Source organism: Protomyctophum parallelum, assembly GCF_964188405.1.
Source record: "Protomyctophum parallelum genome assembly, chromosome: 10".
NCBI classification, from domain to species: domain Eukaryota; kingdom Metazoa; phylum Chordata; class Actinopteri; order Myctophiformes; family Myctophidae; genus Protomyctophum; species Protomyctophum parallelum.
The window spans coordinates 34,875,483-35,019,661 of NC_139704.1; the positions used below are offsets into that span (position 1 = coordinate 34,875,483).

The 144,179-nt window shown below is 42.5% G+C and overlaps 2 protein-coding genes across 9 annotated transcripts; both read right to left on the reverse strand.

Annotated features, from left to right (window-relative positions):
* Positions 1 to 8,692: 8,692 nt before the first annotated feature.
* Positions 8,693 to 44,817, reverse strand: LOC310866063 (atlastin-2-like). Of its 3 annotated transcripts, none has more exons than XM_083775364.1 (14): positions 44,713 to 44,817; positions 31,410 to 31,594; positions 29,645 to 29,866; positions 24,416 to 24,568; positions 22,711 to 22,815; positions 22,540 to 22,590; positions 20,413 to 20,469; positions 20,164 to 20,256; positions 18,978 to 19,116; positions 16,794 to 16,921; positions 15,207 to 15,263; positions 14,484 to 14,555; positions 13,578 to 14,009; positions 8,693 to 10,682 (listed from the first exon to the last, which is right to left on the reverse strand). In XM_083775364.1, exons 1-14 carry the CDS (start codon positions 44,783 to 44,785, stop codon positions 10,563 to 10,565), a joined length of 1,887 nt encoding a protein of 628 aa, XP_083631490.1. In that variant the 5' UTR covers positions 44,786 to 44,817; the 3' UTR covers positions 8,693 to 10,562. The 3 variants fall into 3 exon arrangements, with proteins under 3 accessions (XP_083631490.1, XP_083631489.1, XP_083631488.1); XM_083775363.1 differs by lacking the exon at positions 8,693 to 10,682 and adding an exon at positions 10,700 to 11,437 and having other exon boundaries at positions 24,416 to 24,565; XM_083775362.1 differs by lacking the exon at positions 8,693 to 10,682 and adding an exon at positions 10,700 to 11,437.
* Positions 44,818 to 51,858: 7,041 nt separating this feature from the next.
* On the reverse strand, positions 51,859 to 110,828 carry LOC310866144 (equilibrative nucleoside transporter 1-like). 6 transcript variants are annotated; one of them, XR_014569886.1, is made up of 14 exons: positions 101,038 to 101,155; positions 72,447 to 72,528; positions 72,004 to 72,085; positions 70,144 to 70,331; positions 67,616 to 67,755; positions 65,020 to 65,154; positions 64,553 to 64,650; positions 63,493 to 63,574; positions 62,988 to 63,061; positions 60,280 to 60,388; positions 59,461 to 59,546; positions 55,994 to 56,193; positions 53,504 to 54,788; positions 51,859 to 53,433 (listed from the first exon to the last, which is right to left on the reverse strand). XR_014569886.1 is itself a non-coding variant. In XM_083775561.1 (13 exons), exons 2-13 carry the CDS (start codon positions 72,473 to 72,475, stop codon positions 54,677 to 54,679), a joined length of 1,335 nt encoding a protein of 444 aa, XP_083631687.1. In that variant the 5' UTR covers positions 72,476 to 72,528; positions 86,203 to 86,290; the 3' UTR covers positions 51,859 to 54,676. The 6 variants fall into 6 exon arrangements, 2 of the variants coding, with proteins under 2 accessions (XP_083631687.1, XP_083631688.1); XR_014569887.1 differs by having other exon boundaries at positions 101,042 to 101,063; XR_014569888.1 differs by lacking the exon at positions 101,038 to 101,155 and adding an exon at positions 86,203 to 86,290.
* Positions 110,829 to 144,179: the final 33,351 nt, after the last annotated feature.

Here is a 144,179-nt window from a genome sequence, read left to right on the forward strand (position 1 = left end):
ATATGTTGATCTGACCCCCCCATGCCAAAGTGCCAGCACTCGTCCAGCAGTCTGCCAGTATCCAGGCGGATTATTATTATTATTGTTTAAGCAAAACAATTGCTAGAACAATTGTGTTCTAGCAGTTGAAGGAATGCATATGAACAGGTTTGTGCATCAATTGACCCTGGTGCTTCAAGATGACTTGTTCTATGAAGAAATACACAGCTTAATGAAAATACAATCATCACATTTAATTTCTCCTAGGCTTAGCATAAATTAATCATTTAAGACAAGCATAACAATTTAGTTAGCACAAGAATGCTTTTGAAAGATAAACAGTGAAACCCTATTAACCTATTGCAAATGCCCATGAATTAAGACAACCCATATTTTGCTCCTTTAAATATATTTAAAAAACATTATCTCCACACACGAACAGCCTTAAAATAGCCTCCTCCTCTATAGCGAATGCCCCCATCTGCAATGGGACAGGATGTAGATTCCAGTTTGAAAGGGGGTTCCGGGGAGAGGGGGTAACAGAGGGTTAGGACACCTGCCTTAGAAACATATGGAACAAGCAGCTAGTGACGAGATGGGATGTGACAGTCTAGAAGATCCCTGGAGCTTCACCTGTGTTGGGGGTCAGCCAATAGCTGTGGAGACATCTGTGGACCACCAGAACCAAAGGAAGATTTCTCGGCCCCTTAACATTGGCTAATGACCTCGCCTCTCAACACACCACCAAGCCCATATGGACTTAGCAGTGTGATAATTTAACCGTTGGTATGTAAAGGGAGCAAGCAAAACGCATGACAATAATAATTGTAAGTAATCATGACAAAGCCTATTCACTACGTACTTTGAACAGTCTGTGTTCTTAAACTGTACGATCAGCAGAAAACAATCAAATGATAGCCCTAATTCATTGATTATTATTTTTATTATTATTATTATTATTATATTTTTCATGAGCATATATTATAAGGAGCAGTTTTGAGATATTGAAAACCAAAGCTTTGATATACCATATGGCTTAACTGTTAGCTAGTGTAATACAGCTTTATTGTGCTTTATTAGTGCAACAATACCTGCTTTGAATGTGCAAATCACAATACTGAGATATTTAAACTGAACATGAAAAGGGTCCACAATATGGAACCTTATATAAACTGAGTGCCTGTTCAGTTTTATGATGTTCCATTTGACTGTTTCTGAGTCAGCATCTCTAAGGATCAAGAGGGTGAAACGGAAGAAAAATGTGACCTCGATCAACTTAATTACTGTACATCAAATGATATTGATTCAAGTACATCCATTCCATACAAACACCACTGAAGTGGCTGCAGATGGTTATTTTTGTTGTTCCACATTCATCTTCTTGAAAAGCTGACTGCCCAGATGTCGAGTATTTACTTGCGCAAGCAGAGCGCGCAAGTACTAGTTTCGCCCAGGACGATATTCGTTGCGTATGCACCGTCCCAGCAAATGACGTAACGACTACTTGTGCCTGATACGGCAGTGGTGCCAGATTACATACATGTATACATAGGAGCATTACCTTTAATCCTCCCGACACTAAAACATATCGTCATTACGTCACCATCGAAAACCAATTACACTCTGGCATTGGGTCCTTTAATCCACATCTTTATTACGTCATCATTGAGAGCTAGTTATACCAGTTATACCCTGACGTCATATGCTGGGACGGTGTATACGCATCAAAAGTGTCGCAAAGTAACCACAGTATACCACTAATCAACACACAGAGGCATTTAGTATTAATATCACTATAGTCCAAGATTAAGTAAATTTAAAGCAATTGACAATTTACAATAAATAATTATACTGTATACGCGATAACATTTTATTTCAATTTATATACCTTTTTTTTCATCGGATATCGGTGATTTATTTTTCTTTGAGAAAATAAAAAGGGACCCAGAATAATTCTAAATCGATAAAACTGTATTTCTTTTATAGATAGAAACTTGTACCATACTTCATAATACTACTTTTTTACATCATCATCATCATCATCCTTCGAGTGCCCTCGAGATCTGCGACACAAGCTGCTTCCACTGGTCTCTGTTGCTCATTGCCACACCAAGTTCATTCACAGTCAGTCCTGTGTCCCTACTCAGAACATCTGGAAAAGTGAGAGGTCGTGTTCCTCTTGATGGGCAGGGTAGTCTCCACAGAAGAATATCCGAAATGACCTGGTCTTTTGCTCTGTGGCAGTGTCCAGCAAAGCAGAGTCTTCTTTCTGCCACCACAACTGAGATGGGGGGGGGGGGTGCCTCCATAAATCTGAGCTTTTGTGGGATGGTCCTTCCATGAGAGGTTCTGGACACGCATGAGGAGTCTTGTGTATGTTCCGTGTAGACGATCCCTAAACTCATGCATAAAGTAGGTAGGTAGCAAATAGCTAAACCTAATAATTCAACATTTCAAACGTTTCTTCACAGAGAAGCTGAGATTTGACAGTTTGTAGCGGTCGACAGTACTTGCGCGCTCTGCTTGCGCACTAGTAGGCCATTTATGGCCTACTAGTGTGCAACAAGCAAGTAGGCACTCGACAGAGTGCAGTTCTAGTTAGATCTGTGTTTGACATAATTTGCAATTGCATTTAACAGAGTTACAGTTTTGTGGTACAGTGCATAACTGTCCACTCTAGGCTGAGGTGCACTGCAGTGTGTGTTTCTGTTTTGGTGGTCTTACCAGTTACCAGTCACTGTGGAGAATTTTGATCAGTTCCCATTTCCACCCCCATCCCACCATGGTTTTCCGTTCAAACAGTGCAACATAATTTCTTTGTCAATAAGCTGTGTGCTGTAAGGTTATACATTAATTAATAGGATTAATAGGAGCTAATTTATGCGTATCACATTTTGTAAATTGAAACAGACATTCATCGAGCTGTTCTCTGTTTCTCTGGCATTGAGTGTGTACATTCTGCAAGAAAGATGTATTTGGCGCTGCACTGAGGCGACATGGACATAAGGGCTACGCTTATGTCTAAGACAAATGTATTCCTCGGGAGACAAATAATAAAGAACCTTGAACCTAAGGCATTTATTTAAACTCAAAGCCTTACAAAGCCTATATGGCTGTTTTGTATGGACATGGAGACTGGAGAGCTTCGACTCTGTATTGCATGCGGAGGAGTGTCTCCATGACTCCATTCTCCTCATGTTTTCATTCATAGATCATACAGTATGATCAAGGTGCAGCAGCATACATATATTCTATATATATATATATATGACACTATACTATAGTGCAGTGGTTCTTAAAGTGTGGTCCGGGGACCCCCAGGGGTACTTGAGGGAGTTAAGCTAAATGATCATTTGGATTTGTACGCTCTCAGAGTTAAATTAGCATTGATTTTACAATATAAATTGGGGGTCCTAGAGGTAGAAATGCTATTAAATGGGGGTCCATAGTCTAATGCATGTCAAACTGGGGGTCCTTGAAATTAAACGGGTTGAAAATCACTGCTAGAGCCATACAAATTTTCTCTTATGGGGGCCCCTGGCATATATTTTCAAATGGGGGCCCACGGGGCTAATTAGAATCAGTTTGGGTGGGGGTCCTTGACATGAACAAGTTTGGGAAGTAGCCTACATTGTGTGTGTGTGTGTGTGTGTGTGTGTGTGTGTGTGTGTGTGTGTGTGTGTGTGTGTGTGTGTGTGTGTGTGTGTGTGTCCTTTGTTGCAACAGTAAAATATTTAAATATTAGAATATATAAGCAGAAATCAGTTTGCCCCACAGCATTGCTGTCGTTACTGCACTTGCGATGCAATAGTGTAGAATAGATTGAGAACATTGGTGACAAAATATTAATAAACAGATTGGCCACTAGGTGGAGACGTTCGTCCAGTGAGAGACACCGGCGTCAAAAACTGAGGAAAATAAAGAAGATCTGATATTGCAGCATTAACTATAATAAACCATTAACGATAATGAATAATAAAAAGCATTATATTTGTTTTAAAGAAGAAGTTGTTCAGAACAGCCAAAATATTCTGTGAAGTTTTGATGAATTAGCCTAGGCAACATGCCATTGTAATGAACCAACAAAGCTCTGTTATTGTCTGTGTTAAATTCAAGCATATTAACATATTTTGTCGGTGACTATACGTTTAGGAAAGTGCATGTATAGCCTACCTACTTGATTTTGTATGTTCCACCAAGAGTTATCTTGTCTGGTTGGATACACAAGCTTACTCCAGGAGTAGACTAATTAACCCAGGCCCAGCTGAAAACTATTGATGGCGGAAGAGCTTAATGAGGACCCTCGTAGCGGTTAATCCATCCCTGCCCTGGCCTGAACTAGCCTCGGTCCCAGGCTTGGCCTGGGAAAAGAAAAGGGCCTGAACTAGTTTACAGCATTAAACCCAAACAGAAAACACAATCATAGTTCATCATGTATAAATATCACAATTTGACAAACTAAACATTTCTGGTTCTGTTCAAACATAATGTAAAATGTATGTTCAAGTAATATTACATTGTGTTGGTTTCAATGGGTGCTGTGACTGCTGTCAGTGTCATACACTGTGTGCAATGCCTAACTCTGACCACAAGGCAGTAGTATTGCTTAGGCCTGTCAACATAGCCATTCTTACCACTATAATAGGTTCTAAATATATTTTTTTAAATACCTCATTTGTGGGCTATGTCTTCTTTCACCTTGTCACAGACTACAAACAACTTTAATAATTAAAAGATCGATTACAAAATTGTTTTCATAATTCAAATTAAATTCTATTTTTAGGGCCTACATCTTACAGTAGCCTACACACAACAGTCTTTGGAGTTTGCTGCTGAACATTGCAGCAGCATAACAATGACAAAAATGCACTTCTCATTACAATCAGAACTGCAGCCTCAGAATCTGCAGCCAGAATCTTCCGCTGTAGTCTAAAAACCCACCTCTTCAGAATCCATCATGGCCCGTAGCACTTGCCCTAGCTACCTTACAGGTGTATGCAAAGGCTCAATTTATGTAACTTATAGCATTTTATGTAGACATAGCAAGTGCATAGTTTCATTATATCTATTCCACTGTTTCTGTACGTTCTTAGCTTACGTAGGATACTTTTTTATGTAGGTATTTGATGCATTGCCATGCTTTTTGTTCTTGCTTAATGTAAGTCGCTCTTACATCGCCAGCGGAGGCAATGGGGCTCAAGCTAAATTGTAAAAAACAAACAAACATAGGAACTCTGAACAATAAGAAAAATAGAACAGTATGTATTGCTATATAGGTAATACTGTAATGCACATTAGAGTATGACCAAGTGAAATTTGACAGCTAAACCTGCAAGTGTTCATCAAACTATCTGCTCACATACCACCTATGACCGTGCACTTAGGCATTTTTTATTATTTTGAAAAACTATAATATTAGTCATGAGGCATAAGATGCTGGGCAAAACTTGGCCCAAAGTGTCTGGCTTTTTTTCTGGCTATAAAGGATCAGTAGACACTTGAAATCATCATTTAAAGTATGTCACATATATTATAATGTTCAAACTGGAGCTGTATGGGTTTAATAAATGAAAACGTAAATTGAGTACAGACGAAAAACAGTTTAAGTCCACACTAATTATCCATAATGTATGAATGATAAGGGGTCAGGACAACGAGGCCTTTTCGTGGAGGGGTCAGAATAAAAAAATGCATCTGTAGTATTCAATTATTACACTGTGTCATCTTAGAGCTCCTATCTATATTCTGTAAACGTATTAATATATTTTCACAGCTATAGTGGGACAACTGTTGCTGGTATCTATTGCTGTTCTGTGAACGAAAGGTACATAAGAGGATGAAATGTGCATGTAATTGAACATTTTATTTGAAAATGTTGTGATTGAAATTTGTAGGCTCTATTTATGGATTGTGTGGTCACCCATTCACTATACATTTGCAGTCATTTGTTTATTCCATTTGGTTTGCATTTGGTCCTAATCATTAATTATTCTCTGTCCTGTGCTGTGTGTAGGAGAGGGCCAGCCTGCCAGGGTTTTGGTTTGTTTTTAGCAGTATAGGAGTAAATCCCTAAGACAAAAACCGACTAACTCTGGTCTCCTAGCTTCCTCTGTATGACCTTTTGAACTATGAGAAATTTGAACTGTGGCAAACGGCGTTAACTCCATCTCTTATCTATCCGATACTCCCCTCCTCTTCACCTCTCCAGTAGCACTTTTGGCATCTGCTCTCTCTCTCCTCCTGTTCTCTTCTCCTTGTATCTCTCCTGTCCTGGTCACAAAAGGGATGCAATCAGCATACTGTATGCCAAATAAATGACCAAATCTGTCATTTTCTGATGTGATGATTAGATCATAAACAAATGTTTATCCATGTTGTACGTATGTGTGTATGTGTGTGTGTGTGTGTGTGTGTGTGTGTGTGTGTGTGTGTTTGTTCGAATTGGTCTTATTTATGATGATTTACACAACTATATAATGTAAAGGAAATACTTGTGTGGTCATATGGTCATATATTGTATGTTTGCAAATTCTTTGTCCAGTTTTGAAAATTGACCATCCACCATTTCACAGCTTCTGCTTGTGTGACAATAATGAATGGTACGTTTTTGAACTGTGAGAACTCTGAACTGCAACATGTTAACTCTGTGTCTTATCCGTCTATCTGATACTCTCTTCTCCACCTCTCCAAACAGTAGCTCTTCTGGTTTCTCGTTTCTTGCACACTAAATGCATGCCAAGTACTGTAGTCTAGTGGGAACTGGGAAGTAGATCTGCTTAAATGACACAAATTGAGCAACGATATGCATGATTGATATTATGGATATAACTAGATCAAGGGCTACATAATTTTTATTCCTTTTGTTAAAGAATCATTCTGTTTTTATCTAACCACAGCACTGGAAAAGCCCTCCTCAAAATAGTTAACTTATTGAGTTATTTAGCAGACAGATGCAAACAGACACGCATTGTAGTGTTGTTAGACCCGAGTGTGGCCTTTGATGTCAATCATGATGTTGATATCAGTATCATTGTTGAACACATACACAGCACCGCAGATGACATGGAAGCACCATAGATGTCAGTATCATGTAATGTATTGTCTATTTGTCTTATTCTCTCAGGAACAGAACATATTCCGAGCTGCGAACAAACAGCAGAGGGCACAGTTTTTGAGTGGTGCAACCACTCCCTTACGGAGCTGTGTGTGGCTGCCTGAGTTTGAGCACGAAAATAGCATGGTTGCGCACCACCTGTACGCAACCTAATTACACACACACACACACACACACACACACACACACACACACACACACACACACTAATCGTATTATATCATCGTCATCGTCATCGTCATAGTCAGCACCATAGTCATTAAGTCAGCATCATAATTATTACCATATAGAGCCTGTGCAAACTTAGACCAGATTGATTGGCCGAATTGATTGCAAAGTACACTTTTCAGTTTGCAGTCTCCACACACAGGCACATACACAGATTTCCATGTGGGACACCGGCTGACAGTAAAAACGGGTGCTACGACAAGGTATATCATTAGGTTCCCAAGTTGCATCGTTCCCAAGTAGGCCGGTGGCAGACTGCGATGGGCACTTACAGGTCTAGTTATACCAAGCACCGAACCCGAGGCAATGCTGGGGATTTTTCCGTTGCTGCCCCATCTCTGTGGAATGCACTCCTACCAAAGAAGCCCCCAACCCTCCTCCAATCCATCAGAACGGCACTCAAAACCTACCCTAAAATAGGCTTATAGCTTTCCCCAACTAATGGCACACACACTTGTTACTATACCAGCATTTTACTTTGTGATTTCCTATTTATTCAAAGCATTCTTCAAATTTTCTATAACAAGTTTTTTTTTTCCTCCTATTGATTTACATAATTAGTTGACGGCTCTTCTGGTTTGAGGAATGATTTATCCTATTGACTTTCTATTTATCAGTTTGATTTGGTGTCCATTTTACTTTTTTGTTGAGGCATTTAATTTGAACCCGTTTCTCTTCCGATTGACTTCAGTAGTTTTAATTGTTGAGTTGGAGTTTTGAACCTAGAACCCTTGGTTTATAAACCAGACATGATTTATTGTGCTTAAAGTGGTCCTTTACCCTTTTAGAATTTAGTTTAGTTTAGTTCTAACATCTAACAGCAGCTTTGAACCCTAAACCTTCCGTTTACACATGGAAGACATCAATGACTAAATCTTTAAGCTCATAGGATTTAAATGGGGAATGAACATTTTCCAAGCAATGGCATCAAGAGTACAGACTAGCAAACACCAACTAGACTGACCTGAATCTCTGCCCTCCACACCCTCCTGTCTACCATCAGGGTATTGAGCTCTGTTGTGTCATTAGCTCTGCTGTCGTGCCAGTGTGTCTACAAAGAGAGACAAAGACCACAGTGATGGGTACATGGTTTATTTTTAAACATACATGATTTTTATTGAAAAATAAATTACAGTAAATTGTTTTTTTTCTTCTTGAAAAGACAAGGTATCTCCGACTCCAACCCCCTCACCACATTCAATAAAATGCTTACTCCGCACGATGGAATCCATGTGTTCAGGCCAGGTTTCTACACAAACGTCCAACATGATGAAAGGAGGGTGCTACTGAAAATTGTACAGCAACAAAACTAATATCCTCTAACATACCACTCGATTTAAATCAGAAAAAAAGCCACCGTCAATTTCACTATAAAATGTATACAAACTTTATTTAAATATTCAATGTCACATACATGCCCTGTTTGTCATACACAGAAAATGAGACTGTACAAGACTGGCGCTTGATGGAAGACAGCTGTGGATGGAATTGGTTTGATAGAGCAGCTTTGACATAACTGCCATTACCAGTAGTGCCGTGTTGGGTTTCTCAAGTTCATGGACTTCTAACAGTAATGGATAATTTCACAGACGGTTTCCTCTGACTTGGACAGAATCAGAGTCGACCTTATTGCTACAAAGGCTTTCAAGAATCCCAGTTCTAGCGAGACAATTTCTAACAATTTGGGGAAATCGGTCTGTCATTTGAGTTCATGATTAGGCTACAATCCCCCTAAAGAGGGCTGCAATAGTTGGATTAAAGAGAACTCAAGATTGCCAAACACTGGTTAATTACACATCCAAGAGACATCACATACAGATCTTCTCTATATACGTTCAGACAAACACTGTCCAATCACTATGAGCTTCCAAAAAGTAAAAACCACTTTCATTGTACAGACTAATGAATTACGATGCCTTTGCTGGTAAATATACTTCGGGGGAACCCAGGATGAGAGGCTTTTTAGCAAAGGCAAGTGGAACAGAAATATGGTATGAAATGACAATCCTCTCTGGGCTTTAAAAGGGCCTAGCTAGCTTTAATGCTGTACAGCAGCTCTCTCAACAAGCATGCAGAGGGTCCTCACTGGCCCACTACTTATAACACTAAAGGGCAGATAAAAATGTGTCAGTTCCTCTAAAACAACAAATAAAATAAAGGAAAACTTCAGCTTTTAGAGGCTTCAAGACTTCCCTGCAGAGCTCCTTGGGGGGTTACAGTCGTGACAATATAAAATCACAGTCCCAGAATTACCACAATGCCATTATGCCAAGTTCTTAATTATGCCATAGTTGGGACTCCTCTCAAACAGTGTCAGAGGACAACAAAGGGTTAAATGGAGGATTCATCCACCTTCATACAGTACCTGGTCAAATCCATAATGTTCAGAGTCAGGGGAATAATTCCCCAACTTCAACGTCCATGGCAAAGGTTGGTGTCAATTTGCTTACAGTTCAACAGATTCAGGAAATATTTCCATAAAAAGGTTTTCGACAAACTAAATTACTTCCAAGTTCCATCATTTCATTTACTTACAATTCTTGGATGAGGCCCTGTCGAATATGCTGAACAATAAGTGAATTGAGGTCAAGGGCTCTGAACTCTCTGGTGGCATTATGGTCATTTCCAGACGAGACAGGTTTCCTGTGTGACCGTTTAAAACCGCGGAGAGGAAGGCTTTCAGAATGCATTCCTTATTTTATACAGCTGCTGGGGGCTGTGACAGTTATCCCTGAAAGACTGCTGAATCCTCAACGAAGTGCAGTTAAGCTTATTGCTGAACGTCAGACACATTATGTACATGTCAGTAGTGTACAATCTTGTGTTTGTGTGTGTGTGTGTATTATATCTGTCAGCATACAGTTACATATATCACGACGTGATTTGATGGGATGTGTCGCCGCATCTAACGCAACATGGCACATTGGGAGAAGATGACACATTGTTCAGGTCCCGTTTTGCTAAACACACAACAACGCTGGACAACTTAAAAATGTCCTCTTCTCCTTGTAACATTTTGCGGTTTGTCCTCCTGGCCACCAGGGGGAGGTGGCTGTGTGTGTGTTCAGGTCCACTAACGGCAGACCGAACAGGAGGCCAAGGGGAGACAGCTGGCGGGCGTTCGAAAACAGTTCGAAACAGTTCCACAGTTAACTTGTAGGACCTCAGCACATGGAGCGAGTGGGTGGGAGGCAGGGGGAAGATGGGAGGGAGAGTGAGAAGCAGCGGGGAACAGGGAGGGTCAGTGGGACTTTAGCCTGGTGTTCTGCGACACCTGTTCTTGCAAACTGGCTCGGATGGAGTTGACCACCGTCTGCCTGACGTTATCTTCCATATATTGTTCGCTTAGCGGCTTCAACACCTGCAAGAGGATAGAGGGGTGTCGGAGGGGGGGGAGTGGGGGTAAGAAGCAGAAAAGGGGGTGGGGTGGGTGAGGGGAGACATGGAGGAGAGTCTGGTGTGAGAAACGATCAAATGGACAGATACAAACACCCAATACACGACACCAAAAAAGGAACTGAAAGAAAGGAGGAAAAAAAGGTGAAAGGGGGGTAAAAGGCGAGGAACATAACAGGATATACTCTCCAAACATGCTGGGGATGGAAACTCAATATGACCGGTCAAGACGAAAACCAAAAAACAATATTACACCGCACAAAAAAAAAAAAACCCAGACACAACCCCACCCTCTTGACTCACAGTCGCCGTGACTGGAAGAGGAGCCAGACAACGCATCCATCCATCATAAACTAGGGAATAAGACATTTAAAGGCCAGTGGGGGTAAAGCTCCATGTGTCCTTGTGTGTCCCTGAGATCCTAGCGGAGCCAGGCCTGCCTGGCGTGGGCACGTACTGAAACCTGTTGGGGGACCGTGGATGAATAAAAAGTTTGCTGAGGATTCGATGCGAGAAAAACTTAAGTTTGACGGCTAAGTCGATAAAGGGTCGGCCAACGAGCCGTTTTTAGTATTTCTTCTTCTTGAAGCCGTGGTTGAGAGGGGCCGGCCCTCCGAGGCCATGCGGCGCAGCTGCTGCTCCTGGTAGTAACGAAGGGAGGAGGAGAGAGGCCGGCCAGGGCAGGCGACTGCTGAAGGGCGCCCATAGCTTGGAAATCACCTGAGAGACAGTGGGGAAGGGGGTCAGAGGAGTTAGAACACTGGTAGCTGGACACAGAGAGGTGGCTAGATGGAATGTGTCGGGGGTGGGGGGGGGAAGGGTGCAAGAAGGGTGTAGAGATTTAAGGAGTTGGGAGACGGAGAAATAATCGTACAAAGAAAGGGAGAGAGAGAGAGAAGGACGGAAGGATACCGGCGGCGGGTTAGGAAGAAAAATGGGTTGTGGAAGAAATAAAAAGGTCAAAAAAAGGTCGAGTGGTCGGGACACAGGAAGTATTTGCAGGCAAATTTTAAAAAGTTACATCAATTAAACAGGAGCCGAAACGCCTCTCACCTTTCTGGGAGTCCTCTGTTAAGTAGGGGAGCAGGGAGGAAGGAGCAGAGCAGAGGAGGGAGTGAGAGAGGGAAGGGAGTAAAGAAGGAGCTAGGAGGATAAAGGTCTTTATACACTGGGAGAATAATAAACCATCCTATAAAAAAAACGTGTTAATATGTTTGCATCATTTATAGACTAGAGTTTATACCTTATTCATGTAAGTTGATGCTTTTGATCTCGTTTCGCTGTGTAATACTTTTGTTCTATGATTACAAACAACACTTTGAAAACGTATTTTTGGGGCGCGTTAATTGCATGAAGAAAAAATTAACTGCTTCTTAAAAAAAAATATATCCCACGATTTTTGTAACCCATTTTTCACCCCTGTGTCAATCATCTAATGTGATCCTGGGCTCTACACACCCTCCACCAACCTAGTCCCCATATATGGGGGACAAGGGGAGAGCAACGGACTTGAACTCATGCTTCCTTCATGCCTGAGTGTCCAAGTTGCTCCTTTACACCTGACAGGGGGGAGTTTCCCTGGTTGGCCGTAGCGCGTGGAAGGAACACGTTATTCCAACCAGTTCCTTTTCCCTCCAAAAAGAAAAAAATAAACTGCTTCTGGTGTGTAAAGACCTTAAGGGGGGTAGGAGAGTTCAGGTGACATTACATTTTACAACTTTTTTGTTTTGCCTTTAGTGCACAACACAAATCTAACAACAATTTATTCCAAGTCTATGTTCAGAACATGTGGACCCCCTGCTGCTTCCTAGGGTTAATACAGCAGCCTATTGGAGGAACAGGTGAGATGAAGGAAGAAAGTAGGAGCCGACTGGCTCAGAGTGAAAGGGGATCGCTGGCAGGCTGAAAAGTTGGTGATTGAAAGGAAATCAAAGAACTGATCGAGGACGGATGATTGGGTTTAAAGTCTGTTAAACAAAAAATCTGAACTAACGTAACTATACAAAAGCATAGACTATATCTATAAAGTCATAATATGTGAGGTCATTTCAGAGAATTGTCAATCATTTGCTGCAACCAGGCTGAAAAGGACACAGGAGTAAATTCAAACTGCTGTATACAAGTAGACAACCATAGTATAACATGAGGTAGACTGTACATAACTGTACTCGCACACACACACACACACACACACACAGTACCTTACCCAAGAGCACTACTATAACCATAACACTGATCGTCAACAGATCCATGTAAATTGTGTCTGACCTGTAAATGTCATTCTAACCAGCGTTTTGACCATTTTGCCAGTACAAGTTGTCTGCCACCTGGTGGAGGCAAGAGCTAACACTAGACTGCCGACCAGCAACTACTTCGTTTTAGTGTGTTGCACACTGGCTTGGGCGGCCATCTTAGATTTTAGCGAGCTAAAATGAAGCCATCCTTTTGCTCTAGAAACCACCAATGTTCCAATCGGGATCACCGGATAATCAGGGAAGACCTCCGAACATTGCACGATTTATCAAAACCATGGAGAGCTGCGTAGATTTAGAGTTATTCAAGCTTTTTAGTCCGGCTGTGGAAGTGAACGGCACTGCGGATGCGTGAAACCGGCCTAGGATCACTGGAGAAGGAAAGGCCAAAATAAATAAATAAATCAGCAATCCGGTTTGATGTCAATAATAATACTTATGTGACGTAACATTCCGCCAATAGCGGTTGGATTCCAATTGGCGGATCGTTCCGTCACGAGCAGTCAATTTGTTACAGTGCGTTTATTCCGAGTTCTTAAGCACACACACACACACACACACACACACACACACACAAACCATTAAATCTGCTGCCCATGACGACCCACCTGTTCCCAGAGCGTCTCCGCCACCAGGTCTATTATCGTGCCCAACTCGCGGAACTCTCCAGAGTACTTGACGTAGGCCCAGGCACAGAGAGACATCAGCGCCACGCCCATGACCAGGTTGGCGAGCACCGCCAGCCCGGTGAGGCCAATGAAGCCCGTCACGGCCGACACCACGTAGGTGACGAACATGACGGCAAACAGCGTGGCGGGCGTGCGCGCCGCGTAGAAGATGTTCTTGCCGTCGTTGTGCTTGGAGAAGTTGCTGTAAGCCTCGTCGAGCTCCGCTTCCAGCTGGCCCTGGTAGCGCTGGCAGAACTCCTCCCCGCCCATCTTCTTCACCGAGCGGAACTGGCGCACCGAACAGTCGCGGGCCTCGTCGTGGCAGCGCTCCAGATCGGTTGGCGCGATGTACGGCTTGTCCCCGCCGCAGATCTGGAGTTTTGGGGTGAGGATTAAATGGTATTGTATTTATGCTTCAGGAAATTGCTTTATTGCAGTTGCCAAGCAATTGGGAAATTAAAAAAGTGGAAATACAGTAACAATTTGCAATGTTGTTGAGCCGTGTGCACCGAGTGCCGCGCTACGAGCCTGTAGGTCTGCTATTTTTGAAAGATCATGGAAATGTAGTGCAAAGCTTTGAATATATATTCTTTCAGAGCGAACGTTTTTAACTCAAATCTTTGATGCTGGAGGTGGAACTACATATTTTCAGATGGGGGTCCGTGGCCAAATGCAGATATTTCTGGGAGTCCTTGACATGAAATAGTTTGAGAACGACTGAGATAGAAACATAGGGTTTTTCAGAAAACAGTCATGATTTAGAAGGCATTTGTAGAATCGGCCTTAGGTCAAAATGGGTTTTAATGTCATTCCACCACCAATACAAATAGAGTGTTAGTCCTTCACCTGCTCCATGTTCTTGCTGTACAAGTCCTTGGCTCCGGCCACAGCAGTTAGGTTATTGGCTTCTGCGGTCGCCTGGGAAGAAAGGAAAGCTCTTACGAAGCAGAATGGGAGGAAATGGAACGTGAAATCGTAGAAATGTAGCCTTGTTAAAAATACATTAGAGTATTCAACCTCTTGATAAGGGCCCCACTTGTAAAGAAGGGGAAAAAGGGTTTGTGGCTCACCCATATGACCACTTAACATGATTGATTGAATGATTGTTTATTTATTTCCGTGTCCTGCACACAATGTGCCCAACCCTCGTAGGTTTATAAGACACCATTTCACAGTTGCATTTACAGCACGTTTACATTACATAATCCACGCATTTACAGCATGTTTACATTACATAATTCATTATATTACAACTCAGATTTATAGTACTTTTTGTTTACTCTGTCTTCTTTCCCAAGCCTGACAAATAAAATCTGCTACAACAAAAGTCCCACTTAGTATACCATACCAACCGTAGTATATTTTAAGTTCTTATTTGATGGTATGGCTGTGAAAACACACCGTTTAAGGTTTTAAAGAAATAATATAAATGCCATTATAAATAAATAGTAATATGAATGTTAAATTATCATTTCAATCTGAATGTTTTGCCAATTATTTGGGGGTCCACTTGCAATACCCTCCCACAAGTTGAGAATCACTGCATTAGACACTCTCAGGGGAACAGACCTGGAGCATAGACTTCGGATGAGGCAGCTCTTCTCCTTGGTAGATCTTGATGTAGGCCTGCAGGAAGGTGGAATCATGGATATTAGAACTATTTATTTAGTTTAGGGGGGGGGGGGGCATCTTTGTGTGCCTGATTGACTACGTTTCTATCGACAGCAATGTTCTGAAATGAAAACACAGCACATTGTGTCTTTATCCAGGTCCGGTCAAAATCAGAGTAAAGCCTAATTGAATTAAGATGTCAAGTATTCCAATTGTAGTAACATTATTGCAGGACAATTTTGACATGTATACACCTTAACCAATTCTGGATGGGAATAAAGCATTAGGTCATGCTTTATCTATTGAAAAATAGTCTGCTATTTTTGAAAAGTCGTGAAAATGTGGTGCAAATCTATTATTATATTCTTTCAGAGCGCACGTTTTTAACTCAAATCTTTGCTTCTGAGGGGTTCCTGGATATAACATACTTTCAGATGGGGGTCTACGGCCAAATATATATCATTCTGGGAGTCCTTGACATGAAAAAGGTTGAGCACCACTGACATAGAAACAGGGTTTTTCAGAGAAATGTCATGATTTTTCAAATTTCGAAGTCAGGCCTAAATGGCTTAATCAAACTATGACTAAGAGAATGTTCCATGATGTCCTGTGTGTTTGGAATCCAACACAAAGCTGCACGGTCAAGGTACAAACTTGGATGTAGCGCTAGAGACGCAGTGAGTCTTCAGTCATTACGCAGACAAATGTAAGCAGGATTATGAAAAGAAAATTGCTCTATAAACGACCCAGGCAAACAGCTCAATATATTTTTATTTTTAATAATGGTTCAAGAGTTCTATTTCTTGGTGTAGAATGGTAACCATTTAAGCCAATTGACTGATTACTTCTCAAAACCCACCTTTTCTCCCTCGCCTTTAATGTTGTTTGATCTAGATTGCAACGTATTTGTTTTTTTATTCCAATTCTTCTGTTATTCTAGTACTTTCTCGATGTAATTATTTTATCATGTTCTTATACCATGTTTTTTTATACATCGTTTCTACTGTGAAGCACTTTGGTCAACTTAAAAATAGCAGATCTACAAGAACTTGTAGGTCTGCTATTTTTGAAAAATCAAATCTTTGAATATATATTCTTTCAGAGTTTCAGTTTTTAACTCAAATCTTTGCTTCTGGAGGGTCCCTGCCTGGAACAACATATTTTCAGATGGGGAAGGGGGTCGGCGGCATTTTACATATATTTTTTGGGGTTCTTGACATGAAATATTGAGCACCACTGATACAGAAACATGAGGTTTTTCAGAAAAAAATACATAAAGAAATGTATTTTTAAAATGGGTTAACCCTAAATGGGTTAACCCATTTTGGGCGGAAACCCCTTTTGGTGTTAGCATTATGTTATGCTTTAGCTATTGAAAAATAGCAGATCTACAAGCTCACAAGCTTCTAGGTCTGCTATTTTTGAAAAATCGTGAAAATATTTCAGAAAACTGGAGGATTTAGAAGATTATTTTTAAATTTCAACGTCAGGCCTAAAATGGGTTAAACCGTAAACCAGTAGAATATGACGTGAAAATGCTGGGACCTTGAAATACTCTACGAGGTCTCTGCATGTGACTTTGTTCCCTCCGATCTCCTTCTCCACCAGGCGGTCTGGTGCCAGCAACAGAGGAACCAGTTTGGCCAGCTGCCGTGTGAAGTCCCCGTCAATATCTTTGTCAAGACAAACACACAGATGCACATGGGAACAGGACGTTATATTTAAAGTAAAGGGGGTTGGATTCTTTAATCTCACTATCAAGTGACAGCAAAATAATAAAATAATATTGTAGGGTATATAAATATATATATTCATGAAAGTATCCTCTTCTATACCTCAAAGGGTGAAAATATGTTTTTGATACCGAACACAAAATATATGATTTGTTCTTTAAAATATATATATTTTTAAATATATTTAAGTGTGCACTCGCCAAGTATCCTTGCTCCTCAGCATTGATTGGAGTCACAGAGTTTATGATGGGAAACCAATTAAAGTACAACTGACGGCTTTTCCATTGCATAGAACAGGCTCAACTCGACTAGTTGTACAAATACAAATTTGACTAAGTAACTTTCACTTTAACTTTAACTTTCAGTTGAGTAAAATTTGACCATGAGTATCTATACATTGACTCAAGTACTGTACTGGAGTTGAGTACTTTGTGTACCACTGGTTGTCACTAGGGTTGCCACCTTTGAGATCTTGAAATAAGGGACACTCTTTACGCCTGCCACGGCCTTGCGGCGCAGGCGTGTGCGGCAAGGCCGGCAATAAGTTGAAGCAATAAGTTGAAGTTTCCCTTCAACTTATTGTTTATGGCATGATATCCACAACTTTTGAAGTCGAATTTTGTTTTCCAAATGAGCATAACAACATAAAGAGTTCTGATTGTGAATCCGAGTGGTTCTTTAAATGGGCACAATATTTAATTATATTGATTTATATTTATATTAGACTTTAAAAACTCAACATTATTAAACAATCAACTATAATAGTCTACTGAAATAGCAGGCTAACCTATCCCCACATCAGCAGCCAAGATGTGGGCTATTGGGCAGGTATTAGAAATACTACTTTTCATCATTACTCCACTGCAGCAGCAGCATTATCTTTGAATCCACCAGCGAGATGAACTCAACCGAACTGGAGTTGAGTGGACATGTCTTCTGCAGCCTTCACAATAAAAGCTCAGATTTATAGGCCTACTCTAGTTTGGTTCCGAAACTGTGGGTCTTGTCAGTTGTCACACAACATCCAACCCCCTGCGTAGCAGTAATGCTACATAATGGTAATATTAAAGCTAATGCTAACCCCAATACTGTCCAATGTATGAATGAAAGTAGATGAGTGAGATAAAAGTGGCATACTCTACTGTATGCGTTTCTGGTCAAATGAAGCTCTGTAGCTAACATTACTTAAGCTAACATTACCCACTTGGTTGCTTCTTGAGTTGCACAACATGCGCAGGGGGAAAACAACAAAAGTTTGACGATTCGACTAAGAGAAGTGATCTGAATAGCACAACACCAGCGCTAAGGGCCCCAGTGCCATGCATAAAATGCAGGGGATACCCTCGTGTGCGTATATGGTAAAACTACTGGTTAGGTGATGTGTACCCATTGACATAGAAAAGGTAGATGCCTCCTTGAGGCTCCTTCGGCTCTGGGGAAAACATGGAGGCAAGCTTTTGCGGAAGCATAGCAGAAGCTTCCGTGTGCGTCCAAGGAATGTAATGGTGCGTCACAGAAGGGGATGTTCGGTAGGCCAATCAGAGGCAATGTAAACATTTGTTTTCTCATGCCAATAAAGCTCCTTTGGATAGAGAGTATGCACACAGAAAGTAGCTCATAAAGTTTCTATGGTGCATTTTTATGAAACAAAAACTTTGCAGATATAAAGAGGATAATTGAAGCTTTTCGTAACGGCTGCAATGTTGGTGAGTTTAACATTGTTTAATGCAGTCAGACAGGACTTTTCTGTTTGGATGAATGAGCTCTCAATGCCAGAAAGTCGTTTTTTGACACTCAGTGGGCGTTCCCGCATAACTTCCAGGTACGATGATGTCACGCGCATACCCTCTATTGAATCGATAAGTCCCGGAAAAGATGCGCTGTGATTGACCAGTAGTCACTAGGAGTGACAGTGACACAGGGTCACTTTCGCTTCACTTACGCCTTACGCTGCAGCGGCCAATGAGGCATACATAACATCCATGCGTGTACCCACCTTTGAGTCGGCCATCAAAGTATGGGTTAGTGGCCACCTTGAGGCCGGGGTGGGGCAGCAGGAAGCAGCCGATGTTGGAGAAACAGGAGTGGATGTGTTTCCGCACGTTCTGAAGCTCCTCATGTTGGTTCTGTTTCACCTGGAGAGGACAGGTTGAAAGGACATATACTGTGTTTGCATGGAGTGTGTCAACTGGACATATACTGTGTTTGTATGGAGTGTGTCAACTGCCATCCTGTGGGCATTTGAAACTCTGAGATAATTCTGTTGAACATGATCTGTGGTTCAGAAACCTTACAGAAAATGATGTATATTTTTCCCAAAATCTAGGACTTTCTAGAATTTGAGGTGCACTTAAAATGCATATGGAAAATATATTAATCTGAATTATTAACATTTCAGCAGAAAATAAAAAAGGGCGATTTATGGCACTCTGTGAATTTGTGCCCTTTGCCCCATCTTTATGCTGAGGAAAACGCATCACACTCATGTGAAGTAAGGGGTGCTCTACATCACATTCTGTGCTCAGCCAATCAAATCATCACGCCATTCCGGACAATCACTTTTGACGTCCTCAATACGTACTTTTCTCAGCCAATCAAATCATCGCTATGGGGTGATCAGCCAATCAAATCGTGTTTGTGTTCACACAAACAGACAAAGCTGGCCATAGGAGGGGGATAGCCCACCTCGAAAAAGACATGCCCTTTGCATTTCTGTTTTTTTTTAATCACACCTGTGTGAAGTGAGGGGCACTCTTATCATCATACCTCATCTCATTCCGGCCAATCAATTGCGTCCTCACTTTTGTCTTCAATGTTGGTGTTTATGTAATGTTTGCGTTTACACAAACATTGATTCATTGTCATTATCAATGGCATTTAATGTTTGTATTAACCAATTTTGGGCGGGAACCCCTTTTGGTGTTTTAACTAAGCATTATGTTATACTTTAGCTATTGAAAAATAGCAGATCTACAAGCTCATAGCGAGCTTGTAGGTCTGCTATTTTTGAAAAATCGTAAAAATGCTGCACAAATCTTTGAATATATATTCTTTCAGAGCAAACTTTTTTTCTTTTTCGAGGTCAGGCCTAAATGGGTTAAGACAATGTTTATGTTTACACACACCCTCAAAGCTGGGCTAGCGCACCTCCAAAAAACAGTGGTGATTATAGGACTTTTTACCTGTAGCCGTTTTTCCAGGAAGGCTTTGCCTCCCTCCAGACCATAGTCATGCTCATAAGGATAGCTCCAGTCTCGAATCAGGAACATCAGGGACTGGAACACACACACCCCATAGAGTTTACAGGAGTTTACAGACTCAAGAGTAGTTTAACGCGTGATTTATTTATCTTGGGTCAATGCCGGAGCTTGTGGGTAAATATACTACACACTAGGAACACAAATCAAACGTCAGCAGAATGAGAGCAGTACCTGGAAAGGTTTCAGGTAGATCTCTTCCATAGCCAGGCGTCCATATTCTGTGAAGAGCTACAGAACAGAGACAATATCAAGAGCTGGAATGTATGACAAAGAATATGATATTGATGTAATTAAACAACATACCTCCAACATTTTTATGTGTGTCCCTTTACTTAAAGCTGCAATAAGCAATATTTTGTCAAATTTTTAATCAAAAAGAAAGTAGTCTCTGTGACACATCTGGGGGCCACAATATGCATTCAAAGATTTTCCTAGAAGCTTTGTCATTGGTTTGTTTGTCTACTTCCCGATTGGTTTTCCGTTTGTCTACTTCCTGATTGGTCATTTCTGCAGGGTTTTTCGACCAATGACAAAGCTTCTAGGAAAATCTCTGAATGCAGATTGTGGCCCCTAGATCTTTTTTGGGAGCGCTTTACTCATTGCTGGCTGTCTGAATACCAAAAATCACACCTGTGTGAAGTGAGGGGCGCTCTTATCATCTTACATCAATTACAACATAACTAGTTTAAGCAACGGGTGCTAATGTTTGTTTTAGTCCTCAAAACAAACTCTCTATTGTCTATGGCGTTTTCTTAAACAAGCATCATTGAAAGACAAACATTGAAGCTGTATATAGGAGGCTAGCGCCCCTCAAAAAATAAATACAAATAAAAAGGTCGTTAAAATGTTGACATATTATTGCTTATAGCTACACGCCAGCCAGCAAAGTGGCCAACGTGCACCACACAGGGCTGAATATGAAAATGATGCGCAATTATGGTTCCACAAGATTCTTCACTACTTTTAAATCAATTCAAATCAATTGTGGTTAGAGCGTCCGCCCTGAGACTGGGAGGTCGAGGGTTTGATCCCCGAGCCGGGGAGACTGAAACAGGACCCTACTTGGCACCCAGCATCAAGGGTTGGATTTGGGGGTAAGTCCCTGCGACATACTGGCGTCATGTCCAGGGGGTGTACTTGTGCAACAAAGTTGGCTCACGCTACAGAAACAGGAGATACTAGGCTCCTGCCTTATGGGCCGCATGGCTCAGCCGGGCCTCATGTGACCTCTCTGTGGAGCCATGTGGATGAAACTCGTCCACGAAACATGGCTCAGCTCGGTTTCAGTTTACTTTTATTTATAGTACAAAATCACCCCAAGGGGTCTCTGTGCACTGTGCAGCATTAATCCATCAATAGCAATAGCAATTGATTTACGTTGCAGCATTGATTTGAAGATTGTATCTTTCCTGCACGATTTGGTACAAGTCACAGCTGAGGAGACGCTAGCGTTCATCCAGCTGCGGACCATGACAACAAGACGCAAACTGCCAGCAGCACCTGTGGTGTTCTCTTCTCAGCCACCTCCTTACACTGCCAGTAGGGTCCCGGTGCCTACCACGTCCTTCAACCCAATGTTAATCAAATGTAAATTTATCCTCGTCTTGTGGCACCTTGAATAACGTGCTGCACCATATTGCACAGTGCACAGCGGCTGCTATGCACCATATATATTATACTGTATATATATATATTATCTTTGGTTATGTTATACTTTAGCTATTGAAAAATAGCAGATCTACAAGCTCATAGCGCTACGAGGTTGTAGCTCTGCTATTTTAGAAAATGTGTGAAAATGTGGCACAAATCTTTGAATATATATTTTTTCAGAACGAACGAACGTTTTTTTTTTTTTTTTTAAGATATCTTTTTTGCGGCTTACGCCTTTTATTGGTTTTTTTGAAGGGACAGACAGTAGGCTGACAGGAAACGGGAGAGAGATGGGGGAAGACATGCAGTAAAGGCCGTGTCGGGCTCGGGAGTCGAACCCGCGGCACACTGCGACTGGATAACCAGTCGGGTGCCCAAACGGTTACGCCACCGCCTGGGCAGAACGAACGTTTTAACTCAAATCTTTGCTTCTGGGGGGGGGGGGTCGTCCCTGGAACAACATATTTTCAGATGGGGGTCAGTGGCCAATTACATATAATCTTGGGGGTCCTTGAGGTTTTTCAGAAAACGGTCAGGATTTAGAAGACATTTTTTAAAGGTCAAAATGGGTTAATACGCGCAAACAAATGCTCGGGTGATTGACTGAATGCATTCCGTTTGAACCTTATGGCACAACATGATACTGACCTGCAGATGTTGGAGGTCGTCTTCCTGTATGTTCTGGGACAGATTGTAGACCTGAAAAACGGATAGAAAAATGTGCCGTGAGAGAGAGAGGGAGAGACTATTTTTTTTATGAAAGAACATACAAATAAAAATAACATGCATAGAAACAGAGAGGCTTTTTAAAAATCACACCTGTACAGAGCTGGTCATGGTGCTGAGGGCGAACACAGTAGCACAATCCTTGATGGTAGATTGGCTGTCAAATGCTCCCTGTGTGTCGACTAGCAGCACTGCAACCTGGGAGGGACAAAAGGGAGAGTAGTTCAACCCATTGACTACCCAAGGACATGTCCACACCCGGAGTCTTGGCGTTTCCAGTGTTTAGATGGCGCTCTTCGCCAACATAACCCTCAGTCATACAGGGAAACAGGAGATCACGAAATCTCATTCGCCGTTGACCTTCTTGTTCTTGAATGAAAAACTAAATTTCTCGCCTTGCTTCTTTTCCTCTCTATTTTGGGCCAGACATGCCATTTTCAACAGACAATAATTAGAGAACAAAGGATCAAAATGAAAAAATAATTTAATTAAATAAGAAATGCGGAAGCACACAGAAAACCTCCGCTTAATTAAAAACGAAACATCACTGACAGGGACTGCATTATTTATTAATTTACTCTGGTAGTAGTAAAATGCATTTCAGACACAATCCGTGTCAGAAAAGTACTGGTGAAAATGGAAGAAAACCTCCCTAACTAGGGGTGCACGATTATGAAATTATGACCGATATCACATTATTTGCAAAGTCATATCTGCCGATACCGATTCTGACCGATTCAGATATTATACGGATTATGCTGCCTTCAAACATTAGAAATACACAAAACAAAAGCGACAGTCATTGACGGTCACATAATTATAGCATCATCGATATCTGTGAAAATAATCTGGATTATCTTTTTAGACCGATCCGATGCAGCAATTTTATGGCCGATACGGCTGATTCGATATGCTACTGATTATATCATGCATCACTAGACACAACTCTTAGTAAATGTATCCATTAATAATAACTAAAGAGTGGGAAAACCTGCCTATAATAAATCATCACATAGACACGTGCGTGTGTGCGGGTCATGTTGTGCCCAGCTGCACCATGACGGTAAAGGTTTGGTTGTTCAGACTTCCAGCTGTCTGCATGGAGCTCAACACCCAGCTGCTTCATGAACTGACGGATTGAAAGCATGTGCAGCATTTTGTCTGTGTGCTTATGTGTCATTGCTGCTCTCCTATTCATTACATCCCTATCTTTGCGACATCATGCATTGCCTACTTAACTACTCGTTGCTGCAACAATTTCATTTCAAAAGACAAAAACAACCACACAATCTCAAGGATTAAAATCTTAATGAGAACAAGACAGACCGTCCCAAAATTGGCACTACTCTACTTAAAGGGATAGTTCACCGCCACATTTTTTTCTATCGATTTCTCACCCCATGGAGACTTGAATTCATGGAGATTTGTGTTTTAGTCGCATTCTTTAGCGATGAGCAGCAGTGGTTACTTATGGAGACACAAAGCGTCTCCTTTGTGTCTCCATAGGCAACCACCGCCTATATTTTGGGGTGAAGTATCCCTTTACCACCATTTAGGCCAGATGCCAAGTTCTTAAAAACATATGTAGTTATATACGGTAGCCAAAATCTAAATGACACAGATACTTAACCGGATTTAACGGGTTGAACACAAGGGTACCCATCTGTGGTCCTGAGCTTCCACCTGGTTGGGCCCATATAATGTGTCTCTGACAAAGTTATATTTAATTGGTTCAAATGTCAATACCAGTTCTTCCATTCTCTGAAGAACTTTGTGTCTGGCAACAGTTGGCGCCTACCTTAGTGCCGTCGGGCTTTTCGACCACGAAGACCTCACTCCACACCTGGATGCCGGTCGTCTCCCTCTCACAGCCTCCCCTCCAGGTGAATCCTGTCAGGGGCTCATCCTCCCCTCCTATCCACACATTGTTCTGCTGCTGCTGCTGTTGCTGCTGTGAAGGAGAGACAGGTGAGAAAATACATTAGAGTTAAATTAACAATAAGGATTTTACTGTGTAGAGCGGACTAGCCATATTCTCACTTTGTAGAACAAAAACGGTGGACGGTTATGGCAAGAAAATAAAGTATCTCTTGGTATGCATTGAATAGAATGGGAATTGAATGGGGCTATGGGGTGTTGTGCTAATTCGCTTATTTCCATCACTCAAAATTATAATTTCTTTGTATATATTATATCCTCTCTTCATAATGTAAATAATACCCCAAGCGGCACACTTTACTACTTTACTACTTCAATGCAATGCAATTCATTGAGGGCTTATGGTAGGGAAAATAGCCAATAAGGAGTTTTTGCACAAAAAAACACCTGGACCTCTTTGGTGGGGACGTAACAACTACAAAGAAAGGTAAGAAAGATAAGAAAGCATTCTAGCATGGAATTCTCCTTTAAGGCACGCCCAAGATAGGGCCACATGTGTCAGTACTGTATATCAGTTAAGTCCGTGGACCATCGTTTGAGAAACAGTATAAGAGTGTTACGAAAGCACTACCGTAATCTTAGCCCATATCCCATTACAACACAACAGTGGTCCCCAGGTTGATTCTTAGTCAAGGTGGTGGTCCCTGGTTCACAATCAGTTGAAAACCCCTGGTATAGAATCAAGTATTACACAACATATACATTGGGTGCCACAAGAGAAAAGCTTCCATCTGTGAACACTGCATCCACCATTGTCTGCCCCTCTACTGGGCAGATTTCTCATCACTTCAAATAAGGACGTATAATGGCAAAAGGGAAAGGCAAGCACGACCACAATGTTTACAAAGGTGACAAGGGACCAGACTGACCACACTATGAAAATGTTTAAACTGCCTTCAAAATCAAAGCACTGATTTACAATGCAAAGTATGTCTGAACAATGATTCCTGGTGACTGGCTTAGACAGGGCTATTTCTCAGTGACTGTGTGGCAAGTAGAGAAAAAAACGTTTTAATACCAGCTTGTATGACCTCTACAGTGGTTAACTTTTGTTTTGTTTTACTAAGCATAACAAAGTCCTACTTGCATAGGTAGAATAAGCAAATTGTCAACTAAAGCATAGTTTTATGAAATGCACATAGTCTTCTCAGAATTAGATGAAAGCTGCTGCTCAACTGAGCAGCTTAACATATGGCAGGTTCAGACTTTCAGTTGTGCAACACTGTGTGTGTGTGTGTGTGTGTGTGTGTGTGTGTGTGTGTGTGTGTGTGTGTGTGTGTGTGTCATGGGTCCAGCTGCTCTTATAAGGTCTGAAGGACAAGTTAATACTTCCAGTTGTCCGCCTTACACTCAACACCCATCTGCTTCATGGCTTAATGGATTGAAATTGAAAGCCATTGCAGGATGTGCTTAAGTTGTATGTCTGCAAGACATGGATGCATTATTGCTGGTCACTCCTATGAGTGGACACATTTGACATGAAGTTTTATGTTCTACATAGTCAAGAGTTATATATGAAAGTATCGACATCAAGTTTGATTATGACACCACATAAAAAATTAATATTTCCAACTGATTTTGGATGTCTACATCCATATACCGTAAGTTTGTAACAGCATTTCTTTCACATCGGGACGTTGTAATGTTTACTGGAATCAAAATCTTCTTACTCATCAGTCAAGTATTTTCAAAACGGGTTGGAATGTCCGGATGTTAAAATAGGACAAAGGAAGCTAAATGTTTATAGTTTTTGCACGATTATGCAAGCATGATCATTGCGAGCCGATGTGTGATCTAGGGCCTACAGGCTCAGTGTTTTACACAAAAGTGAATAGGATTGGCTGTGTGAACAGGAGGAAGGATTACGTGCAGGAGGTTATTTATGTCTTAAGACTTTATTTTAAAAAACGGCACACGTGCCTAATCTTGCCTAACCCCAAATATCTCAGAAGGGGGGACAATTATGTGTGGCTAATACTGCAAACTACTGAACTGATCAGTGTTTTGGAAATATTTTGGTGGGATCAGGCTGAAACCATGCCCAAATATGGACTCGCACATCATAAATAGAATAGACATCATAGACTGGACACCTGGCCTGGGGGGGAGACAGACAGTATGCACTTCAATGAGCACATGCACTCTAGTAAAACTGGCCAAATTGTAACTGGCCAAGCATTATTTCCACTAAACTGCTTGCGGCACAAAGATTTCCTTTCAAATAGGGATGCACCGATCCGGCTTTTTGGCATTCGATACCGATTTCGATACATGGGGGTCCAGTATCTGCCGATACAGAGTACCGATCCGATACCCCCCACAAAGAAACGTAATAACCTATTAAGCTGTATGCCTCACTGTGTGGAGTCTGGAATCATTATTTTGTGTAAGGCAACATCAAGGCTTGACTTAAACATTACTTTCCCAACTTTGTAAAACAAAATGTAACAAACACAGATATAAATGCACTGAATTATTTATTAAATAACTGTGCAACAATTAGACCAGGTTAATGTGTGAGCAGGCTAGCCTGGCTGCATTCCACATGTTATACTGTCAATACTACACTGCTGTGTCACAGAGGAGGTAGAGTTGTTTTCATACTGTAATTACACATAATTATCGGATCGGATAATGGATCGGCCACCGATCCGATACCCGATCTAGAATGTTAGCCTGGATCGGCGCCGATCTCCGATACGAGTATCGGATCGGTGCATCCCTACTTTCAAAGACAAAACCCACATTGATGATCTTTGGAAATGTCATTTTGACAATCAACAAGACTGTCCCAAGATTAGCACACGTCTACTGAAACCCATTTAGACCTGGAACAACTATTCATTGTCTCCGCCAGGCCAAAGGCATGGAGGTCGATTTTTGAAATCATAAATGCAGTGTCCGATTGCCGTGAAAGGCAATCAAATGGCTCCCTTTTCATATTGTCCCATTATAGCGCCACCCGGAGGCCACAATAACATACTTGACATGGCGGAGACCTGCGGAAGTTTTTCAGAAAACTTGGGACAGGATTTAGAAGGAGTTTAAAAAAAACATAATCTGCCTCAGGTTTAAATGGGTTAAAACTATCCCAGCGCTCCAAACTATTTGTGGCCATAGTAATTAGCATTGTTCCCATTTCTTGCAACTATGCTACTACCACATGATTGTTGAAGCACTTAGCGAGGTGACGAATTCACGACGACATTTTAGGTTATTACCAGACCAGTGTTACGCCATATTACCATGTATGCGTATAATAAGCGACATTGGGCTTGTTTTTCTGTTAAGTCGCTTGTAAATATTGGTAGTTGTGGCCCAGGTTGTGTTTTTTTGGGCTCGTTTCTTAAGTGTAGTCAGTTTTTTGGGCTTGCTTCCTAATGTTGTATAAACCAACGGTTTTAAAACATTTTCATGTCAACCTCTGGAATTAACTCCCCAATCATCTCAGAGTTGCCCCCTCCCTCCTCTCCTTCAAAAACTCACTCAAAACCCACCTCTTCAAGATAGCCTTCCCCAGCTGAGGTCTGGTCTGGTCTGTTTTTACATTTTACTTGCCTTTTTTTTGTTTTTGTTTCTTGAATTAAACTTGTTCCTACTGTTTTATGTAAAGCGTTTTGGGTACTTAGAAAAGCGCTATATAAATCTGAGCTATCATTATTATCAGTGCTTAAATTTCTCCGGTAGCTGTAGAGGGCCGCCACCCCAAATGCACAATATACAATACGTCTCTATTATTATTTTAGTTTCATTTTCAAGTCAACTAGGCTTCTTCCTCGTCATAGTTACTTCTATTTCCAGTACGATTCCAAAATAAAATATGTCTTGAACGATCGCATTGCAAGTACAAACAAATAAACACTCTTATTTTGAAATGTGTGCCTGTTTTGAGAGGAAATAGGTGGCTATGGAAACAAAATGGTGAGTTGAGTAACAAGTTATTGTGAACAGAACTGACTGCATTGCCAAAACTCGCAAAGACACTCGGCTTTACAACATGAATATCATAACGCTTGCTTTGATGGGCCGGGAAAGAAAAAAAAGACTAGTACAGAATTAAGTAGTAGTAGCATTATTGACTTGTCATCGTAGGAGGAGGCGGAGGAGGAACTTGGATAAGGACAACAACAACGCGCATGCAGGTATTTAGCATTGCGTACTGTTCTGATGATGGGCCACCCTAACTTGTTATACTGCATTTTATACAGTATGTAATATAACGTTGAGCCGCTGTGCCAACTGAACTGCAAAAAACTAAGCGTAGGATGCAGAAGGTGATTGCCGACCCCTCCCACCCTGCCGGCTCTCTTTTCGCACCCCTGCCCTCAGGTAAGAGACTCCGGTCTCTAAAGTGCAACACCTCCCGCTTTAAGAACAGCACTTATCCCGAGGCTGTTCTCCTCCTGAATGCTGACCCTCTTTTCACTCGCACTTTACAGCGTGAACTTCGTGAAGCTGCTTTGTAAAACGATGAACTGCAATGAATTGCTATTCATTTATTCAACATGAATTGTAACGTTTTGCATTCTTCTTATTTATTGGTCCCCCTCATATGATGTTTGTACTTTTGTATCTTGTTCTACTGTCTGATTATGTAATGTGTATGTGTGTCTGTGTATGTCTGTTTTTAGTGCACTGAAACAAATTCCAATCAACTCTGTTGACATGGCAATAAAGTCTTGAATCTTGAAATGCCTACTGTAGTTGTGTGTTGTGAGCCGGCAGGCCCCTTGTGTAAACTGCTGCTGCAAATGTTATCGATTGACTGATTGGACATTTTATTCAGTTTGTAGAACGGGTGCAGTTCAAACTAAAGTAGTCTACACAGGTCAATACAAAATCTGACTGAGTATGAAACCAGAAAAAGACTTGTTACTTCAGGGTCCTCCATTTTCAATTCATCAGAACATTTAAACAAAGATATAAATACGTCTATATGCCTACTCTATTGTGTTCCGATGGGTGGGCTGGCAAAAAAACTGAATGAAAAACAAATTTTGTACGTGCACGCACCCGAGCTCCGGCACCTAAGAATTTAGAAATTAAGCACTGATTATTATTATTATTTGGGGGGGGGGAAGCGTCTGACCTGGTTGAGCATGTAACGCAGCATGAAGTCCAGCAGGAAGGACTTGCCCTTGCGGAAGGCTCCGGCCACAGACACCACCACCACGTTGAGGTCCTTCACGTGGTCCTGGAGCAGGATCCTCTCCAGCGCCGCCGTGTCCAGCTCAAAGTTATGCTCGTCTTCGTCGGCCAGTACGATCTGGACGGGCCCGGGCTTAGCCGGCGGCGCCTCCTCCACCCTCATCTGAGGGAAACACCGTTTTGACATGACATTTTGTTTTCTTTGTACACATGCAGCATTCTAAATCATAGCCGATTTTTTGTCCTGTATATTCTGAAAAAGGCATTGAATTATTAAAATGCATTCACATTTTTTCTGTTATCATTCGAGTCCTCTTGTGGAGACATATTTAAAGCTGCTGTAGGCCCAGGCCGTAGCGTAACGGTCTGGGCACCGGACTGGTGATCCAGTCGCGGTGTGCCGCGGGTTCGACTCCCGGACCCGACACGGCCTTTACCGCATGTCATCCCCCCATCTCTCTCCCGTTTCCTGTCAGCCTACTTTCTATCCCTTAAAAAATCAATAAAGGCGTAAGCCGCAAAAAAATATCTTAAAAAAAAAAAAAAAAAAAAAAAAAAAGCTGCTGTAAGTGAATCAGGGGTAGAGGACCATTTGGTTGCTTCACGCTTGAGACGTTTGAACGCGAATATGGCATATATGCAGCATAGGCTATATTCTGCATTTCTTGCCATATATTGGCATAATAAGTCAATATATTTAAAATAAAACCATAGCACCACCATTAGACTTTATGTGGCGCACCCCCTAGAAGGCACTCACGCACCACAAGGGGTGCACGCACCACAGTTGGGAACCACTGCTTTAGAACATTCTAATGCAGGAAGGGCTGCGATTTTTCTATTACCGGTACTTTTTTAATTTCTTTCTTCTATTTGAAAAAGAAATATCCCTTTAAAAGGAAGCAATTGTTACTTTGACTTATAGGGCTACATGCTTTGTATGCTTTTGAGAGCCTTTAGCCTATATTTGTGCCTTGGCTTGAGCACAGCGTGTGCTTTGGATTGTGAGATAAAGAAACCAAAAGAGGCCAAAAGACAAAATCAAGATATTCTTTCCATTTTACATTCTCTACATTTGTGCAGTTCCTGCGAAGAGGCTTTATGTGCCAATTCTGACCACCTAGAAACAGTTTAGCTGCTCATAAAAAAAGAATGATTTGAATAAATAAAATGTTATGTTTAAATGGCGCTATATTCCGATAGCATTTACTGCGATAGTGCGTTTGTTCAGTAACAGTCTCCATGTCTCTCCAGATCTTTATTAAACATAAAATGTATTTGCAGGTTGGGGTACCAATTTTATCCAATCAGGAGAGAGAACTCACACTTGATACAGAGATTAAACAAGTGAAATTGGAAGTCATGTCAAGTCAAGGGGAACACAATCAAATTTAAATCCCGGTACCGTGTGTGTTTGGTCGTCGTTGTTGTTCATTCTGCTGAAATGAGTGCTTTGGCTTTAAAATTTTTAACTAAAATAGCTGTTGGTCCATTGTTGTCTATGGCAATGAAGCAATTTTCCCTAGAAATGCTCTGAACGGGACATTCGTTTACAAATGTTTGGTTGCTAAACACAGGATGGTATAACTGCCTCTGTGTCAGTCCATTGTCATTTGGTCCCAAGTTGGTTGGGGGAAGTCCCATACAGAGTACACACATTTAAGGGAAGGTAAGAATAGAGCAGTGTCCTTTAGTAAAAGCATCACCTCTTCCTCCTGGACCTCTTCGTCTGGCGAGGGGGTCAACCCTGCATCCGTGCCCGAATCCGAGTCCAGTGTGAGCAGTAGCCGCTTGCGGTTGCGGCCCTCATCCCCGTCCACGTCCTCAGGCCGTGCTAGCGGAGCCCTCTGCTTACGCCGGGCAACGGGGACATCCTCCACCCCGCTCACGCCTGCCAGAACAAACAACAAAGTGAGATGGATAAGACAACGATAACTTAGGGAATATACTGCGTGGCATCAAAGGGCAATTTGTCGGTCACAAAAAAAAAAGAGAGAGAACAGGAGACTCGTCTGACCCCAATAGTAAAAGTTTATCGTGTTAGAATTTTTGAAACCGTGCAGCAGTCTGGAATTAGTTGGGTCATATTGTTGGGAATGATTCCAAAACAAACAACATTCTGCACTAGGGCTACATGTTGTTATCCATCTAGGTCAGATTCTGAAATAGCACTGAATGGAAATCCAAAAAGGGGGCAGAGAAAGGGATGGGAACGGGACGTTATAAAAAGGGATAACGTTTCATATCTTCTGTAGTTTTTCCCTTTGCTTTCTGTGAAATGAAGAGTCTGAAGAACAATGCTATACATGGCCAGGTGGCAGAGGCTTTATGCCCCATTTTGGACTGGAAAGAAAAATCCTAAAAAAAGAAATCTGAAAAACCTATGTTTCTATGTCAGTGGTGCTCAACCTTTTTCATTTCAAGGACCCGCAGAATTATCTCTATTGGGCCACGGAACCCCATCTCAAAATATGTAGTTCCAGGGACCCCCCAGAAGCAAATATTTTAGTTAAAAATGTTCGCTCTGAAATATATATATTCAATCATTTCAATGATTTGTGACACATTTTAACGATGAAAAGCAAATACAAATAGCAGACCTACAAGCTTGTAGGTCTGCTATTTTTGTTGTCTGTAACAACCAGCAAATATTTATCAACATGGAAAACGTCGATATTCTATGTAGCAGCATCACAATATTAAAATGATAGTGTACTCTAATGTTGACTTCCTTTCCCAGGTAGGAGGCAATTATTCTGATGCTGACCCCAAGAATAAAGCCAGCACTCCCTAATAAAAGTGCAATATAAAAAAACAGCAAGCCTGTACATGACTAGGCTATCCACTGAACAGGTAGGACAAGTATTACACACTGCTCATTGAGCCACACGCTGGCACTCGAGCGTGTGTGGTTGTAGCAATGTGTGGGGTGGCACCACTACCAACCAACCCAAAAACTCAGCTTCTGCTAAACAAAGTATAAAAACAGCGCCCTTTACTGTGGTGTTTATATGACCAAGGCAAACATCCTTAACCCGTGTTTTAAGCATTATGTTGTAATTTAGCCATTGAAAAATAGCAGATCTACAAGCTAGGTCTGCTATTTTTTATATTTATTTTTAACTAATATATTTGCTTCTGGGGGGTCCCTGGAACTACATATTTTGAGATGGGGGTCCTTGACATGAAAAAGGTTGAGCAGCGCTGACATAGAAACATTTTTTCAGATTTATTTTAGGATTTAGAAGCCTTTTTTTTATCGACCTCAGTCCAAAATGGCTTAATACAACAGAAACCTGAGATCAATGGGCAATATACATTTTAATATTCATGGTAGGACGTCAATACGACATCATAGTACTGATGTCAGACTTGAAGTACAACAGGTAGTACAACGATTGATTGTTGCATAACCAGACGGTGCATTCATTCCACAGGCATCGTTCTCATTCCAAAGCTCATCGGCCTAGTAAGTGAAAGAGAACTTAGGGGTCAACCACACACAGACTGGTTGTGTGTCCTTAAAATCACTGATGGGCAAATGGATGGCAAAATGGCTCACGGACGGTCCGGACTCGTTTTTAGTGGTTTACAAAGTCAGTGGTTTCGTCCACAGCCTAGTCCATTCTGGAGACAAGGCTACAGTAATGTTCACGCAGAGTGAGACGCCTTCTGCTGTCGATGTTATTTTCCTCTCTGCCAGTTCTAACAGGCCTACAGGGCCAAAAGGGTGCTGTGATCCTGGACAGATATCAGGATGACACACAAACAAAAACACCACCTGTCGCAACCACAGCTCCACAGAGTGGGACTGGCTGGATTGGCGAGTGCCTGTAGACAGTATATTGACACGCCACTCTCTGTGATGTCATGCACAAGCACAACTAGGGATGCACCGATCCGGCTTTTTGGCATTCAATACCGATTTCGATACATGGGGGTCCAGTATCTGCCGATACAGAGTACCGATCCGATACCCCCCACAAAGAAACGTAATAACCTATTAAGCTGTATGCCTCACTGTGTGGAGTCTGGAATCATTATTTTGTGTAAGGCAACATCAAGGCTTGACTTAAACATTACTTTCCCAACTTTGTAAAACAAAATGTAACAAACACAGATATAAATGCACTGAATTATTTATTAAATAACTGTGCAACAATTAGACCAGGTTAATGTGTGCGCAGGCTAGCCTGGCTGCATTCCACATGTTATACTGTCAATACTACACTGCTGTGTCACAGAGGAGGTAGAGTTGTTTTCATACTGTAATTACACATAATTATCGGATCGGATAATGGATCGGCCACCGATCCGATACCCGATCTAGAATTTTAGCCTGGATCGGCGCCGATCTCCGATACGAGTATCGGATCGGTGCATCCCTAAGCACAACTGCACAAAAGTTATAGATACTCTTAAGACCTACTGATATTTAGTACAGTGCCGAGTACAGTGCATGATGGGACCCCCAGAAAGGTCAACAGATGGGTCCATTTGACTCCATTCAATCAATCTGCAAAATGCACCCTATTAGCATCACTGAAGTGTTCATATACCTCATACGGCCCGGGGGCCACATGTGACCCAACCATCACTTAATGCGGCCCGCAGGTTAATATCAGAATACCGATTATTATATATTATTGATTTCAGCTGTTACAATTCCAAATATGCAAACATAAACCGCTTTAATTACTTAACATGCAGCCCGCTAAATCAGGGGTTTTCAACAGGTGGTCCGTGGACCACTGGTGGTCCGTGGAGGTATTGCATGTGGTCCCTGACCATGCATTTAGTAATGTAGCAAAGTGAAGAGTATGTATTTTCTTCCACGGAACAGTGCACTAAACCATCTGTGCACTGTTCTGTGGAAGTGCGTCAATGTTATCAGAATTACTGGGAAGTCTGAGGTTAAGAAATTACACAGAAAAGGGAGATAGAATCTCAAGAAGGGTGACGTGCTGAAGCTTGCCTGATTGAGTCATCATTATTAGGAAATGTGCCCATATAATCATGTCATCATGTGCTATATCTTGCACGTATTTGCCATTTTTACTATCCACACACACTCACACAGACACACACACACACACACACACACACACACTAAAATGTGGCAAAAACGTTTAGGGATAAAGGTTAAGGCACGCCAAAGATAGGGCCACATGTGTCAGTACTGTATATCAGTTAAGTCCGTGGACCATGGTTTTAGAAACAGTATTCCATAAGTATTACGAAAGCACTAATCTTAGCCCATATCCCATTGCAACACAACAGTGGTGCCCAGGTTGATTCTTAGTCAAGGTGGTGGTCCCTGGTTCAAAATCAGTTGAAAACCCCTGCGTTAAATGAATCGTCTAGCCTGCAGTCATTTTGAAGATGCGCGCACATTCACTTGCATTCAATGGTCCGCGTTCAAATGCCTGTAATGTTGTTTTCTAGTGAAAACAAGGTTTTTCAACGGCCGACAGCAGGCTGTGATACCAATATTTTTTTCTGCACCGATCGAGAGAACAACCACCGGTCAAGACACCATTGATTGATTGATTGAAATATTTATTAACAGTTTGTAGAATTTACAGTACATTTTAAGCACAAACTCAATACAAAGACTGTCAACTGTGAGTGGACGACCCAATTAAGCATTACACTTGTTTACAACAGGGTCCACATTGTTCAATTCATCAAAACATTTAAAGACATACAACCATTTAGAGACATACAAATAGACATTTCTATGTAGCTAAAGAACAGAACAGGAATTCATCATATGGGAAGCAAAAAAGGGAAAATATACAAGCACTGGGAAAATATACAATATACAGTGAGGGAAATGGGGTGGGGGGGTGGGGGGGATTCAGATTTTACAGAGGCCAGTTTCGAATTGCAGCCATCCGTAGGTGCCCTTTGAGAGCGGTTTTGAAGGAGTCAAGGGATTCACATGTCTTAATGACTGTTGGTAGGGCGTTCCACATTTTGGTGGCATAGGAGCGAAAATAATTTAGTCCCTTGTTTGTGCCGAATCTGGGTTGTACATGGTTTGTTGCACTCCCTCTGGTGTTGTGGGTGTGGACTTCGTTTACATTAAGGAAGTATTTAGACAGGTACATGGGTATCTTGGTGGTGTATCGAATCTTGTGGACCAGACCCATTGCAAGATGCTGTACTCTGTCGACGACCCTAAGCCATCCCAGCCTGTCAAAGTGGGCAGGGGTGAGGTGGGTTCGGGGGGTGAGGCCAAGTAGGAGCCTGACCAGTTTGTTTTGGGAGGTCTGGAGCCTTGTTTTAAGGGCCTTTGAGGTGCTGTGGTACCAAGAGGTGGATGCATAGTCAAAGAAACCTTGTACGAGGGCTCCTGTTAAGGTCTTCAAGGTGTTTTTGCTGACCAGTGAGGAGATCCTGTAAAGGAATCTTGTTCTTTGATTGACTTTTTTGATTACGTTGGTGGCCATTTTATCACCGGAAAGATTAGCCTCCAGGATGGAACCTAGGTAGGTAATTTGATCTTTTCGTGTGATAATATTGTCACCCACTCTAACCAAGAAGCCATCTGCCTTGCTGAGTTTACTATTTGATCCGAAGAGGATGGATTCAGTTTTTCCCAGGTGTAAGGATAGTTTGTTATCAGCGAGCCAGGTGCAGAGTCTACCGAGTTCAGAGCTGAGGGTCTTTTCAACCTGCAGTTTGTTCCTGTCCGAGACCAGCAGTGCTGAGTCATCTGCGAACAGGAACAAGTTGCAGTCACAAGCTGAAGTCATGTCGTTAACATAAATTAGGAACAGTAAAGGCCCTAGTATGCTTCCTTGTGGGACACCACAGCTCACTGGGAGGGGAGGGGACAGTGTTCCGTTCACCTCCACCATCTGTTCTCTCCCCTCCAGGTAGGATTGCATCCAGCTCACTGATGTGCTATCAAAACCAATAGCTTTAAGCTTGTTAACCAGTATGGAGTGGTTCACGGTGTCAAAAGCCTTTTGGAGGTCCAGCATGACCATGCCGCAGTATTTTCCAGCATCCACCTCGTGTTTGATGTGATCGCTCAAATAGAGGAGGCATGTGTCAGTGGACCACACACAGCATTTTGTCATTGTAACATGCGGTTACGGATATTTGGCCGTTCAAAATAAGTGTTACGGGCGATAAAACCTTGGCAATGCGCGATTTAATGCTGGTGGCAAGACGGTTAAGTCTATATGTAGCTTAATGACTAGTATTAAAATGTTAGTCTTTTTTATATCCAATGTATTCAGCATTTAGTTCATAAAGTTAACTATTATAACTAAATGCATTTGAAATTAAATTAAAAAAAACTTTTCAGGATTCCAATTCAAAAATAGCAAAAACTAATTCAGGATTTCAATTAAATAGCAAAAATAGCTGATCTACAAGCTCAAAACGTGTCGCAGTGTGGAAATATAGTGGCCCTCTCCATCGTCAAAGTTTCCCACCCCTGATATACCTGAAATGTAGAAATACCATATCACAACCCTCTGGCAAACATAATTGTCATTATAAAGCAAGTCAGACATAAACAGCCCATCGGTCTGTCAACTGATAATGTCGCCCAAGGCAGGTATGCTTGTTCTACAAGCCTGCTCAGAACATAAATTAGGCTTCATGACTTCTGACTTTTGCTCTGAACATAATTAGGCTTCATGACTTCTGACTTTTAGGCATTAGTCTCATATAGAAAACGAGACATTAGAATCCGATATCCAAAGTTAAACAAGGTGTCTCTCCAAAATATGGACAATTAGGGACGCCCTGATCCCATCTGTAAGATTAATAGGGCTTAACATAATATTGCAATTTTAAGCAGTTTCTTTTGCATTGTAGCTTATTAGGCAGCATGCACCACCTTGAAAAAGTAGTAGCAATACTACTTATGATCAGTTCTAAATAGATTGTGATTTAGAAAGATAGAAATAGTGAGTATATATATATATATATATATAAAGCATTTTGACGAAGCCTACACAGCGAAACATGTCGTGCAATTATTATTTTTTAAATGAAGAAAATATAATCTTGTTCTGAGCGTCTCTGGAGTGTGTGTGTACACACACACAGACACACACACACACTAAAGTAGTCCACCATTACCTAAATTTTATTAATTTTAACAAATTGAATGTGCTGGAAAATGTGCTGGTGCTATAAAAGCACAAAGCCGGACAGGCAAAGCAATGCTGCCTGTGGTCTGTGGTCTGCACCTACAAAAACAGCATGACTATTCTGCTCAGCACACAAATTAGGCCTGGACATTTCCCTGAGTGTGAGGCAGCATGTCACAGGTTGCCGTCATGGCCAGAGCAACCCTCAGCATGATGAAGTGGCACTGTAGCCACAGGGAGGATAAACACAAAGACACCATTCTGCTGGGATTGCAAGCATTCTGTATTGCAGCAGCAGAGAGAGAGAGAGAGAGAGAGAGAGAGAGAGAGAGTGAGCGCGATACAATCCAGTTGAGTATACAAGCCAGTATGTTAGTATGTTAGCTATAAACTCCACCCCTCTAAATCATAAACGACTATTAGTTTTTCCCCCCCAATACCTACTCATTGAACTCATGTGTGATATATCGAGCGCAAGGCTGACTGTCCTATCCGTCAGCTTGCACTAATTTGGACTACAAGTTAAAATTAGATGCTTCATTTCTTATCTTGTTGAAGCATTGAACAGATGTTTTCTGGGCTGCCCTAATGGTGCGTTCACGCGAGGCATATGCAAAGATCACAGAAGACAGAATATTCGTTGCTTTCGTATATCACTGCTCACGCGGTCGTTAACGGCATCAAGCGTGCGTCCGTAGTGACGTGTGTCGGAGGCTCTGCAGCTGGCGGGGGAGTTGAGAAGGCAAAAAAACACAATCCAGCATGTAGCTTTGCATCTGGAAGTTGAACCCAGCTCAGCTTCAATTTGCATCTTTTGCAGCAGCTACAAATGTCGATTATTCACACTACACGTCGCTGGCTTCCACTTACATTGAATGCATCTGCCCGTGTGAACGCAACATAAGTTCCACACACACACACACACAATTAGGTCAAGGGAATGATATAAGGCTGTGGGACAGCCGGTGAAACTCGTCACCATCAGTGGCTTTGCTACATATTGTGGGCTTGTAGATTGGTTATTCTCGAAGAGATTTGGTGTCGAGCAAAAAACACAAAAGCAAAGCGCTGTACCATCAATAAATACAATAAAAGCCCGGTGAAGCACAATAAACAAAAATACTGAGTTACAAACATGGTTTAAAAGTGGAATAAAAATGTGTTTTTAAAAGTGGTGGAGGCCAGCCTGATGTGGGTGGGCAACTCGTTCAAAGGTTTGGGGGCTTAAATCAGAGAAGGCCTGTTCACGATAGGACTGCACTCTTTACACCAGTCTACAAATACTGAATAGTGCACCCCAAGTCATCTTAAGGTTGAGAGTTTCAGTTAACAATATTCAACCTATTTTGATATTTATTGAAATACTATTAAATGGGCGCCTGCCACACCCAGCTGGCCTAGTGGTCCAGGCGCATGCCACATTATAGGCTCAGGCCTGGCAGCGTGTCGCGTGTTCGAGTCCCGTTCATCACAACCTTTGCTGCGTGTCTCTCCCCTTCTCTCTCTTTCCTGTCCGTCTTCACTGTAACTATCAATGAAGGCACAAAAGCCAACAAATCTTTAAAAAATAAATACTATTAAATACACTTTAATAAAGAGTAAGAAAACAAACCTATGACGTGAGGTTTGATCTAATACAGTTTAGAAATGTAATTATCTGAATCACTCAGATAACAATGGGGGGGGAATGTGAGGGGCACTCTTATCATCTTACAACAGCAATTACAACATAATGTTTGTTTAAGCAACGCGTGCTAATGCTTGTTTTAGTCCTCAAAACAAACATTACATTTCTCTTTATTGTCTATGGCGTTTTCTTAAACAAGCATCGTTGAACTTGAAAGACAAACATTAAAGCTGTATATAGGAGGCGCTAGTGCCCCTCAAAAAGTAAAAATAGAATCCATAGACTGGAGCCCTACATTATCAGGGACGGGTACACTACTACAGGACCCTGTGCTACAATCTATCTTGCATTGTCCCTTCCTTTTCTAAGCAGTGTCTATCTTTAACTATGCAGGCCAAGTAGAGTGAGAGAGCGACTGGGCAAGCTAGCCTACATCTCAGCTCTGTATCCCAAAACAGCTCTCCTCCCCAGACTCGTGCACTATATCTGAGGCAGATCTTGTTGAAGGCCAGGTCCACCCACCACTGTTAAGTCAGCTATCCAAATATGTTATGTTCCACCAGTTTTAAGGGTAATTTGCCACTGATTTGAATGAGGTTTGGTTGGTACAATAATTGACCAGTCATTAGATTTTTGTAGGTGAATAAAAAATGTGCTATAAGAGCACTCATCAACTGTTGTGAGGATGCAGATATTAAATTCTCAGTACTCAAGTTATTCTAGGAAAACATAAAATATAGTATGCATGACTGACGACGTGACACCAGACCTCGTTTCACGTTTTCATTGCTATTCAAAACAGGGGTAGTCTGGCAATTTTGTAGGTAAGGAGAACACTGCCATTACGCAAAAAACAATCAACTGCTTCTTCTGCTCATGCACTGGCCCCCTCCTCTGTTGCAGATGAAGATCAATGCCAAATCAAAGGGTTTCCATTAACTGGCTCCTGCAGCCTCATGGATTGTCAAGTTAAACTCATTTGAACAACAGGCTGAAAGCAAATCATATGGATGTTTTCAAGGCTACTTTTACTTAGCCACAGGCCTCTGGAGAATGAGGTTGTGAAAGAGCGCAAGGGAGCAACTACAGCCCATTGAGATGCAGGCACACAATTCCTTGCCCCACACACACACACACACACACACATGGTCGACTTGATTCGGCTTCTCTGGATGCAAGTCAAGCAGGGCAAACTTCAACTGCGCCAAGCTAAGAGAGATTTGAGTCTGTGCTCAGAGGACAAAGTGCAAATTAAGAACGGCCAGAGTGAGTGTGTGTTACAGTGGCTGTTACGACAGAGCCAGCAGGCCTGTACAAAACAAGACAAAAGTGGTATTACGATATGGGCAGGGTTATGGGGTACTGTTGTTGAAAAAACAATATGGTACTTGGGATTTGGTACCAGTACGCAACAACAGTAGCTTTTCCTGGTACAAAGTTTGTGGACACACTACCAAAAGCTGGATAAGAGGGGCTAGCACCCCTCTAAAACGTAATTTTCAGTTAAATTTAAAAAAAAAAAAAATATATATATATATATATATATATATATATATATGGGTAAATCAATTCAATATAGTTATTTCAAATGTAAATTCTGTTGTAACACGCCTGTATGGAATAGTTTTCACTTGGAATTACACTATTTATCCAAAAAGACGAAGGTGGAAGCACATAGCTTTGCTCAAGGACCCAAATGGTGTCAAACTGTGCGTTTTCCAACACCATTACCCTCTGTCAATTTATACACATTCCTTTATGGGGTAAACGTTTGATTACAGGTTAAGACTGCAGTTAAGACACTGCCTTGCAATTGCAAGGCAGTGTTGAGCATCACGTACAGCCATTCAGAGAAATTTGTTTTAACATATTTTCGAGGTACCACAATTAAGCACAGATTAGAGCTAATGGAATTAAAGAAAAAATATATATATCACAGTATTATTTTGGTAAATACTGAGACCATGATTATTTAATATGAGTAAACTGTTTTTTCTTCGTATTGCCTTGAGGTGACTCCAGACACACACCATGTAACAATAACAAGATTTGTCAGACTCCTTGAAACCCAAATTCAGAGAATTCTCGAGTTACCAAAATTAAGCACAGATTAGGGCTGCTGGATTAACAATATTTGTTGTTTTTCCCACAGTGGCCTCCTTGAAACCCAAACGCAAACAACTTAATTGGTTTTACCTTTCTTGAGGACGAAAGGCTCTCTTTCTTGGCTCAAGCTGGACTAAACAATACATCCCAGTCTATTTGAATTTAGAGAGTGGTTAAAACAAACCACTGTAAATTAAACCGGGGTTGGGGGGGGGGGGGGGGGTGTACTGGATTTAACAAGACAAAATTAGAGCATCATTGCTCAAACATAATAAAGCGCAAACATCCTATCTTCATTAACATGTTTTCATAATCATTGAACCTGCGGCACACTGCCAGACTGGATTACCAGCCAAGGTGCCTGGACCACTGAGCCATGGCCCAGGCCTAACTCTCTGATTTCTGACTCTCAGTAAAGGTACCAAGTTCGGTACACAACCTTAGATATGGGACTCAGGATCATATCTCAGTGATATGCATGGTAGGGTAGAGATTGTTTATCAACTCTTTCCATAACAGTCTGGAGTTAGAGATTAGCCAAAGACTTGTTTTCCAAATGGTTATAGCAAACTTACTGTGCAACTTCAATATTAATACCACGAGACAATTACGCGGTTAGAATATAATGGACAACCCTGCGCCTACATAAACAATGCATTGTCATAAATGCTGATTGGTATCCTGCAGATAATGTTTTCTCAGTTATCAGTATCACCTAAACTAAAGGACCACTTCACCACTTTTCAACCTATCTTCATATAATAGGTCCTCACTAATAAACATGATAAAATGGCACGATTTTTTTCTACTCAGTCTGTGTCTCATCGGACGGCTGTGGGTAGTTAAGAAACCGTCTTCCAGTGACTGCAGCCTGGTGGCCACTGTGGTAAATACAGTAGCTTGCGCGGGGCCAGGAGATCACTACTCAACGACTTCCATTTCCTGGCTCATCATAAGAAAAGGCTAATGTTAGCATTAGCTCACGCTAGCTATCTTTCTCGAGAAATGTTTATATTTCGATTGCGATGCGATGAAAAACCTGAAATCAGATCCAACCCTCAGATGTCTGATCAGCACAACGGACGTAGTTTGAAAAAAAGAGCCATAGAAGATCCTAATTAGAACAGTAGTCTACGCATGCGTGAGCACGTCCTATGTGTGCCGGGGAGAGCAAGGCGTTGCCTAGCAACCGGTTCAGGGCAAAAAGTTGGGTTTTTTCAGCGGTGCCGTTTCAGATCCATATAAAGCGATACAACACGTGTATATATACATGTATGCATGGCTATTAAAACATCTAAACGGATATGTCAATAGCAGACTATGTATTAAGGAGGCACTAAGCTCAGGAATGAATTTAATCAATTCACCATTGTATGCCAACTAACCACTTAAACCCTATACATATAGTTCATTAGGGCCCCCCCAAGCTCTGTACTAGGTCTGCTCCTTTTTCCCCCTCTACACCAAATCTCCTTGGAGAAAATAGCTGATCTACACCAAATCTCCTTGGAGAAAATAGCTGATCTACAAGCTCACATCGCATAACATACAACACATTGTTAGCCGTTAGATCTGCCATCTTTGGCAAATGTTTCCCCCATAAAAGGGATGCTAGGGGCGAGATTTGAACACAATGGCCATCATCCAATTATCATAAGAAACTTTTTTTTATTTTTTATGAATGATTCCGACAAATAGGTTTACGTAGATTATTGCATTATACTAGCTTTTCAGCCATGATAGTGACGACTAGCATAGCAGCCTACGAGCCAAGTAGCCACAGTTAAAATGTATCAGCATTTGGCTGGTGGCTATAGTGTTCATTTCCTAGCCTGTTTGCAACTGAAATGAAACATAACATAAAAGCCGATTATGAGTGTGAGTAGATTAATGTTTCAAGTTCAGCTTAACTGGAAAATAGAGGCACATGATTCAAATCCATTCCCTTTTACATTTGTGCATGCAATGAAACCATGTAAATAGATTAAAATAAAAATGATAGTGCAGAATCTTGGTATTTTATATTGCAACGATCAATATTTGATGTCTCTACAATTAACGTTCTCTAGCCTTCATAAATTACACAATTATTCAACAACGATTTTTATGTCTTTATTTACTGAAACCAGGCTTCTGACTAATACAGGGGGAGCAACAGCAGAGATGCTTAGTGTGAACCCTTTATTCCTTTACAACATTGGCTGATACAATGTATTGTTTTATATCAATACTTGATATTGAACTTCATGTTTATCATTTAGGATTTGGAGCAGGCCTATAATATGCACTTCAGCAGGCGAAATGAGCATCTGGTTGAATGTGCCCTCTCTCTCACAGAATCTCACAGCATCAACAAACACACAGTCACGGCACGCACAGTCGCACACGATAATTTTATGCCAACAAATAACAAACAAGGACTCCCAAAAGAGGCTGCATTATTGGACCAAACTAGCTTGTAAATTGGCTTTAAATTGGATAAGCAGGACCACCAATAATAGAGCACATAAAAATAACCAGGTCATTACCAGGATGAGCTTGAGCTCAGGCTTTACTGGAGCCAAGTCAAGAAGACCGTTGGTCTAAAGAAAACAGCTACTGTAGTGTAAACTAGTAGAGGTTAGTTCAGATAGAGACCGAGGTGAGCTGAAGCATGTGGATGGTCCGTCATCCGCCAGTGGACCGAGGGTGAAAACAAAAGTGACTGTCGAAGCTACAACATTGGAACAGAAAAATACAACGAATCGTTCAGTCAGCTGACGGTGTGTATTACACCAGAAAGTTTGACCCATCGGATTCTGTGACGGCAGGGGTCGCTTTTTTCCACAGATTGGCAGAGAATCTGTCGAAATTCGTCAAACAATCGAGAGCTAGATTGAGTCCCTTTCGCCCCGTTTCGTAACAAACATCGGGATATTTGTGTAACGGCAAAGCATCGCTTTGTTGAAAAGGTAAACAAGAACCAGAGTCACTGGATTTGATAGGGCACTAAATTCGGTGTACCCGAATGTGTACCGCAGAGTGTCTTACTAGTGAAAACATAGGCTAACGAAATAGCGACAATTTGCCACTGACACAACTACGACGACTGTAGTCGATTCCAAATTTTTCGCAACACAATAACGTAGATTATTTCAGTCAATGAAATGTTCAACTCACCTTCTTTGAAGACGCGGCTTTTGCTTTTTGGTTCGAAGTGATTTCGGTTTCTCAGCCCGCTTACCTCCGCCATCTTGCTGTAACTGAAATTGAACGTGGCTGACGTCAGAGATAATTTCTTTTTACCCTCCTCCTGGCTCAAGTTCACATAGCTGCTCCGAAATAAAACAGTAATGTCTTTTAATATCGCAGCAATATCAATATTTTGTTAAAATGTTAGCGATGGTAGCCTGGTGTGTTTGTTAAGTTAAAGAAGATCCCCCGTCTCTCGAGCTCTTATAAACAGAGTGAAACATTTTCAGATGGGTCACAAATGTCATCCAATCAGGAGAGAGAGAACCGTTTTATTAGTTTAAATTTGATAGCGTGCTAATTCAAAAATTGTCTGCTAGTTTTTTCTTCTTCGTCACTTCCAATTTCTCTTGTTTATCCTGGCTCATCGTAAGAAAATACATATTTCTTTCTTTTGATTTCTAAACGTTTACTTTATATCAGGCGTTTTCAAGTACTCATTGTGAATCAGGGACTACCCAGGGACCACCACTCTGACTAATAATCAACCTGGGGACCACTTGTGCTGGAATGGGATATCGATATGGGCTAAGATTAGTGCTTTCATAACACTTGCTTGTAATGCATGAATACAATACACTGTTTCTCAACCGATGGTCCACTGACTACTGGTATCGTACATGGCATAATAGGCCTGCAGCCTGCAGGTGGTCCAGGGGAAAATGTTTTAAAATATAAATAAAATGCCTTTGTTAAATGTAATAAAATATGTTGAAATAATACAGTATTTCAAAAGTCAATCAATGTAAGACCAGTAAGACGCCTGAGGGCGAGAAGCGACATCGCCCTTTAGGGCGTGCACACATCCGCCTGGCTGACAGCAGACTGCTGGGCGAGCGCTGGCGCTTTGGAATGGGGGGTCAGATCAACATATCCGCCTGGGTGACAGCAGACTGCTGGGCGAGCGCTGGTGCTTTGGCATGGGGGTAAGATCTTAATTTCTGGGCCTGTTGAGAACTCTAGTTTTCGCCGGCTGCCGGGCGCAACTGCACTAATTACTTTGGGCCAGGCCCATCTAGAGTTTGCATGGACAGGTATCAGTCAAAAGGGAGACATCGCAGAGGAAGGATGGATGGGGAAGGATCAATATATGGAATGTTAGAACAGGTCAGCTCCATATATGGAGATTTAACAGCGGTAGAGCGGCAAGCGACACTTGAATTTCAATGGCTATTGCCTAATCGCCCACTATCGCCGGACGATGTCGCCCAAAAGATTAATTATTTTCATCTTTTCCGACGACGTTCCTCTACCCACTTTTCGACTATCGCCTGTTCGCCTGCTATCACTGCTGTTCGCCGGTAGTTTCCGGGTCCCATAGACAAATAATGCACTTCCGGAAAAATCGTCTGGCTGTCGCCCGCTGTTAAAATGCACTGTATGGGTTTGAGGTCAGATGTAGAGTTGCTGGCCAATATTGATGACATCAGGGATCTCCAGACCATATATGGGATCTACTGTACATCCCTGATGATGTCACGTGATGTCACGTGCTCCATCCCTGATGATGTCACGTCATGTCACATGCTCCATCCCTGATGATGTCATGTGCCCGCCACACAAACTGACAGGAAATGCGCGATTCCATAGTTAACGCAAAGATATTTGAATTAATAGCTATAAAAAGATTGAAATTAAATCATGACTGTTAAGGGCTTGAATTCAGTCATTGCACGATACTACATGCAACATATTATATCAATCAAGCCCAGGCAATAATTAACTGAAATATATATTTTCTTTCTTTATTGTTTTTTTAGAACCACTGATCTATTCCTATCTAGTCTTGCGTAGGCAGACAAGTATTCCACAATCTGTGAGAGGCAACAGTCTGTAAACGCAAGACTTATTCCTATCCCACGGTGTTACTCTTATTCCATTCTCTTACTATCCAACCTTCCATTAAACCCAGGTTAACTAATATACTAACTGATAGAGCGTCTAGACACATGATCTAGACATATGATGACATCATTATATTATGGGCACCTTTCCTAGTAGTAACAATGATATGACTCAATCAGGCAAGCCGGTACACTTACCCTTCTTGAGATTCTAACTCTCTTTTCTGTGAAATGTCTTAACCTCAGACTTCCCAGTAACTGACAAACTTTACTTGACGCACTTCCACGGAACAGTGCACAAAGGTTTAGTGCACCGTTCCATGGAAGAAAATACAAAATAGGCTATTCACTTTGCTACATTACTAAATGCGCAGCAGTCAGGGGCAGCATGCAATGCCTTCACTGAATGATGAAATACATTCAAGAAGAGCAAATAATGAACATGTGATTTTTATATGATTTTGATAGAATATTAATAACAGCGTGATAGTGTGTTAATAACATCTTATTATCATTTACGGAATTATTTCAACAGATGCTGGGATGCTGGAGAAAATTGTACTTTACTGCCACACAGGCATCATTGGCAAAATCATAAACAGGATAGGAAACTATTAGATGTCATGCAATACATGTAATCTATCAACCCTTGCATCATTGAGGGATTTTATAAAGTCTCCTCTGTCCAGTAGGCCTAACCCTGGCCAAACATGTGTGGCATGCAGGAATGGGAGAGGAAATTAGACATTTCCTCCTCCATGTTTATGTCTAGCTTTGATGTATTTTGATTATTCTATTCTATTCTATTCTGAGAGAGAGAGAGAGAGAGAGAGAGAGAGAGAGAGAGAGAGAGAGAGAGAGAGAGAGAGAGAGAGATGGTGAGGTTGGGGGCTTAAATGAAGAAACATTTGAACTTATCATTATGTAACACTGAGGTTCATTGCACATGAACCTTTCAAAACTATGTGATGGTTCATTAATAAACATGGGCTTTCTTTATTGACTCATCATGGGGTTACTGTTATCTTCTAAATCATAATCCGTGTTTCTTCAAAAATTTGACAATGAAAACTACTAGCATGTAGCTCTATTGAATAAAACGTTGTCCTGTCCATTGCTAAATAGCTGTATCAAAGAGATAAGGTCAGCTTCATCTAATCACTTTATAGTCTTTTACTACCCTCAAACAACCCATGAACCCGTGACATGACATGTTTACAAATCTGCTGAAAAGACTACCTGCAGGTAGTCTTGAATGTATTTCTAATACTAATATTTAAGTATTCTGTTCGCTTGGCGTTGTTGTTGTTGGTGCTTTTATCTGGAATAACTTAAAATGAACGAGCAGAGGGGTGGTTCACTCTTGACAGGATGAACCCAGTCTGTCACTTTCCCACCATGCTGGAAAGTTGGCCCGCCCCCAAGAACAAGTAAGAAAACAAAGGAAGTAGATCCCTTTTATTATTTTAGTCCCTGGAAACAAAGGTTTTGTTTTTGTCGCTCTGCATGTTTTCTTTTTTATTTCAATAATCCCAACCCTAACGTTTATGCAGATTTTCAATTAAATTAAATTCAACTTAATGGTAATTTCATATACAATATACACTTGTTTATACGTCATGTCATGTCAAGAACCTGATGTTGGATAGGAAATTGTGGAGGGCAGCGATCCAGGAATCCCGAGTTGATGTTGGCTAGACCTCACTCTCGCAGCAACTACCTAACTAACTAACTAACTTCATGTCATGGTGTTGAACAAATACAAATATAAACAAAGGCACTGCATATAATGCAGGCACAATTATAAGACCACATAACACAGCAACAAAACAAGTTAAAGAAAATGACGTACCACATGACCCAAACTTGCATGATGCACACATACACAGGTCGGTAATATAATACAGACTCACACAATTGACCCCAAATAGCAACATACTGTAGCCCATAATTATGTGCTGTAAGTCTGACTGTTTTACTGGATCTAATGGACAGTGTGGATCACACTCACTCACTACGAGTGAGGGGCTGCCCCACAGCCCACACACATATCCCGGGCATCATACTCCATCCTGGGATTAGATATGACATTTATAAAGTATCTGTGCTACATTTAGAGTCATACTCAGTGATCATAGATCATTTCTTTTAGGCATAGAGGGCAGTCTAGTGCCCTATTTCTGCTGTTTTATTGAATTGTGTGCATCAGTGCATTTTCTAATTGGACCTGATTTGTTTCCAAAGACTTGGTGAAAATAGTTGTTTTCATTTGGACTTTGGAAGAATTGGCACATGGGTCCGATGCTTTTGCAGAGGGTACTCTTTTAGGTGCAAGTAATATAGTTTGAAATCCTTTCCGTTAAATCACACTTATTAGCGAAATTTAGCTTTGGCTAACTCTGGCCGATTTACATTGATGTGAAAACTGACATGTTGATTAATGAGCGTTGTCCCTGTCAAATAAAAATAAACGAACAGAAACTATTCTTAGTAATCCAAATATGGCAATGTTTTGACTTTCCTGCAGAGGACACAGGGGGAGTATGAGAGGATGAAGGCCCAGGGTCAGGGAACTGTGTATATGAGCATACAAAGGGGCATGCCACCCCGCTATGATGGACTATATTCACTGAGAATGTATAGCAAACAGCATGTATCTGCCCATTGTCCAGAAAGACAATCATAATAAACAGGGAGTAAAAACATGCACAGAACTGCTCCTCACTTTGTGCATCTTTCAAAACACTATGATGTTGCAAACAAAAGGCAGAGATATGTGCAAGTCGCAGGTTCGATTCCCAAACCTGGCAGCCTGTGACAACTGCATGTCACTCCCCGTCTCTGTTTCCTGTCACTCTTTAGAAAAAAAAGGGGGGGGGGGGGGTGACAGATTGGGGGACATTTACAGGTGGATTTGTGTCAGTGTAACAGGGGACAGTGGGATTCAAGTCAGATTTTAAGCATTTTAAGCAAATTTCACAATGAATAACATTTGGTAAGAAACATTAGAACTATAGAATTTGATTAGTTATATTTGTAACTAAAGCTGAATAAACATGATGGGGGACATAGCATTTTAGCATACCTCAAATCAAAGGGATTATTTTATATTTATTTCACCCTGAGGTAAAAATCATCGTGTTCTATGGTAGAGAAGTTTTAATATTAATAGTACAAGATAAGCTTTTTGCAATTAGTGTTTTTGTTATGTGTATCTTGTGAATTTACTATACTGTACTATGTCATGGGGACACAAATGGCACCGGATGCGAATACTAATATTTGTTTGAGGAATAGATTTTTAATGATATGCAAAATCTATCTCTTATCTAGATAATTAAATGGGTTGTAAGTTTGACAGAGAAAGAGAGGGAAAGGGGGGGTTACAGTATCGGTGTGAGAGGTTGGGCTAATCTATGTCACAGCTCCTCTATTCTTAGCTTGTCCCAGTAGCTAGAAGAAATATGAGAGCAACAAGCTGGGATAAATTTAGAAGGGTGAGAGAACAGTGACAAAATCCCCAAATCTAGCCCTGTGACCAGGTGTGCCTTTCTAATAGATGGTTGGGAAGAACAAGTGAAAAAGACAGGTGTGTGTGTGTGTACTGTACACATGTGTGTGTGTGTGTGTGTGTGTGTTTGGGGCACTCACCTGCATCATTGCTATCGTTTCTCATCAGCTCTCCAAAAACATTGAACCTTCCCAGCAGGCCAAATGACGTCATGATGACGTCCTCCGGTGGCGTTCCGGACTATAGGCCAGATCACAGCCCGTAATGGGGATGATCTTTACGTCATTTCCAGGACTAATATAGCTTATTCTGGGCCAGATCTGACTAGTTATACGACTTATGTTGATCTGGCCTCGATCAGACTCTCTCTGATTCATCCAGGGACGTCCGTCTTAGTGGGTCAAATTTATGTTGGTTGAAATCAGGTGATATTCTGGGTGACTAGTCTCGGTTTGACTTGATCTGGCCCCAATCGAGACGTCACTAATCCGTACAGGTCCTGACCGTGCTTGCTGAGTTGTACCTGGGTTCTTATACGTTTTCTAGGGAGTATTTACTTGTCTTGCAGCCTTTCTATAATTATTTTTGCCTAGTTCTTCTCCCCTTCACTGTGATTTATATTATAACATTAATACCTGTGACAATGTTTTTTTGGCTTTGTCATGGCCCAAATAAGAGCCATTTAAACATGCTTGAACCTTTGGTTGGCTTCCCAGTGACACCAGAAAGAGGTCATTGCATATTTAAAGTGTGCCATCTGGTGGATTCAAAGTGAAATAACAATACATCAGACACAATATCTTCTGAAATATAACTGATTAAACAATTACAAATTAAAAGAACAATGAGATCCATTCATACAATGCAATGGATACAATGAATACAATTTATACATAAAATCAAGGAAAACTAGTGAATTAGATCTTTTCTACAATGGAGGCCTCAGATGAATATGACGCATCTTCCAACCACCAAACTGTACAAGATAAGACTTAGCCAGACCAACAACACCAAGAAGATTACACACAGATGTTTGAGATGTCTGGGTCACATGCTGAGAATGAAGCAGTCTCACATGCTGCGAATGGAGCAGAGCATCCTTCAAGCAGATGGCAAGGAACAGATGTGGGAGAGGGATCATTTCAGCCTGAAGAGTAAACGTACAGTAGCACATTTCAGGTAAACTCAATGTGCATCCCAAAACATATGCACATATATACACACACACACATACACAAGTATCCCCCATACACCGGTCTGGGCCCTTCTGACATCAGTGCATGTTGAATGGTTTGATGTGTCCGACATCAGTGCATGTTGGAATCTCTATTTATGTGCATTTCCATTTGACACAGTCAAGACAGTTTATGTTGTGTCTGACACGAGTGCATATTGATCTCCAATGCTCCATATAATGTGCATTTGATGCCATGCTGTAGTGGTCCAGCAAGCGAAACCAGTTAACAACACAAGATAAGTCTAGTGTTTTGACTCTGTATGATGGAATGCCAAGGTTGAACTAGAAAATAGCAACAGGGGGAATGAGACTAGCAGGACACTACCAAAGACAGGAGCGTTTGTTACAGTGTGCTGAAAAGTACTGCATTCATAACAGCTAGTTTTGCATTGGCAACGGGTGGCATAACTCAATTAAAAAGTTCGAACATACCCATAAAACGAAAGTTGCATTACCAAAAATGACCAACAGAGGAAGACAGATTATTACAAATACACAAGGTTTATTTCCTCCTCATTAAACTATTTATGCAATATCAGTAACATTTCATTGGTCTGAGCCAACCTCGCATTACACCACCCCAAATCACAGGATGGAGAAAAAAACAAAACAAAAACAGGACCAAAGTTGTGCTTGCATTGTTAAGAGTATATACAGCTGATATAAAGCATAATATAGTATACAACAAAAGCAGCCTTTAAAAAGGCATTCAAATGCACAAAATAAAAAAATAAAAAACGTAACACTGACAAGGTGTCATACATTTCTATTCATACAAACAACTAAAATGGACTCATACTAATCAAGTGATAAGTGGCAAATATTTTACTAAAAAAAAGTCTTTAAAAAAAATCTACTTCAACTTTCTTTTTGATAGGAAATGGCACCAACAGTTTGCAATGAACAACTTCACTGGCACAATTCATGTCAACAGCTGCTCTTGTTTTGTTTACCATTTACAAAGACAATTGTCTGATACTAAATATCTATCAGGAAGACACTTGACTATAGAACATTGCAACTGACACAAGGACTGGAATCAGATTCACTAGACAGAAAACATGACCTCTCTTCAATACCTGTACCCTCATCAGCGTTCCTTACTTCCTTTCAAATCAAAAGGAATATTAAACACAGAACAATTCCAGACAGAAAGTGGCGAAGCTTCAGCTAAAACTACAAACAACTACAGAACAGACACGATAGGTACAAACATGACAACCCCCAGGGGTAAGACACCGGAAACCTCGTCTTTCGGTGGGAAGCCATCTGTGAAACTGAACTGACACAACCTTCCACTCTGAGAAAACACTGACAAGAAGTGTCAAGAAAACCCAAGGGCAGTGTCCTCTACCTCCAGGCAACAAAGACACACATACTGTACATGTATGAGGTTTGCATTCTGTGACTACTAAAAGGGAGACGTATTTATATTTGATCAGATGTTTTTACATGCAAAATCATTGGTGGATTTAAGTTTGAATTAGTGGTTCTCAAAAGTGGCCTGGGGACCCCAAGGGGTCTTTGAGGGCATTCCAGAGTCCCCCCAACAAATTGATAAGTAAGAACCAAATGAACCCTTATGGGTCTGGAACTCTATTTGTACTCAACTAGAGTTCACTAAGGTTTGTACAGGGTAGACGCGGTTCCTACATGAGTGTGTGTAGTTCTGAGCACGTACAAATGGAAACCAAAGGACCCTCCCAAGGTTACTAATGCATGTCAAATTGTGGGTCCTTGAAATTAAACCGTTTGAGAGCGCTTGGTTTCCATTGTAATGGCATTACCGAGCATACATATCAATAGTACAGAGGTTTGGTTCTCCCTGTTGCATCACAAAGCCTTGTTAAAATGTATTCCTCACCACAAAATGTTAAATGTCTGCCACATAACCGATGAAGTTTTCTTGAACTAGCACATATTTATGATATTATTTTTTTAAAGGAAAAAAAAAGTGGTTTAAGTAATATTTCAAGGTTAAAACAATAAGTTTATATTCCGATAGTAATCATTAATCATTGCTATATAGTTTGTTCGGTAATAGGGGTCTCCCCCATCTCTCCAGCAACGTACGAGTTTCGGCTTATAGCCTTCGTCAGCGTTGCATCAAAATCATGCAATGCTAACGAAGGCGATAAGCCGAAACGTGTACGTTGTGCTGTCTGCTCTGCAGCATACTATGCCCATTTATAATAACGAATAAAGTGCCTTAATGGACATGCATTTCCGTGAGTTCTCTTTTATTTTTTAGAGATTTCTTGTAAAGTTATCCAATCAAGATAGACTACCCATTTGTGAGGTTACATTGTATAGGTTTCGAGTGCCAGTTTTGTGCCACCACTTCCAATTTGACTCGTTTATCATGTAGGGGTTGTATTTTCTATTTGCTAAAGAGCTGGAGAGACAGGGAGAATGTAACTGAACAGTCTATTGCAATTGATTACTATCAGAATATAGTTATTCTATTTAACATTAAAATATAAGTTGCTGCACCTTTAAATGGATATCAGTTTACATTTTTGGTATCACTGTACTAGTTGCAACAAAAAAAAAGAAAAAAGGTTTGATATTGATATTAGAAACCGCTTTAGTTTTCCCTCCCACAAGTCCAATACTTTAACAGAAGCTTTGCGCACATTTTAAGGGTGATTTATACTTAGTTGCATGCTCCGAAAATAGCCAATCTACAAGCTCACAGTGTGTTGCGATGCATTGAGAGCTTGAAGATCCATTTTTGGTGATTTGTTTTGCACCTGGTGAACTTTATCTAACACACATCAAGAATTCCAACCACTGTTAACGTGACAACCTACCACAAATATTTCATGCCACACCTGTGCTGCATTCCCTCTCCAGTTTCTCCATTAAAAAACACCTGTGCTGCATTACCATCTCCAGTTTCTCCATTAAAAAACTAAAAACTAAACAAAGCATAACATCAGGCAGCCGGGGAACGGCTAAAATTCTGCAGCTCTCCTAAAATGGAAAGCAAATACTGATGGTTCCTTTTGCTGCTTTACAGCTGATATTCTGTGTGCAGTCATAGTAGGAAGCGTATGTGAGTGCATAAAAAAATATAAAAACAAAAACAAAGTTCAACTTATGTCAGTTCCATGGGGTCTGAATTAAATAGTTACTGTGAGTTTAGATTGTGGCTGTGGACCTTTACTTAAAATAATTTCAAGCTTGTCCTTTTAGGTGTGTGTGTGTGTGTGTGTGTGTGTGTGTGTGTGTGTGTGTGTGTGTGTGTGTGATCACAAAATGTTGGGCAGAGCTCTCCGATTGGGTTGTAATTGTTCTCTAGATCATGGTCCTAAAGGCAAATGACAGTGCCGCACCCAGTGCCAATCCAAGAGACAGGAAGAAGGCCATGATGGCTCCTGCAGTCTCTGCTTCGTGCTGCGCCACCTTCCTGTACCACAAGAGGGACAAACTCATTAGGCCTGGGCAATTCCAACTTTATTGTCACATCACTGGTTAAAGACGTTTTTTGTGGTTTTTCAGAAAGGGAGAAGAAAAGGGAGGGGGGAGAGTGGGGGACGGTAAACTGGCGTATCGAAGCAGTACACCTTCTATGCAAACACTTGAAGCAGAAGTTTCCTAGAGCATTTTGTCAAGATGGCATCAAGACGGCATCGTGAAACCCCATTTAATTTGAGTCTGCACCCTTTTTTTGTAGCAGTCCTTTTTGCACCGCTGCCAACGTTAACCTTACACCACGGTTCCGTATCTGCCCGTCATTGGCGAATACATAACGTGTTTAATGACTGGGCCTGGAAAGACCTCGGTGGGCCTGAGGTTTTTAAACAAGCTTAGATAATATAATGATCAGTGGACGGTATCATTTACAATTTAGGGCCAGGCATTTTTCTTAACCCATTCAGGCCTAAGGCCGATTCTAAAAACGCCTCTAAATCCTGACCTAAGGTTTCTGAAAAATTCAAATATTGATATAGCAGAATCAAAAATTTTACATTTTTGAATACTGTACATACTGTACAGAACCCAAATATGGGTTCCCGGCCTGAGGGGGTAAGGTACAAATAGGGAACCCCGCCCAGAATGGGTTAATCCAGAGCGACTTTTACAATAAGCACCACAGTGTAATACATCAAATGCATAGAGGATCATAAGTAAACTAAGAACCTATCATCCATCTAGCAATAGAATATATATGTATGTACATTGAAACTATAAACAGAAACACTGTAGAATGCTATAGAAATAGAATAATGACCTGGCATCTGTCTACATAACATGCCATCTAAATATGACAAAAGAAATGTGACAAAAGCATCCTCTAGTGGATTTCATGAATCTCATATGGTGCGCGAAGAAGTCAGTCTAGGTTGGGATCCATCCCTGCCATGCGCCATTTACTGTTATTCAGCCATTTGATATTTTCTGTTGACTTTAACAGTCATGTATGCAAGAGTGAGGAAATGGCTTAAACCAACATTACAGATAAACTTGTTACAGTCTGTAAACTATATAATTCCCCTTGCCGCACACATTTGCCAGTGATCATCTAAACTGCATATTATTCCAGGGATTAAATAAATCCACAGATGTTTATGAATCAGGCTCAATTCTGGCAAACGTTTGTTTTGCACTTACTTGGGTCCAAAGCACATGCATAGGCTGGCCAGGTATCCATTGGAAAAGGCGAACACGATTATGAAGATGATGTACCAGGCATCGTGGCCAAACCACACAGGGAGGTAGTGACGAGGCTGCACGTTACACAGCATGAACAGAGGTACAAAGACCACCCGAAGAGCGACCAGGATGGGTAGCCAGATGCTGTCCTTACCCGGCTGGAAAGAGAGACAGCGATAGAAAGGTTAGGTTTTCATTGCTGTGTTTTTTTCAGTTATTGAAATCACATTTCAAAAGAAAATGTGAAAACACCAAAATCTACAAATTGGTGTTTTAGAGACTAATTCTGTCTATACACAGGTTTGTTAATATTTCTTAGATTTAAAGTGTCTTTTGAAAGGTGTCTGAGATAACAATGATCCATGCAAATGCAATTATTTCTCTTTCCATGTAGGAAAAGAAATATAACTGCATTGCTTTTAACCACTAAAACCCTACCTACTTCATTGACTGGGGCCCCCAGGGATCTCTACTAAATACTCTAGTCTTTCACTCTACACCAACAATATACAAACATGCAATATGTCGCAACATTACGCAGTGAAGCCACACGAAATTCCATTCACTTATGCATTTTATGTATCTGCTGAATGACAATAAATATATCCATCTATCTTGTGAGCTTGTAGGCCTATTTTTTGCCAAATGACACCACAGAAACCCATGCATTTACCAATTAAGCAATAAGAGTGCATTTTTACGCACTATATCAATCAAGAATGTAAATTCAAAGAGTTTTCTGCAGTTGAATCAGAGTTTTTTTTCATACTGAAGTCAGCCCTTACGGTGGAGCCAAGTAAATTCATCTCCGAGTTATATAGTGCCATTTCAGATGCTAAAAATGAAAGCACGTTGTACATCAAAGAGAGATGGGAGAGGGATGCGGGAATTGTACTCTCAGAGGAAGTATGGGGAGGGATCAGGGAGTTCCGGTCTACCTCAACCTGTTCTATGGACTGGAGAGAGCATTGTTGGAAAAATATTATTAGATATTTTAAGACCCCGTATCAGGAAAAATACAAAGGTGATGATAGGCCGTGCTGGAGGCAGTGTGGGGCAAAGAAAGCCAACCACTTTCACATTTTCTGGGGGTGCCCCAAGTGAAGGGTGTTTTGGAACAATATTCACAAATCACTGTGCTCAATAACTTTTAACTTCACAACCTTGTACCTGGGCCACATTGAATGTCTTAACCAGACGAGATAATAATTTTAATTTTAATAATAAATAAAAAATCAATAACAAGAAGATGGCTAACCCCAATCACACCGGGGCGGCGGTGGCTCAGGGGTAGAGTGCCTGGATGGTAACCGTAAGGTTGCCAGTTCGAACCCGGGCTCCCCCAGAGTTACTGTCGAAGTGTCCTTGAGCAAGACACTGAACCCCTAATTGCTCCCGATGTGTTGGTTGGTGCCTTGCATGGTTTCCGCTGCCATCGGTGTATGAATGTGTGTGTGAATGGGTGAATGTAATGCACAATCTATGTAAAGCGCCTTGGATAAAGGCGCTATATAAATGCACCATTTACCATTTACACCCACAATGGACGATAGGAATTAACATTAACATCCCAAGAACTAGACTAGACAATTTCTACCAAATTTGGAACAACTAGATAGTACACATTGCCCCTCTGAGAGCAGACTTTGTGTGATCTCACTGGTCCCAATTGCCTGCTTTATGATCTTTGTAGAAAATGTAAATACTTTCGTTTCCTGGTTGTTTTTTTGTCTTTCTTTTTCTGCCCACTCTTTCTTCTTTTTCTCCTTCTGAAATGTACACTCTCCTTCTGAAATGTTGCCCCTGTTAAGTGTTGACTTGATGCCATACAGTAGTCCATCTGAAGAAAGCGAGACTTTGGAGATGGAGCCACTTGGAGGGGGGAGGGAGGGAAGAGGGGTGGAGAAAAAACATCCTGGGAATTGCACTTGTGTCCTATGTATATATAGAAATGCCGTACTGTACTGCTTTTTCCAAAATATTATTTAAAAAAAAAGAAGACAGAGGATTTAAATCAGCTCACATGGATGTGGAACAGCTGACTGTTGGCATTTTGTTATCTGCACTTGTAGACCGAGATGCCTCAGCAGAGAACAGCTCTGCCCTGGACTTCAACTCCCAACTCAGTAACTGCCTTAATCCTCTCTGCTCCTGCATTCCAATGAAGAGTAGGCTAGGCTAACAAACTACCCACTTTGAAAAGGCAGACGTTCTCAACAGACCCAACGTCATGGGTTTATTTTTAATTCCACAGTTTGGTTATGGGGAAACTACTGTAAGAACTTTCAGTGTTTAATCAAATGTTTCCCAAAACTGGAGAATGGTAGCCTATATTTATAGCAAGAGAGGAATACATTGAGTGTTCAATTCCCACACAAAGCAACTGAGAGAAACGTCATCAACTGAGCGAAAGGTCATCAGTCAGCAAGGTCGTTCTGACCAGAGACCTTGAAAATCCTTCATTCATCCTTGCTCCAGAACATAACTGGTCGGGAATTAATGCAAATTATGCAATCGTGAAAAATGGTCTCGAAACTCTAGCGGACAGCAGCAAGACATGGATAATTAAATGATGAATTGATTTGAAACCATGACATTTTTACCATTTCTGGAAAGTTATGCTTTGCTAAAAGAAAAAAAAACACTATCATGTGTGAAAGCTCTACTCTCTCCCCAAACACAAACATCCCATACAAAAACCACTTCCTTGACCAGTCACTCCTTCACAAAGCCGTTCTGTTGCATCCTCTTTCCAAAACAAATCTCTGGCCTACACTTGTGGTTTGCTTGTTGTTCTTCTCCAGAGACTGCATGTGTACACATTTTTCCATGAGTCCAGTGTTCCTCCCAGTGACATAACTAATCCTGCAACTGCCAGAGCCAGTTGACTGCATGTGTATATGAAGATAAATATGAAGAAGAACCTCTATGGAAGAATCAGCCTACATATTGTTATCTAGCACAACAATTTGCCTAATCTGTACGGTAGATGTATGTTAATACAATACAACTAGCTGCGATTGGGTACCAATTTCAAACTACAAATTACAATAAAATAATTGATAAAAACAATAGTACAGGGCAGGCATAGTACTGTTGTTATAGTACCCAGGCATATAGTGTATGCTTGTGAATAGTAGGACCCCTACTGGTTGACAAGTGGTTTTGCCTGAAACTCAAAGAGCAAAGATATTGTTTGCTCTTTGATAACTGTGTCGGGGGTCAACTTGTTGACACAGCTGGATGAGCGTACTGTAGTCTGTAGATGCATCTTGTACATCAAGTACATCTCTTGTATAGTGATATTTACAGCCTTTGTCTGTAAGTAAGCGTTTACACCAACAAGTGTTCTCGCCGAGCGCTAGCTATTGCTACTATATTGGTAGCGTTTGTGCTCTGGTGTGTCATGCCATTGCTATACTGACCCACATACAGACGGCCGTCAGGCTCCTTCCAACCCAGTCCATCACGTTGAAGAGCAGGAAACATGAGACCGGGATGAAGTACGTGTCTGCAATGGGTGGAACACACAAAAAAAAAAAGTCATCATCAAACGGCAGCGAGACTGCACCGCAGGCCACTGTGCTCCAGAATGTGCATCCAATTAGAGAAAATGAGCAGTAGGCACAGTAAACATTTCTGGTTCACAGACAGGCTGGTTACATGGTGAGCCTTAACCCATTTAGGCTCGACGTCGAAATAAAAAAAATGTCTTGTCTAAATCCTCCAGTTTTCTGAAGTACCCAGGTTTCAGTGGTGCTCAATATTTCATGTCAAGGACCCCAAAAATGTATGTAATTGGCCTCCGAACCCCCATCTGAAAATATGCTGTTCCAGGGACCCATCAGAAGCAAAGATTTGAGTTAAAAACTAAAAAAATATATATTCCAAATTTGCGCCACATTTTCATGATTTTTCAAAAATAGCAGACCTACAAGCTCGTAGTGTGCCACTCGGTTGCGCCCTATGAGCTTGTAGATCTTCTATTTTTCAATAGCTAAATTATAACAATGTTTAAAACACCAAAAGGGGTTCCCGCCCAAAATGGGCTAATCTTAGCTCTGCGCGTCAGACATAATTGTAAGGAGCTAGATTTATGAAAAATACACCATATCAGTCAGAAATGAAAGAATATCTATAGTTAGGTTACCACGAATGGGACATGCATTTGAAGACGTTAGAACTTAAGCTTTCTAAGCCTCATCATGGTACAGAGATGTACACCAGTAAGAAGCGAGCCTTACCCCAGGACCCGTTGTTAGCTAGCGTGGACTTGACATCCACTGTGACTGCAGGGAACGTTCCAATGGTAATGGTGAAGATTAAACACACAGACCCGGCCATCACCCAGATCTGGTTAGAGGGGAACAGGATATACCCCATGAATGAACACTCCATACCAACAGTTTAAAAATGTTTAAAAAAAAGACAGAAAATAAAGAAATATTGTGAAAACTCTACTAAACACAAACATTATTGTTTGTTATTATTATATTCAAGTTTTTCTCCACAGGTGACAGGTGTTAAAATAACCATTAATAACAAGAGCCAAAGCATGCTTGAAATTTGGGGCAAGTTGCCCTCATTTAGTGTACAAAAATGTTATTGGTTTGAGGTGATTTTAGTGAACGTACAAATGACAAGTAAATATACAGTAGTCTAGGTTCGATTCCGATTCAAAGGGCTACGATTCCATTATAAAATCGCTTACCAATACATCACAACTCCAAAACATGATTTAGTTCCTCGTCACTTTGTAAATAATAAATAATAAACAAAGGGCTTGCTAATGATCCATAATGAAAACAGCTTCCATTATCTTTCATTACACTACGAAGAATAAAAAACTCTTAAACAAAAAAGAAATCTGTAACATGAAAACATAAAAATGATATAAAAAATAAAAAAATCGATTGTGAATTGATTCATAATCGTCCATGTCCGTATCGCGATTAATCTATGAATCGATTTTATTTTCCACCCCTTATATAGTAATTATGCAGCAGTTACAAAAATAACAGTGTGAGCAAATCTGTCTTGGGGTAGCTGATTAGATGAGTCAACCGCATAAATCACAATGTCCCAGTTTGATTCCAGCCGGATGGATGTGAGGGAATCCTGTCTATGTTCCAGAAAGGGGAAAAAGCTGTCATTTAAGAAAGAACTATTGGCTATCCGTAGTGCTTCCCAGAGTGATGACCGCAAAAGATAGTGAGCGAGAGAGTATTTTCTTTGTCTTCCCCACCGTGTTTGAGATATGGTGATGTAATTAGTGGCAGGAGTGCTTTCACCATGTGCGTAACAGACGTGTGTTAAATATTGCCTTGTGTGGCAATACTTAACACAAACACTTCTATTTATCATAGTTTTGGGCTGAGGTTGAGCAACACTCCATTTATCATGTTTTTGGACCGAGGGTGAGTAACACTCCTTTTTCTGTCGAATACTGAACAGAGCACAGGGTAGTCCGGCAGCTGGGTTTTTCTATTGGCCTAAAACAGGGGTTTTCAACTGACTGTGAACCAGGGACCACCACCCTGACTTAGAATCAACTTGGGGACCACTATTGTGTTGGGTGCGGATATGGGCTAAGATTAATGATTTTGTAAATTAACACTTGCTATGCATGCTATGCATTACTACTGGTAAAATGTCCTAATAATAATGACTCAACCAGACAATCCGGTGCACTTCCCCCTTCTTGAGATTCTAACTCCCTTTTTCTGTTGAATTTCTTGAACTCCAAGTTGTCAGTAAATTACTACATGGATGGACTCATTATAGGTCACTAGGTTCACGGTTTCTCAACTAGTGGAAAGAACATTTAAAACAAATCAACAAATCCAACATTACTAAATGCATGGTCAGGGACCACATGCAATACCTCCACGGACCACCAGTGGTCCACGGACCACCTGTTGAAAACACATGGCCTAAAACATGGTCTATATACAGTACATACATTCATGAATCCACTTGCTGTCGTTATTGAGCAATTTGTTTTATAGGGGAGGGAAAAAAGTCAACATTTCATTATGCTTCAAGTAGCATGTGTGAGTCCATTCCAGTAGATGGATGGAGCCCAGCGCACACCATAGGTACAAAGATACTTTCTTTATTGAGCAATCTGACGACGTTTTCATCTATTTGATCTTCATCAGGGCATGTGAACATACACAAACATTTGTACTTTTATAAAACATCTGCTCTGAATCCATTCCAAGTATTAGTTTTGCAACAAAAAAAAACAAAAAACAAAACACCCCTTGGGCTAAAAACAGCCACATTTCCCACTTTAAAACAAAAGAACCCTGTTGGCTGCCGGACTAGGGTGGGTTTTGGGGAAGAGGAAGGTTGCCCAAGATGACTGAAAGTATATATAGCCTAATAGGCTATAGGTATAGCCTAAACCTGCCATTAAACTGTATACCCCGGGGAAGGGATCTGTGGTATTCACAACATTGTGATGTCTCCCAGCACATCTTGGCCTGGAGAAACATTGATGTCGTTTGCCTTCTACTTGTCCTATGTAAATAGCACAACGGTCTAAAAAATTTTCATGAAAATAAAGATCCGTCTTTCGAGCTTGTAGATCAGCTATTGTCATGTCTGCGTATGCACTATGCTTGTCACTCTGCCCACAAATATTTCCCTCAGAGGGTGCTGAAAATGCCTAAACAAACTTGGGCTGAAACGACTCGCAGACACCACAAAATACAATCCAAGTCACATTTCAAGGTAGCGTTGTTGCAATGTGCACAGAGGGAGGACCTAAACCCTGTGTGCCCTATATGCCGTGTTGTTCAAATAACAGCGAAAAAAGACAATCTACATACAATGTCGATCAGCCATTTTCACTAAATAATGTAATTTCAAATGTGATTTTTTTCCCCCCCTGCAATGTTGAAAACTTGCACAAAACAGCGATGCCAGAGTTGATGCATGTGTTTACCTGTTTGAAGATGGCAAAAACGGAAACAACAGGCTTAACCTCCTCTTCTGTCGAACCGACCGCTGGTCGCTTCTCTGGAACACACACATTATTGCAGATTAAAAGAAAACTGTCTCGGGAACCACGTTTTTGTGTTTATTATGCTAAATGTTGTGGGCTCAAAATCACAATCAGTTGACTTGATTTGGGGAAACGATAACATTTTTATTAAAATAAGAAGCCGTTTTAAGACGCAGCGAATGATGCATGTCGTGCATCGTTATTGTTGAACATTGTCAAATTGTCAGTTTTGCATTCCATTACAATTAGATTATCAATAACATTTATGAAATACATGGATTCAAAGATCACAATATTGTACAAGCTCGTACAAGCTCATACAAGCTCTTGTAGGTCTGCTATTTTTGAAGAATCGTGAAAATATTTATTTCACAAAACTGGAGGATTTAAAAGATTTTCTTTTAATTTTGAGGTCAGGCCTACCGTAAATACATTAATCGTATACCTTTCTTTAGCAAGTCCAGCTTGTTCTCCTCATCAGTGAGTGTCCTAGATCCGTTGCTCTCCGTGTAGTACTGGAAAAACTCCTGCATAATAAAACAGCAACTACCATGAACACTCTCCTAAGCCAGTAAGGGACCTATACCTATTTGACAAAAGGTTTTGCCAAAGAAAATATAAAGTGTTTCCATCCCCCCCATGTGTCACGGATGGGGACTGAATGTCATCTTTGACACAGAATTAATCTTAGGGTTATATTGCAGGCATTGACAGTTTTATTTACCTGCCTCTGGCAGGTAAATAAAACGTTCGGGGAGGTGGAGTTTGATTGGGTTGCCCGACCGGGCAAGTGCTCGTTTGAGAGCGGGGACGCAACCAACTGTCTATAAACACAACACGAGATACGGTATCTGTCTGACACCTGAATGTGGCCAGAACGCTCTGTCTTCTGGTCTGTGAGACTTTTTCTTTGCACAGCCCCAGAAAGTAAAAGAAAAAAGTGTTAAATGTAACGGTAATTTTAGCTATAATTTCATATTGAACAAAAATAATTGTGGGCATGACCTTTGGGCAAGTAGAACATGACCTACACTTGCCCGACGGGCAAGTCAACCCCTGTATTGTGGTGAGCTATTAGACCGGTGGTATGCAACAGGTGGACTGTGGGCTATAATTGCCTCGCCAGTGAGAATATCTGGCCCAGAAAATAAAATTGTAAAAATAAATAAATAATACCAGACGGTCCCAAATAGGCTATAATAATGTCAAAGTAGGAAGAAAAAATATATATAAAAAAAAAATATATATATATATATATATATATATATATATGCAAGGAATACAGTGTGTTCATGTTTATACACTGAGGAAAGGAGATAGTATGAGTATGGGATATGTCTACACTGTGAGGAAAGGAGACAGTATGAGTATGGGATATGTCTACACTGTGAGGAAAGGAGACAGTATGATTATGGGATATGTCTACACTGCGAGGAAAGGAGACAGTATGAGTATGGGATAATTATGTCTACACTGTGAGGAAAGGAGATATATGGCAACCTCACCATCTTGGGCAGTAAGAGGTAGGAGACGATAGACAGCAGGATGACAACGCTGGCTGTGATGAAGTAGCCAAAGGCACTGTCCTGCAGTTCTGAGCCAGCTGCAGAGACAACAAGAGATAGGTGAGGTCACAGATGTATGAATATAATGTACTGTATATTTCCCTGTATTGCATGTCTGTGCTCCCATTTTAGACTTATTTACCAATATTCTGATCATCATGTTTATGCAACATTCATGCAAATGTAAGGAACTGCAGGGACAATTATTAACAAAACATTTTGTCTGTGTATACCAAGTTTTACTCCCTTGGTTTGGACAGAAAGGATAGTCCCGACTGGGGACATTGTACTGGTCTCTGAGAACAGTTTTATACAAAGTTCAGATCTTTTTCATGGACATTTTATTTTAAAGTTCCCATCCGATAGTAATCCAAACGTGTGCGTGTGTGAGAGAGAGAGAGACGTACTGGCCAGTGCACATATCATGGAGAAGGCGGCGAATGTGCCGGCAAGCCCTTGCCCACTCATGATGGGTGTGGTATAAGATGCAGGCAGCATCCCTGCCAGTCCGAACAGACTGCTCTGGAGAATCGCACCAAACGCTGGAGGGAAGGAAAGACAAGATTAACAAGGACATAAATATTCATAGTCAAGAAAAACGAATCTATAAAACAAACAAAAAAAATATCCCCCACGTGGCTCCCTCTTGGAAGACCTGTGAATTAGTCTAAGCTTGTGGAAACACTTTCAGGGGCACTTTAGTATCAAATCTCTATGTTTGGTGAATGAGGCCCATTGTAACCAGAGAAAATAAATAAAGTCATGAGTGAAAGTTTTTCCCCCAATGTGACAAATTGTCCCCAGAACAACGGAGAAAAGAAGGTGCCTTATTGTGAATGGGACAACACCATAACAGGAAACAAGCATTCATTTATTTATTTAACGGTTACGTAACCATTCATTCATTCAACAACATTATAGCTTTACAGATTAAATTATTCTTGCAATTTAGGCATTTAGCAGACGCTCTTGATCCAGAGCGACTTACATTTAAGCAAAAACTAAAAGCATGGCATACAACACATATATAAAAAGTAGTTATCATGAATCATGTATAAACTAAGAACGTAGCAGTGGAGTATCTATGTCAACTATACATACTATATTATATATTACACAATATACATGTGTACTATAAAGTGCTATGACTACATAAAATGCAATTCTAGTGCCGTCTACGTAACGAGCTATAAGTCTGTCTAAAATACTAGTCTACATAAAGTGCTATCTAAGGGGCTAGGCTAGGGCAAGTGCTACGGGCCATGGTGGAGTCTGAAGAGGTGGGTTTTCAGACTACGGCGGAAGATTGGGAGTGAGGCTGCAGTTCTGACTGTGATGGGAAGTGCATTCCATAGTTTTGGAGCCAGAAGGGAGAAGAGTTTGGGACGTGTGGAGCGTTGTCCCAGCGTTTTTAGTGAAGGTACCTTAGCTGGCTGATCTGAGTGAGCGGGAGGGTTTGTAGGGTACGATCATACTTGTGAGATATGGGGGAGCCATGCCTTTGGTTGCTTTGAATGCCAGCATCAGAGTTTTGTATTCTGTGCGGGCAGCGACCGGGAGCCAATGGAGCCAATGGAGGGAGCGGAAAAATAATTTTGGCTGGTTGAAGACCAAGCGAGCTGCGGCATTTTGGATCAGTTGGAGGGGCTTAAGTGCACATGCCGGTAGGCCAGTAAGGAGGGAGTTACAATTGTCAAGTTTTGACAAGACTGTTGTCTGGATTAGGAGCTGGGCTGACTCTTGGGTGAGGAACGGTCTAATTCGTCGTAAGTTATAGAGTGTGAACCTACAGGATCGAGTGACAGCGGTGATGTGTGTTTTGAACGAGAGCTGACTGTCCAGGACAACACCAAGGTTCCTGGCTGTCGGGACAGACTTTACCAGGGCGTTGTCTACGGAGATACTTGGTACTCAATTAGCCCAGGAAGTCAAGTTGGTGTGCGTGTGCTCTCACACTACTCTCCAAACAATGTGCTGGTATCTATATCAAAGCTTTTGGGCTCACAGCATCCTCCCCTTTAAAAACAAAACGGGCTGTTTTCCGTTAGGATCTGATCTGTGGGTCAGGGCCGGCCCAGGAGGGTGAAAAGAGAAGGGGGGAGGTAAAGTTTATCCCTGCTGCTTTGTAAGTCACTCCAAATAAACCAACGTGGTAAGACTGAAGAATCTGTGTTCTAAAGCTCAGTACGGCACAGCCAGATCTCTCTGTGTGTGTGTGTGTGTGTGTGTGTGTGTGTGTGTGTGTGTGTGTGTGTGTGTGTGTGTGTGTGTGTGTGTGAGAGATGGGAATTTCCTGTCCCAGTTGATCACAGTGAGTAAAAATGGAGATACACTACGCAAGGGCACATGTCTGCGAGTGTGTGTGCTTTGTGGTGTACCAACTTTGTTCAAACATGTTATGTACTAAGCTGGTGGAATAGAGTTCCATTCCTCCCGACTTAATATTGTGAGTGGGGGAAATGAGAAGCGAGCTTGGCATATACACCATGTGTGACTGCGTAAATCATGGGTTTACAACAGGTGGTCCGTGGACGACTGGTGGTCCGTGGAGGTATTACATGTGGTCCCTGACCATGCGTTTAGTAATGTAGGATTTGTTTTAAATGTTCTTTCCACTAGTTGAGAAACCGTGAACTGAATGACCTGGTGACCTATGACGAGTCCATCCATGTAGTCATTTACTGACAACTTGGAGTTCAAGAAATTCAACAGAAAAAGGGAGTTAGAATCTCAAGAAGGGGGAAGTGCACCGTATTGTCTGGTTGAGTCATTATAATTGGACATTTTACCAGTAGTAGTCAACGGTTGGGATGTATACACATGGGACGCATAGCAAGGGTTAACTTACAAAAGCACTAATCTTAGCCCATATCCCCACCCAACGCATTAGTGGTCCCCAGGTTGAGTCAGGGTGGTGGTCCCTGGTTCACAATCAGTTGAAAACCCCTGGTGTAAATTAATGAATGCAGCGGAAAAGGGGGCACTTTGGGTCGCTCAACTCACAGTTGATGCAGACTATTTTGATCATGGTGAGAGAGAAGAAGGGAAGTGGCGCTATGTCCACCTTCACCAGCACGGCCGTCATCAGGAACACGACCAGGATGACCGTCAGACTGCCCGAGATGCGCAGCTTCTGAGGGATCCTGAAAGAAATGCACGGAAAGAGACAGAAAACACATAGTTAGCCGATTGAGACAGACACACACACGTGTATACATTCATTCATTGTGCATAATTCAAAAGGTCAGAGTGCCAGAGGGTCCTAACCACTTCTCCAAGATTGTGTTTTAACCAATGAGCGAAGCCAATTGAGAGAGACACGCAGAGTCGCAGACAGAAGTCACTGGATTCATAGATGCACCACTGCACAGTAGCATGATATTTCTTTGGATCCAACTTCACCAGGCAGCCTTACAATTGATCAATTGTATGGCGACGGGCTACTAACCATGTATAATGCACAGTACAATCCTGAGTGTTTAAATAACTCAGGAGTGTACAAATGTATACAATTTATTTAACATTGCATTCCTTGCATTTCTACACCCTCAAGAGTTAATTTAACACTGAGGATGTTGCTGTGTAGAGCAATGCTGCATGAGGAAAAAAAGGCTTTATTTTCTCAGAACAAGTGAGCAGTGCCAACATTAATCAAGCAGGAAAGTCACTGAACCATTACCAATTAAATACATTATTAGTCAGTTTCTCCGTCTGATTGGAGGCTCCCCTCCACACCATCACGCCACATGTATATGAAAACTAACCCTCGATCTTAAGTTTCGTTAACCGTTACAACACACTAAAGGAGTAGCAACAGTGAAGCACAGAAGGTCTTGCAGAAGGAGGTGGTTTTTGGGGATGAAAGCAAGTAGATGAATAGCATTCCTAATATTATTATTATTATTTATAGCATTCCTGGGTGTGTTTGTGCAGGGGGGCGATGTGGGTCTGCGTTAGGTCAGTGATGGGTCTGCCACCCACGATCTCTCTATCGAACTCTAATTAAAGACAACATATATACAGATACAGAATATAGACAACAAAACGCAACATCATATACTGTAACTCCAGGAGTTTAATCCTTAACCCCTGGCCCCTCTAGGGTGGTTAAAGCTACAATTAAATCCAAAACTTTATTTTAATTACATAAAAATAAAAACATTTCAACCAATAAAGTAAAGGTACTCTGTACGGTAGATTGTTGATTCAATACTAGCATATCTGCAGTGTTTGGATGTTTTCTCCATACTTTTCCCCATTGAGGAATTCTGTCCTACCCTTGACTCTGGTAGGACACTGACAATGTAAATAGTTATTAGAATAGACGCAAGGAAGAAACTAGTGGCGGCGCACTCGGTTGCAGCGGCTCAGTGCACTCTTTGTACACCCTTCATTTCATTGTCTAAGTATTTGTATACTCTGTACAGTGACAATAAATTGAATCTAATCTAATCTAAAAAAAAAAGAAAAGAAGAATGCACACCGGACTGGACACTAGATGCATTGTAGTCAGGGGCATCGTTGCATTTACAACAAAGGTTGTACTTTCATATTTGCTTGGAATCCCCATCAATGTTGTCATTGATTGGCAGGTTTCTGAACTGTACATAGCAAAGCAATGCAGACGCAGAGAGGGGAGACAAAGATCGTAGCATGCTGGCATCTAATGAGCATTAGGGCGGAACAATTACATTAAGATATGGTTGCCTAAGCTGCCAACGCTGAGTTCATCGGAGGTAATAAAACCATGGGAAAAGGACATTTATTGTGTGCTGGCTGTTCCTTCATTTCCATTTGTACCTTTGAGCCTTGCACCTATAAGAATACTCTTCTAATGTGGAGTGTTGCAGGTTTTCTGCTTCTGCAGTTTCTCTTCCTCTCATTACTTAAGTGTGGTTGCCTCAGTCTGTATTTGAAAAATGAGTGTGCACTAAGTATTGATATAGTACATTTTAAAATAATTCACAACTATCAGTATAATATATATGGCAATAATAATAATAATGTATGGTTGTCACAATGCCAATAAGTCACACCTGCGCTTGTCTCACAGCACACCAGTGTGTTTGAGAACCACCAGTGGTTCTCAACAGTTTCAGGCCGTGACCCCCAAAATAATCATATTACCCCCCCCCCCCCCCGATATGCACGTAGGAGTTGTAGTAGTTGAGGCATTACATTTAGTTGGACTCAGTTCCACAGATACAAATTTATGAAAATAGCAGATCAACAAACTCACAATACCTTGCACATGTTTACCTCTTTCTTAAATTATTTCACAATTTGGCCAATATCTGACCAGATTTTATAGTGGTTTGTCGATTACTTTTGGTGCAGTAATCGTCTCTTTAGGTATTAAAAGTTCTTCAATTGTCACGTCACTGTGATCTCTGGACGAGAACCACACAGGTCTACACTATAGGGAACGCTTCTCTAATATGTCAGGATAAAATAAAGAATCCTGCTGCATTAGAGGACCGTTCACATCTATGGTATGTACTGTACGTGTACTGTACTGTATGGAGAAGTACCTTTGGTGTATGAAAGAGTTCAGGCAGGTGAAGATGAGCAGGGGCACCATGGCACACAACGTCATCACATTGTTGAACTTGGACTCCAGAACGTTCCGCGTGTGTCCGCCCACCGTAGTCCCGTTGAGCGTGCTGTTGACGGCGTTGACGCCGTCAATGGACGGGTCCTTAAGCCTACTGGTGAAGTACTGGGGCAGAGAATCACATATATAGTCATTTATGATGTTTGATGCGTTCAGATTGACACAAGTCACAAGGTCTTCCACTGCTGGCCTGCTCTCTTTGCCTAAAAAAATGGCAACTAAAAAATACGGGGAAGCAGCTTTTTGCTTCTACGGGCCGTCGGCATGGAACAAGCTCCCACTGTGCCTTCGTCAGGCAGCCTCTGTAGACATTTTTAAAGCTCAGCTTAAGACCCACCTCTACAACATTGCTTTTAAGTGATCTTTATTTTTTTATTATTTTATTATTTTTATTCTGCTTGTTTTTAATGTCGTTGCCTTATTTTATCTGTTCTTATCTTTGTACCATTGTCCTATTGTTTTAACTGCTTGCCTGTTTTAATGGTGTTTTGTTTTGCTTTTATTATCTTTTCTGCTCTGTAAAGCACTTTGAGCTGCATTTATGTATGAAAGGTGCTATATAAATAAAGTTTATTATTATTATTATTATTAGACATTTTTAGAATCTGATCTCAGGTCAAATTTGGTTGTTTGAAAATGACAGTTTTCTGAAAAAGCTGTGTTCCTATGTCAGTCGTTCTTCGATTTTTCAAAAAACACACCAAAAAGGGGTTCCCGCCCAAAATGGATTAATGGTGTTGGAAACGGGTGCATTCACACATCATTACAGATTATCTCACAGAGGTACAATAGTGTAATTTAGTTCTGCACCCTGAAAAAGCTGAACGATTTAAGATGTAAACTAAAAAAGGAACTTTATTGTCCTAAAGGAGTCGGGTTGAGAATTAAAAAAGGGGGGGGGGGGGAGGAGAATGGGTAATGGTGGATTTGAGAAGCTAGGCACATTCTCCAGACAGATCCATGATACTGAGTGGGACCAGGTGGTTTTGGGTGGGAGCGTAAACAAACAATTGATCCTTTTAAAACTGAAATGAGATGACCCTGCCTCCGAATACAGACTGACCTTTTAAGCTTTTAACTACTAATAACCTCATGGCTACCCCAGGTTCATTGGTCTATTCTGTTTAAAAACAGTAAAAAATGTATATATATATTTATTTTCTTCCTTTATTGATACACTATAGTAATAGTGCATGGGTTCCGGGGACCCCTAGGGGTACTTGAGGGAGTTCCAGGGGGTACCTAGCTAGATATAGTTAGGAAACAAATGGACCCTTATGTGTCTGTAACTCAGAGAGTGTACAAATGGAACACATCTGTACACTCTCAGAGTTAAATTAACAGTGGTTTTACAATATAAATTGGGGTACCAGAGATAGAAATGCCATTAAATTGGGGGTCCGTAGCATAATGCGTGTGAAACTGGGGGTCCATGAAATTAATATGATTCGGAAAAACTGCTAGAGCCGTAAAAATCCTCCCTTATCGGGGTCACTGGCATATGTTTTCAAATGGGGGGTCCGTGGCCTAATAAATGTATTTTTGGGGGTCCTTGACACGAACAAGTTTGGGAACCACTGCTATAGTGACTATACAGTAGAGATGGACAGGAAACAGGGAGAGAGATGGGGAGAGACACGCAGCAAGCGATCAGGATTAGAGCCTATGTGTGTGGTATGCGTTTGGACAGCTAGGCCAACGGGAGCCCCTTTAAACAGTCAATTACCAGCAACATGCAAATGAAAACTTGTTTTTGTCCAGTCACTGTCATAATTACCATCGTTGCAGTCATGAAAAAATTCCATGGCAACAGAGTTCCCAGGCCAAGGATGAAGAAAATTATCCACACTGCATGGTATCTATAGGGAAAAGACAAAGCAAACCAAGAGGATTTCATAAGTACCTCTATGTCATGATTTAAACAGTTATCATTAGATCACATCACGTACAGCATACTGTAGTTACTAGGCTAGCAAACAACGTGATGGCGCTTTGGATTCCAGGTACAGTATAAATAGCATCACTCTAGTTTTGGATGCTAACCAGGTCACAGATTAAGAAAAGTCCATTGTTTAGTTGGTAATGAACAGGAGTAAGGCACATGAGGAGGAATAGTCCTCTCCTAAAGTAAGCATTTCACGAGAAACGCACGTTCATCACGGTAGCAATAATGAGTGGCGAAGGGAAAGCCATTAGGCTTGTAAAAACGGTCCGTCTTACTTATCCCTCTGTGCATTGATAGCCGTCATGTTTTCTCCTGCACGGTGTGAGGCACGTCTTCAATCAGAGGTTGGCACCGGATCTGAAATCACAGCAGAGTAACAAATGTCTCATTAGGATATTAGAAATATTCTTGCAACTTGTAGATATTTATTATATCAGCAAACTGTATTTGCAAGCGGACACCATTAGGAGTGAAACAATTCATTGAATGAATAATTATTTGAAAAAACAACGGGGCACTCTGGAGTAAAAACCGCCTTTATTTAATTAAAATAAACTGTTTAGACATTGGGAGATCTTCATCTGGGCGAAATGCAAGAATGAATAATTAATTGACTCGTGCCATTTACTTGAAATTAAATTTGAATGCTCTTTGTTACAAATAGACTGGGTAAAGAATTATGTATAAAGATATCCGTAAAGATCCGGAATTGGATAACTTCCGATGAACATTTACTATAATGATGTACACCTTATTTTACGGTCCAAAATAATTATACATTATACAATACAATAAAAATACACAGATTAAACAATGACAATGGTTAATTTGCAGCCCTATGACAATGCTATCACTGGTAAGATGATTAAATCATAAAAAGGTGCAATGCTGACAGTCATGAGACTCAAACTCCAACACTGGTGAACTCAATGCATCTTACTCAGAGTGAAACAAACGTGAACAAAGAAATCCCATGTGATTAAAAACTACCGCAGACAGTGAGCCTCAAATAAACAAATGAATCCTGGTATTTTGGCTGGTAACGTTGCATCACCATGTGTGGAGTCACCAAACAACCTTCAAACATCCAGACAAATGAAACATTGCATCACTCTCTCCAGTGGATACATCAAAATAAAAAAATATGATTTGTTGCAAACATTCTCTACAACATCTTTCATAAACATTTTTCTTTTGTCAATATTCTTTGTAAACTTACTTGGGAGGAGGAGGCCCGAGTGATTCCTATGGATTGCCTGGGGTAGACCACCAAAACCAAAAGTCTGGGAGCTATATGATTTTCTTTTCAATACTAGATACTGCAGAGATCTAAATGGGAGGCAAACCCACTTCACAGCCTTGCATCAGACCTGCCCCTCCACCCATCTCTCTTCTTCCAGTTCCACCCCCTTATCCCAGTTTCCCCTTCTGCCCTTCCTTCAACCTCCCTCCTCTCACCCGTGATCCCAGTCTCCACATTATGCTCCCTCGAGTCCCTTCTTCTCCATCATGACATTCATCATGTTTTCTTCCACATTCATTTCTTCTCCTAGTCCCTAAACGTCTTCCTCTTCTGCTCTCCCCTGCATGTTAAATAAACATTGCTCTTGTCACAGGTCGTCTCATCGCCCTCCCTGCACAACTTGCCTCTAACATTTTAGTTTTCATTTTTCGGAGGGACGAGGCATAAAAGCATTTTCTTTATGCTTTATTTCAGATACTGTTGAACCAAAAGACAGCTGGAGAGGGGAGGTCAATTGTGAGACAAGGGGGCCTGATTCAAACCTGGGTTCTTGTGCTCACAGCGCATGGTCTGTGTGGCTGTGCCCCAAATGGCTGAACCACCGGGTACGCACAACAGCACAGCTCTTCTTTCTTATCCTAACTTCTCCCCTGCCTCGTCTCCATCTCTCATCCCAAATTTCTTCACTCAATTCATCACAACCACCCATCATCACTGACTTTTATCCCCTTTTCTTTCTCCTCCCCTCGCTTTGTTGTGATGGAACACACATGCGCTCAGATAGTTAAGTGACAACTTCCCCAAACAGAATAGCTGTTCATAATGTCCCTCCCTCCCTTTTTAAACAAATAATCTCCTTTATTGTACACAAGGATGAATACACTTACAGCCATTTGGCATCCTGTCAGGCCAGGCAAAGTTTAGTTTGGGTACACCATGTGGAGGCTGTGGATCAACATGTTTCCAATCGCCAAGAAACGGCACCATCCAGATACTTTCCAAACACTGCTGTAGTCTGTGGCCTAAGCAGTGCTGCACAATACACTCGAACTACAAAACTAACAATCGTGAGCATTCCCACTCCTGAAATGTGTGCAAACGTAGTTCATGCCATGGGTGGCAATAGATTCCTGAAATCACTGGGTCACGGAGGTTTTTCATCTATGGAGAAAAACATTAACCTGTCTGACTCCGCCATATGGAAGAGACGCTTGCTTCACAACGTACTTCCATCTGGGATCTCTATAGCCCAATCGCTAAAGAAAGTCGTCCCTTTTTTCAAGCTACTTGGCAGGTGATTGGATGTCAATCAACGCCAATCGCCGAGTCCAGACGGAGGCTGTATTTTGAACTACTGAATCGATAACGCCCCCATCTGGCGGAGTCAGGTTAGAATAACATTGGAATGATTGGATCATCTTAAAATCGTCTCATATATGCATTGTGGTCCAAGCTTTTTCTGCCGCCAGTTGATTCTTCAATCTTCATATGTTTATTTTTATTGCAAGATGGTTCTCAGAAATGAACAGTTGTGTTCCTCTTGAGAAGATCTTTTGAGAAATGGGCTTTTTGAAGATTTGGCAACCTTATTTGAATAATATGGAAACATTGTCCTGTATCAGAGACGTTATAGGTTAGTTACCCATGGTTATTCACAGTCTTCAAACTACTTAATTTCTATACAGTAGATTTGTCTCTTCTGTTTTGTCATTTTTGTATCATTTTATTTTTATCTTCATTATGCTTTAACTTTTCTTGTCTGTGGGTTTGTATATGGGGAGGGGGGAGGGTTGTGGTATGTGTAATTCTGTGAAAACAGGAGCCCGATTGAGAAGGTGGCCCAACATTGGCGACCAGAAGGAGGCCTATGTTGTGTGCAAGAGAGAGAGAGAGACAGAAAGGCAGGAGGTCATGAGAGAATACATTACTGCACAATACATGCCTTCTGGCATGCCAATGAAGCCATGGAGTGCAGACTGCAGAGCAGAGGCTTCCAGTTCATGTACAATAGAATCCCCACATGATTCGATGGTAAATGGTTCCTGTGTAGCAGGAAATTACTCAATTACCTATGTCACATGGACGCACACCTGACCTCTCTACTACAGATGATCCTCCCTGTGAGATTAATGTGACTAGAAACTTTAGAAAGCATGGAAATTGTCTTTTGACCAGCTTGGATTCGGATTGTTAGATTCTTTTAACTGAATTGCTTTTCTTTTTTTAAATCGTCCAATAAAGGCTGGGTGCTAAATATCTATTCTAAATAAATCTATGGGTATATTTTGTGTTAACTATGAAACTTTGCGTTTTTGTCACTTCACGTCACTCACAATCCCCATACATTGGGAAAGCTCCCATATATTGTGAATTTGTGCACAGGTCTCGTGACATCATTATGACATAGGTCTCGTGACCTAGGGATAGGGATCATATAGAAAGGGATCATATAGTAAATGGGTCCTGCTGTCGCAATTAAGCCCATATATGGAGATCCCTGATGTCATCAATATTAGTATATGGATATGTCAGAACCTGTTCTGACATTCCATGTGTTGATCCTTCTCCATCCATCCTTCCTTTTCGATGTCTCCCTTTTGACTGATACCTGTCCATTCAAACTCTAGACGGGCCTGCCTCAACAGGCCCGAAAAGTAAGGCCCGGCCCTTACCTGGGCCCTCATCAAAACATGTACACTCAATACACTGCCACCACTGCCACCCTTATATCTCCATATATGGAGCTGACCTGTTCTGACATTCCATGTTGATCATCTGACCTCATCAAACTCTGTACACTCAAGAGTCAAGACACGCTCCATATATGGCCAGTGCACGCAACCTCGACCGCGACGTCGCTTCTCACCCTTTAGGGCGAGGTTGCTTCTAGCCTTTAGGAGTCTTACTGGTATTATGTTAAGTTTTATGTTTTATGTTTATTTACTGAAATTAGACTTCCAAATAAAGAAATTACAGATATTTTGGTGAAATATTTTCCTTTAATCTTTTGAAAGATTGAACATCAAATCAAATATATCATAATAATGGTCAATATATTGCCCAATCTTAACCGTATCACTGCCACCTGGTGGACGCAAGAGCCAACGCTTTACTGCCGACCAAGGAAGCTCTGAGAAGGAAGGGAAGTGGTCACGTGCCATGACACTTTCATGGACACTTTCATGGGAGCCAAAGGGCCGATTCATACCGCTGTTTCGGCGCTGTAGTGCCGAAATGATTTCGGCTCGTCAGAAATTTTCAGTAGCACCGAAGAGCCGAATTTAGGACGGTACCCGCCCCCCCGAACCTCAAATGACGTCAAATTGTAGGCTCTACAGCGCCGAACCGACTTTTATTCGGCTCTAAAATAAGAGTATGAATCGGCCCTAACTCACACAGGAAGTGCAATGAATACATGGCAGTGAATGGAGCCGGCTGGACCAGCTCATAACAAACATTATTCATGAACAATTGAGACCTTTTGTAAAGTAATCACTTCTGGAAAATAACAGAAGACATATCACAGGTTGTTTTCTAATCACTTACTTGTAAAAAAAGATGTACAGTGTACACATCGAATAACAACACAGCAGACAATAATGTGTTACATGTCTTCTGTTATTTTCCAGAAGTGATTACTTTACAAAAGGTCTCAATTGTTCATAAATAATGTTTGTTCATGAGCTGGTCACTGAGCTCTCATTGACTCCAGTGCATTCTGCCAAACTTCCGGGTAGTTTGGCTACCATGAAAGTGTCATGGCGCAGCCCAGTCACGTGACCACTTCACTTCCTTCTCAGAGCTTCCTTGCTGCCGACCTGGATGTACTTGGTTTTAGTGTGATGCACGTCCAGTTTTGGCGTCCATTTTAGATGCTAAATATTTAGCGCCAATGCTAGCAAGCTAAAATGAGGCCATCCTTGCTCTAGAAAACGCCAATGTTTCAATCTGGATCACCGGATATTGGATAATCAGAAAATACCTCTGAACATCGCTCGTTTTGTCAAAACCATGGAGGAGCTCTCCACGTAGATTTAGAGTTATTCTGCTTTTTAGTCAGCCTGTATACAAGAAGTGAGCGGCAGTGCGCACGCGCAAAACCGGTGTAGAAGGAAAGGCCAAGCAAAACAATTTTTTTTTAAATACAGCGATCCCGTCTGATATCAATAATAAAGCTTATTTGACGGAGTTTTCTTCCAGGAGCAGGACAGTTGGATTTGAATTGGCGGAACGCTCTATCATGAGCAGTTTGTGTTAAGTCAGCCTACTAAAAGTGGATAGGATTTTGTCCCCTCTCCCTGCCCCCCTCTCCCAACCTTTCCTATAAAGCACTTTTATTGTTCAACATGCCCTCAGTTCTCCCTCATGACAGTCAGTCCAATCCAGCAGAGCAATCCAATAAGGCCAAAATGTATTACAGCCAATGGAATTAAGAGATGCCGCAGAGTGTGTCCTAAGGCTGACGGATGCCGACCTGCCCCGTCTGGCAGCCACTGGTCCAGTAACCAGTTGCCGCGGTTCATCCGTGCCATCAGGTAAATGCCAGCTGGCATGAGAGTGAGGGGTCCAGTTCTAAAGAGGTGCAACATACAAAAACCTACTCAGGGGGGCACTATGCAGTTTGTCCACATTGACGACACACGCATAAAAACCAAACCTGCTTGAGAACTGCAATAGAAATGTAAAATGGTACCAAGCAGCAGACAGTAATTTATCATTTCCTTCTAGCACACTACTAGTATTCAGAAGAAAAAAAGCCAAACTCAACTAAATTACATAGAGTTCAACAAAAGAGGGCCGAGCACAGATGTTTTTTTTTTTTTTTTTTTTACATAAAGGTCTCAGCCTACAGCAGCTTGATCACAAGGCTCAGTCCTGATTAAAGATGACATGAGGGCATAGCCAGAAAATATATGTAACAGGTTGACCTACATAACACACACACACACACACACACACACACACGTTAAGTACTTAAGTGTCAACGGCAGCAGTGGCTCAGGAGGTAAAGCAGATGTCTGGGAACCATCCTCAGTGATGTATCCCAAGGTCATCTGGGTTTCGGGTCTCACAACATCATACCCCTCATTCAGGTGACCCAGCCGGAGTGATCAAGTCCTGACTTACGTCCCATTGGCCAGTGGCTACTGGCTAGCTACCCACAATCAGTTCCATTAGGGAAAGACAGGGTCACACAGTCCGCCGCTGCCGGGACTGGGAGGTCTGGCGCGTGGAAGGACTAGGCTCTGTGGGTTGACTCATGTCTGACTCTGGGCCCCTCCTACGTCTCACCAGGTCCACTCCTGCTCTCACCAGGTGCAGTGCAGGACCTGTGCGTTGCACCAGACTCCCAGCACCAGACACTTCATTCATTCATGTTCATGTTACCAAGATTGCCTTTTTTCACCTTAGGCTCTGATTCGTGCAATATTTCTATGTGTCCTTGGACGATGCAAAAACGCTAATCCACGCCTTTGTTTTTTCTCGGCTTGATTACTGCAATGCACTTTTTTCAGGACTGCCTAAGAAAACAACTGACAGATTACAACTTGTCCAAAATGCAGCAGCCAGAGTTTTAACTAGAACTAAGATGAGAGAACATATTACTCCAGTTTTGGCATCACTGCACTGGCTTCCGGTTGTTTTTAGGATTCATTTTAAAATTATTTTACTTGTCTATAAAGCTCTCAATGGTCTCGCACCTTCCTACCTACATGACTGCCTGCCTAAATATGTCCCAAACCGCCCGCTAAGGTCTTCCACTGCTGGCCTGCTCGCTTTGCCTAAAAAAATGGCAACTAAAAAATACGGGGAAGCAGCTTTTTGCTTCTACGGGCCGTCGGCATGGAACAAGCTCCCTCTGTACCTTCGTCAGGCAGCCTCTGTAGACATTTTTAAAGCTCAGCTCAAGACCCACTTCTACAACATTGCTTTTAATTGATCTTTTAGTTGTTGTTTTTTTAGTTTTTGTTATTCATGTCCTCACTGTATTGCATTACTGTCGTTGCCTTGCTTTTCTTTTATTCTCCATTGTTCTGTAAAGCACTTTGAGCTGCATTTCATGTCATGAAAGGTGCTATACAAATAAAGTTTTATTATTATTATTATTATTCAAGAGTGGCGGAGTATTGAGCCGCAATGGTTCCGCAGGCTCCAAATAAATAAAGAGACCGAGTTTCCCTATGAGTATTAATATAAAGGTTCAATCAATAGCTGATGGGAGGGGTCATAAAAGGCACTGCCACAGATCACCAACACCTTTTAGAATTAAGCATAGCAAACATTCAATTGAATAAGTAAACAAGTTCAAACAAGTAAACAGCAAATATTCCTGCTTGTCCTGTAGTGTATACTATAGTACTTTGTAAACTGCATCTGTGTCATACTCTTAACCTGAAGCAGAAGCTTCTCCTGAAGCCTTAAGCAGAAATAAATCAGTATTAGAACCCAACTGATTAGAACTGGGTATTGATTGATTGATATGTTTATTGACAATGTACAGAAACATTTTAACATTACATACACAACCTCACGATAGATACTGTACGTATCGCATTAGGCATGTAACGATATATCGTATATCGATATTAACAAGAAAGCATGTTTACAGTTGTTGCACAGAAATTAAGTTAAATTGTTACATGCCTAATCGCGATACACGTCGATTTTGAATCAAATGTCCCTGGGACTCATCTAAAAGACCACCCCTGCATCCCGGGAAAACCTATTTACATTACTGTCTACTGTCGGGTGTGCGTGACATGAAAAGGCTAATGGTGGTGCTATGGTTTTATTTTAAATATATTAACATATGCCAATATATGGCCAATATATGCAGAATATAGCCTGTGCTGCAAACATATGCCATATTCAGATTCATATATGTGGATAAAAAGGAAATGTATGTCTCTATATACCTTATGCAATTTATATTTCCATGCAGGGGGGGTTTCCAGCTAGGTCAGGAGGTAACAGGGGATGCATGGTTTGGGAACCGCTGGATTCATTGAACACACAACGGTTGCCACAATTTTGGGGTCAGATTTTGGATAGTCCTAGACCACTGATTACCAATGTCTTGACTGATATTTTATCAAATATATTCTAATCAATTTGAAAAGCTTTTTTAAGCTTTCAAGCAACAGAAAACATGCTTTTAACAATAAGAAAACAATCTTCATATGACCACCGCTCTCTGACAATAGGTGCGCCACCCGTTCAAAACATCTCAAAATAAAGGGTAGTGGGTCGCACACACCAAGACTGCAGTTCAAATATAGTTTATTTCATATTTGAAACAAATGGACAAACGTTTCGGCTATCCAGCCTTCATGACAGTGTGGAGTGTGACTGAATGTAGGCTCCATTCAGCCTTCATCAGTGTGGAGTGTGACTGAATGTAGGCTCCATTCAGCCTTCATCAGTGTGGAGTGTGACTGAATGTAGGCTCCATTCAGCCTTCATCAGTGTGGAGTGTGACTGAATGTACGCTCCATTCAGCCTTCATCAGTGTGGAGTGTGACTGAATGTAGGTTCCTTTTAAAGGGAACCTACATTCAGTCACACTCCACACTGTCATGAAGGCTGGATAGCCGAAACGTTTGTCCATTTGTTTCAAATATGAAATAAACAATATTTGAACTGCAGTCTTGGTGTGTGCGACCCACTACCCTTTATTTTAACAATAAGAAAACACCATAAGCACAAAGCTCACAATGTATTGCAAATGTGACTCATTGTAGAAGGTCCATTTTGTAAACTTTTGTCACCCAAAATGGGGTTGAAGTATAGTTAAGATTGAGACATATAATATTGACACAACTGGGAGAGGTATTCTGTTGGTTCAGCAGTACGAGCAAACTGAGAAAATGAGACAGTGTGTTGGTACCACAGCTTTAAACAAACCAGACAGTACTTCAGTTCTGCCATGACCACATACCTAGTCTTTTAAGTTTAGACGGGCTAAGCCACAGACAGGAGGCTTCACCACCAGGTTAATAAACAAGAACAACCACCAAGAGAATGTTATTTAGAGAACATGGTGAACGCTTGAAGCCACCACACTGATTTACTGAAGCCAGAGGACCGGTTCTCTTTAGTTTAGGGGCTAAATCTGTAGGAGAGTCGCAAACAATAATCTTGGGGCTGGGAGGACGCTATACACAGATCCCATCCCAGTCAAGACAGGACAGTCACAGTCACACGCAAGCCAATTACACACATCAGTGCACTAGCAGCAGGTATATTGACTGCGGACACCAGACGTGAAATTGCACAGGCTTCTTTTGGTCTCATCTCTGGCTGTCCTTCACGTATGCACAACAGTATCTGCCATCCACAACCTCCACTGAAATATGACCATTGATCATCATGCAAGCCTGTACTGTACACAACCACACATGGCATAAAAACTCTTGTTTTATGAATTTGTCAAATTTGTACTGGCGACTAGGCGCTGGTGTAATCCCGAGTACATTTTCAAGAATGCGATCATGGCCCAGGCCGTTTGAATAAATACAAGCACTTTACACGGCCATGTTCGTGCAATATACTGTGGAGGATTGTTCAGATTTTTTTAAATTATCTCTCATGGTCAAGGCAGGCAGGCTTCAGAAGTATGGAAGTGTATACTTTTCCTATAGCATGTAACATATGGCCTTCACATCTGTGCCTGATACTAGTAGTTTGTTTTTCCTTGAAAGACATAATATAAATATATCCATTTATCCTTATTCCTTATGGACAATGTCCTATAATGCTGGATTCCAACTTCACAGCTTGTCTCCTCCTGCTATTACTCTTGCAAGCCGTGAGTGAATCCAAAAGGAGAATATGTAGATCAGTATTTTTATAAAAAATGCTCTGGGCTCCAGGAGAGGATGGGGGGGGGGGGGGGGGGGGGGTCAGTGGGTAATACTATACGTCGTCCACATGTAATAGTTTATAAGTATTACATCACAGACTTAATAGTCAGAAATGAGTAAAAGCTTACACCATGGTTATCTGATAAAGAAATATGTACTATACTTAGGTTAAATGTTGTAAAACTGTATGCTTTGTAAGGGATGGTAATAAAAAAGCAGCATTCTTAAAGTGTTTCTACCAGTTTTAGATTAAAAAGGGTAGAGATCAGAAGTGTGTGGTTATTGAGCTGTGGTGGTTAACAGGTGAAGATGAAGTCATAGTGGCTGGTATGACCTAATTTCAAAAGCCAGACGTGTGCCAGAAATGCACATTCACACTTATTAAAGATCATCACATAAATTATAATCCGCATTTCGTAGATTGAATCACTCACTACTGCTTGTCATCAGAGTTAGTCTCATGTCAATCATCTGGCCTTCATTGGGCTTGTCCTCACACGAACAAATGTAGACTTACTTGAGACATTGAAATATACATTTGATGAACCCAAACTAATAGCTATAATAAATTAGAAAGTATCCCCACAAACACAGACCACAAATGAAAATTCTAGACAGATAGCCATACATAGACAGATATCTTCCACGTGGCTGGAGAGAGGTTCGCCAATGGGCATTCTGTAGCCAAAACAAACAAACCCAGCAGGCCTAGGTGACAATGTTGGGGTTCTGATACTCTGCCCGTCTGCCAGACTAAATCACAGAGACAACATTGACCATCAAAAACTTCTGACAGTTAAATGCAATTTGTTTACAACAACATTGGAGGACAGGACTGCAACCAAATAAACCACATAACAGTTCCCATTTGGGACATGTTTCACATGTTCACGATTATAGTCTCCAGCATTGATCAAACGTAACTGACTTCCCGAGACTTGACATATCTTCACAGCCATAACAATATCAGCACACAAAAACTGCCATTTTAATTAACAACTTAAACCCTATAATTAGTTGACCAGAGTGCCCGAGGGCTGTATACTAGCCTAGGCCCCTGCAACACGTTATGATACATTGTTAACTTGCAGATCAGCTATTTTTACCAGATGTTTGGCCCAGAATATGGACCCTCCCAGACCCGAAGCAATAACAATCTCACTTCACCTGTGTGAAGTGAGTGTAGCAACTCCGTGTGGGGGTCCCCCTGGGAAGTCCCAGGCCCACAGGAACGTGCCACGGCTGCCGGTCCGGTTCCGCCGAGCCGCCCGGTGTCTGAAACGGTCGAGAAATTACAGTTACAGAGTGGGGGTCCCTAGGGGGTCCCTCTACTGTACTGTACTGTCACACACGAAATCATCATATAAACAGTGTGTGTGTGTGTGTGTGTGCATGCGCGTGCAACAGTGACACTTGGTGGTGAAAACGCTATTTTCGTGCTCAGACACAGCCAGCCAGGGATACACATAGCTGTCTATAGGAGTGGTTGCACTTGCACTTGCACCTCTCAAAAAGTGGTAGATAGCCATGAGTCGGCAGAGAAACAGGCTGTATGTGGTGGTCGTAGAGCAAGTCTTACCAAAACAGATGCAGATCAAACTGTGCTCTACTCACAATCACAGAAATTTAAGACGGGATTATTCTGAAAACCTGAATAGAACCATCATCTTCTTCACGAAACACACCTTAATAGGGCCCACTCTGTGGGGTTAACCCCTTTAACAGATCTAAAAGCACCTGTCAAGTCACCAAGTCGGTAGCTACTGGCTTGCCTCCCAACCATTACATTTACACCGTTTAATCCTTTGATTTACGCCTAAGAAATGTTGTGCTAGAATTTGCTCTGTGAGGGCTGTCAAAACATGGTGGACACTGGGTAGACAAAGGAATGCAGCCATAGTACAGGACAAAATCCACCAAAGGATGTGGATGAAACAAGTGCAAGTTAAATGGGCATCACATGTTCAAGTAAGTAACCCCAAATGACAACCAGGGGTTGATGAAAGTGGTTCCCAAACTCATTGTCCTCCAAGTGACACACACATCCATTATGCTCTCAATACCAATTTCCGAGAGCACTAGCTTCCCCTCTGAAGTCAGTTCAAGTACTCTGGGTAAATGACTGCCTGATGAACTGGCCAGCAATGAGCAACCCCCCCTCCAATCACCATGACAAAGACTACTCACATCACTGTGAAGTTCAATGTTATATATACTGTATATACCATTACCACAACGAGAAACAGAAGCAGGGTTGAAATTACTAAAATGACATGGACAGGTCAATGTCCTGTACACATTTTAAAACAAATGTGTAGTGTATCATTAGCTCAGCTATAATGGTACTCTACAAACAGCCAACAACAGGTGTTAAAAATCACTACTCCCTGTGGTACAAAAGACAGATGTTCATTTACACCCACTGTTTGCTGACATGGAAAACAAAGCCACCATTCTAGTTCTCTCCTCTCCTGGGCAGGGTTAACAGTCACACAAATAGCCCAGACACATGCAAATGCTATCCCAACCAGGAGGACAAACAGTGAAACATGTTAGACATCTGACCTATACTTAAATTTAGATACAGCGAAATACACAACCATGCCCTAGTTGTATATTACTTTTGACAATAAAGAAACAATGCCAAAACTAAAAACAAGAATTAAATAGATGGGACGAATAGAAACAAAGCCGCACATACAAGGAAAATGTGCCTTGCCTTACTACAATTTTGAGACATTAGTCATTTCCATTTGACTCATCAGCCACATCATGCAGCTGCCAGCCAGTCAATGCATTCATGCTAGCAAGCTGAACACGTGGGCGCAAATGCTTTCAAAGTATTTACTATTCTGCCACAGGACATTTCATCAGCCGGGGTTTTTAAACGTTACATGCAGCAAACGTTTTTAAGTTGTGTAAATACAAAAAAACAATGCTAAAACGTGTTAAATGTTAGTCTGGCCCTGGTTTTATAGTGTAGTTTGATAACTTTGATAGATATTGCGGAATTTGCGGAGGATAATGGATTTTGTGTTGGTTCAAGATCAAGTTTATCAAGTTTTACAACCGAATCCGTTCATAAAGGAGCCTGCCTTGAGATGGCATGAATGGAATGATTTCCAATAGGAGCCAATTTCACATAATTCTCCATTTACATTTTCTTGACTGGACAACGTACGTGGCCATAAATTTGGTAATGGTAATACTTTACAACCTGACATACGGTAGCAGCCGGTGGGAAGGAAGGCTACTGGGCAGCAGCACCCGGTTAAATGACTCAATAGTTACACTACAACATGTGGCCTATCGAATTATGTAACTGTTGTTCGCTTTCATTTCCTAGCTCAGCACTTTTGTTTTTTTGCGTAATAATACAACTTAAGGGTATGATACAACAACATTTAGCAATCTTCGCTTTTAATACATCACGTTTACTACTATGATGCAATATCCATTGATTAAATCAACCTGGCTGAGCTAGGCTGATTGTGATTGGCACAGAACATGTGATAACATTAGTAGATAACCTCGGAAAACTTTCCTTGGTCATACTTTTTGGCGTAACACACCATGCGATGGCGCTAAATTTAATTCCGCGGAGGCGCGGACTACGACAGGCGGTAAACAAAGGCGGCATGCTTACGTCCAATAACCCTGTGCTGTCGTTTCTCCGATAAACTTTAAAACCCCACATAACGCGCACGTTACATACATTCTGTGAAGCGGACCTGCCGCCGCACCAGTCTTGAGAGCAGCTTACAAACGCAGAAATTACTCAAAACTCATAAGATCACTTCCAAGCTGCTCCCGCACTAATTGTGCAGTTCTCTAAAATACCTTTCAAAATAACTACACACAATTCTCAAATTTATAATCCAGCCGCGTTCATGAAATTTAAAACTGACCATCAATGCAGTTTACCTGAAGTCAGAGTGTGTTTCTTTCCGTCTGTGTGCCCAAAGCCTTGCCTTCTTGTGTGTACTGTCTGTGTCTGTGAACTGTGGAGCGCACACACACCGTCACACTACACTAGTGTTTCAACTTCTACTCGTCACAGGAATAACGGAGGAGGAGTTTGACAGTCATGTTGGCACTGCATCGACGTGGTTTATGACAGGGAATAAATTAAGAAGAGAACAAAACGAGGGTTGAGGAAGGAGTTGAAAGGACTGACTATACACATGTAAATGCAGATCTGGATTTAGATAGATAGACAGACAGACAGACAGACAGACAGATAGACAGATAGATAGATAGGTATAAGTGAGTAAGTAATATTTCTTTACATTCAAGGAGACCATTTTTTATCAGTGCTGTTTTGTATTAGTTGCATTTATATACCAAGATTTTAATTTGGTGTATTAAAAAAATCACACCTGTGTGAAGTGAGGGGCACTCTTATCATCATACATCATCATCGCAGACTTCTACGTTCTTACTGACAGTTAAAAGCCTCCTATACAACATATCATATCAATGTTTGTGTTAATACGCAATGTTTGTGTTCACACTATGACGTAAAATTCTCCATTCATTGTCAATGGGAATCTCAATGTTTGTGTAAGTGTAGGACAAAGTTTATGCACACTAAAAGTGTGTGTGTGTGTGTGTGTGTGTGTGTGTGTGTGTGTGTGTGTGTGTGTGTGTGTGTGTGTGTGTGTGTGTGTGTGTGCGTGTGCGTGTGCGTGTGTGTGTGTGTGTGTGTGCGTGCATGCCTGTGGTGTGGGGGGGGGGGATTGTCAACCTATTAAATCTCTACCATCTCTTTACAATTTCCCAGTCGATTCGGCACGAGTCACAAGCCTGCCTTGTGATGTTCACTGCAAAAGATAGTAGAGGTCAAAATGAAGTTAGCCAGATAATATATCTAGTTGTACTCGTAGAGTAGACATGCACATAGCTCAGCAGCAGGTCCGCCTTTCATGCCCTGCATCTTCTACACATGACCTGGTTTACAGGAAGCAACCTAATCTTATCCAACCAAATGCATTTAGCTCACGTAGTGAGCTTGCAGATTGGCCATTTTCGCAATTTGTCGTAGGACAAAGTAGCCTATATACATGTGGGTTTAAGGGTTTAAAGCTTAAAGGACAACTTTAGTTTTTTTCAACCAAGGTTCATGTTTTAGGTTGTTATTAGAGAAGCTCTTTTTGACAGGGGGTGGGGGCATTCGAGCATGGGGCTAAATATGTATTTTTTTACAACATTTTATGGTGATTTATTTTTGTATTATTTACTATAGTCCTAATAAACCCCAGGAAATTACATCTGGCCACAGAAGATCACAGGATCTACTGAATGTGAAGGTAGCCTACTGGGGGAAGGCTTATACTATGTGTGTATAGGCTGAATATGTCAGTTTGTCACATTCAATAGATCCCGTGATCTTTTGTGGTCAGATGTAATTTCTTGGGGTTTATTAGGACTATAGTAAATAATAAAAAAATTAATCGCCATAATATTTTGTAAAAAAATACATATTTAGCCCCATGCTCGAATGCCCCCGCCCCCCTGTCAAAAACTGCTAAAATCCCCAAAACAAAAGAAAGCAGCAAATGAAAGAAAACTAGACAAAGTGCCAATCGGCACAGGTCTCCACCAGGGCAGGTCAGGTTGTGGCCTCATGGTGGCGCTATAACAGGCTGTTGAGGAAGATTTGGGCCGGAGGTTCGTGTTGGAGGGATGCAGGTACAATGTTTTTCCATGTGTGCATACATAAGTTGTATACAGATCGATGCAGTTATAGCTAAAAACAGGAATTGGCCTGTTATAGCGCCACCGTGAGGCTGATTTTGAGGAAAAAATTGTGGCATGTCGTCCTCGGCCTAGTGAAAATGTGCGTGTATAATTTAACGGAAATTGCACACTGTTTGTGATTTGTGGCCTTTTTTCGAAATGGACGAATCGTGTGAGCTTTGGAAGCCAATCTTAGCCAATCAGGATGGAAGATGGGAAATGGTGGCGCTCCGTGTTGATCACATGACTATGGAGATAGTGTATACCGATTTGCGTGAAATTTGGATAAAATCTGAAGGAGTAATAATAGAAAATGTGTTTTACATATGTCGGCCTCCTGGTGGCGCTATAAAGAGCAGATGTGAAAAATTCCAGGCAAAGGTTTTTCCTTTGCCTCTAGGGAGTTGGCATACAAAGTTATCCACAGATCCGTGCAGTTAGAGGTAAAAACACTTTTCGGCCAGTTATAGCGCCACCTTGAGTCTGAGTTGAAATTGTTCATGTGGCATTTCGTCCTCGGCCTAGTGGGAATGTGGGTGCACAATTTCACGGAAATCACGCGATGTGTTCATGATTTGCAGCATTTTGTTTGAAACTGAGCACTCCTGTGAACTTTGGAAGCCAATCTTAATCAGGATGGAGTCTGATAAATCTGAAAGACCGATTTCGTTGAATGGCTCTAGAGAGACTGTGTACCAATTTGCGTGATGTTTGGACAAAATCTGTAGGTGTACTGTGCAAAAACTTGTTTTGCACAAAGCGGCCTCCTGGTGGCGCTATAACAGGCCGTTCTGGAAAGTTTGGGGCAGAGGTTCATCGTTGGCATCCAATGACAATTAACACTCACCTTTTAGTTTCTCTAATAACAACCTAAAACATGAACCTTGGTTGAAAAAAACTAAAGTTGTCCTTTAATATCGTCAAACATGGCTATTGAAAATGCATGGAGAATTATTTACCTGGGCCTGTCGTCGTCATGAAAGGGGGCGGGACTATAGGGTTCATGTGGTTAATTACAACAAAATTGTAAAGCAACATGTATAGACCCCCTTCATGGTGTCTACTTCTAGTATAGGAATCAGAATCACAGACACTAGAGGACTAGCATGGCACTATATTAATTTTAGTTACACGTTGTCCACTGTGTTGCCATTGCCAAATGCAGAGACGTGTTGATTTGGGGTAAAGGTCATTACCCACTCTGAGACATGTTGTCAGATGACAACAAGATAAGAAGAGAGGATGAGAGAGTGAGTGAGTGAGTGAGTGAGTATGAGAGAGAGAGAGTGTGAGTGAGTGAGTGAGTGAGTGAGTGAGTGAGTGAGTGAGTGAGTGAGTGTGTGTGTGTGTGTGTGTGTGTGTGTGTGTGTGTGTGTGTGTGTGTGTGTGTGTGTGTGTGTGTGTGTGTGTGTGTGTGTGTGTGTGTGTGTTACACCACACTACGAAATGCTACCAAATAAACCGCAATTTATACTACAACACACAACACACAATGGATGAGAAACAAATATCTAAGCCATAATGTGCTTAGGAAAAAGGAAGAGAGACGTGGCTCAGGGGTAGAGTGGAACAGCTGTATAGCCAGGAATCATGAGGTTCCCAGTTCAATCCTGGGATCCCCCAGAGTTAGTGTCGAATTAAGTGTCCTTGAGCAAGACTATGGATGGACCCATAATTGCTCCCGATGTGCAGGTTGGTGCATTGCATCGTTTTTACAATTGAATGTACAATCTACGTACCGGTATGTAAAGCGTCTTGGATAAAGGTGCTATATACCATTTAAAGAGAAAGGTATGCCTATTTAATAATGAAGCCTTGCCGTTATTAAAATAGGCAAATGAATTAATGTTCATACCCAAAACAATTCATTTCAACTTTTGTTAGAAAGGAAACTGTACTGGCACACCCGAAATCACCATAGTTAATATGTGCGTGTGTTTGTGTGTGTGTTAGGTTGCGCACAGGTGGTGAAAAACAATCATGCTGTTTTCGTGCTCAGACGCACCCAGCCACCCACCCACACACATAGTCACTTAAGGAAGTGGTTGCACCACTAAAATAAATAAATAAATTATATAAATAATAAATATATATTGTCTTTACTATATTTAGTACACGGCTGAGAAAAGTGACACTCAAGTCCAACTTGGCTCGTAGGCCAGTGAAACACATCCATGTCTCAAATGAGTCTACTCTATGTATACTACTACTACTGTGAGTGGAATCGGTTGGTGCAGAGGCGTTGTTTACGTTTTGGTTTGTGCTGCTGGGTCATGGAAATCTGGATTATGAGTGTGTCGGGCAAGTCCGCTTGCTCATGCAGCCGTGGTGGGTCTACAATCCCCACACCCTGTCTCCCCGACTATATTAAGAAGGCTGTGGTTTCGGAGGGAGCGTGAGGCTAGCCAGTTTCCGGAGCTGGACCACAGCAAACTTAGCACCACTGTCTCCTTGCCAGCACCAAAACACGTGCTTTATTTACTGTATACAACAACTGGAGATTTCAAATTGGTTTAAAGCCTATTTAACGTCAGTCTCTCACTTTATGGTTTTTGGCTCTCTTTCTCTCCCCAGACTTGTTTATTGGCTTGGATTGAAGAAGGGGAACCCCAGGCAACACAAAAAGGACACAACCCTGGACGTGTTATTCCATAGAAGAGAGACTCAGCAGAGAGAGAAAGTGAGAGTGTGCAATGTGTGTGACAGAGATGGAAGCAGGGAGCGGGACCTGTGGCTGCATGTTTTCCACAGTTGCGGACAACTTGACCTATCCCTTCCTCTTGTTATTCCCCATCTGCGAGCCAGACAACAGACAGAGACAAGTAACCACTGCTGTGACTCGTCAAATGTTGCAGTTGGCTTTCATTTAATTCTACTTGAAACACACCAGAGAAGAAGTATGAGGGTAGATGCAGCGTGTGAAACTGTGAATCTCATCCAAGGCTGAAGAACTAGACATTTCTTGGCTCGATCTGTAGTCTGTAGCCACCTGTGGGATAGAATCTCTCATCATTCCCATAGTCATGTTTTAGCATTCAGGAATTTCAGGTATATAAGTTTAAGTTAACATTATCGTTATCTACATCTAAATAACTCTGTTAAGGTACATTCAGTACCGCTGCCACCCCGTCCGTACACTTCCTGCTAGCCCCATACAATTAGCTCTTACGTAACTAAAGGAGCGCATGTTTATGAGACAAATAAACATAGCAAATGTCTAATTCAAGAATATCCTGTAAAATATGTGGCATAAAAGGCAAGTGGTGGGGGAAAGGGGGAGTGCATAAGATTAAAAGGGGTGGACCGTGGAAGTGGCTTTGTGGCGACACACTGAGATTTAAGAAGACAGGGAGAGAAAGGAATTCCAATGGATGGCCTCTTTAACCTCTAAATGAGCTGTGAGAGAGAAAGAAAGAAAGAAAGAAAGAAAGAAAGAAAGAAGAAAGAATCTTGTGGAGAACCAAGAGTCATTCCTCTAGCTTTAGGATTAACCTCAAAATTGACATTTGACAGACACGAAAATGAGAAAGCGAAAAGCCACCACCAAGCCAAGGAGGTCTGTGAGAATTAAATCCCCCCCCCCCCCTTATGTTTACCACACCCTTCAATGCCCAATGGACTGCAAGACTGGACAGGTCTGTCTCCCTGGATGGACACACAATTCTTGATAAAAAAAAAAGGTCTGCCCAATTCCCCCCATGTACTAGTGACAGTACTGGTCTGGGGAGGTTGTAGACAACTGAAATGATCCTCTTATACACAGACTCACACATTCAATCACACATCTTTGATCCCAAGGGAAATTCAGTTTATTATAGCCGCAGTAAGCATGAAAGACAGATAAGGTAAGACTAATAGGGCTGTATTTTGCGTGTCTTAAGTACCAGGTCGTATTACTTAACTTGAGTAAACTAAAGACCTGGAGGCGTGATCAATGCTCTTTGGACACTCAGAATAGCCAAATGGCATTGATCACGCCTCCAGGTCTTTAGTTTACTCAAGTTAAGTAATAAGACCTGGTACTTAAGACACGCAAAATACAGCCCATTGTCACCAGCCACTTATTTTCACCTGCCACTGAGGAGTTTCACCACGACGGCTTATACCCAGGGGGGGGCAGTCAGACAGATATTTTGTGAAGCCACTGAGGAAATCGGGATTTCCTGAAAGTTCATATAATGGCCTGTTGTGGCGCTGTCATTGGACCCAGAAAAACCCATAGCCCCATAGAAGTATATTGGGCCCAACTTCACCTAGACTGTATTACCTTAATAAACATGGTAACATGAATACTTTCTGCTTCCAGTCACAAGTTTAAAGTCTCATTTCTAATGTCATAATATTCTTTTTGGAAAATTATGGTCCCATTTATTTAAAAAATGACCATAATGTCGCGCATGTTCTGAGGGGCGTGGCAACCGTTACAGTCTATGATCGGGATTCCCCTCCCACTCGAGTCAAAATAAAAACCAACGGAGAAGAAGGGGGGAAGTCCCGCCTCGTTGTCTGGGCCAGCCAATGGCCAGCTGGGCTAAAACGGATCTAGAAAGATGGCGACTTACAATACAAGGACTGACAGGCTTCATTTTACGTTCATGTTAGACCCGGAGAACGCTTTGTCCATATTTTTTACAGTCTATGCTTATACCATGTGCAGAGGAACAAACTATCCCTCCCAATAGTGACTCCTACAGGCCAACCTGTAGGACAGCAGGAGCGAGGTCTCAATCCCAGAAAATATGTGACGGCACCAAAGTGCACTCTGTGAACCCAAAATCAGATTTACCCCATTTATTGGGACACGTTGTGCTGTTTGGACATTCTTCCCAGCAACACAGAAATCATGGATATACAAAATGCTTTGCACAATCTGAGGCACATGTTTTCTGTTACGACACAGCCATTTGGTTTAGGACACTTTTAGGTCAGGATACAAAAATATTTGGGGGATTAACTCTGTGACCTTTCGGTTCCATGGTGGTCTCTCTAACTGTTCATAGCAGTCAACTACATTATACTGTATCTAAGACGTGCAAAAATATTTTCCATGAATGAAACGTGTTGAAACCAATGTGAGTGTGACATAATGTATACGACTATGTTCCAATCCCCATCGATCACCAGAGAAGCATGTCAGAATATTTTACGCAAGTGCAACAGATGTGATATGAGTCTTTCAATCCATTTCAGCAGGTTTTAATTCTCTCCCCAACTCTCGCCTCTGGCAACATCTGCACAGAAATCCCTCTGGAGCCATTAGTTTTTAGTTCGTAAGATTGCATCATGTGTATTGTGTATTTTGTTTGTGGCATTGTAAACTTGGTTATCGGGTAAAAGTGATATGCTGCTCTGCTCTTGGGCATGTTGGCCATGCATTTAGAGTAGATTTTAGACGTACAGAGGCTCATATAAGAAGCTATTGTCTTTGCTAGCTTGAATGATTGACTCCTAACTAAATTATGTAGCTTCAGTGCAGTGACCTAGAACATGTACACACAAAATATCCTCAGTTAATTGAACTCACTGAGGGTGAGCATACAAATGTAATATGTACACTGTCAAAAGTAACAAATTGATAAATTAACAGTAAATTAAGACTACATTGAGTCATCTATAGACTAGTATATAATACTTCTGTGTTGTGAATGACATCAACTTTAGCACATTTCAGAATTCACAGGGTATATTTATGCATCATGGCTTCTGTTATCTGTATGCCAGTCAGCTGATTCCTGCTTCATGTAACACATCGGTATCAGTCTGACCTTGGTAGTACTTCTTGGCTAACAGCTACATACAGGCTAATAACATAAGGAGTGGGACTGTGTGTGTGTGTGTGTGTGTGTGTGTGTGTGTGTGTGTGTGTGTGTGTGTGTGTGTGTGTGTGTGTGTGTGTGTGTGTGTGTGTGTGTGTGTGTGTGTGTGTGTGTGTGTGTGTGTGTGCGTGCGTGCGTGCGTGCGCACGCACACGTGCACGTGTACATTTGTGTGCATGTGTGTGCAATGTGCATATCATCTTAAATCACTGCTTTGGTCATTTCGCCATGGTCAACATATTGTGTAAATGCTATGATGACATTGATCTTATGTGCATTTTAACTATATATTTAATTGCCATGGACTCACGGTCATGGTCAGCATCCTTAGATAGAGGACAGTCGGTTGACTGCATTTATATGGATTTTCAAAAAGCTTTTGATAAGGTTCCCCATAAGAGACTAATATCAAAGTTAAGGTCTTACTGTATAGACAAAAGAGTTATAGGTTGGGTACAGGACTTTCTCAGTAACAGGAAACAGAAGGTGGTGGTTAATGGAGCCACTTCAGACTGGAAGTCAGTGACCTCTGGAGTCCCACAGGGATCTGTATTGGGACCAGTACTTTTTGTTATTTATATAAATGATCTACCAAGGGAGATTCAATCCGATGTCTACCTTTTTGCGGATGACACAAAGATATTTAGAACTATAAACAATGACACGGACACAGTACAACTCCAAGCAGACCTCCAGAGCACCAGCAATTGGTGTGATAAGTGGTTACTGAAATTAAACCCAGATAAATGTAAACAGCTGCACATTGGTAAAAAAACGGACACCTTGGCTAATTATACAGTTGGAGATCTAGTGATTCATCAAGTAGAGGAAGAAAAAGATATAGGGGTGGTGGTTGATAATTCACTAGAATTTGAAATGCACATCTCTGAAAAAGTAAAAAAGGCAAACTCCATGTTGGCGATAATAAGAAGAACCTTTTTAAATTTACGAAAATAACTATTTATTCCGTTATTCAAATCCTTGGTGAGATCACAACTTGAATTTGCAAGCTCAGTCTGGTGCCCCTACAAAATCAAATACATAGAGAAAATAGAGAAGGTTCAGAGAAGAGCTACTAAACTAATACCAGGGTTGAAAGAAAGGTCTTATGAAGAAAGGTTAAGACACTTACAGTTACCAACGTTAGTTTATAGGAGGCACAGAGGGGATATGATCGAGGTATATAAACTTGTTCACCAGATATATGACTTTACAGCCGAGCCTGTTGTCCATTCTTGGGACAGCAGGTATGAGTTGAGAGGGAATTCTCTTAAACTCTTACCACTAAATTGTCAGTCAGAAAAGAGAAAGAATTTCTTTACACTCAGAGCTGTCAGAGCTTGGAATAAACTTCCGGAGGAAGTGGTCCAGGCTCCTTCAGTTAATACTTTTAAGAATAGGCTTGACAGATTTTGGTCAACAAAAGGTTTTTTGTATAACTATAGGGCTGGCTTGTAAGGTCATAGACTGGTAAATACGGGACTTTAAAGTGTATTATGTATAAGATATAAGAAAAAACCAAAGAGGGCGGGTCCACATGAACTTGGTTTGTTTTAAAGTGTAAAAAAGAAAAAGAAAAATACGAATGTATTTATGTATGTACTTGTGAATTTTAATATGTATTTATGTCTGTTGTGAGTCTGGCGTAGAGGATTTCATCCTGTGCTGGAAATCTTTTCAATAAATTTCAATAATTTCAATAAATAAATTTCAATAAATTTCAATAAATTTCAATAAATTTCACGGTGGGACGACGGAGGCTCAAATATAAACTCACCCCCTTACTCTGGATCCAATGCCTGTGACTTTGTGTCTTGGCCACTCCTAGGAAAAGATCCCCATCAGAATTCCTGACCACGGCCCACTGAGGCCTCACACATCCTGTTGGCTCCTCCAGAAACTGTCATTCTGTTGGCCAGGTCCATTACTTCAGGCATTACTTCACTCCATGAGAGTCTGGGCTCAAAATAGAAACAACCTTGGATTTCGACTTTGCCCGCTTTTAACCACCTTTTATACCTTCAATGCTGGATGCAACATTTCACAGTCAGAAAATATCTCAAATATTGTAAAGATCTTTACATCTTTGTCTCCACCAGGCCGAAGGCCTAGTTGTCTCCACCAGGCCGAAGGCCTAGGGGGAGAGTATGTTTTGCACTCCGTCTGTGTGACCTTCCGTCCGTGTGTGTGTCCTTCCGTCCGTCCGTTATCAGCTAATCTCCGGCACCGTTGGCCCGATCCATGCCAAACTTTGTACACACACTCCCTGGATGCCATGAGGCCGATTTAGGCAAAACACATTTCTGTAGATTACTCATACACATTTTATCCATATACTTCACACAATTCGGAATACACTATCTCCATAGTCATGTGATCAACACGGAGCGGCACCATTTCCCATCTTCCATCCTGATTGGCTAAGATTGGCTTCCAAAGCTCACACGATTGGTCCGTTTCGAAGAAATGCCACAAATCACAAACACAGTGTGCAATTTCCGTGAAATTATACACACACATTTCCACTAGGCCGAGGACGACATGCCACAATTCTTTCCCCCAAATCAGCCTCACGGTGGCGCTATAACAGGCCAATTCCTGTTTTTAGCTATAACTGCATCGATCTGTATACAACTTATGTATGCACACTCCCTAGAGGCCATGGAAAAACATTGTCCCTGCATCCCTCCACATCTGCCGGTTATAGCGCCACCATGAGGCCGATTTCTGTAAAACCCATTGCTTATGTTAGTCGCACAGATTTCATCCAAATCTCACACAAATCGGTCCACATGATCTCTGTAGTCATGTGGTCAAGTCGGTTGGATTTCTCAGATTCTACACCGATTGGCTTACACACTATCGCTATAGTCATGTGTTCAAGACGGATCTGTACGATATATCATTTTCCATCCTAATTGGCTAACATTGGCGTTTGCAGGATTGGCCCGTTTTGAACAAAAACCCTCAAATCATCCAATTGCCATCCAAGGCAAGAAGAAATGGCACCCTTTTCACATTGGCCTATTATAGCGCCACCAGGAGGCCACAACCTGACCTGCCCTGGTGGAGACCTGTGCCGATGGGCACTTTATCTAGTTACATACTCTTTTGTGTGGGAGAAATTCGGTTTCAGCTTCACCCAGCTGATAGTAGTTATGAGTGCTTGGGAGGGAGCAGTTAGGGGTTAAGTGTCTTGCTCAGGGATGCATGCAGGGGACCTTCTGTTTCCCAAAACGGCCTCTCTATATTCAGCTATGCCCGTCTTTGTCCAGGAGTCAAGCTCTGAAAACTCTGAAAACTCGACTCGCCCACCAGCTCCAGATTCGCTAGTGCCTAGCTTAGCTCTCTGTTGACAGACCGCAAGCTATAACTAGCCCCGGCCACACTAACTACCTGCAGCCCTGCTAGCCCAAGCGTTACCTATCATCACGATGATTGTTATGCTAGCCAGCACGGAGTAGCTACTAGCCTACTAGCTCATCCACGGACAGTGCAGTAGAAGAATACAGAGCATATCGCCACTCTATGACGACAACTTCCCTCCGACACGGCCTACTGCAACTCCAGAAGCATGAGCCTCGCCTGTGATAGACGGCACCACCAGTCTCCACACCTACTCGGCCCGGAGTTGGAACATCACGGCCACTAGTAAGCGGGCCTAGACAGGAGATGGATTCCTGGACCCCCACGGGCCGCCGCCGCCTCCTCCAACAAGGACAGGCGTCCTTGAGACCACAGCAGGACCGCCGACGTTCCTCCGACCCCTGTTTGGAATGTGCCTACGAATGGCATCAGCCTGCCCTTGACCTCTCCAACGTTGGCTGAGGTCTCTGTGGCTAGCCGGCTACACACCTGAACTCACACGGCGGCGCATGAGAGTGTCTCTGACCTGCACGCTAGCCCTGAAGTGGTGGTTCGTTGAACAAGCATGTCTTGACGGAGGGAGTCCCCCTGGGACTACCTCTAACCAGGAAAGTGTTCACTACGGATGCCAGCCCCTCAGGGTGGGAGGCCACCCACGAGGGCAGGTCAACAAGAGGGATTTGGGACGGGACCCTACGGTCCACCCACATCAACTATCTGGAACCCCTAGCGGTCCTCCTCGCTCTGCAGGAGTGCGAACCGTTCCTCAGGGGACATCACGTCCTGGTCCGTACAGACAACACCACGACGATGTATTACATCAACAGACAGGGAGGACTCAGGCTCCCACGTCTGTGCGTTCTGGCACACAAACTACTGACCTGGTGCAACAGCCGTCTTCTCTCGTTGACGGCCTGTCACGTCCCAGGTCTCCTGAACGCAGGCGTGGACCTCCTCTTAAGGGGCCCGCTCCGCTACAGCAATTGGTCCTTACACCGCCAGGTGACAGACCAAGTCTGGAGCCAGTTCGGGGTACCGGTAGCAGACAAAGACATGTTCGTCTCGGAGAGGGTAGTTCAATCTCCCTAGAAGGCACACCACCCCTAGGCATGGATGCTTACAGCACAAGTAACCTTCCTTTAGATTATTCCTTAAACTCAGACATTATGTCCTGGTTCCGGTTCCTCACTTTCAATAATTCCACCAGCTAAAGGGAGTGTTTCATTCACCATTATCTATCTATCACAAAGTCGACTTCCCTCTGTTGACTGCTATTAAAAATAGCCTGGAAACAAGATCTTGGTGTACCCATCACTGAGGATGTCTGGGATCATGTTCAAACCCCTGTCAACTAAACATAGATCTAAGGCTTTTTCTTATTCAACAATGTGGAATTCTATTCTTGGACAATGCAAACATCATGTGTGCAAGCACAATGTGCATATCATTCTCTTATGCAGGTGGTATACCGAAATCACATGTCTCAAGCAAAACTGGTTGAACTTTCAACTAGAAAAGATGCTCCTCGGAGCAGAGGTCTCCACCAAGTCTGTGCCGACTTGCATCAAACTTTGCATACACACTCCCAGTAGGCAAAGTAAGTTCCCGCCACCCGTGAGTGTGCGTGAGGTTGTGAATATGTGTGCACATGTCACCAACCACCTAGCCTGGGCACCATTCCATTTCGGGTTCATGAACCGGTCGGGAGCGGATGATATCGCTACGACATGTTGTAGTATTGTTTTGTAGTCATCTTCCGGAACTTCCTTTTCCCTCAAACCGATTTTTCTCAATAAAAGCTACAGGCTACGAGATCTTTTATTGTTATTCTTCCGGTTTGAGGGAAGGAAGTTCCGTTTGATTTTATTTTTTTAAGAATAAATAAAACTCTATTCCCTCTATTGCATGGTATAGTATTTCTACTTATTCAGTTCAGGAAAGGTCGAATGAAAGAAAATATATGTAATTGTACAAAATGAATTAAAGGAATTATGGATTAATATAGCCGGAGTTCACTATACTCAATGCTAGCCTGGAATCAAGACTCATTTAATTTGCTGGGGGTTTTTTTCCATTTTTTTTTTTCCTCCAAAATATAATGGCTGCATCCACCACTCACAACTCACTTTTATTGAAGACCTCCTAGGGTTAATTTCCTGCAAGGGATCTTCTCAGCCAACAGGCTCTATATCACTACCAAGGTCAGATAAAGAGCATGCGGCCTGGGAGTGGGAATTAGGCCAATATTGTCCCTTCACCTTGAATATTTGGTCTGCACTGAGCTGAACCACGAAGGCTATCATGAGCCTAAACCAGCCCAGGGGGCAACATGCTTCAACAACAGCTAAACTGAAACAGACCTGGGATTTGGCAACAGTCTTCTTTGGAAAGCCTAATGAATCTATATAGCCAATAGGGCTAAAGTTATTGCAGTCTCTTCAACTAATTTAAAATGCCAACTATAACTGTGTGTTATCCAGTTTTGAACCATTTTTTTATATGGTTCTGAACTTTGTAGGGCTAGACCTAGATCTACCCGGGAATAGGCTACAGGTGGTTTAGCTTATATATATATTTTAAAGGGGACAGTATCTGGGTAATACGAAGCATTGGTGAGTTTTAGAGAACAGGCTCTGGACCATGCAGAGCTGAGCTAGGTAACGTGATGCTGCAGCAGCCAGCAGGCCCAGTATCATCAGTGTGTGTCACCTTGAGAATATCCGCAATGTGTGTGTGTGTGTGTGTGTGTGTGTGTGTGTGTGTGTGTGTGTGTGTGTGTGTGTGTGTGTGTGCGTGCGTGTGTGCGAGCGCGTGCGTGCGTGCACATGCTCTGTGTGCGTATGACAAGTTTAATGTGCAAGGAGGGAGATTGATAACTGAAAGGATTGATATTTGATAGGATAGGGGTAACAATAACAACAGACGTCCAGCAGACTCTACTGGACAAGTTACTGAAATAATCTGGTGACCCCCGAGGGGTCGTGACTCGTGACCCACAGGTTGAGAAACAGGCAGCTATGAAATACCCAAGAGGCCAAGACTTATACGACAATGATAACACAAATGATGGTGTAGGCCTATGTGAGCTATTTACATGATACAAAGTGCCTTAGTTTATAGTTCAGTGGGGTCTATTCGTGGATCTCTTTCATGGTATTCCCTGGTGTGTGCATGTGCACGCGTGTGTGTGTGCGTGTGTGTGTGTGTGTGTGTGTGTGTGTGTGTGTGTACGTGTTGTATTCTAGCACTCTAACCCTGCTGTGAAACACATGCAGTCAAATTGTGTACGAGAGTTTCAACTTCTGGCGTATGGCAAAGTTGACTCCAATCTGCAAGATCACTATCTTTTCAACTTCCTCTACAGCTATCACAACATATGTAGCAGCAGCCTATTTGTACCACCAAAACGACGCAGAGAGAGAGAGAGAGAGAGAGATAAATAGCTCAACATCAAACACGTATACAGTCACGCACTAGCCCTGGTCCAGCGCGTTAGGACCAGACAAGTCACGCACCTGTCACTACGGGCCACAACAAGTTTAACGAACGCACTGCGATTTTGTGACCATTTGACCTTCATATGGTCCAGCGTGTCACCCTTTTCTATCTGAGCCATATTGCTGCGGCTTGCCGCATCACGTCATCAGGAAGGACAGTAGGACACATTCTTGAAAACTGACAACCCCGTCGTTTCTGTAACCGTAATATTGAGCTGAGCAAAGTGTTTGACAATTGGCATGGAAGAGGCAGAGCGACGCACCGCAGCTGTGTCAGCAGACAGCAATAGCGCAAAACAATTTGCTCTCCCTTATCGCCGACGTAAAACAGACAGACTTACCCACATAAACTCTGCCCTGGAATGTCCGTCGCGTTTCCCACACCGCTTCATTGCGTAAGAAACAAGCAGGCTGCGAACATTTTCCCTTCTCTATCGATGCAGTTGGTGACAAAACTCATCATGCTGCATTCATTCAGCGGGCAGCAAGCGCAGCTCTGCAGAGGCAGCTATAGGGGGGCTCTGACTGAGCTGCTGTCAGTCTCAAATTCAACACTTTCAGGGTTTTTGATTGATTTAAATATTTATTAACACTGTAGGCCTACTGACAGTGCAGAATTACAGTACATTTCAAGCACAAACTCAATACATAGACTGTAAACTGTGAGTGGACAACCCAATTAAGCATTGCACTTGTTTACAAGAGGGTCCACCTTGTTCAATTCATCAAAACATTTAGAGACGTACAAATAGACAGAACAGAACAGGAATTCACCATAAAGGAGGTAAAAAGGGAAAAGAAACATACAGTGAGGGGAAAAATGGGGGGGATTCAGATTTTACGGGGGGCAGTTTCTAATTGCAGCCAAGTCAAGGGATTCGTGTTGGTAGGGCGATCCACATTTTGGTGGCATAGGAGCGAAAATAATTCAGTCCCTTGTTTGTGCCGAATCTGGGTTGTACATAGTTCGTTGCACTCCCTCTGGTGTTGTGGGTGTGGACTTCGTTAACATTAAGGAAGTATCTAGACAGGTAGCCTACATGGGTATCTTGGTGGTGTATCGAATCTTGTGGACCAGACCCATTGCAAAATACTGTACTCTGTCATTGACCCTAAGCCATTCAAAGTGGGCAGGGGTGAGGTGGGTTCGGGGGGTGAGGCCAAGTAGGAGCCTGACCAGTTTGTTTTGGGAAGTCTGGAGCCTAGTTTTAAGGCCTTTGAGGTGCTGTGGTACCAGGAGGTGCATGCATAGTCAAAGAAACCTTGTACGAGGGCTCCTGTTAAGGTCTTCAAGGTGTTTTTGTTGACCAGTGAGGAGATCCTGTAAAGGAATCTTGTTCTTTGGTTGACTTTTTTGTATACGTTGGTGGCCATTTTATCACCGCAAAGATTGGCCTCCAGGATGTAATTTCATCTTTACGTGTCATAACATTGTCACCCACTCTAACCAAGAAGCCTTGCTGAGATTACTATTAGATACAAATAGAATGGATTCAGTTTTTCCCAGGTGTAAAGATCAGCGAGCTATCAGCGAGCCAGGTGCAGATTCTACCGAGTTCAGAGCTGAGGGCCATTTCAACCTGCAGTTTGTTCCTGTCCGAGACTAGCAGTGCCGACTCATCTGCAAACCGGAACAAGTTGCAGTCACAAGCTGATGTCATGTCGTTTACATTATTAGGAACAGAAAAGGCCCTAGTATGCTTCCTTGTGGAACGCCAGTTACGCCACAGCTCACTGGGAGGGGGGTGACGGGGGGGGGGGGGGGGGGTGACGACAGTGTCCACCATCTGTTCTCTCCCCTCCAGGTAGGATTGCATCCAGCTCACTGATGTGCTATCGAAAAACCAATTGCTTTTAGCTTGTTAACCAGTATGGAGTGGTTCACGGTCGAGCTTGACCATGCCGCAGTATTTGCCAGCATCCACCTCATGTTTAATGTGGTTGCTCAAATAGAGAAGGCATGTGTCAGTGGAGTGGGATGTTCTGAAGCCAGGGCAGTGCAGTCAGTCCACCCAGCTTTTTACAAATCCTGGAATTTAATCCGTACTACGAGAATTACGCCATTGTACAATGTGCAGAGCCATTCATAATTGTGTAGGCCTATATAGGTCAAAGTTTTCTGGAAAACAAAGCGCAATTCAAGTCTGGGTTATTTAATCATTCATGTCAATTGAGGCCTGGCTGGCTGCAACTACAATAGCTGACAATCGGTTTAGGGTTATGTATTGTGTAATAAATACGGTAGGACACAAAGAAATGGGCAGACAAAATTGGAACAGGAACATAAAAATTAAGATAGCATAAATAGCGACTCTCTCCTGATTGGCTGAAATTTTGTAACCTACCTGAAAATGTTTTTTCCCCCCTGTTTATTAAAGAGCTGGAGAGACACTGACAGTGAGACTCATGTTACTGAACAAACAGCAATGATTACTATCACAATATAGTGATTTAAACTTCTAATAAAAACCTTTTTTTAAACCAAAAATATCACTTACACTATACCTTTAAAATGTTCAATCCTTGTATACCCAACATGACAATACCATTTGGACAAGATCATTTGCTTCTCATTCTGAAGGTAAAAACCTTTGAAGTTAGTTGAAGTCATACTGTCATAGTGCCAGGCCCATACCATACGTATAGCTGAAGGTAAAAACCTTTGAAGTTAGTTGAAGTCATACTTTCATAGTGCCAGGCCCATACCATACGTATAGCTGCGTGGGCTGGCTTAATTTGAGTTACGCAGTGTGACACCAGGTCTCTGGGTCATGTGGGGCTATCAGGGATCTCCATATATGGGCTTAACTGCGACAGCAGGTCGCATTTACTAAACAACCCTGATGATGTCACGTGATTTCACGATGACCTGGGCATCTTGCCTGGGGTGACCAGGGGGCTGATGTCACGATGACCTGGGGGGCTTGCCTGGGATGACCAACCAACCAAAATACACACTGACAGGAAATGCTAGATTCTATAGTTGACTGCGACCTGCGGTCGCAATTAACCTAGGGCTGTATTTTGCGTGTCTTAATTTTATTTTGCGTGTCTTAAGGGCGAGTGGTCTTGGCGACTCGCCAAAAAGTCAAGTCCACTCGGCCCAAGCAGAAGGCCATTCGGCCCGGGGCGAGATGACTTCCCCTTTTGGCGACAAGTCTTCACTTTTTGGCTAGTGTTTTCTTCACTTTCAGCAACTGCAGCCTTTGCTAGCTACTGTGCTAAAGCAACAAAAATAACATCCGTTAGAGATGAGTCGGTCATGAACGAACGAATCAAAAGAACTTGAACGATCCGTTCAAAATGCAAATGACGGGGAATCGCCCGGCTGCCGAGGCGAGTAGTCCGGTATTCGTCTTAAGTACCAGGTCTTATTACCTAACTTGAGTAAACTAAAGACCTGGAGGCGTGATCAATGCCATTTGGCTATTCTGAGAGGCCAAAGAGCATTGATCACGCCTCCAGGTCTTTAGTTTACTCAAGTTAGGTAATAAGACCTGGTACTTAAGACACGCAAAATACAGCCGCTAGACTCTTAAAATTTGAGAAAGAGGCTTGACATGACAAATGGGCTCGAGTCCCATGGCCATGCAGACAATACATTTGTCATATCACTTGTGGTTTAGCTGAAATAGTTTAACCACTTAAGCCCTAGTGGCCAGCTCAGTGGCCTTGTGGTTAGAGTGTCCGCCCTGAGACTGTGAGGTCAGGGTTCGATCCCCGGCCGGGTCATACCAAAGACTCTAAAAATGGGACCCAGTGCCTCCCTGCTTGACACTCAGCATCAAGGGTTGGATTGGGGGTAAGTCCCTGCGACATACTAGGCTACTAACGTCATGTCCAGGGAGTGTACTTAGGAGATAGGCTCCTGCCCTCGTCAAGGCTACTTACTTAAAACCTATAGCCTATACTTCATTGTCAAAGAAATTACAGAAGATATGAGCTAAAATGCACTCATTATAGATGGGCTAAAAAATAAATAGAAAATAAACATATTTGTTCACCATAACTCCCACGCCAGAGAGACATGTGCATGGCGGAGGATGTCATACCTCCCACTTCAGCAAGGGGATGAATCCACTATAGCAATAATTTGATTGATTCCAGACCACAACAGCGTCCCTCGCCTCTATGCACAATTCTCTGGACCACCACACCCAAGCATGAGCCAAAGTGCATTTGGAATCCACTCAAATATTTCTCAGAGCTTGGCCTGTTTGTTTGGAGTCCTAGGGTGTTGTATATGAATAACTCAATATTGAGTTATGTAAGAGAGTGACAACAGAATTCCTGACGATTGTTGAAATGCAAAAAAGGATTCCTGTCCCTCTACATGTCATCATGTGGTTTTTTTCTTTCTTTCCCTCTCCAACATGCACACAGACCTGCCACCCCCTGCCTTTAATCCAAAGTGACACAGCACAGTTTCTGGCCTGACCCAATTTAAGAAAATCCCTTCAATTCACTTCAATAATTAGCAAGTAACTTCATTTCACATAAGATTAACCTTTTTTTGTCCTTCCCTCAGAAAGAAAGCGGGGCAGTCTGGCCAGATTTAGGACCTGTGTCAACCCATTCTGCTTAGCACACCTCTTATGCCCCGTTAGTACATAATCTAGTTGCATAAATGATAACCCAAACTAGTTCAGCCCAGAAAGGTTTAGCTATACCTTAGATAAGATGATCTTTTATCGGCCTACAGTAGTTCTGAATCTTTGACCTATGTTTCAAATTAGTTTAACCATTGAGACATCTAATTAAAATAAGTTTATTGTCTTTTCTAAGCACAGATTTGAGCCATTATGTGGAAAACCCTTCCCGGGGGTCAAGAGAGTGCTTGGTGGTCTTGTGTCTATGGGAATGGTTGTGTAACCAGATTTAAGACAATTGTTGGTTCAGCATTTTGGCTGCAGGTTCACAAAAGGTCAAGCGCCATCATTAGCCGTTTAGCTTCACAAACTAAAATGAGAATGTTTCCAAACTGTCACATTCCTAGGTAGGCTCCTGTTTAAATGAGACCACCCGGGTCTTCTAATAGTTTTCCTTTTTAGGGCCCCTTACACAGTTCACAAGACCATGAATGAGTGGTTCAAGTGGTGATATGAAGAGCTGAATGTATGCGTTATGCCTGAAAAATATATATGAAAATAGCACAGAACAACTGTTGCCCAAAGTATCCTAGAGATTCTGGACATCATTTTTTTTTACAAAGTTATCCATCCATCCATCTTCAACCACTTATCCGTAGTCAGCTCCTTGTCGCAAGCAAGGACAGATGCAAATAATTCATGCAACTTTATTTGACACAAAATGTAACAATACATTTTCCACACAATATATTTTCTTGAAAAAGGCGGCAGTATAGAAGCTACCAGCCATTAGCAGATCAATCTCTGATTAGAATGCCACAGCTAATTCTCAAACTCAGCAATACAGTTGTTTTAAAGACCCAATACGAAGCCCCAATGGCCTATTATGTCATTCTTGAATTGATTATTTGATTCTTATTTTCTTTTAATAATTTGCATCGTCTTCCATTTTTACCTAGTCATACTAGCCTGACAACTGAATTTTCATTTTGTTTCACTTCATTATTCAGAATCAGAACATGTTTTTTTGTATGTACCGGTATGTATAAACTAACTCCAACATTTAACACAAAAGCTGTAGGGCGCACCACCATCCTGTCATTCTGCAAAGATCTGACATAAAACTGCCTAATGTGTGCCGGTGTTAAAAAACTTTCAGCCAGCCTACCAAAAACCGAGCAAGAGCTCGACGCACGGAACACATTGGGGAAGAGAACGACAAGTTTCAGGTAAACCGTTTTGACAAAGCAGCCCTTTATGCTGCATATGTTCATCTTGTTTGACTGTGAGTCATTAAATGGTACTTAAGGTGTACACTTTGAATAAAGTCTCTGCCACAGACTTCACACTTGTAGGGTCTCTCTCCTGTGTGAGTCCTCATGTGTTTCTTCAAATGCCCGCTGTGGGTAAAGCCTTTATTGCACAAAGTACAGCAGTAGGGTTTCTCCCCTGTATGTATCCTCATGTGTATTTTCAGATCCCCGCTCCGGCTACATTCTTTGCCACAAAGAGGACAGCAATGCAATTTTACTCCTACATGACTGGCCATGTGATCCGTCAAAGCAGTGATGCTGAGGAAATGTCTGTTGCAAACTTGACAATTTCTCGTGTCCATGTGAGATTTAACGTGAGCAGCGAGATTCGCCGTGGATTCAAAGTTGTTTCCGCACACGCCACAAAGGACCTCGCCGTAATTTGAATGTATGCGATTAACATGATTTACCAAGTACCGTTTATAAGAGAAAGACTTCCCGCACAAATGGCAACAATGATTAGATGTGTCTGACCTTCCACTGGGCAACTCCACCAATTTGCTAGCGGTGCCAGGAGACCTCTGTCCATTCACTATCTGAGCTTGCACCAATTCAGATTGATTTAGACTTGATGGCGAGCGTTCATCAATCTCACAATCACCGTTTTCAACATGGGGTTCAGAAGCAGCAGATATTGGCTGCAGTCTGTAGCGTATCATCTCAGTTTCCTGCATCTCATGAAACTGCCCTTGGTTTGCATAGTTTGACACTTGAGGTGGCAAAGATTGAGTTGTTTCTTGTTCAGTTTTCACTGAAGCAGAGAGGTAGAGGGTTGTAGCTTCCCTAACCTCTTGAAGGGGCTCTCCGTGCTCACTGCTCCAGAGGTCCTGACGTTCCTCTTTCACGTCAGGGGGATGTGGGGATCTCTGGGGTGATTCACAATGTTGCTGTTCAGGGATGACCTCATCTTTACAGATGGAGGCCTGAGAGGAGCCTGGTGAGTGAGTGAGTGTGTGAGAGAGAGTGAGAGTGAGAGAGAGAGAGAGAGAGAGAGAGAGAGAGAGAGAGAGAGAGAGAGAGAGAGAGAGAGAGAGAGAGAGAGAGAAAGAATATAAACAACTTCCTTTGGATATAAGGCTTCAGAAACCTGCCTTAAATGTTATTCACAAACATGATGTTGCTTCACACAGGGATTTGTACGTAGGTTAAAATAAAGACGCCTTTACTTCTTCTGTGAACGACCATGTGGGGTTAAGTATATTTAATTACATAATTAATCAAAGATAAAATAAATGAACAGCCTGTATTAACGGACCTGATCTGTGGTTTAAACCTATCATGCGTGGGAAAAAAACAATACAATATGCACACCAGAATGCTGCTGTCCTCGTGCACACGACACCCAGTATTCTGGTGTGCATTTATAATAATAAAAATGTCATGTTGAATTTTTGATTCATGATGTGTGTGCCTTTTGTCACTTTGTTTGTAACACCTTTTTCACCTTTGTCTTACTGACCCACTGCTATACATAGAAAAGTGATTGACTGCCTGCATGCGTACTGCGTAGGGTTAGGGCCAGTACAGTTGTCACACCTCAGATGTGACAGCAGTAATGTAGTGCCCTCTTTCCGGCAGGTGGTGGGCACTACCACACTAGCTGGTGTGGTGAAATAAGTGCCAAAGATGTGGCACATGTTTTCCATTGTGAATTTTCAGACGGGCTGTGAGGGCTCTCTCTCTTCTGCGTGGGTTTGGCGGAGAAGTATTATAAAAGATCCTTTGTGTTTTAATGACTTCCCACACACTTTGCTGCGGAAATAACTTAGTCTGTTGTGTGATATTGTGGTGAGAAACCATCCGCTCTGTGTCTCCCTCAACCTACTGTGTTCTCTGAATCTTATTGTGTCATAATTTGTTTGTAAGCTTTAATACAGCCAATACATCCTGAGGTTCCATACCCTATGGGGGTATATATCCCACTTCACAAGTCTTTGTAGAGCAACCTACTGTACATAAGCTTAGCTTACCTACTAAATGCACCGGTGTTACAGTTTGACTAGTGCCTGGTTTGTCTGGTTCCCTGGGCTGGCTTTGCGCGTGCATGAGCCGTACGTCTTTCACAGCTGTCTCATGAAGGGGGCGGAGCTATCTTCTATCTTCTCGGAGCGGAGCTATCTTCTATCTTCTCATTAAATATCCATCCGATTGTTTGTGGAATCTCACTTGTCTGAAACAGTGACAACATGCACTTATAAAACACAGTTAGAAAAAATAAAAAAATAAATGAAAATATCTGTGGGAAGTGGGATTCGAACAGTCTTTGGAGTGAACCAAAATAACCTTGGAAGCTGTGCGCAACCCATTACACTATGATGCGCTGACAACTGCTGTAGGAAACGATCTATTTGATCCTATGTGTGTCTGTTCAGGCGTGAACTTGGTAACAGTATAGTCACAGCATGCCATTTCATCTTGTGACTCTGGTTTTTTAACAAATATAAGCACTCCGTTGAACTGATCAATGAATAGCTGTAGAAACAAGTCAATGATGTTGGTATAGTCACATCATGAAACACAAAGGGCCGATTCATACTCCTATTTTACCGCTGTTTCTGCGCTGTATTGCCGAAATGATTTCGCCTCGTCAGAAATTTTCAGTAGCACCGAAGAGCCGACTTTAGGACGGGGCCCGCCCCCCGAACCTCAAATGACATCACAGTGTAGGCTTAACAGAGCCTATTAAACAGACTTTTATTCGGCTCTAAAATAGGAGTATGAATCGGCCCTTTGTGTTTCATGATGTGACTATACCAACATCATTGACTTGTTTCTACAGCTATTCATTGATCAGTTCAACGGAGTGCTTATATTTGTTAAAAAACCAGAGTCACAAGATGAAATGGCATGCTGTGACTATACTGTTACCAAGTTCACGCCTGAACAGATCAAATAGATCGTTTCCTACAGCAGTTGTCAGCGCATCATAGTGTAATGGGTTGCGCACAGCTTCCAAGGTTATTTTGGTTCACTCCAAAGACTGTTCGAATCCCACTTCCCACAGATATTTTCATTTATTTTTTTATTTTTTCTAACTGTGTTTTATAAGTGCATGTTGTCACTGTTTCAGACAAGTGAGATTCCACAAACAATCGGATGGATATTTAATGAGAAGATAGAAGATAGCTCCGCTCCGAGAAGATAGAAGATAGCTCCGCCCCCTTCATGAGACAGCTGTGAAAGACGTACGGCTCATGCACGCGCAAAGCCAGCCCAGGGAACCAGACAAACCAGGCACTAGTCAAACTGTAACACCGGTCTATAAGCTTTCTTAGTAGTATTTGGTTTTTTATGGTGGCTGTGGCTCCTGGGATGTATGCATGCAGCCAGCCAGGGAGCCACAGTAAAAAGTGTCATTGTTTTTCTTCATATCTTTAAGATGTCCTGTTCATGAAATGGATTGTCAAAATCCAATTGGAAACAACTTTTACATTTACTGCAAAAGTCATTATTAAATTGACCCATCAAGTAACTCACCACACAACAACAACAAAAAAGCATGGCATTATAAGCGGAAATAGCAAAAAGTGGACTTTTCTGATGAATATTCACATGTCATGGCCCTATTCTTCTAGCAGGGGTATAGAACTAAATGTGACATTGTTTTATCCAGGTCTTTAAAAAAATGAAATGGATGGTCACAAGTTTTACTTTTACTGCAAAAGTCATTAAATTGAACTATGAAGTGACACCATCACTGACTGCTTAATTTACCCACTTAGTTACTACATAATTACAGTAAATCGATATTCATCAATGTCTTCATTAGCTCCGTTTAGATATGAGGTTCCAAACGGAGCTATGTCTTCATATTGTCTGCATGTTGTCACAACAATGTAGATTGTAGCCAAAGTCCATATGTCTAAGACTAAGTTAAATCAACGTATTAAAAGGTCAAAAGGGTAGAAGTTTTCGCTTGTTGAAATATGCATATAAAAACATTACTCCCCAATTTAATCATAATTTACGTGATACATTGCTGCATGGGCCAAATGTAAACGTACCTGCTGCTGTTTGCAGAGCACTTTGAATCAACAGCAGCTTTCTTTGACGTTCAATCTCCTGTTTAGACCGAAAAATCTCATTTTCGTACTCTATTATGGTCCTCTCAAATGCTCCAAATATCTCCACAGCAGTGGCTGTCAGTCGCTGATTGACAAATGCTTTCAGTATTTCAGTTTTAGACATTTCGACGCGTATTAAATGTTGTGTTTTAGGCAGGAAAAAAAGCGAAACTGTGCCGGAACCCGGAAGGTTAGTACCGGAAGATAAATAAATGATCCCGAAGGTACTATGATTACACAACGGGATGCTGCCCTCTACAGTTGTTAGAGCGCATAACCGACTCGGTCGAGACTCAGTATTGCAAGTGCAACATTATTTAAAGAAATGTCAAAACAAAAAGAATATTGCATAATAAAAGTCAGAAAGCAAAAATAATAATACCTAGCACCTGTAGACATACAATAAAAAGATACAGAACAATGAAAGTTGTAGGTTCCAAAGCCCGTGAAGCAGTAAGCTTGACTCCAAAAAATAATCCACGTCCACACGTCCATTGTAGTTTAACTTTTTAGTTGACAAAAAGGTGTACAGAACAACAAAACATGTGATACAAAAAAAGTGTCTTAATATTTTTCAAAGTGGGTCAAAAAACTGTAGCTGCTCTCAGGCTTCCAGCTCTGAACTAACTAAAAACCTGCTGGACCCAGCTGCTGATAATGCACACTGAATTAACTGGCTTGCTGGCTTCTGCTCCAAAAGGCTGAATTCTTAATTGGCTCTATTAACTCAGTTAAGACTCAGGCTGCACAAAATGTGTAATCAAGAAATAACTCAAATACACTCATAGACATTTTCTGTTCTAAATATGGCTCTCACATTTCCGGCCCCTAATTGGCTAGGCGGGAAGCATAACAATTATGACATTACTTAGAGCCATTAAACATTACTATCAACAAAAACAACGTAATTATATTCTTCACAGTTCAAACTGCCTCTTGTAGCAGACAGAGTTTTGTAATTGGTCTCTCAAGGGTGCTGGTTTTCGTCTTCACACTGACACGACGCACAACTCCCCTTGAATCTGGCATGATCTTGAGTATTCTTCCCATCATCCATGAATTCCTCGGAGCGGAGTCATCCACAATCAAAACGACGTCTCCAGGTTGGAAGTTCCTTCTTGCTGTCAACCATTTCTTCCGTTCCTGAAGGAGCGGCAAGTACTCATGGGTCCATCTTGACCAGAACAGATCAGCAAGGTATTGGATTTGTCTCCATCTTCGTCGCGCGTACAGATCTTCTCTCTTGAAAACTCCTGGAGGCACACTTGGTTGTGTCTTCAATAACAACAAATGATTCGGAGTAAGTGCCTCGAGATCGTTCGGGTCATCCGACACCTTGGTGATGGGACGATCATTGATGATGGCCTCGACTTCACACAAGACGGTCTGAAGACCTTCATCATCCATGGTCTGCTGCTTGAGCACTGAATTGAGAATCTTCCTCACCGTTCGGATCTGCCTTTCCCAAACCCCTCCATGGTGGGAAGCAGCTGGTGGGTTGAATGTCCACTTGATCCCCTTCTTCATCATCACATCTTGAATCTTGGACTGATCCAGCTCCTTAATAACTTCACGCAGCTCCCTCTCTGCTCCGACGAAATTCGTACCATTGTCGGAACGAATAACAGCCACCTGTCCTCTTCTACTGATGAAGCGACGCAGAGCGTTGATACAAGAATCAGTATCCAGAGAGTGAGCTACTTCAATATGAACTGCTCTGATTGTCAGACAGGTGAAGATTACGCCGTATCGTTTAACCATGCTGCGTCCTCGTTTGACCTCAAATGGTCCGAAGTAATCCACCCCTACATTAGTGAAGGGGGGTTTGTCAGGCAGCAAGCGGTCTTCCGGCAGATCTGCCATTTTCTGCTCTCCAACCTTGGCATTCAATCTTCTGCACACAGTGCATTCCGAGACGATTCTTCTCACTGCAGAGTTAGCTTTCGGAATCCAATACTTCTGCCGTAACTTTGCGAGCATGTGATTCCTTCCACAATGCCCAACTCCCTGATGGATGTGTCGAAGGATGAGAGTAGCAACTTTTTGGTGCTTTGAAAGGATGGCGGGATGCTTGGCCTCTTCTGGCATAGCAGACTTGTTCAACCGTCCACCTACTCTCAACACTCCATCCTGTAGGATTGGATCCAACTTGTAAAGTGGGCTACTCCTCTTGACATATGCCCTTCTTTGCAAAGCCTCAATTTCCTCAGGGTATGAATGCTTCTGACTGAAGAGAATTAACTCTTTTTCAGCTATGTTCAGGTCATCAACTGTGAGCGGCTTCTTTTCCAACTTTGTTCTGTGTTTATTCAGTTGTAGCTTGAGAAGCATCTGTTGCTTGACAGGGTCATCTTCAGAGTGACTGATGATAGCTTGTAGCTCTTTCCTTTTGCCACTTAGGTGCAGCAGCAATTCCCTTAGACGGAGAAACCAAGCCACTGCTTTCTTCAGCTGATGCCAGCTTGAGTAGTGATCAATTAGCTTACTTAGTGTAGCAGTGCTCTCCTCCGTGGCAAGTAGACTGACTACAGCTGACTTTTTGATCTCCACGTCATCTTCCCGAATATGACTGGACTGATCTGGTCTCTCTGGCCACTCACTTTGATTCTTCAGCAGGAAACTCGGGCCATGAATCCAACTCTCACTCTGGCACAAGTTCTCAGCTTTCAAACCTCTTGAAGCTTGATCTGCTGGGTTAACTGAGGTGTTTACATACCTCCACTGGGTCGGGGTAGTAGCCTCACGGATGATCGAGATTCGGTTGGCTACAAAAGTCTTGAAGCGAGCCGTATCATTCTCAATGTACTTCAGTACAGTAGTACTATCCGTCCAGAAGACAGGCGGTTCAAGTGGTACCTGAAGCTCCTGTCTCATCATCTTGTCGACCTTGACCGCGACGACAGCGGCCGTCAATTCCATCCGAGGTATCGTTACCTGCTTAAGCGGTGCCACCCTGGACTTGCCCATCAGAAAGGAGATGTGTTTCTTGCCTTGTGCATTTGTCTGCAAGATGTAGGTAGCTGTGCCATAGCCATTCTCACTGGCATCCGAAAAATGGTGGAGCTGTGCCATCTTTGTAGATCCAAACCCTACAGGTTTGAGGCACCTTTCCCAGCGAAAACCTGTAAGTTGCTGCAGGTCTGCTAACCACTTCATCCATCTTTGTGCCTGTTCTCCCTCGATTTCTTCATCCCAGCCTTTCTTCTCTCTACATAGATCTCTTAGTAGAAGCTTCGCAGGTAGAACAAAGGGAGCCAGAAAACCGAGGGGGTCATAAACGGAGCTGACCACGGAGAGAATCCCTCGTCTTGTGACTGGTTTATCCTGTGGCTGCATCTTGAACTGGAACGTATCTGATTCCGTGCACCACTGGATACCAAGAGCTCTCTCCATAGGAAGCTGATCATGGCTCAAGTCTACATTTTTTACTTCGGTGGCTCTGTCTTCTTCTGGGATAGATGACAAGACAACTCTGCTGTTGCTGACCCACTTGGTCAGGCGGAAACCTCCACTGCGACACAAGGCACTGAGGTCCCTTGCCAGGGCAACAGCATGACCTTCTGAGGACACAGACTTCAAACAATCATCAACGTAAAAGTTTTTGAGGACTGTGTTCACCACTTCCTGTGTCGTTTCATTCCTTCTGTCTTCAGCTGTTCTTCTTAAAGCATATGATGCACAACTGGGAGATGATGTGGCTCCAAACAGGTGCACAGTCATTCTGTAGTCTTCTACGGGTTGACTCAGGTCGCCATCGGGCCACCATAGAAAACGCAGTAGATCAGCATCTTTGTCTGGAACCCTGACCTGATAGAACATCGCTTCTATGTCGGCCATCATAGCGACAGGCTCCTCTCTGAACCTTGTCAGGACACCAATGAGGGTGTTCGTGAGATCAGGTCCCTGAAGCAGCTGATCGTTCAGTGATGTTCCTTGGAACCTTGCAGTACAGTCAAAGACTACCCTGATCTTGTTTTTCTTTGGATGGTAAACCCCATGGTGAGGTATATACCATACACGTCCATCCTCACGGCTAAGTTCCTCTTCGGAGACTTTCACGGCATGGCCTTTCTCTATTATTCCTGCCATGAATCCCTTGTAGTCTTCATGGAAGTCTGGGTTCTTGCTGAGCTTTCTTTTTAGACCAACTGTACGCTGCTCAGCTACACAGCGGTTGTTCGGCATGATGGCAGTCTCATTCCTCAAAGGCAAGCCGATACAGTAATGCCCATCAACAAACTCAGCGGACTTAGTGACTGACCGCATGAACTTGTGATCTTCTTGAGACATCTCTGTTTTGTCTTCACAGCTTTGTTCTGGGAAGTCTGTATTGTACTGTTGGACTAACAGTTCTTCAATGCTTGCTACAGAAATGCGGTTGACTGTGTGACTGTGAACACCATCCACTGATGTGATCTCATCCTCTCTTCTTACAGGCCCATTTACCACCCAACCAAGGATGGTCTTAACTGCATAGGGTCCGTCCCCTTCACTATTAATCACCTGCCATGGCTCCATAGCTTTAGGCGAGTTGGTCCCGATCAGCAGGCCGACTTCTGCTTCGAGCTGCGGGATTTGTACCTCTTTCAAGTAGGGCCATCTCCTCACATCTTCTGCCCGGGGAATGTTTTCCCTCTTCACCGGTATGTCCTTATGTGTGAAGGCTTTCGGTAGGTCGATGTAATCTTTCGACTCAAGCCCACACACTTCCAGGTCAGACAGGATGTAACTGGGAACCAGCTTCTCCTGGCCCATAGTTCGAAGAAGGATCTCCGTCTTCCTGCCTCTGATGTTCAGCTGTCTCATGAGTGCTTCAGTACAGAATGTGGCTGAACTTCCCTGATCCAAGAAGGCGTATGTCTTCACAGTCTTCTCACTTTTCTTGGACTTAACCATTACAGGTACTATTGAGAGTATGCACTCATCTCCGGCCCCAGTGCGTCCACATGTCTCTTGCTCTAGTGACACAAGGGCGCTTGAGACACTCGAGCTCCTTTCCTCAGTGTTGCTGTCCTCATTCTTCCTTGACTGAACACTGTCTTCTTTGTCAACATGCAAGATGCTTGGATGTTTCTGAGAACACTCTTGACATGTCATCCTGGCTTTACAGAATTTACTGAGGTGTCCCTGCGTAAGGCAACCAAAGCAGAGTCCTCTTTTCTTCAGAAACTCAACTCTGTCTTTACCCTGTTCTTCTATTATATTTCTGCATACATCTAGTGAATGATTCTCCTGGCAGAACAAGCAGGGTTTCTGGAAAGCATTTACAGCGTGGGACGGTAGATTCTTCTTAGGTGAGTCATGTGACTTCTCTTCAGCAGGAGTTACAGTTGTAGCAAAACTGCTTCCCTTTGGATTGATAGACTTCAGGGTCCTGGTATCAAAACTGCTCTTTGGTTTTCCTTCAGTAGCTGTGCCGCTGTCTTGAATATTTCCGAATAGCGGATCACTTGCAATCTGTGCTTGTCTGTAGATAAACGTCACCAAGTCTGAGAACCTGGCTCTTCTTCCTTGTCTTTCTTGAATGTCAAACGCTGTCACCCTCCACTTCTCTCTTATCTTGTAAGGAAGTTTTGAGATAACAACTCTCATATTCGTGGGGTTGTCCATCTCACTCATGAACTCAATATCTTCCATGGTATTTCGACATCCGATCAGGAAAAGTGCGTATGTGTTCATCGCTTTCCCGTCCTCCGACTTCATCTGAGGCCACTTCAGAGCCTTTTCTATGTAGGCATTGGCTATCTTCAGCTCGTCACCATAATGCTTCCGAAGTAGTGCTCTGGCTTCTTGATAGCCTCTGTCCGGGTCCATGTGTTCACAGCTGCAGACCAACTGGTGTGGTTCTCCGCTGGTGAACTGCTCCAAATAATACAGCTTGTCTCTGCTGTTCTCTGCCTTGCTGTCTATTGCATGATCAAAGGCTCTAATAAAGGACCTGTAGGTGAGCGGGTCACCCTGGAACACAGGTATGTCTCTTTTCGGGAGATAAGACAATTGTTGCTGTTTGATGAGCATCTCAGTAATCTGATTCTGACGCCTTATCACTTCATAGCCATCTCTGTCACTTCTTGGTGGCAAAGCAGGTGGCAAGGCAGGCTGCAAGGCAGGCTTCCTTTCAACATGTGTCTGAGACCGCTCCTCTGGCTCCTTAGATGCCTTTCGGGGTCCTCTTGTTCCTGTCTTCGATGTCTTTGAGCCTGCTTTTGATGTCTTTGTAACATGTGACTTGTAGTAGTCATTCATTCCATCCTGGTGGGTGCCTTCATATTCTTCATATTCTTCAAATACTTGTAACTTGGCATCAGACTCTGCAATAGCTGTATCTAGCTCCAGTTGTTCTTTTTTAGCTTTCAACTGGGCTTCTTCAAATTCAAGTGCTTGCTTCATCTTTAACATTGCTGCACGTGCCAGCAGTGCTGCCCTTTCTGCTTCTACTTGTCTACGTGCACGCGCAGAAGACGTAGTAGAGGATACTTTTGAGTGTTGCACATTAGAAGCACTATCACCAGGCTTGATATAGTCGTCTTCTTCATCCTCTCTGGGAGGGCCTTTTTTATTTATTTTACGCACATCTTCAATCCATTCATCAGTGGCTTTAACAGAATTTAGGATTGATGCTTGCTTAGGTTCGTACCAATTAGTCTGATCAGCAGTAACCTCATCTTCAGGTAAAAGAGCTGTCACTTCTTCATTGACTTCACCAAATTCTTTACACAGCTTAACAAGGTTATTCACACTCAATTGTTCAACTTTATCCACATTTCTTACATCTTTCTTCAGAATATCCAATTCGTTAATCTTGTTAGTTATTTGCCCTGCTTTGGCTCTCCTAGATGCAATCAGTCTATGGAGTTTCTCCTCCAAAGCCTTTTCTGTGGGTATTGACATCCTCTTGTGGTGGCTAGGCGTATCTGCAGCCTTGTGTGTTGCTTCATCTGGCATTTTCGTTTTTCAATGCAAACAGTGTATAATGCAATGTTTAAACTTCACAAAAAAAGCTTCCAATAAAACTTGCAAAACTGTTACTTAAATGCACTGTCTTCTGATATAGGCTTGGATATATCTTCAAAACGGCAATGATAAAATCAGCATTATTCTTCAGCTCACCAGAGCAAACTTCTTTTCTTTTTCCTCTTCCTTTACACAAGATTAACTCTCTTTACCTTCTTGTAGCTTCCAGTGATGTTAGGTTTCCACTTGCTTCTCTTGAGCTAGTTTTTTGACAAAATGTAGGTTCCAAAGCCCGTGAAGCAGTAAGCTTGACTCCAAAAAATAATCCACGTCCACACGTCCATTGTAGTTTAACTTTTTAGTTGACAAAAAGGTGTACAGAACAACAAAACATGTGATACAAAAAAAGTGTCTTAATATTTTTCAAAGTGGGTCAAAAAACTGTAGCTGCTCTCAGGCTTCCAGCTCTGAACTAACTAAAAACCTGCTGGACCCAGCTGCTGATAATGCACACTGAATTAACTGGCTTGCTGGCTTCTGCTCCAAAAGGCTGAATTCTTAATTGGCTCTATTAACTCAGTTAAGACTCAGGCTGCACAAAATGTGTAATCAAGAAATAACTCAAATACACTCATAGACATTTTCTGTTCTAAATATGGCTCTCACAAAAGTAATACAAAATGTGTATTAGTGCTTTTTTTCCCTCCATTATTTAGCCCAAGCTCATGAATTCCTGCACAATTCAAAGGCCAAAAACATGTCTCCTGCAACCAAAGTCTGGGTCCCAACCATAGACTGTCAAAAATCCCAACCAGGGGTCCCAAGGTCCCAACCCAGTTTGTGCACCACGTGAGTAGGGCAGGCACACACTTTATTCCAAAGCTAATAAGCCTATCGGGGCAGTTGTTCTCAAAGTGGTGCAGGTACGGTCGTCCCTTTTCCATCTCGCTCCACTAGTCTACCTAGCTGTGTAAATAACAAACATACTTAATGTTGGTGATTATATAAAAGGTATTTCATATTAATTTATTATTGTTGAGTTCACTCTGTATCCATGGGCATAATAATAGCATGATGATGCAATTACAAAACATGGGCTACATGAAAGAAATGTGTTTAATAAAACGAAATAAAACCTATAACTTAATTAAGCAGTCACCGTCTCAGTCTCATGTTATTCTATATAACATTATAACATACTCTTAGTATAGAGATCGACTACTATGCAATCAAATACATCTGTATACAAGATCATTTCAGATTTCAGAGACGGAGGGAAATACTACACCAAACTAGGGGTCATTGAAATTAAAATGTTGTGAACCATTGCTCCATTGTTCCTTTATTAAAGTGGGCTCCTCTTTGATCTCAAATTAATAGTAGTAGGCCTATGCATCTCTCCAGCACTTGGACATGGAATACTACTGTGTAGGCTCTAGATGGAGCTGTTGAGCTGTGGAGGTTTGTTGAGCTTTGGTTTAGGGCAGTGATATTCAACTTGTGGCCCGTGGGGCAAATCTGACCCCTCTGAGCTTTCTTGTGGCCCCAGGCTGGAACACAATACACATTCCACTGTAAGAATAAATGTTTAAATGTATCTATTCTTGGATGGTTGGCTATTTTAAACCGTTAAAGGTTGATTAGCCATTAAGAATTAAATTAGGTTAACCATCCATGTTACTATTTAGAATCGAGGAATTTCAGACTCACTCAAGGTCCCACATAATAACATACCGTAATCTATTCCTCTCGACTGAGATTTACGACAATATACCAAAACCACATTATAAGGCAAAGCAGACAGAATCAAATCTATTCTTACCTACCAATCACAAGGTGTAAGCCAGTTACGTCCCCACCAAAGAGGTCCAGGTGTTATTTTGTGCAAAAGCTCCTTATTGGCTATTTCCACCATAAGCCCTAAATTAATTGCATTGAATTGAATGGGGTGTTGTGCTAATTCGCTTATTTGTTTTGTATATATCCTCTCTTCATAATGTAAATAATATCCCAAGCGGCACACTTTACTACTTATTTCGATGGAAATATCGAATTAGCACAACACCCCATAGCCCCATTCACTTCCCATTTAATTCAATGCAATTCATTGAGGGCTTATGTTAGGGGAAATAGCCAATATACGAGTTTTTGCACAAAAAAACACCTGGACCTCTTTGGTGGGGACGTAACGACTACAAAGAAAGGTAAGAAAGCCTTTGAGCATGGAATTATCCTTTAACAGTCTTGATTGGCCATTTTTATGAAGACCAACTACAAAGGTCACCGTTCATACAGTCTCCATATAGTAGGCTAAAGTGTCACTACCTGCACTAACCGTGCAGCCAAACCAGCCAAATCCAGATGAGCATGAAGAGACCACACGCTGCTCGAGCTGTGAAGATCAGAAGACAAGATAACTTAAGTGCTTCACGCCTTCCATTAGACTAGAGCACACACACACACACACGCACGCACACGCGCGCGTGCACACACACACACACACACACACACACACACACACACACACACACACACACACACACACACACACACACGCACACACACACACACACACACACACCCACACACACACACACACACACACACACACACAGCAGAGGCAGTAGGCTAACTGTCAGCACTCCCTGTGCGGTTTATTTTAGGGTTTATTTTTCTTCAGGTTTAAAGTAAACATTTTTTTGTGGTGGTTTGTGATGAGACAGCAACAGAGCACATTTCTGACCGAATACTTTTAGTATTAGTATCGGTGTGGTGTGTTGTGTTCCACATGCAGTGAGCTTGCGTGTGTGCGTGCTTGTGTGCGTTCGTGCGTGCGTGCACGCGCGTGTAGGTTCAGCACAGTTCATTTGGTCTCACTCCATGTCTCGGCTCAGTAAAGACTGCTTCACACTCAAACGGCTAACTCCACCACCTCTCCCCCTCTCATGCAAGTAATTGAGAATATATAAAGTCACACCACCAACATCGATGAGGCAGTATTGCTTTGTTTTCAAAATATAAGGTTTTCTTAATTTCCTGATTTCTTTTATATATTTTTCATTTCCTGAAAAATTAGCATTTTGGAGTTAGGTGGTTTCTTCCCGATAGCAGAGATATGCTACACAACCACAATGTTGCACATACAACATACAACAAATCCCCATGAAAAGCAACACTAAAGGCCCTGGCACATTCAAAGTGTCAGAAGCCCTCAAGCCCCAGTCCAAATGCACGAAGAGTAATTAAGGCTCCAATTTAATCTCTCTCTAGGTCGTCCTCAGACGAGCCCTCCATTGTCGTTTCCAGTCATCCCGATTCTCCATACATCTGGCCAGTTCGTTGGTACTTTGCGCTCCTGCATCGCTCTTGAGTACATCCACGTATGTTACCGTGGGGCGTCCTCGTGATCGATGCCCGTGTGTTGGTTCCCAGAGCACCAGTTTGCTGGCTGGCAGTTCTTGATGCCTTTGGCAGTGTCCTGCTAGTCTCATTCTCCTGGCTGCTATTTTCTGGCTCACCCTTGGTAATCCATCATACAGAGTCTTGTTAGTGACATGTACAGTCTTGCTGATGTTAAGTACTGCACGCAGCATTCTGGTTTAGCACCCGTCAATGGACTTTTGCAGGGTTGGCTTCAGGGTCCAGCATTCACTGCCGTATAGGAGAACAGACTCCACTGAGTCCACAAGCTGAGTTTGATTTGTCGGGGGGGATTGGAGTTCCATACACTGGTCATGCCATTCAGGGCCCTCCATGCAAGTGCCTTCCTCACTTTCAGATCTTGCTCGGTTGAGTTGACCCATGAGCCCAGGTACTTGAAGTCCTTGACTTCCTTCAGCACAGTGCCTCCTGTTGTTGTGAGAGGTGGATGTGGGATGTTGTAGGTGATAACCTCAGTTTTCTAATTATGAAAATTAATTGAAAAGGAATTATATCACTCAGCCTCATGGTGGCGCCCACTTCACGTTTTTCCCTATAACTCTTGAACCATAAGTCATAAAATCAAAATTTCCCTTTCCATGGATTCCTTGGATCATGACGGATCTCCCCACATGCCACACACGCCCATTTCCGTCTAGAATGAAATTGCACCAAATTTGCATTTTCTTCAAAACACACTTTTTGCTCCACCTCCAACAGATTTTGTCCAAATCTCACACAAATTGGTACACAACATCTCTGGCGCTATACGATTACTTGAACACTGGCAGAACTTTGACAGTCCATACCGTTCGGCCGTAATCGGCTTCCGAAGTTAGTAGGAGGGGCCTATTTTACAAAGAATGCCACAAATAATGAACGGAACGTTCAATCCACACAGAATTTCAATCACATAGAGAGTTGTTCAATCAATGTAGCGCCAAAAGCAATTCCATTTTCACCCATGGGGGCGCCACAAATGCCAAAAATTTCACCGTTTGATGAAAAAACAATATGTTGGGGGGCTCAATCCCCACCAAAATACTTACACATGATCTCAGGCGTGATATGACCATTTCATTGACTCGTAAAATTAGTGGGAGGGGCCAGGCTGTCTGTCTGACACTGAGGGAAGAGGACAGGGGGATAGACACTGAGTAGAGGGCTTATACAGAAGAGAGAGGGTAGACTACTAGACTGTATCGCCATTGTGTTTGTGATATATGGACCCCGAGTCTGTACTAAAGATAGAATAACAAATGTCTTGCCTATAATGACAAACACTCCACCACGGGGAGTGCAGTGCCCGACCTTGAGTCGGTCTGACCCACAGTTTTCCAGAACCGCCACTAAAGGCTAGCACTGCCCAGCCTCTGGACAGGGCCTATGCAGGCCTATGCAGCGCCTATGCAGTCTCTGGACAGGGCCCAAATTAGCAAATTGATTACACCTGATCACCCCTGCGTGGATCTTCACTTTTTTGTTGAGAATAGTTTAACATTTTCAGAAATGTATAATGCGTGTGTAATGCTGACAGCACGGCACAGAGACACACACCTGATTGGACAGATGATAAAAAATCATCTGTCCAATCAGGTGTGTGTCTCTGTGCCGTGCTGTCAGCGGAAGCAGCCACACTCACACTGTACCACCACCAGGCCAGCCTCCCTCCACCTCCACTGGGCTCACAAAAACACTATCAACCTGAATTACCTCAAATTCACAATCCAGTCAGGTGAAAAGTAAAATGGTATTGCCTACCTTTTTCCTATATATCAATGCATTGCTGTATTGAAATTGAGATTAGTTTTGTTCTAATTTCACAGCTTGTGCTTGCATTGATGATTGCTTACTTTTAAATGGCTGTACAAAAGTATAAATGTACAACAAGTAAAACATTAGGTCAAAGTGGTTATACTGGTTGTGATGCCATGTTAATAAATGTTACTGTGGACCCCCTGGAAGCCCCTTCAAGGACCACTGGCACGCACGGCACGCACGCACGCACAGTGGGGTTTCACTGCATGGGATCTTTTTTTAAAGACTGTAAGCACATCCTGTGGTTTAAACCTTTCAGGTAAACACTTTTTGAAAAAAAGTTTTTGATGAGACATGATCAATAGCGCATGTTAGTGTGTGTGTGTGTGTGTGTGTGTGTGTGTGTGTGTGTGTGTGTGTGTGTGTGTGTGTGTGTGTGTGTGTGTGTGTGTGTGTGTGTGTGTGTGTGCGTGTGTGTGTGTGCGTGTGTGCCTGCCTTCCTGCCTGCCTTCCTTCCTGCCTGCCTGCCTGCCTGGTTCTATAGAAGTGTGAGGCTGCATCTGATCAGCTCACATAAACACTCACAAACCTAGATTTCTTGGGAACCGGGACTTGTCGCTGCCTTGAGACGTGCGGGGACCCAGCATGAGCCCAGAGACAGTGCTAGTTCAGCTGCACAGTCCTTGAGCACCCATCCCTGGATTCCGTCTGGACCCGCCGCTTTCCTGGAGTTGGTTATTGCGTAGGCGTAGACATGAGTGCTCAGGACTAAGGTGGAGCCATCAGAGGGGAGAGGGGGGTCTTATATGCCAGCTTGGCAGATCTGATACCATTTCTAAGGGCTGACCTCGCCGTGCTGTATGCATTGGTGTCCCCAGATCTATGTGCCGCATTGGCTCTTACTAATTGTAGTTTTGGTGTCATTCAGGTGTTTTTGGTTTGGAAAAAGACGGATCTGTCATGGTCTGTCACTCTACAGACCATGTCTCCACATCAGCCACTCCCATTCTTCATTCCCTCTCTCAGTCCTTGTCACACACCTGTTTCCACCCCCTCTTCAGCCCAACAGTGCCATGCCCATTCCACACCTGAGAACACTCCTGCAATCACACTGCTCCCTATAAGACTGGACTCATTTCACAAACACATTGTCAGTACATACATCCTTGTTCCTGTGTTCTGCCTTGGACTTCTCGTTTGTTGTTTTGGGCTTCTAAAAGGTATTTTGTGATTTTGTGTTTTGTATAGGTGTAAGCCTTTGGACTGAGTTTTTGCATTCATGCTTCTTGAATTATTGCATTTTTTGGACTTTATGGATTTACTTCTTGCATTCCCTACTTTTTGTTTGTAAACTTATTTGGCTTAATAAATAAGTTTATTTTGAAACCTATTCTGCTTTTGTCTCTGCATTTGGGTTCAGTCATTCCTGCGTATCATGACAGAATGTACTGACCATAAATGAACCCAGCAGAGATAAAACTTTTTCATAGAAAAGTAGCAGAATTTGAAAATGTGGTTTCCCATCTCTTGGCCTCTCCACCTAAACTGCTTGCTGAACTCCAAGTGGAGATATCAGTACAGCAGCAGTGGTTCAAGGAGAGACCATGGGTAAGCCATTTTGTCCCCCACCTGGATGTGGTGCGTGGGAGGCTTAAGGACTTTGAAGACGCCTCAATACCACATGTTTCTCAGCCAGCTCCCAACTCCATTAGGCTTGGAGTAGTGAGTCTGCAATCAGCCTGCCCTGTTCCAGACCAACAAAGGAACCAACCCTTGGACTTATTTTCATATTTTTGTAAACATGCAGTGAAAATACCTGTGTACTCTGAGCCGGTTCAAGTCCAGGACCCATTTGAGGGGTCGCGCCTAGCCTTTTGTGTGGGGAACCGTGGGCCTGCTAGGGGAAGGCGTGGTCGCCATGGCCCTCTACATCCCCAGCGGTCGTCACTGCCCAGCACTTCGCTGCCCGGCTCTCCGCCACCCAGCCTGCCTGGCTCTCCGCTGCCTGGCTCTCCGCTGCCCAGCCTGCCCAGCTCTCCACCACCTCCTGTACCTGCAGTCCAGGCTCCAGAATCTGCAGCATCCTCCTCTCCTGGGTGTGCAGTGCCCTCTGGGGTCCCGTCTGCAGCATCCTCCGTCTCTCCTGGGTGTGCAGCATCCTCCGTCTCTCCTGGGTGTGCAGCATCCTCCGTCTCTCCTGGGTGTGCAGCATCCTCCGTCTCTCCTGGGTGTGCAGCATCCTCCGTCTCTCCTGGGTGTGCAGCATCCTCCGTCTCTCCTGGGTGTGCAGCATCCTCCGTCTCTCCTGGGTGTGCAGCATCCTCCGTCTCTCCTGGGTGTGCAGCATGCTCCGTCTCTCCTGGGTGTGCAGCATCCTCCGTCTCTCCTGGGTGTGCAGCATCCTCCGTATCTCCTGGGTGTGCAGCATCCTCCATATCTCCTGGGTGTGCAGCATCCTCTATGTCTCCTCGGTGTGCAGCTCTGCCTGCAGCCCCGCCTCCTGGGCCTGCAGCTCGGCCTGCAGCCCCACCTCCTGAGCCTGCAGCTCCGCCTGCAGCCCCGCCTCCTGGGCCTGCAGCTCGGCCTGCAGCCCCACCTCCTGAGCCTGCAGCTCCGCCTGCAGCCCCACCTCCTGAGCCTGCAGCTCCGCCTGCAGCCCCACCCCCTGAGCCTGCAGCTCTGCCTGCAGCCCCACCTCCTGAGCCTGCAGCTCCACCTTCCGAGCCTGCAGCACCTCCGGCTTCGCCTCTGCCTGCAGCACCTCCGGCTTCGCCTCTGCCTGCAGCACCTCCGGCCTCGCCTCTGCCTGCAGCACCTCCGGCTTTGCCTCTGCCTGCAGCACCTCCGGCCTCACCTCTGCCTGCAGCACCTCCGGCCTCGCCTCTGCCTGCAGCACCTCCGGCCTCACCTCTGCCTGCAGCACCTCCGGCTTTGCCTCTGCCTGCAGCACCTCCGGCTTCGCCTCTGCCTGCAGCACCTCCGGCCTCGCCTCTGCCTGCAGCACCTCCGGCTTCGCCTCTGCCTGCAGCACCTCCGGCCTCGCCTCTGCCTACAGCACCTCCGGCTTCGCCTCTGCCTGCAGCATCTCTGGCCATGCCTCCGCCTGCGGCTTCCCTGGCGTCGCCTTCGGTGTCTTCGGCCTCGTCTCAGCCACCGGGGCGACCACCCGACGACTTCGTATCTGCCTCGTCACGGCCTCCGGGGCGACCGCCTGATGTCTCCGCCTTCGCCCTGTCTTGGCCTCCCGGCCGTCCACCCGACGACGCATCCTTCGTCTCGTCTCAGCCTCCCAGTCGTCCGCCCGACGACAATTTGACCTCCTCGTCTCTGCCTCCAGGTCGTCCGCCCGACGACATCTTCACCGCCTCGTCTCGGCCTCCAGGCCGTCCGCCCGACGACATCTTCACCGCCTCGTCTCGGCCTCCAGGCCGTCCGCCCGACGACATCTTCACCGCCTCGTCTCGGCCTCCAGGCCGTCCGCCCGACGACATCTTCACCGCCTCGTCTCGGCCTCCAGGTCGTCCGCCCGACGACAACTTGACCGTCTCGTCCCCGCCCCCAGGCCGTCCGCCTGACATCATCTGCTCAGCATCAGTTCCCCTCCCCCAGACCCCCTCCACCCACCCTGCTCTGTGTTCCGGGCCAGCGTGGTGGGACGTCTGGAAGCCGTCCCTTAAGAGGGAGGTACTGTCATGGTCTGTCACTCTACAGACCATGTCTCCACATCAGCCACTCCCATTCTTCATTCCCTCTCTCAGTCCTTGTCACACACCTGTTTCCACCCCCTCTTCAGCCCAACAGTGCCATGCCCATTCCACACCTGAGAACACTCCTGCAATCACACTGCTCCCTATAAGACTGGACTCATTTCACAAACACATTGTCAGTACATACATCCTTGTTCCTGTGTTCTGCCTTGGACTTCTCGTTTGTTGTTTTGGGCTTCTAAAAGGTATTTTGTGATTTTGTGTTTTGTATAGGTGTAAGCCTTTGGACTGAGTTTTTGCATTCATGCTTCTTGAATTATTGCATTTTTTGGACTTTATGGATTTACTTCTTGCATTCCCTACTTTTTGTTTGTAAACTTATTTGGCTTAATAAATAAGTTTATTTTGAAACCTATTCTGCTTTTGTCTCTGCATTTGGGTTCAGTCATTCCTGCGTATCATGACAGGATCTGCTTCCAGTTTGTAACAATATCCACACAAAATGTATATAATCTGATAATCTGAGTCTGTGAAATTATTCACGTCAGCACTGCCGGGCCACTACAAATATCCCAGTCTGTGGTGCTGAAGCAGTCCTGGAGCCCAGGGATAGCGTCCTCAGGCCACGTCCTGACAGACCTGACTTTGGGCCTACTAGATCAGATTTTTGGTGTGTACCATTGATTGATTGAAATATTTATTAACAGTTTGCAGAATTACAGTACATTTCAAGCACAAACTCAATACAAAGACTGTCAACTGTGAGTGGACGACCCAATTAAGCATTACACTTGTTTACAACAGGGTCCACAATTCATCAAAACATTTAGAGACGTACACATAGACACTTCTATATAGTTACAGAACAGGAATTCATCATAAAGGAAGCAAAAAGGGAAAATAAAAATATACAGTGAGGGGAAAAAGGGGGGGAGGGGGGGGGGGGCGGTGGGGGGATTCAGATTTTACGGGGGCCACTTTTGAATTGCAGCCGTCCGTAGGTGTTAAGACTGAGTTGTGTTCTGAACTCAAATGCAACCACTCAAGAGGCAGGAAGACAGTTAAGAACTTTATTGTCCAAATAAAGCAGGATAATGACAATGTATAGATATACAGTATATATCCATATAAATACATAAATACTCTTGCAGTTCCAAAAATCCAACCCCCCACCCCCTCCCAAGTTTCCGTGCCTACACAATGCAACTGTATATGATATGATGTCTCCATCCCTCCCCCCCCCCTCCCTCTCTGTCAATACCCCTCACCCATTCTATGCTTCCCCACCCCCCATCCTTCTTTTTCTTTTTCTTACTTTTCTTTGATGTTATGAGAAGTATCTGTTTTGGCGCTGCGTAACGCTGGCTGCCTGTTGCTACTGTTGTAACAAATCAATTTCCCCTCTGGGATTAATAAAGTATTTTCCATTCCATTCCACTCTATAGTATAATTAGGTAGATATGTATCTATGAGAATATATATAATATAACGCTATACTTAGGGGAATTCCAAGGGGGTAGTCGAAGACGAGCTTGTAGATCGGCAGCCAAACAAACAGTCCAGAACAAAGGGGTGACGAACTCCAGGAGTGGCACGGCAGATAGCCAGGTCTGGCGGATGAGAGGAACAAATTAGCAAAACAGCTAACACTGCAGCTAAAACACACGAAAGGCTCTACAGAGTACGGACAGCAACCGAGTAGAGAGAAACTGTACTTGCCAGGCGTTTCTATGGGAAGATCTGGCGAGGAGTGGAGGGAAGGCAGGGTTCTTGAAGACTCTGGTGATCATGGTAGAATGGAAACAGGTGTGCAGTGCCACACCCATGCAGGCAGCTCATCAGAGGGGGAGGGGAACACAGAGGTGGACCTGACTAGGTGGAAGAGTGGTGATGGTGCAGTGGGTTGTGCCCAGGAACACCAGAAGTGGAAGGTTGGGGTGGAGGGTTCGAACCTGGGTTCGAAACCGTAACAGTAGGTGGCCTTTGAGAGCAGTTTTGAAGGAGTCAAGGGATTCACATGTCTTAATGACTGTTGGTAGGGCGTTCCACATTTTGGTGGCATAGGAGCGAAAATATTTTAGTCCCTTGTTTGTGCCGAATCTGGGTTGTACATGGTTTGTTGCACTCCCTCTGGTGTTGTGGTTGTGGACCAAGGGTGCAGGAGGAGCGAAACATGATCAGAGAGACCTATGGGGGTACCACTGGGCTCATGGGCTATGTTGGTATAAACCTGATCAAGTATATTGCTCCCTCTGGCAGCACATTTCACATTACGATGGAAAGAGTGTCTTTAAGTCAGCTTGATTGAAATCCCCCGCCGCTTGATGATGGGTGTGAATTGACATATTTTATTTGTCGACTATAAATCTGATTAATAATAAAAAAACATTCACACATATTCACACGCACGCACGCACACACGCGCGTGCACGCACACACACACACACACACACACACACACACACACCCACACACACACACACACACACACACACACACACACACACACACACACACACACACACACACACACACACACACACACACACACACACACACACACACACACACACACACACACACACACACACACCAGCCAGGCTGTCTGACACTGAGGGAAGAGGACAGAGGGATAGACACTGATAGAGGTGTTTTACAGAAGAGAGAGGGTAGACTGGACTGTATCATTGCCATTGTGTTTGTGATATATGGACCCAGAGTCTGAAATAAAGATTGAATAACAAATGTCTTGACAAACCCGAGGCTATATTCATTGGAGATTGACAGTAATGTTAGTATTAGTAAATAACTAAAAAGTTTTGGAGAAAAGCAGGATGTGGTTAGAGACGTCATTTCTCATAGATCTGCTGTGTAGCATTTGGGTTTTCCTGAAAGTGAAGATGTTATCTTCTGATCTAGAATGAGTCTATTGGCTTAAAAATAAAATGAAGATCCTATAGATAAAGGCCAATTGGTGACAGCTGGTGACAAAAATGTTGCTCTTTACTCCGTCCTGAAGGTCTAACGACCGAAACCCGGCCTTGAGTCGGTCTTACCCACAGTTGACCAGAACCGCCACAAAGACTCCACATTTGGGCAGAAAAGGGACGCAGACATAATGGGTGGGGCATCCATTTCCAACTTGCATCGTTCCAAGTAGGCCAGTGCCCAACGGGCACCGCTGTAGTGTCTATAAAGACTGACTGGCGTCCATTAATTTGTTTAAGCAGTGCAGGTTTATTCAGTGTACTGAGGTTTTTTCATGTCTCTTTGGTGTCATGTAGTCTGTGACACAAACTTAGCATCCACATTATGGTCATTTAAACATTAAATCCTATGAGAAATGAACAAAAGTTGACCAGTTAGACACAGCTCAGAGCACTTTTCCTGCAGGCTGAGCAGAGTTCTTTTAAAAGTTGAGAATAGTTGAACCTTTTTTCAGAAATGTGATTATTATGTATAATCTGTCCAATCAGGATTTAGTGTCTCTCTGTGGCGCACTGTGAGCCTCCGTCACAGAAGCACACTACCACCACCAGGCCAGCCTTCAACCTTCAATGACCTAATATTCACCATCTAGTTGTCTTAAAGGCATTCATTAATATATCTCAATTAATAAGTGAGCTCTGTTCCAGCTGCATTAGTGTGAGGCCCAGTCAGGTGAAAAGTAAAAATCACCAAATAATTCATAATTGGTATAACTTCTTTTTTTTCTATATCAATGCATTGCTGAATTGAAATGGAATTTGTTTGTTCTTGTTTCACAGCTTGTGCTTGTATAGAGCTTGATGATTGGTTACTTTTAAATGGCTGTACAAAAGTATAGAAATCACACCTGTGTGAAGTGAGGGGCGCTCTCATCATCGTGCATCATCATGACGTAAAATAGACTATTATAGTCCTGTGTGGCTACCAGAGGCCTCATTTCACTATTATAGTCCTGTGTGACTACCAGAGGCCTCATTTCACTATTATAGTCCTGTGTGGCTACCAGAGGCCTCATTTCACTATTATAGTCCTGTGTGGCTACCAGAGGCCTCATTACACTATTATAGTCCTGTGTGGCTATAAAGATATTTTTTGGGCTTTCATGCCTTTTTTTCGATTGTATGTAGTGGAGACATGCAGACAGGAAACAGCTAGGGAGAGAGAGAGTATAGTACAGACATACACACAAAGCCACACATTAGCAGTGCTCAAAAAAAGTGAAAATTGCTGATGGATCACATTGTAACATGTGAGCTTGTACATGAGCTATTTTTGACAATAATATAATAAATGTCATGCATGCCTATAATGACAAGCCCCCCAAAAGGGACACCAGGAAGTGGGTAATAAGGGTTAGCGTTAGGAACAGGGTTAGTAATGGGTTAGGATTAGGGTTAGGGACAGGGTTAGTAATGGGGCAAGTCGGACCAACATGCCGTCTGAATAATGGCGCTGACCCAGTGTGCACTGGGCTTACTGGTGATGTGTTGGGTTTTCAAACTGGCGCGTTGATAAGCATTTCCTGTCAGAATGTCAGTAAGAGCAGCGTGACGTCACAGAGAAACCACATGACTGATGAAGAGAACATGATAAAACACGAAGTGCCGACCCCAAAGAGACCAGACCACACTGCTTCTTGTTGACTGAATGCCCATTTAAAGACTAAAGTATATGATTGAACGTCTGTGTATGTATCTGTTTTGACAGCTAGAAACAGATATGGATATTAACCAAATATTGGTGCTGTTCACCTTTTTCTGGACCTCAGGTAGGACTCTGTTTTAACTTGTTGATTGTTTTAATGCGTTGATTGATTACTAAACTCATCACCTTTCAATCACTCAATGGTTTTTGGCTAAAATGCATACCTCTGACTTGCTTTTACATTGTGAATCCTTTAGAAGTGTCCTGTCATCAAGGACTAGTTTGAACACATTCCTGTATATGTAGGCCTACTGGGAAATATATAGGTTTATTCCTGTCAGGGTCGTAGTCTAGATGCGTTTTAACATGAACGCATCTAAAAAAATTCACCAGGTTTGGCGAGTACGATGTTTTGACATAAAGTACAGTATAAAATTGTCTCACGCAATAAAGTATTATATACTACAGACGAACCAGATCGTTAGCCTTGACCTTTTTCTCATTTATAAATTCCAAATGACACAATCATTTTTCAACATATAAAGTTCATATTCTTAGGGATTTGTGATGTAACAAGCAGAGCAACATTGATGTGCCACGGGCCAGTCTACGAGGCCTGCAGGCAGCAGCACAAGTCATGTTTATACTTAGTTGTAAGACAGTGTCACGCGACGAACGTAGCAGATCTACAAGCCCACATGTCATGGATTTGTTGTTTTGTTGTGAATTTGTTTGAATTTAGTTGTGAATCAATAATCAAGTTTTTATTTGCCAGTAACTTGTACTTGTAGGAGCAGTGGAATGCTTTTTTTTTTTCTTTTTTACACACCATTATAATGTTCTTATTTTGATAAGACCCAATTACTGAAAGTCAGTCGGGGTGCATACTTAGTTTATTAAGCAATATTACACGAGAGGGTGTTGTTTAACGTGATTATTGCCACGACAGGGATGCGGTCAGGAACGAGACGAAGTCGAGTTCCGCAAGCATCACTGAAGTGGCAATAATCACGTTAAACAACACCCTCAAGTGTAATATTGCAATTCTACAACAGTTACCCTTAAAACAAAGAAAATCGCTGAAAAATATTTTGTTTTAATGACAGATGTAGTCACTACGACCACAAATGTCCAAAGAAACTAGCTAGCCTAGCCACCGAGTTTGCTAGCACTCTGGGAAAACAGAGCGGCTGAATTCTTTGTTTTGATTAGGTGGTGAACAGTAGTGGTTTGATCAACGGCTAGAAACCGTTTCAACCAATCAGATTGCTTCCTCTTAACGACCTGTTGTAGAATACTAGTTATTGGTTAGACATGGGTTAAGGTTAGGTTTAGGTGTGCTGCCCCGTGGGAGGTTAGGGTTAGGATGAGGGTTTGAGATAGGTTGTAGTCGACAATATGTCATATTAGGAGTACTAACTAAACCATACATGGTAAATGGCGGCCTTCACTTAATGCGGCCCGCAGGTTAATAGCAGAATACTCATATATTATTGATTTCAGCTAATTACTACAATTCAAATGCTATTGTCTTTTTTAAATTAAAAGGTTACTTTTCAGGTTTCCTTTTTCAGAAATAGCAAAAATAAATGAATAAATCAGGATTTAAATTAAAATATAGCAAACATAGCTGATCTACAAGCTCAAAATGCATTATCAGTTCCTCCAGATCTGCCATGTCCGCCGCGTCACGCCGTTGACCGTTGTACGACAAAGCATAAACTGCTGCCTGTCTGTCTGTCAGAATGCTGAAGCACTGAGAAAGCATTGTTACGCCTTTTGTCTTCGTCCTTTTTTTCCCAACTTGACTACAGGAGCAGTGGTCTAAAAAACATAGAGGAAAACTTGACAGAAAAAGACTCGCTCACTATATAAAAAATAAAGGAAAACTCTAACAGACCGAGACTTAAGAAAACATTTTTTTCTTTTATTTTAACATAAAAGTACATTAAAGTAGCAAACATTTCGGTCCTAAGACCTTCATCAGTGCTATATCTACCGGTAGTCTTTTTCTGTCAAGTTTTCCTGCCTGTCAGAATGACCTCTACTTTTAATCATTTGAGGGAAACAAAGAACACATGTGAGAAACGCATCAAAAAAGATAAGAGAAAAATGCCGGTGCGAGATCATGTTAGATGTGTGAAAAGTGACAATACTATTGACAATATCCTAAGGTGGAAGGGCCAAGGAGGATGCTGTGGCCACTAACCCAGCCTTAGCCACTGAAGAGGCAGGACTCAGCAGCCAGGTGGACACCACAGGTGGGTCTGGCATGGGACGTGCACACATAGACATCAAAGGGGGCTTCAGCCCCTGCCCTTTTGCCCGTCTGTAAAATAACTGCCCTTTCTGTGGTGAAAGAAATGCAAATGCAACTCCTTTCCTTTCCAACATGCTGGAAGGCAGCGCATTCAGGAGAATTGCTTTTCTTTTACGAAGTCTCCTGAACTGAACTTGAACATATTTGTTTTGAAATCCACTAGCTAAAGAGTGCTGGGTTGCGCCCCAAAAAAAGCTGATCTACAAGCTCTCAACGTGTCGCGGTGCGACGCGTTGTGAGCTTGTAGATCTGCTATTTTCGCTATTTTTGTCCAAAAGTGCCCTCTTACGGGATTTCAGCCCCTGCCCCTCTAACACTCTCTGCATGTCCCTGGGGTATGCAGGAAGCATGTTCATGACGTCTAGATATTAGATCTATAGGACATTTATTATATTATATGATATATCTGCTGTCGGGGAGAAACCAACTCCAAAATGTTCATTAAAAAAAATATTTTAGATAATGCACACTGCCTCATCAAAATTGATATTGTGACTTTATATATTGTCAATTGCTATTCCCGACAGTGACGATAGATACAATTTACAATAATATGGCCACAAATCATTAGCAGTCATTAGCATGACTCATTAAAGGGGCATTTCAAACATGTGAGATGCTCGATTCAGAATTTGATTTTATCAGACACGCAGCCTCAATTACAAACACTAATTGTCTCCACCAGGCCGAAGGCATGTGGGGAGAGTATGTTTTGCACTCCGTCCGTCCGTGTGTCCGTCCGTCCGTCCGTCCGTGTGTCCGTGTGTCCGTCCGTCCGTGTGTCCGTGAGCAGCTAATCTCGGCCACCGTTAACCCGCTCAATGCCACATTTTGCACACACACTCCCTGGATGCCAACGATGAACCTCTGCCCCAAACTTTCCAGAACGGCCTGTTATAGCGCCACCAGGAGGCCGCTTTGTGCAAAACAAGTTTTTGCACAGTACACCTACAGATTTTGTCCAAACATCACGCAAATTGGTACACAGTCTCTCTAGAGCCATTCAACGAAACGGGTCTTTCAGATTTCTCAGACTCCATCCTGATTGGTTAAGATTGGCTTCCAAAGTTCACAGGAGTGCTCAGTTTCAAACAAAATGCTGCAAATCATGAACACATCGCGTGATTTCCGTGAAATTGTGCACCCACATTCCCACTAGGCCGAGGACGAAATGCCACATGAACAATTTCAACTCAGACTCAAGGTGGCGCTATAACTGGCCGAAAAGTGTTTTTACCTCTAACTGCACGGATCTGTGGATAACTTTGTATGCCAACTCCCTAGAGGCCAAGGAAAAACCTTTGCCTGGAATTTTTCACATCTGCTCTTTATAGCGCCACCAGGAGGCCGACATATGTAAAACACATTTTCTATTATTACTCCTTCAGATTTTATCCAAATTTCACGCAAATCGGTATACACTATCTCCATAGTCATGTGATCAACACGGAGCGCCACCATTTCCCATCTTCCATCCTGATTGGCTAAGATTGGCTTCCAAAGCTCACACGATTCGTCCATTTCGAAAAAAGGCCACAAATCACAAACACAGTGTGCAATTTCCGTTAAATTATACACGCACATTTTCACTAGGCCGAGGACGACATGCCACAATTTTTTCCTCAAAATCAGCCTCACGGTGGCGCTATAACAGGCCAATTCCTGTTTTTAGCTATAACTGCATCGAACTTATGTATGCACACATGGAAAAACATTGTACCTGCATACCTCCAACACGAACCTCCGGCCCAAATCTTCCTCAACAGCCTGTTATAGCGCCACCATGAGGCCACAACCTGACCTGCCCTGGTGGAGACCTGTGCCGATTGGCACTTTGTCTAGTTGTAATTTCAAACTCAAATTTGAATACCATGATGGATTCATCTAAAACATCCGTCCTTGGTTCAGGTGACTGAATACTGTAATACGTCAGGGGCCATGCATTTTCTTTCTATAAATAAATAAAAAGGTATAATTGAAAAAACACAGCCCCTCATGAACTAGAATTAGAGGGACAATTAATTGTTGTTTTTATCTTGTTTGAAGTAATAAGGATAAAATGCACATCAAATATCAAAATATTGAATGAATCATTAACAGGTTAAATACTGTCTGGGGTAGACCTATGTTTGAAAGTGAAATATCCCTTTAAACATCCAGTGTTCACTTTTCTCTCATGCCAATGAAGCCAATTGAATTGAATTGAATTGAATTGTGCACGCATGCACGAGCGCACGCATTTGTAAAATACAAATAAAACGTCTCATTACTTTAAAAAATTTCATTAACACAAGTCACAAATGAAAAAAAATATATATATTCAATTGTTTTCCCCATATCATATTTTTTGCTCTGTGTGCGTGTGTAAATAATTCAAACTGTAGGATTGGTTATTGTGACGGACAGAAGTCATTCCTTCCCTTTGCATAGCGTACCGGAGCGCACTCGCCTATTAGTTTGCATTGCATTCAGAACGCGCCCTTAATTAAGAACCTAACTGCATCTGTGTGTGGCTCTCAGCGGTGTCCCACTATTAGCGACTTTAAGCAACGACGGATACGGCAGTCGGCTACAGCAACCGGAAATGGATCAGTGCTCGATAAACCTGCTCTCCGTCGCAGTCCTTTTTACTACGGGAGAACCTACACTTACACGTACGGCCCTCATTTATCAATCGGGTGTAAAATCTGCCACAGATTCGAGTGCAGGTTTCGTAGTACACCCACGTCGCCACGGCATTTATAAAGTGATCGCAAACAGCTGATCCTTCCTTAATTTTGTTCTCACGTTAATAAATGTCACGGCTGAATTTGATCTGGCACGCCCTAAGAAATCAAGCCTCGCCCTCGTTTTTGCGACATGAACAACGGCAATACGTTTCCTGAAACCATGGTTACATGAAAAAATAGGTTTCTCCCGTGCCTTGCTGCCCGCCTCACCCCCCTCTCTCATATACACGCACAGCACGCACATGCAACTTGCAAGCCCAACTAACTGGTGTGTTGTTAAACAAATAAAGAACGAACACCTGCATGAATTAAATAAAGTTGTAGGCCTACCCTGTCTGTTTCACTCTCACCTCGCTTGCCTTGCTGTCATGCACGCACGCACGCACGCACCTACATGACACATTAAAATAAAGCTGTCTGTTTCTCCTCTCGCTTCGCTTCCCTTGCTGCCCGCCTCACCCCCCGCACGCACGCACGCACATATCGCTATTTGCAACTTTCACTGTGCACTCCGATGCAGTTCCCACTTGCGCTGGGAGCCTGGCACGGTACATTTGGCATTCGAGCGACGCGTCGGGTTTATTATATTGCACATACCGTAAGAAAGACATCGGCCTTCATGCTGTAGATTAGGCTACAGTAGGCTATACCTGCACGTTGGGACTCTCCGCAGCTGAGCTGCAGCAGCTGCTGCACTATACTCTCCAACGTCCCGTCATGGAAATATTTCAGCACAGACAGCCCAGATCCTCGCATGTATGCGCTCATGCAAAACACTGTTTAAATGGCTTAAGCATCTCTTGCAACATTGTTTTTAATTGCGCGATTTTATCTCCTACTAATTTCATATGACACATGTATTCCCATATACCCATATACATTATACATACCTTTTATATAAACATTTTAGGAGTGAATACATATATGTTTAGATGCCTGTGACAGCCTCTCAGCAGTTCAGACAAAGCTGCTCCGCGTGTATTTTTTTACAGTCTATGGTGTAAAGACAGAAAAACAGCTTACGCCAGCTCATGACCAGACGTGACTATTTGTCCTACTCAAGTTCAATTTCAAGCTTTGCCGGAAATGTTAATTGCCGAAAATGTCGGTAATTTCGGCGTGCGCCCATATTTTGGCGTACGCACGGTTGATAAATGAGGGCTGTCTACAACGCCATGTCATAACCATGTTTATTGTCTCCACCAGGCCGAAGGCATGGGGGGAGAGGGAGAGTATGTTTTGCACTCCGTCCGTCCGTGTGTCCGTCCGTCCGTCCGTCCGTCCGTGTGTCCGTGTGTCCGTCCGTCCGTCCGTGTGTCCGTGAGCATCTAATCTCGACCACTGTTAACCCGGTCGATGCCAAATTTTGCACACACACTCCCTGGATGCCAACGATGAACCTCTGCCCCAAACTTTCCAGAACGGCCTGTTATAGCGCCACCAGGAGGCCGCTTTGTGCAAAACAAGTTTTTGCACAGTACACCTACAGATTTTGTCCAAACATCACGCAAATTGGTACACAGTCTCTCTAGAGCCATTCAACGAAACGGGTCTTTCAGATTTCTCACACTCCATCCTGATTGGTTAACATTGGCTTCCAAAGTTCACAGGAGTGCTCAGTTTCAAACAAAATGCTGCAAATCATGAACACATCGCGTGATTTCCCTGAAATTGTGCACCCACATTCCCACTAGGCCCAGGATGAAATGCCACATGAACAATTTCAACTCAGCCTCAAGGTGGCGCTATAACTGGCCGAAAAGTGTTTTTACCTCTAACTGCACGGATCTGTGGATAACTTTGTATGCCAACTCCCTAGAGGCCAAGGAAAAACCTTTGTCTGGAATTTTTCACATCTGCTCTTTATAGCGCCACCAGGAGGCCGACATATGTAAAACACATTTTCTATTATTACTCCTTCAGATTTTATCCAAATTTCACGCAAATCGGTACACATGATCTCCATAGTCATGTGATCAAGACAGGTTTGTTTGATTTCTCATATTCCATCCTGATTGGCCACGATTGGCTCCTACAGATTTCAGGAGTAGCCCGCTTTGAACAAATCGCCACAACTCCTCAACGCAGCGTCCCATTGCGATGAAACTGTGCATGCATATTCCCACTAGGCTGAGGAAGAATCCTGGTGGAGACCTGTGCCCAGAAGGGCACTTTTTCTAGTTGAAATTATAGCTGTCATACATTTACGCCGATTGCTCCATCACCTCTCTTATGCTGTGTCCGTCCTGAAAACAGTCGTTGCTTAAAGTCCATATTGACTGGCTGAATGGCTGATGTTGAACTGCACTGTGGCAGAGAAGTAACAGATAGAAGCGCGCAAACTTTATCCCCAGACTATAGATCCCCCCCCACCTCCTTGCTGATGCAGTGACTGTCCTGTTTCTGGTTTAGCTTTACGCACGGGACGCATGAGTCTCCGGTCAGAGTGGGTTGTTGTTTATTTGCATGGCTCAGAAAAGAAGTAACATGAGAACGTTATCGAGTTGTATAGGAGGAGGAGAAGGAATACATGTTCACGTCGTGAACGTGGAAGGTCAGCAGATTGTCAAGGTCATAAAACGTTGCTTTGACTCGACTTAACTGTCTGACAAGTCGACTGGGTAAAATCTCAGAATCGCTATTGTGATTCTGTAGAACACTGTTGTTATGCAGAGTTGTGGTGATTAGACTCCATTAAAGCTATCATCTGTAGAGAAGCTCCTCTGGTTGTGGAACAGTCAAGGTTGAGAAGCTCTGCTTCTCAAGGCTCTACCTGGGTACATATACTGTATGTGTCATGGCTGCAACCCATTCTGGACGGGAACCCCTTTTGGTGAATTAAGCATTATGTTATTATTTAGCTGTTGAAAAATAGCAGATCTACAAGCTTATAGCACAGCACCGAGTGCCGCGCTAGCTTGTATATCTGCTATCTTCTTTTAATCGTGAAAATGTGGCGGGGGGGGGGTCCCTGGAACAACATATTTTCAGATGGGGGTCGGCGGCCAAATACAGATAATTTTGGGGGTCCTTGACATGAAAATGTGTCTTTCAGAGAAATGTCAAGGCATTTGTAGAATCGTCCTCAGGTCTAAATGCGTTAAGCATTATGTTATTATTTAGCTGTTGAAAAATAGCAGATCTACAAGCTCGTTGAATATATTCTTTCAGAGCGAATGTTATTTAACTGAAATCTTTGCTTTCGCTGGAACAACATATTTTCAGATGGGTGTCTGCTCCGCAGCCAAATACAGATAATTCTGGGGGTCCTTGACATGAAAAAGGTTGCACCACTGACATAGAAACACTTTTCAGAAAACTGTCATGATTTAGAAGATATTTTGACTAATCGAGCTCAGGTCTAAATGGGTTAAAATGGCCAGGGTCCACTTACTGAAATTAATTAATAGTTACCGTCCGTATGCAATAAAGAGGTTTTCTTCTAAACCAGTGTTTCCCAAACCTTTTTAGCCTGTGACCCAAAAATAAAAATATGATGTCTCCCCTCCCCGACACCCAAACTATAGCCTAGTTAAAATAGCCGATCTACAAGCTCACAACATGTGGCTTCGCGCCGCATTGTGAGCTTGTAGATTGGCTATTTTCACTACTACCTAAACACTAAATTTATGGATTTTTTTTTATTTTCTTTCTTTGATTTATTCATGACATTACATTAAAAAAAATGTTTTTAATTCATGAAACTTTTTGCTTTTTTGAGATTTTCTTTCTTTTTAATGTCCTGAAAAAGTAATAATTAAAAACAAAATGTAGTAAACAAAACATAAAGGGACCCATAACAATGTGTCCATGACCCACAAATGGGTCCCGACCCCCTATTTGGGAAACAGTGTTCTAAAGAACAAGTCTAAAATTCTAAATTTAAGGAAACACAGACATTTTGATCTGTAAGGGCAAACCTTACAGTATACAGTATACACAAATCAATTGCAATGCTTAATATAATATTCAAATAGGGAAATCTTACCTGAAATAGGTTCAAAAGTAGGTCAACTTCATTACGCTTGCATAATGCATGGCTGCCAAATGAACTACTTTTCTGCAGTGCATTTGGTGCAACAGATAAACTACAACTAGACCCAAGCAGAATGTATTCTGCTATAGTAGAGACGATCCATGTTCTCTGTTACAGTGGAACTGATTTATTCTGATATTTGTCTCCTCAGCTCTCCAGACTGAATCACACAACACAACAGGTAAACAAAGAACACATTATTACTTGCGCAAGCAGAGGTTGGTTGGTTGGTTGGTTGGTTAGATGTTCATAAAACTTTCACTTATATATGTTTATTTTGATTTATTTTTAAATAGCTAAAATAGCCGATCTACATGCGATGCGATGTTGCGATGCGTTACAGAGACCAAAACGTACAAGCCCTAATAGATAGGAAAATAGTAGATCCACAAGCTCACGTTGTGGGCTTGTAGATCTGCTATTTTCACTGTCTTACTTTATTGCGTTGTGTGCTTGTAGATCGGATATATAGGAACAAGCAGGGAAAAAAGTTGAAATATGGAAATAAGAGGTTAACGATATATCCCAGGTGTGGTATTGACAATAGTAAACACAGACATTCATAAATGAACTTCACGCATAACTGTCGATTGAACTGTTGCTTTTTCCTCTTATTGTGTAATGATATCCCAACAACTACTTCCTGTGCCTCAGTGTTCAACAGCGCGTGTGACAGCGAAGAGTTCCTGTGTCAAAACAAAATATGTGTCCCCAAGAGCTTTGTGTGCGACCATGACGACGACTGTGGTGACGGCTCAGATGAGCCCAAGGAGTGTGGTGAGTGGACGCTTCTCATACTGAATGAATATGGATGTGAATTCATTTGGTCTCAGACGGATAGGAAAATATGTTGTGCCTAATGCGAGATCCTGTTAAAACGTTTCAAACATATTCACAATGTCAAGCTCTATACTTCCTGTTCCAGAGTATCCACCATGTGGCTCCAACCAGTTCCGCTGTGCCAACGGCCGCTGTCTCATCCAGAGAGCGTGGGAGTGTGACGGAGAGCTCGACTGTCAAGACCACTCAGATGAAGCTCCAAAGAATACTCGCTGCAAAGACCCAGCTGCAAGTAAGAAACGCACACGCACGTATACACGCACGCTCTCTTGCTGCTCAGTGTAGTGGAATAGATGGCTGTCAAACTCCTGTCTCTTACAGTATATATACTGTACCTATATATACTGTACCTGTGCATGTCAGAACTACTGGTGTGTCTTAAAGAAATACCCACGTCTCATGTGAGGTGGGGTCATTCCCCATACATATTATACGTTGTGGAGAGATACATCAATATTGATTGATTGATTGATTGATTGATTGATTGATTGATTGATTGATTGATTGATTGAATATAATATTAGACAAAAATGCAAACAGCACGAGTACAGTCAAACACAAAAAGTGATGTGGACTGGATGGATTGTTTCCATCCACGTCTTATGCAAACAATAGAGAATACACTATTCTATATTACAAGGTAGGATATTGAAGATATCAGTCACACATTCATTTTATAAACAGAAACATTAATAAGAGAACGTCAAACATCATCCATAGACATAACTATAGAACTGTCTTTTTGCTCTTATTCTATGATAATGGATTGACCTAAACAACTACTTCCTGTGTCTCAGCAAACCCGTGCCGCAGCGACCAGTTCATGTGTCAAAATAAACGATGCATCCACAAGAGTTTTGAGTGTGACGGATACAATCACTGTCGCGACAACTCAGATGAGGCTCACTGCCCAGGTAAGACGCACGCACGCGCGCACGCACGCACACACGCACGCGCACACACACACACACACACACACACACACACACACACACACACACACACACACACACACACACACACACACACACACACACACACACAGCTATGAGTGCACCTCTAACATCTCCAAATACATTCCAGCAATGAAGACTTTGTGTCGTAAACTTTTACACGATCAGAATCACATTCATCTAAACCTCCTCTGCTTCCATTGCTCTTCCACTCCAACAGTGAAGAAATGTGATCATCACCCAGCCTATGTCTGTCACAACGGGAACTGTGTCCAGGAGACATTGCTGTGTGACGGCAACGACGACTGTGGCGACGGCTCTGATGAGCTCAGCAGCTGCTCTGTTAACGAGTGTCTGAACAGCGAGCTGAGTGGCTGCTCCTCCCAGCTCAGCTGTAAAGACCTCAAGATAGGCTTCAAGGTATGGAATCAACACCACCATTTGACACAGATTCCACCATGACACTGATGAAACACCTGGTCAGCATCACGCTCTGTTCCTGTCTCATTACAGTGCACATGTCCCAGCGGCTTCCGTCTGAAGGAGAAGACGTGTGTGGACGTAGATGAGTGTAGCAGCTATCCTAATCCCTGCACCCAGCACTGCAACAACACACAGGGCAGCTTCCACTGTCTCTGTGTGGAGGGTTACCAGCTCAGCCCTGAAGACCCCACCATCTGCAGGTCCACATCTGGTAGGAAACAGTGGGAGCTCAAAGCACTGAAAGCACATTGGTTGTCTATTCCAAGAATAGCAGATATACAGTACGTACATTATACAAGCTCATAGCGCGGCACTATGTGCCGAGCTATGAGATCGTATAGCCAGAGGTGGGCTTACCGTTGGGCTAGGGTGGGTTGCAGCCCGGGGCCCCCGACTAGGGTGGCCCCCGAAAAATATTAAAAAGAATATATATATATATATATATATATATATATATATATATATAATTATATATATATTATTATTTTGTTTTTATTATAAAATTGTCTCTTTTTAGAGACAAAACAAAATAGCACAATTTCTTTTCGCGGGTCGCGGGCCCCAAGGGAGGCCCTCAAATTTGCTCCAGCCCGGGTGCCCTCTGCAAGGTAAATCCGGCTCGTATAGCTCTGCTATGTTTGAAAAAAAGTATGACAAATCTTTGAATATATATATTTTTTTTTAAAGCGAACATTTTTAACTCAAATCTGTGCTTCTGGGGGTCCCTGTAACAAAATACTTTGAGATGGGGGCCTGTCTGTCTGTCTGTCGAGCACAACAGCTGCTGTCACTGTGTGGGGAGTGAGGACTTTCTTCATCTTGTTTAAATATAAATACTGATGAAACTTTTAAATGAAACAAACATGTTTAGCTCAGCATCATCTAACTTGAATTAACTTGATATGATTAACATTTTTATAAGATGATCGGATCATCCGTGATAATACTTTTTATAAGCATTGGTTTCATGTTGCGCTGCTGTCTCTGTCAGATCAATAACCTGTCGACATCAGTATCAGTGGGTAACACCCTTCGCTACGAAGGGTAGCGTCCCTCTTACAAACTGCTGCGTACGACAGTAGACTGAAGCTAAGAAGGCTTTCAGGAAATTGTTTTGCTTCTAAGTTCATTCATCCAGGAGGTGTTTTCCCGAAGCCAGATAAGAAGACTCGTAATGCTGTGCTCTTGAGAACCAACTTAAGTAGTGCTTCCTGAAAGCAGTTAGGTAGCAGCACGTAATGCTGTGTACTTGAGAACCAGCTGCTATACTAATGAAGATACTGCATAAACTCAAAACCTTTTGGGGAAACGGGTTTGCTGCTATACGCAGTACCTTAGGAGGCCTGAGTCTGACGTCTCTCTGAGTTGGTTATTTTAATTCATTTATGAATCTTTTTGTCAATCTCTTTGTAACTGTTATTTTTGTCTATTTTAACGAGCACCCCTTTTGGTGTTTTAAGCATCATTTTTAACTTCTATTGAAAAATAGCAGATCTATAAGCTCATAGCGCGGCACCGATTGCGCTCTAAGACATTGTAGATCTGCTATTTTTGAAAAATCATGAAAATCTGGTGCACATCTTTGAATATATATTATTTGAGAGCGAACATTTTGAAGTCATATCTTTGCTTCTGGGGGGGGGGGGGGGGGGGGGTGTCCCTGGAACAACATATTTTCAGATGCG

Bases quoted from the DNA above. Each gene is read 5' to 3' on its own strand.
- LOC310866063 (XM_083775362.1), bottom strand. From the start codon at position 44,785: ATGGCGGAGGTAAGCGGGCTGAGAAACCGAAATCACTTCGAACCAAAA. The intron at 15,264-16,793 runs GTCCCAGCATTT...ACCTTCCTGCAG, and splicing joins ACCTCGTAGAGTATTTCAAG to GCCTACATCAAGATCTACCA. The intron at 11,438-13,577 runs GTGGGTCGTCAT...ACTGTCTCTCAG, and splicing joins CGGAGACGCTCTGGGAACAG to GTGATTTCCAAGCTATGGGC.
- LOC310866144 (XM_083775561.1), bottom strand. From the start codon at position 72,475: ATGACGGCTATCAATGCACAGAGGGATAA. The intron at 65,155-67,615 runs GTGAGTTGAGCG...CCTTCCCTCCAG, and splicing joins CAAAATAGTCTGCATCAACT to CGTTTGGTGCGATTCTCCAG. The intron at 56,194-59,460 runs GTCAGTATAGCA...CTCTCTTTCCAG, and splicing joins TGACGGCCGTCTGTATGTGG to CCGGGTAAGGACAGCATCTG.